Source organism: Hesperophylax consimilis, chromosome 9 (assembly GCF_061612785.1).
Source record: "Hesperophylax consimilis isolate HC1 chromosome 9, BYU_Hcon_1.0, whole genome shotgun sequence".
Classification (NCBI taxonomy): Eukaryota; Metazoa; Arthropoda; class Insecta; order Trichoptera; family Limnephilidae; genus Hesperophylax; species Hesperophylax consimilis.
Genome location: NC_142844.1, coordinates 35,790,841 through 35,935,019, shown reverse-complemented (window position 1 = coordinate 35,935,019; position 144,179 = coordinate 35,790,841). Strand labels below are relative to the sequence as shown.

Here is a 144,179-nt window from a genome sequence, read left to right as displayed (position 1 = left end):
GTCTTCCACCACATATTTGTATGTTTTACCACATTTTACCGTCTTCCACCACATATTTGTATCTTTTACCACATTTTACCGTCTTCCACCACATATTTGTATGTTTCACCACATTTTACCTTCTTCCACCACATATTTGTATGTTTTACCACATTTTACCGTCTTCCACGATACATTTGTATGTTTTACCACATTTTACCATCTTCTACCATAAATTTGTATATTTTACCGAATTTCACCATCTTCGACAATATATATTGGTATGTTTTTGTCACCTTTTACCGTCTTTCACCCTACATTTGTATGTCTTACCACATTTTACCGTCTTCCACCATACATTTGTATGTTTTACCACATTTTACCATCTTCTACCATAAATTTGTATATTTTACCAAATTTTACTGTCTTCCACCCTACATTTCTATGTATTACCACATTTTACCGTCTTCCACCACATATTTGTATGTTTAACCATATTTTAACCCATTTTAGAATTTTCTCCGTGCTTAAGATTATTTTAGCACAAGTTTTCATTCTTCACAGTGTTTTTCTAAGTTGGACCTGTTTCATTTTTTTATACCGTATTTCCCATGTTAAATAATGATTTCAATTGATTCAATGTCATTTGTGAACCTTGGCTATGTTTTCCACGATTTACTATTTGTTTAGATATTTATTAGTATCTTACCATGTTTAACCATATTAACATGTGTTTTGCAACTTTTTTTGGTAAGATATGGAGAAACATTGTTAACAAAGTATAACATTGTAAAACTAAGTAAAATACGGTAAAAAATGATAAAATGTAGTAAAGCTTGGTAAAACATGGTTAAAAATGACAAAAACACGGCAAAAAATGAGTAACACGTTAACCATTAGAACTTTTGTGAAAAAAAAATAAAGAAAACTAAGAAAAATGGTTGAAAAGGAGTAAATACGCTCAAACATGACAAAACACGAGAAATATTGTGAAAAATCGTCAAATATGGTTAAAGATGACAAAGCATGGCAAAAAATGAGGAATTTGTTAGTAAAGGGTACACTGTCTAAATGACTGCCAAACATACTATAGTGGTAAAATGTGTTAAAACCTAGAACACTCACAATACAAGTTAAAACAAGTAAAGCATGTGAAAAAAATGGTAAAATCGTTGAAACCTAGCTAAAACATTCTTAAATACATTTCAAAATGGTAATTTAGCAAAAATGACAAAATTTAGTAGGAAAAATGTTAAAATCTGTAAAACTTGGTGATATTTTCTTAAGCATAGTTAAATTAACATATTCAAAGCGACGAAAATAGGTTTTCATGCAAGAGAAACGCAATATCGGCGAGATGTTCACAATAATGTAAGTTCGAGAACAGACTAAATCAAAGTACACAGTGAAAAAAAAAAATTCAGTAAAAGTGTTGAAAAACACGTAAAAATGGTAAATGTTTAGTTTGAATTGGTAAAAAATCGCAAAGACCAATCCAGAAAATTGGCAAAAAACGGTTAATAGTGTCAAAAATGTCAAAGATGATATTTTTCAAAAAATTAAGGAATAGATATAGTAATAGGAAGAAGAACGGACAAACTTACAAACTATATAAAATGAAGAATAAAAAAGTGGCTAATAGACTTCTCTGTTTCAATCGCATACTTTGAGCCGGCCGCTTTATGCATTAAACTATATTTCAAGATGTTTTACCACAAATCAAGAATTATTCACTGTTCTGAACATCTGTAACTGAAACTGTGTTTTACACAATTTACACCATTTTAAACTATATTTTATTAATTATAGGCCATTAAGAATGTTTTTTCACTTTTTTACTATATTTTGTGGCCACATCGGATATTTCTTTTACAAAATTTATGTTCATTTGGAAAATTATTTGTAGTATTTCTTTTCGGACAATCTGACGATCGGACACAGACTTGTCCGATCGGACACAAACTTGTCCGATCGGACACAGACTTGTCCGATCGGACACAAACGTGTCACATCGGACATTTCTAGTGTCCCATCGGACATTAAAATGTCCCATCGGACATTTCTAGTGTCCGATCGGACATTTAAATGTCCCATCGGACATTTCTAGTGTCCGATCGGACATTTAAATGTCCCATTGGACATTTCTAGTAGAATTAGACTAGAAATGTCCGATAGGACATTTTGTGCTATTATTATTACGGAAACTTTGAATGCCGATATTCTAGCGGTCTTTTGGCATAAATTTATTTCCCGCTCGCTTAAACATTCGTAGAACTATCACGATGCTGACATCTACAAGAATTTCTCGAAAATAAAATTGTATTTCATTAAAAAACATCGATAATCAAGTGAGCCTCTTTGCGCCTTCGAGTGCTATTGTTTACAGTTTTGCCAACGGATGGCGTTAGTTCAATTTGGTTATTATATTTAGTGACATAAAATTTACGTGTCCAGTTTTAGAAAAAGTTTTCATAACAAAAAATGATAAGTGCTGATGGTGTCCCACTTGTGTCTATCAAAGCAGTGGCCTAAGTACACACACGCCGAGTGAATGGCAGGACCACATTCAAAAGATACGGTACGTCTTTGTTTGAATTTTTATGTTTTTGTTTTTACAAACATCTAAGAGTGTTGACACACGAGGATTTGATATCATATTGTGGAGAATAATCTGTTCTGTCTATATAGTCAAATAAATCATGCCAGAATGCTATAATTTGACATTTAATTGCGTGCATAGGTATTTGAAAATATAAAGGGAGCAAATTAACGCGTTCAAAAGGTTTATGATAATAAAACTTATTTTCATTCCAGGATGTCGGGAGGATAGTGCAATTCCACACGTCCCATAAAGATATACGTATTTTTGTAGAAAAATTAGATAAAAAAATTGCAATTAAGGACAACTATGTAGGGCGTGGTTTTGAGTATCTTGAGGATTGGTCTTGAGTATCGGCTGGGAGAATGTACTTGACAAACCGTACAACATTTTCCTGATGGGATTTCCATCGGGATAGTTTGTTTATATATATGGTAGGTATATTTATAGCTTTCAATTTCTCCCATAATGTTTTATGACAGACCCTGTCGAAGGCTTCACTTAGGTCTGAGAAGTACTCGCATAGGAAGTTGTATTGTGTGCATCGCTAATAAATGTATATGCGTCATTCGGTAGTCTTTCAATATCGGTACAACTGTACTTATTTCCAGTGTCGAAATGAGAAAGTACTTTCCCAAATATGGGTTGAGCGTTGAAATCTCCCATTATAATGATTTCAGAGTGTTTGTTATCTTGAAGGATCGTATGTATTTTGAAAAGTTAGTTGGTGAAGTCGGTAAGGTTGTCCGCATGACATACCGGCATGTAGACAGTCAGTATGCTTATCGTCCCTCCGTTGGTAGTTGACTGAATACCAGCGATATTCTTACTTCTGCAGCTCGTATCAAAGTACTGCGACTCCTCCGTAGGGTCGGACCTGTAGTGGTCCGTTTCCTCAATCTACAGCAGAGGTACCCAACCCCTGGATGTTCGGATAATTGGATAGATTCGATGTTTCGTTTTGTAATAACCACGTTTCTTGCAAAAGTATTACGTCGTAGATATCGCACATATCTATAATGAAGTTGACGTTTCTTTTATAACTTAAAACATTACCAGTCGGCAAAATTCTTTGTTATTGTAGGTTTTGAAATCCTTCTTTGGTATAGTTAACTTGAAATATCCAAATTGGGTGGGATTTCGTTGTATTATTTTTTCGACTTGGATTTTACTTCCTTTTATTTTACTATTGATAAAGTTTGGAATATTATCCTCTGTTACGCAATTGTCGAACCTCGACACAAAGAGCGATGTTTTTAATTCTTATAAATATTTTGACAAGTAAAATATAATATTTTTGACTTGATTATGTCAATGGCAGTGCTTAAACATAACCTACTTTGCTAAACAGACTGCACAAATATGTCTTATTTTGTTATTAAAAATTCTTATAAATATTTTGACAAGTAAAATATAATATTTTTGCCTTGATTATGTCAATGGCAGTGCTTAAACATAACCTACTTTGCTAAACAGACTGCACAAATATGTCTTATTTTGTTATTCGGCTGTAAATCATCACTGCATATTCCTACGGGGAAAGAGAATTTTTGTTTATTATTATTATTATGTAGCAGGCAGCATTCTGCTGATTTCACAACAAGTTTAACAGTAATTGAGTTGTTTTAAGTTTGAACTAAGTCCTTTCTTCTCTCCAAATGTGAATCCAATAGAGCTTTGAATTGATTTATATTTGTTGCATCGATGACATGTTGTGGGAGTTTGTTCCAAGCATCCACTACTCTATTTGCAAAGAAGTGTTTTCAAGGATTAGATGCAAAAGGCGTTTTGGTAAATTTTTTTGAGTGTCCACGGAGATTTATATTTTTATTAGTAGTGAAGATTTCTTGGATGCTAGGGCGACTGTAATGTCCAGATAAAATTTTGAAAGTCTCGATCAAGTCACCCCTTTCTCTTCTTTCTTGTTAGGTTGGTAATCTTAGTTCCTTGAGTCTATCTTCGTATTGTAGATCTTTCAGAGCTCTTGGTATTTTAGTAAAACGTCTCTGTACTCTCTTTAACAGATTTATATCCTTTGCGAAGTAAGGACTCCATATTTGGAAAGCATATTCCAGGAGAGGTCGCACATATGTTTTATATATTTTTAACATCATGTCTAGGTCAATGAAAGTTTTCTTGATTAGATATGTTAGTGAATTTGCTCTTTTCACAATTCCAGCGATGTGTGGTTCCCATTTCAAGTCCTGTGATATGGTAACTCCTTCGTCTCGGTGTAATGTCACTGCTTTTAGAGGTGTTCCATAAAGCTTGTAGGCAAGTGTAGGGTTAGTTTTTCCAATATGTAGGACAGTGCATTTTTCGACATTGAATTTTCGAAGCCAATGATTTGTCCATTGATATATTTCGTTTAAATCGTTTTGCAGTTGGTTGTGATGAGTATGTGGTTTAGCAAAGAATTTTATATCATCTGCAAAGCAGCTGGAGTCTGATTTTATTATAGTATGCAGGTCCGTGATGTACAAAAAAAAACAAAACTGGACCAAAAACTGATCCTTGAGGGACACCACTGGTCACATTTCGCTCACATGACAGTTGGTTGCCAATTCGAACTTGCTATTTTCTCTCAGTGAGGAACGATTTGATCCATTCGAGAAGTCGTCCTCTTATGCTTAGGAATATAAGTTTAGCTAACAGTCTGTTGGTTGGAACAGTATCTAAAGATTTTTCGAAGTCGAGATAAATTACGTCAGTGGGAATCCGTTTGTCCCACTCGTTTGTTTAGTAATCTATGTTAAGAATGAGATTGGTAATCGTGGATCTTTTTGGCTCAAATCCATGTTGTTTGTTTGAGATTATGTCAAGTTTGATATTATTATTCTTTCCATGGTTTTGCAGATAATACTAGTCAAGCTTAAAGGTCTGTAATTTGCTGGTTTGAGTTTTCACCTTTTTTGTAGATGGATGTATTTATAGCTCTCTTCCAATCTTTAGGGGCTTTCCCATCTTAAAAGGATTGTTGCATAACCAGAGCTATGGGGTGACTGAGAGTTTCTGCACACTTTTCGAGAACAGTAGCAGGAATATTACCAGAGCCAGTAGCGCTATCTTCTCGCAACCCCTTCAAAATATTCTCAACTGCTGATGGAGTGAATTCTATTTCGCATAGTGAACTATCTACATACACATCTTGACTAATAGTTGGTATACTGGTGTCTGGTTCATTGAAATAGGATTTTTCAAATTGTGTTGCAAGGATGTTCGCTATGTCTATCTCGCTGGTAACTGTTTCGTTAGAGACCTCGGGGCTGTTTGAATTACGCACTTCTGTAATGGGCCATACCAATTTGGAATAATTGAAGTCTCCAAGGATTATTACGTTTGACGCGTCAGCTATTCTTTTTAATTGGTGAAATAGTTTTTGGTGGTTTTCACACGATGCATTTGGTGGGCAGTAGACACCAGCTAGGATAGTTTTGAGATGGTCTATTTGCATGTCAATGAATAATGCGTCAATTTGTGGGTAATTACTAGAACTGTTTTTCACCTGGGCTGAGATTGTCAGGCCTATGGTCCTTTTCTTCACATATATTGCTACACCACCTCCTCGTTTTTTAATTCGACGGTCTTTGCGGAAGAGTGTGTAATCCGGAAGATCCACTAACGTATCTGGCATTTCTACCTTTAGCCACGTTTTTGTCACTATTAGTACTGTTGGTTTTATAAGGTTTATTTGTTCAAGAACGAGATCAAAGTTCCGTGTGAGAGAGCATAGGTTCGTATACAGTATTGAGATATTGACTATGTAATTATAAACATGTTTTTTGGAATTTTTATAATTTTAGGGCATCCTTTGATGTATTTGATTGTCAATTCCTTCTCCCCCTTTTCTGTTCTTTGATGCAGCTCATTCCTTAAATCAATTAAATGCTGCCGTTGCATCGGAGTTTGATCCGATTTGATTGAGTTTGGTTTTTTTAGTTTATTTTTATGTTTAGAAATGGCTAAAGCTTCATCCCGTGTTTGGAAGATTATTCTTATCGGGCGAGGGAATTTTTTTTCTGCTGAAGGTTTTCCAAGCCGGAGCACTTTTATGTTATTTTGACTTGTGCTGGTGATGCTTCCTATAACTTTCCAGCACTCTTCGGTGTCTCGTAATTTGCGTTCTTCGGGATCTGGCAAGTAACACTCAGAGATATCAAACATAATTATGTTTTTTGCTCGGGATTGTCGATCGCTAAGTTCACTAATCATGTCTTCTGTGCATCGCATTTGTTGCTGTTTTTTGCGAGCGTTGACTTCTTCTTGGAGGTCCAAATTAGTTTGTGTAGCACAGGTATTTGTTGAAGGACACTCTCACATTCAGGACACAAGAATTTCATTCTGCGGTTTTCGAGCTCTAGGCGTGAAAAAATATAAGTCTAGTGAATTTCCACTCAAGACGCCTGCAGATGTAAGTTTATCGACTTTTGTCATACCTACAGCAGTAAACCCTCTCTCCTTCCCTTTCGGGGACACATGGTTACATAATATGTAAATGTATGTAGCGTATATCTCTCAACATCGTGAATCAATCGTCAAGCTATTTCCCGATTGCGCCCATGCTACCTAACCGTGGAGCTACCTTCCGCCTACTCCTAACATTATAAAACACATTGCAAGGCATAGTCAACTTCGTGGTGGGAAGAAAATGTTTGGCAATCTTAAAAGACAGTCTAGGCTATCTTACACGCTACGTTTTACAATGTCTTTCAATGTGTCTTTATGTTTCCTACTACTTTTCGTTGTATTTTACAATGTTTTGCAAGGTCTTATCACGTAGTAAGATGATTTACCGTCTGTCGTCATATATTTGACAACGTTTTATGGTTTTAAATGGTATTTGAAAATATTTTACTGTGTTTCTCAAGTTTTATAATTGAAAGATGATTTATATGATGTTTTACCGTCTTTTTACTACGTTTTACTGATTTAAGAGATGTTTTACCATATTTTTCTATGTGTTTCATGGTTTTATCATATTTAACGGATTTTAATGATGGTTTACCATATTTCACAATGCTTTTCTAGGTTCAATCATGTTTTACCATATTCTTTACTGATTTTTAGTGATATTTTCCAAATTTTATTTTTTCTAGGTCATTTTCATCATGTTAAACGTCTTCCGTCATATATTTGACTAGTTTTTAAGGTTTTTAATGATTTTTTACAATATTTTTAAAGGTTTAGCATGCTCTTCGCTGTTTTAGAGTCTTCTGCCATACATTTGAATACATTTAACGGTTTTAAATGATATTGTACCATATTTTACGACCATAAATTAATAAATCGGAATATTTTTACGGCATTCTATCATTTTGATGACTTGATTTCGGACGAGGCCTTTTTTACCATAATTTAATCAGATTTTCAAGATTTTACCACATTTAACCGTCTTCCACGATACATTTGTATGTTTTACCACATTTTACCGTCTTCCACCACATATTTGTATGTTTTACCATATTTCGCCGTCTTCCACCATATATTTGTATGTTTCACCACATTTTACCGTCTTCCACCCAACATTTGTATGTCTTACCACATTTTACTCTCTTCCACCAAACATTTGTATGTTTCACCACATTTTACCATCCTCCACCATACATTTGTATGTTATACCACATTTTACCGTCTTCCACCACATATTTGTATCGTTTACCACATTTTACCGTCTTCCACCACATATTTGTATCTTTTACCACATTTTACCGTCTTCCACCACATATTTGTATCTTTTACCACATTTTACCGTCTTCCACCACATATTTGTATGTTTCACCACATTTTACCGTCTTCCATGATACATTTGTATGTTTTACCACATTTTACCGTCTTCCACCACATATTTGTATGTTTTACCACATTTTACCGTCTTCCACCACATATTTGTATCTTTTACCACATTTTACCGTCTTCCACCACATATTTGTATGTTTCACCACATTTTACCTTCTTCCACCACATATTTGTATGTTTTACCACATTTTACCGTCTTCCACGATACATTTGTATGTTTTACCACATTTTACCATCTTCTACCATAAATTTGTATATTTTACCGAATTTCACCATCTTCGACAATATATATTGGTATGTTTTTGTCACCTTTTACCGTCTTTCACCCTACATTTGTATGTCTTACCACATTTTACCGTCTTCCACCATACATTTGTATGTTTTACCACATTTTACCATCTTCTACCATAAATTTGTATATTTTACCAAATTTTACTGTCTTCCACCCTACATTTCTATGTATTACCACATTTTACCGTCTTCCACCACATATTTGTATGTTTAACCATATTTTAACCCATTTTAGAATTTTCTCCGTGCTTAAGATTATTTTAGCACAAGTTTTCATTCTTCACAGTGTTTTTCTAAGTTGGACCTGTTTCATTTTTTTATACCGTATTTCCCATGTTAAATAATGATTTCAATTGATTCAATGTCATTTGTGAACCTTGGCTATGTTTTCCACGATTTACTATTTGTTTAGATATTTATTAGTATCTTACCATGTTTAACCATATTAACATGTGTTTTGCAACTTTTTTTGGTAAGATATGGAGAAACATTGTTAACAAAGTATAACATTGTAAAACTAAGTAAAATACGGTAAAAAATGATAAAATGTAGTAAAGCTTGGTAAAACATGGTTAAAAATGACAAAAACACGGCAAAAAATGAGTAACACGTTAACCATTAGAACTTTTGTGAAAAAAAAATAAAGAAAACTAAGAAAAATGGTTGAAAAGGAGTAAATACGCTCAAACATGACAAAACACGAGAAATATTGTGAAAAATCGTCAAATATGGTTAAAGATGACAAAGCATGGCAAAAAATGAGGAATTTGTTAGTAAAGGGTACACTGTCTAAATGACTGCCAAACATACTATAGTGGTAAAATGTGTTAAAACCTAGAACACTCACAATACAAGTTAAAACAAGTAAAGCATGTGAAAAAAATGGTAAAATCGTTGAAACCTAGCTAAAACATTCTTAAATACATTTCAAAATGGTAATTTAGCAAAAATGACAAAATTTAGTAGGAAAAATGTTAAAATCTGTAAAACTTGGTGATATTTTCTTAAGCATAGTTAAATTAACATATTCAAAGCGACGAAAATAGGTTTTCATGCAAGAGAAACGCAATATCGGCGAGATGTTCACAATAATGTAAGTTCGAGAACAGACTAAATCAAAGTACACAGTGAAAAAAAAAAATTCAGTAAAAGTGTTGAAAAACACGTAAAAATGGTAAATGTTTAGTTTGAATTGGTAAAAAATCGCAAAGACCAATCCAGAAAATTGGCAAAAAACGGTTAATAGTGTCAAAAATGTCAAAGATGATATTTTTCAAAAAATTAAGGAATAGATATAGTAATAGGAAGAAGAACGGACAAACTTACAAACTATATAAAATGAAGAATAAAAAAGTGGCTAATAGACTTCTCTGTTTCAATCGCATACTTTGAGCCGGCCGCTTTATGCATTAAACTATATTTCAAGATGTTTTACCACAAATCAAGAATTATTCACTGTTCTGAACATCTGTAACTGAAACTGTGTTTTACACAATTTACACCATTTTAAACTATATTTTATTAATTATAGGCCATTAAGAATGTTTTTTCACTTTTTTACTATATTTTGTGGCCACATCGGATATTTCTTTTACAAAATTTATGTTCATTTGGAAAATTATTTGTAGTATTTCTTTTCGGACAATCTGACGATCGGACACAGACTTGTCCGATCGGACACAAACTTGTCCGATCGGACACAGACTTGTCCGATCGGACACAAACTTGTCCGATCGGACACAGACTTGTCCGATCGGACACAAACTTGTCCGATCGGACACAGACTTGTCCGATCGGACACAGACTTGTCCGATCGGACACAGACTTGTCCGATCGGACACAAACTTGTCCGATCGGACACAGACTTGTCCGATCGGACACAGACTTGTCCGATCGGACACAGACTTGTCCGATCGGACACAGACTTGTCCGATCGGACACAGACTTGTCCGATCGGACACAGACTTGTCCGATCGGACACAAACTTGTCCGATCGGACACAGATTTGTCCGATCGGACACAGACTTGTCCGTTCGGACAAACGATTGTCCGATCGGACACAGAATTGTCTGATCGGACAAAGTATTGTCCGATGGGAATAACTTTATCCGAACTTTAGACAACTGCTTCATCGGATGTTTCTATTAGGACATTTCTGTCCATTTGTCAATACAATAATTTGTAGAATTTCTTTAATTTGATAAATTAAAATTTTCCCAACACTTTTTCAAAGGGATGAGTCAATGCACACGTTCAACAACTAACATACTAACGCGTAATAATGAGAAATTACGCTTACAAAGTTGAAATGACATTCAAAATAGCAACGGCGAAGGGTTACTAAATCAATAAAATAAAATGCAATAATAATTTCCAACGTTAAATAACGCTAACTTTACTGTAAAAATGTGGTTAAAAGTAAAGAATTTAATAAAACACACTTAAATTTGCAAAACAAAAATAAAAATTGATTATTTAAAACATTCAGAATACGGGATAAAACGCTTAAACGCATCAAAATGGCATAAAATGGTTAAAATGATAAAATACTTTAAAATACAGCAACACAAATATTATAGAGTAAGGAAAATGCATTTAAATACGCTTTTAAGCATTGAGATGGTTAAAGGAATAAAATAATGTAAAAATTCAAAAACAAAAATATGAAGATATTAATTAAGAACGCTTAAAAGCATAAGAATGCTTAAAATCTTTAAAAGAATAAAATACTGTAAAAATGCAGAAACTCAAATATGGTAGAGAAACGCAACTAGCATTAAATACGCTTAAAAGCATAAAAATGGTTAATAATGGTTAAAAGGATAAAATACTGTAAAAATTCATAAACACAAATATGGTAGAGAAACGCAACTAGCATTAAATGCGCTTAAAAGCATAAAAATTGTAATAAATGGTTAAAAAGATGAAGTTCTATGAAAATGCAGAAACATTAATTTGATGGAGAACCGCAACTACCGTAAAATATCATAAAACATGGTAAAAAATACAGGCTTTTAGTTAGTATACCATGTTTTCTCAATTTTGCTGTGCTTTCTCCTGTTTAAGCATATTAAACACAATTAATCCCTTGTTTTACTGTGTTTGATCATTTTTTCAATTTAAACAGTTTTACATTCACAATGAATTCCAATGTTTTACGATTTTACCACTTTTCGTTTTGTTTTACCATATTAAATCACTATTTACTTTGTATTAGCGTGTTTTACCAATTTTTACATTGATTTACATTATTTTATGATTTTTTTCCATGTTTTACGGTGTTTCATACAAAAATCATAAAAACATGGTTTAATATTATGAATATATATTGTCTTTAATTGTATGACAAGTGTTTTAGCGAGTATTAACGTGTATTGAAGTGTTCGCGTTTCAACTTACTTATTGAATTTTTACTGCATTTTAAACAGGCATTTTACGTCTTTGCCCACACAACTGCATTGTACTACTTTTACGCTTACATAGTTCACGGTTTTTACGTGTTAACCTAGTTTTAAGGTATGATTTTCTGAATCTTACGTTATTTGCCATATGCTGCCATTTATTAAATTATTGACAGCATTTAGGTTTTTATTAAATCTTTAAACGAGGTAAGCCTGGTCTATAAGGGCATGCAGGTATATTTAACTGATTTTTAACATGATTAAAATTTTTCCGATTTTTTTCATTGCTTTACATATCTTATTGATTTTTTCAATGTTTTACCAAGTTTCACCCAATAAGGAGGTAAAACACATAAAAACATGGTTGAATATGACGATACGTGGTAAAATACTATCAAACGTAACAACACGTGGCAAAATGTCATAAAAAGAGGTGATGTTTCGAAAATTTAACCATATTTCACCAAATAACGTGGTAAAATCATAAAAACATGGGTCAATATAAAGAAACGTGGTAAGATACTAAAAAACGTCACAACACGTGGAAAACATGGCAAACCATGGAAAATGATATAAAAGAAGTTAAAAAATCGTAAAATAAAATAAATGATGTAAAACGTAGTTAAATTTGTGGTTGAAGTCGGTGAAACAATTCGAACGTCAATAAAAGCTTAAATCATTATAAGTCTCGGTAAAAATAGTAAAAAAGGGTACAACATGTGTTTTTAAAGCCTCCCGCCGTACTATTGACTAAGTTCAACCGTTTTTATTTATATTTTACCATATTTCACAATGTTTTTCAAGGATAAACCATGTTTTACCATCTACCGCCATATATTTTACTGGTTTTACTGTTTTTTATGATATTTTACTATGTTTTTCAAGGTTTTATCATGTTGTACGATGTTTTACGTCTTCCGTCATATATTTGTTTACGGTTTTTGAAATATTTTACTATGTTTTTCAAGTTTTATCACTTTTTTACATCTACCGCCATGTATTTGACTGGTTTTCAATGATGTTTTCCAAATTTGACTATGCTTTTTAAGGTTTTATCATGTTGTACGATGTTTTACGTCTTCCGTCATATATTTGACAAGTTTTTACGGTTTTTAATAATCTTTTGCAATATTTTACTATGTTTTTCAAGGTTTGGTATGTTTTTCGCTGTTTTACCGTCTTCCGCCATACATGTGACTACATTAAATAGTTTAAATTGATGTTGTATCATATTTTACGACGATTACCAAGGATAAACCAATTTATCGGCATATTTTTCAATAATTTTTATAAATTATTTTATCAGACTTTTAAGGTCCGGCCATATTTTTCTGTCCTTCAACCACCAAGAATTTCTACGTTTTACCACAATTTACCAATAGTTTCTCGGTTTTACCATCGTTTATCCCATTTTTACCGTCTTTTACCTGATTTTAGTATGTTTAGTATTTTAGAATGGAAGGTGGGGAAACGATAGTGGTGGATAAAAGCTTGAAATTTCGACAATTCATTGAAAATCATTATAAGACGTGGTAAATATGGTAAACCACAGTAAAAAAGGTACAAAATGTGTTTTTAGAGTCTTCCGCCATACTTTTGACTAAGTTCGACTGTATTTAGAGTTTTTCTACCATATTTTTCTATGTTTTTCATGGTTTACGATGTTTTACTTTTTTTAATGATGGTTTACCATATTTCTCAATGTTTTTAAGGTTGAAGCATGTTTTACCATATACTTTACTGGTTTTTAGCGATGATTTCAAAATTTTAGTTTTTCAAGGTCATATTCATCAAGTTAAACGTCTTCCGTCATATATTTGACTAGTTTTTACGGTTTTTAATGATTTTTTACAATATTTGACAGTATTTTTAAAGGATTTGCATGCTCTTCGCTGTTTTAGAGTCTTTTGCCATACATTTAAATACATTAAACGGTTTTAAATGATATTGTACCATATTTTACGACCATCAACCAATTAATCGGAGTATTTTTATGGTAATCTATAATTTTTATGAGTTAATTTGGGACGGAGCCTTTTTTACAATAATTTAATCCGATTTTCAAGGTTTTACCACATTTTATCGTCTTTTACCATCAGTTTTTTTGATTTTCCAAATTTTATCCAATTTTTACAGCGTTTTACTTTATTTGAGCACGTTTTATCATTTTTTAAAGTGTTGAGCCATGCTGGACGTTTTTTACTATTTATTCCGTCTTCCACCATACATTTTCTCTGTTTTGCCGTTTTTTATTCCATTATATCATTTTTACCGTGTTTGACATTATTTTACCACATTTTATAATTTTTTACCGTGTTTTACATTATTTAAGCACATTTTATAATTTTTACCGTGTTTTACATTATTTTACCACATTTTTTTAATTTTTACCGTGTTTTACATTATTTTAGCACATTTTATCATTCTTTACAGTAGTTTACGATTTTCGACGTTTTTTCTCAAGTTTAATAATGATTTATCACATTTTCAAGCTCTCATCAACGATTATGGACCTAGAAAATGTCCGATCGGACCTTGTTACTGTCCCATCGGACAGGGGAAATGTCCCATCGGACAGGGGAAATGTCCCAGCGGACAGGGGAAATGTCCCATCGGACAGGGGAAATGTCCCATCGGACAGGGGAAATGTCCCATCCGACAGGGGAAATGTCCCATCGGACAGGGGAAATGTCCCATCGGACAGGAGAAATGTCCCATCGGACAGGGTAAATGTCCCATCGGACAGGGGAAATGTCTCATCGGACAGGGGAAATGTCCCATCGGACAGGGGAAATGTCCCATCGGACAGGGGAAATGTCCCATCGGACAGGGGAAATGTCTAGTCGGACACTGATAATGTCCTACTGGACAGGGGAAATGTCTAGTCGGACACTGATAATGTCCTACTGGACAGGGTAAATGTCCTTCTGGACATAGAAAATGTCTAGTCGGACACTAGTGTCTAGTCCTTTCGGGCAGTATTTTCCATCTTCGAGAATTTTAACTGTGCTATGCCAAATTTTACAATTCATTAAATTTTTAACCGCATTTTTGACTAAACAGCCGTATTTAACCTTTTTTAAATTGGTGTCGTGGTTAGCCTGGTTTTTAGGGCTTTTAGGTATATTTTACTGATTTTTGGCGTTTTTTCCAATTTTTCTGATGTTTTAAATATATTTTTGATTGTTTTCCATATTTCACCATGTTTCAGCATATTTCACCAAATAATGATGAAAAATACATAAAAACATGGTAAAATATTATCAAACGCGGTAAGATACTAAAACACATGATATTACGCCGTAAGCGTTTCAAAACGTGGAAAAATGTGATAAACCGAGGTGATGTTTTGAATTTGTCACCAAATTTCACGAAATAACGTGTTAAATATCATAAAAACATGGTTCGATATGATGAAACGTGGTGAGATACTATAAAGGGTCACAATACGTGATCAACGTGGCAAAACGAGAGTAAATGTGATAAATCGAGGTAAAAAATCATAAAATATGATTTAAAACGTAGTTAAATTTATGGTGGTAGATGGTGAAACCATTATAATATGGATAAAAGCTTGAAAATTTGAAAATTCGTTGAAAATCATTAAAAGATGTAGAAAGTACGGTAAAACATAATACAAAAGGTACACAACATGCTAAAACACTATAAATTAAGGTAAAATATGCTAAAATATTCTAAAACACGGTAAATTAACTTGAAAATTTCAAAAATAAATTGGTTAACATGCTAAATGGGACAGAAGATGGTATAACCTTGAAAATATTAAAAAATTATGTTAAGAGATGACAAGTTGCTTAAATATATAGAGTGGGAGACGAAAAAAAACAGTAAAACATTGAAAAACATGATAAAACACTATAAAATTGAGTAAACATGGTCAAACGTAGATTATGAACATAAAAGATTGAATTTTTAATGTATTAAATACCGGAAACTGAATAGATATCTTTGACATGCGTTGTCCCATAAAAAAACGTCGTAGTTAAACTTAGTAAAACGTGGATATGTATGGTGAAGAACTGTAAAAAATGTATAAATACTTAATTTTATCGTCTATAGGTTCCCCCAAGCGGTTCAAAATTAGGACTCTTTGCACGCGGCCGTATCAACTGTTGTTACGGCAAAAAGTCCATACTCACACGCGGCTGTATCAACAGTTGATACGGAAACTTTAAATGCCGATATTCCAGCGGTCTTTTGGCATAAATTTATTTCCCGCTCGCTTAAACATTCGTAGAACTATCACGATGCTGACATCTACAAGAATTTCTCGAAAATAAAATTGTATTTCATTAAAAAACATCGATAATCAAGTGAGCCTCTTTGCGCCTTCGAGTGCTATTGTTTACAGTTTTGCCAACGGATGGCGTTAGTTCAATTTGGTTATTATATTAAGTGACATAAAATTTAAGTGTCCAGTTTTAGAAAAAGTTTTCATAACAAAAAATGATAAGTGCTGATGGTGTCCCACTTGTGTCTATCAAAGCAGTGGCCTAAGTACACACACGCCGAGTGAATGGCAGGACCACATTCAAAAGATACGGTACGTCTTTGTTTGAATTTTTATGTTTTTGTTTATACAAACATCTAAGAGTGTTGACACACGAGGATTTGATATCATATTGTGGAGAATAATCTGTTCTGTCTATATAGTCCAATAAATCATGCCAGAATGCTATAATTTGACATTTAATTGCGTGCATAGGTATTTGAAAATATAAAGGGAGCAAATTAACGCGTTCAAAAGGTTTATGATAATAAAACTTATTTTCATTCCAGGATGTCGGGAGGATAGTGCAATTCCACACGTCCCATAAAGATATACGTATTTTTGTAGAAAAATTAAATAAAAAAAATTGCAATTAAGGACAACTATGTAGGGCGTGGTTTTGAGTATCTTGAGGATTGGTCTTAAGTATCGGCTGGGAGAATGTACTTGACAAACCGTACAACATTTTCCTGATGGGATTTCCATCGGGATAGTTTGTTTATATATATGGTAGGTATATTTATAGCTTTCAATTTCTCCCATAATGTTTTATGACAGACCCTGTCGAAGGCTTCACTTAGGTCTGAGAAGTACTCGCATAGGAAGTTGTATTGTGTGCATCGCTAATAAATGTATATGCGTCATTCGGTAGTCTTTCAATATCGGTACAACTGTACTTATTTCCAGTGTCGAAATGAGAAAGTACCTTCCCAAATATGGGTTGAGCGTTGAAATCTCCCATTATAATGATTTCAGAGTGTTTGTTATCTTGAAGGATCGTATGTATTTTGAAAAGTTAGTTGGTGAAGTCGGTAAGGTTGTCCGCATGACATACCGGCATGTAGACAGTCAGTATGCTTATCGTCCCTCCGTTGGTAGTTGACTGAATACCAGCGATATTCTTACTTCTGCAGCTCGTATCAAAGTACTGCGACTCCTCCGTAGGGTCGGACCTGTAGTGGTCCGTTTCCTCAATCTACAGCAGAGGTACCCAACCCCTGGATGTTCGGATAATTGGATAGATTCGATGTTTCGTTTTGTAATAACCACGTTTCTTGCAAAAGTATTACGTCGTAGATATCGCACATATCTTTAATGAAGTTGACGTTTCTTTTATAACTTAAAACATTACCAGTCGGCAAAATTCTTTGTTATTGTAGGTTTTGAAATCCTTCTTTGGTATAGTTAACTTGAAATATCCAAATTGGGTGGGATTTCGTTGTATTATTTTTTCGACTTGGATTTTACTTCCTTTTATTTTACTATTGATAAAGTTTGGAATATTATCCTCTGTTACGCAATTGTCGAACCTCGACACAAAGAGCGATGTTTTTAATTCTTATAAATATTTTGACAAGTAAAATATAATATTTTTGCCTTGATTATGTCAATGGCAGTGCTTAAACATAACCTACTTTGCTAAACAGACTGCACAAATATGTCTTATTTTGTTATTCGGCTGTAAATCATCACTGCATATTCCTAAGGGGAAAGAGAATTTTTGTTTATTATTATTATTATGTAGCAGGCAGCATTTTGCTGATTTCACAACAAGTTTGACAGTAATTGAGTTGTTTTAAGTTTGAACTAAGTCCTTTCTTCTCTCCAAATGTGAATCCAATAGAGCTTTGAATTGATTTATATTTATTTTTTCACTTGTAGCAAACACTTTGTGGGTATACATAATTATAATAATTAAAATAAATAACTTTGTTTTAATACCACTTTATTAAAGTGGTATTAAAACAAAGTTATTTATTTTAATTATTATGATTTATATTTGTTGCATCGATGACATGTTGTGGGAGTTTGTTCCAAGCATCCACTACTCTATTTGCAAAGAAGTGTTTTCAAGGATTAGATGCAAAAGGCGTTTTGGTAAATTTTTTTGAGTGTCCACGGAGATTTATATTTTTATTAGTAGTGAAGATTTCTTGGATGCTAGGGCGACTGTAATGTCCAGATAAAATTTTGAAAGTCTCGATCAAGTCACCCCTTTCTCTTCTTTCTTGTTAGGTTGGTAATCTTAGTTCCTTGAGTCTATCTTCGTATTGTAGATCTTTCAGAGCTCTTGGTATTTTAGTAAAACGTCTCTGTACTCTCTTTAACAGATTTATATCCTTTGCGAAGTAAGGACTCCATATTTGGAAAGCATATTCCAGGAGAGGTCGCACATATGTTTTATATATTTTTAACATCATGTCTAGATCAATGAAAGTTTTCTTGATTAGATATGTTAGTGAATTTGCTCTTTTCACAATTCCAGCGATGTGTGGTTCCCATTTCAAGTCCTGTGATATGGTAACTCCTTCGTCTCGGTGTAATGTCACTGCTTTTAGAGGTGTTCCATAAAGCTTGTAGGCAAGTGTAGGGTTAGTTTTTCCAACATGTAGGACAGTGCATTTTTCGACATTGAATTTTCGAAGCCAATGATTTGTCCATTGATATATTTCGTTTAAATCGTTTTGCAGTTGGTTGTGATGAGTATGTGGTTTAGCAAAGAATTTTATATCATCTGCAAAGCAGCTGGAGTCTGATTTTATTATAGTATGCAGGTCCGTGATGTACAAAAAAAAACAAAACTGGACCGAAAACTGATCCTTGAGGGACACCACTGGTCACATTTCGCTCACATGACAGTTGGTTGCCAATTCGAACTTGCTATTTTCTCTCAGTGAGGAAGGGTTTGATCCATTCGAGAAGTCGTCCTCTTATGCTTAGGAATATAAGTTTAGCTAACAGTCTGTTGGTTGGAACAGTATCTAAAGATTTCTCGAAGTCGAGATAAATTACGTCAGTGGGAATCCGTTTGTCCCACTCGTTTGTTTAGTAATCTATGTTAAGAATGAGATTGGTAATCGTGGATCTTTTTGGCTCAAATCCATGTTGTTTGTTTGAGATTATGTCAAGTTTGATATTATTATTCTTTCCATGGTTTTACAGATAATACTAGTCAAGCTTATAGGTCTGTAATTTGCTGGTTTGAGTTTTCACCTTGTTTGTAGATGGATGTATTTATAGCTCTCTTCCAATCTTTAGGGGGTTTCCCATCTTAAAAGGATTGTTGCATAACCAGAGCTATGGGGTGACTGAGAGTTTCTGCACACTTTTCGAGAACAGTAGCAGGAATATTACCAGAGCCAGTAGCGCTATCTTCTCGCAACCCCTTCAAAATATTCTCAACTGCTGATGGAGTGAATTCTATTTCGCATAGTGAACTATCTACATACACATCTTGACTAATAGTTGGTATACTGGTGTCTGGTTCATTGAAATAGGATTTTTCAAATTGTGTTGCAAGGATGTTCGCTATGTCTATCTCGCTGGTAACTGTTTCGTTAGAGACCTCGGGGCTGTTTGAATTACGCACTTCTGTAATGGGCCATACCAATTTGGAATAATTGAAGTCTCCAAGGATTATTACGTTTGACGCGTCAGCTATTCTTTTTAATTGGTGTAATAGTTTTTGGTGGTTTTCATACGATGCATTTGGTGGGCAGTAGACACCAGCTAGGATATTTTTGAGATGGTCTATTTGCATGTCAATGAATAATGCGTCAATTTGTGGGTAATTACTAGAACTGTTTTTCACCTGGGCTGAGATTGTCAGGCCTATGGTCCTTTTCTTCACATATATTGCTACACCACCTCCTCGTTTTTTAATTCGACGGTCTTTGCGGAAGAGTGTGTAATCCGGAAGATCCACTAACGTATCTGGCATTTCTACCTTTAGCCACGTTTTTGTCACTATTAGTACTGTTGGTTTTATAAGGTTTATTTGTTCAAGAACGAGATCAAAGTTCCGTGTGAGAGAGCATAGGTTCGTATACAGTATTGAGATATTGACTATGTAATTATAAACATGTTTTTTGGAATTTTTATAATTTTAGGGCATCCTTTGATGTATTTGATTGTCAATTCCTTCTCCCCCTTTTCTGTTCTTTGATGCACCTCATTCCTTAAATCAATTAAATGCTGCCGTTGCATCGGAGTTTGATCCGATTTGATTGAGTTTGGTTTTTTTAGTTTATTTTTATGTTTAGAAATGGCTAAAGCTTCATCCCGTGTTTGGAAGATTATTCTTATCGGGCGAGGGAATTTTTTTTCTGCTGAAGGTTTTCCAAGCCGGAGCACTTTTATGTTATTTTGACTTGTGCTGGTGATGCTTCCTATAACTTTCCAGCACTCTTCGGTGTCTCGTAATTTGCGTTCTTCGGGATCTGGCAAGTAACACTCAGAGATATCAAACATAATTATGTTTTTTGCTCGGGATTGCCGATCGCTAAGTTCACTAATCATGTCTTCTGTGCATCGCATTTGTTGCTGTTTTTTGCGAGCGTTGACTTCTTCTTGGAGTTCCAAATTAGTTTGTGTAGCACAGGTATTTGTTGAAGGACACTCTCACATTCAGGACACAAGAATTTCATTCTGCGGTTTTCGAGCTCTAGGCGTGAAAAAATATAAGTCTAGTGAATTTCCACTCAAGACGCCTGCAGATGTAAGTTTATCGACTTTTGTCATACCTACAGCAGTAAACCCTCTCTCCTTCCCTTTCGGGGACACATGGTTACATAATATGTAAATGTATGTAGCGTATATCTCTCAACATCGTGAATCAATCGTCAAGCTATTTCCCGATTGCGCCCATGCTACCTAACCGTGGAGCTACCTTCCGCCTACTCCTTACATTATAAAACACATTGCAAGGCATAGTCAACTTCGTGGTGGGAAGAAAATGTTTGGCAATCTTAAAAGACAGTCTAGGCTATCTTACACGCTACGTTTTACAATGTCTTTCAATGTGTCTTTATGTTTCCTACTACTTTTCGTTGTATTTGACAATGTTTTGCAAGGTCTTATCACGTAGTAAGATGATTTACCGTCTGTCGTCATATATTTGACAACGTTTTATGGTTTTAAATGGTATTTGAAAATATTTTACTGTGTTTCTCAAGTTTTGTAATTGAAAGATGATTTATATGATGTTTTACCGTCTTTTTACTACGTTTTACTGATTTAAGAGATGTTTTACCATATTTTTCTATGTTTTTCATGGTTTTATCATATTTAACGGATTTTAATGATGGTTTACGATATTTCACAATGCTTTTCTAGGTTCAATCATGTTTTACCATATTCTTTACTGGTTTTAAGTGATATTTTCCAAATTTTATTTTTTCTAGGTCATTTTCATCATGTTAAACGTCTTCCGTCATATATTTGACTAGTTTTTAAGGTTTTTAATGATTTTTTACAATATTTTTAAAGGTTTAGCATGCTCTTCGCTGTTTTAGAGTCTTCTGCCATACATTTGAATACATTAAACGGTTTTAAATGATATTGTACCATATTTTACGACCATAAATTAATAAATCGGAATATTTTTACGGCATTCTATCATTTTGATGACTTGATTTCGGACGAGGCCTTTTTTACCATAATTTAATCAGATTTTCAAGATTTTACCACATTTAACCGTCTTCCACGATACATTTGTATGTTTTACCACATTTTACCGTCTTCCACCACATATTTGTATGTTTTACCATATTTCGCCGTCTTCCACCATATATTTGTATGTTTCACCACATTTTACCGTCTTCCACCCAACATTTGTATGTCTTACCACATTTTACTCTCTTCCACCAAACATTTGTATGTTTCACCACATTTTACCATCCTCCACCATACATTTGTATGTTTTACCACATTTTACCGTCTTCCACCACATATTTGTATCTTTTACCACATTTAACGGTCTTCCACCACATATTTGTATCTTTTACCACATTTTACCGTCTTCCACCACATATTTGTATCTTTTACCACATTTTACCGTCTTCCACCACATATTTGTATGTTTCACCACATTTTACCGTCTTCCATGATACATTTGTATGTTTTACCACATTTTACCGTCTTCCACCACATATTTGTATGTTTTACCACATTTTACCGTCTTCCACCACATATTTGTATCTTTTACCACATTTTACCGTCTTCCACCACATATTTGTATGTTTTACCACATTTTACCGTCTTCCACCACATATTTGTATGTTTTACCACATTTTACCGTCTTCCACCACATATTTGTATGTTTTACCACATTTTACCGTCTTCCACGATACATTTGTATGTTTTACCACATTTTACCATCTTCTACCATAAATTTGTATATTTTACCGAATTTCACCATCTTCTACCATATATTGGTATGTTTTTGTCACCTTTTACCGTCTTTCACCCTACATTTGTATGTCTTACCACATTTTACCGTCTTCCACCATACATTTGTATGTTTTACCACATTTTACCATCTTCTACCATAAATTTGTATATTTTACCGAATTTCACCATCTTCTACCATATATTGGTATTTTTTTGTCACCTTTTACCGTCTTTCACCCTACATTTGTATGTCTTACCACATTTTACCGTCTTCCACCATACATTTGTATGTTTTACCACATTTTACCATCTTCTTCCATAAATTTGTATATTTTACCAAATTTTACTGTCTTCCACCCTACATTTCTATGTATTACCACATTTTACCACATATTTGTATGTTTAACCATATTTTAACCCATTTTAGAATTTTCACCGTGCTTAAGATTATTTTAGCACAAGTTTTCATTCTTCACAGTGTTTTTCTAAGTTGGACCTGTTTCATTTTTTTATACCGTATTTCCCATGTTAAATAATGATTTCAATTGATTCAATGTCATTTGTGAACCTTGGCTATGTTTTCCACGATTTACTATTTGTTTAGATATTTATTAGTATCTTACCATGTTTAACCATATTAACATGTGTTTTGCAACGTTTTTAGGTAAGATATGGAGAAACATCGTTAACAAAGTATTACATTGTAAAACTAAGTAAAATACGGTAAAAAATGATAAAATGTAGTAAAGCTTGGTAAAAAATGGTTAAAAATGACAAAAACACGGCAAAAAATGAGTAACAAGTTAACCATTAGAACTTTTGTGAAAATAAAATAAAGAAAATTAAGAAAAATGGTTGAAAAGGAGTAAATACGCTCAAACATGACAAAACACGAGAAATATTGTGAAAAATCGTCAAATATGGTTAAAGATGACAAAGCATGGCAAAAAATGAGGAATTTGTTAGTAAACGGTACACTGTCTAAATGACTGCCAAACATACTATAGTGGTAAAATGTGTTAAAACCTAGAACACTCACAATACAAGTTAAAACAAGTAAAGCATGTAAAAAAAATGGTAAAATCGTTGAAACCTAGCTAAAACATTCTTAAATACATTTCAAAATGGTAATTTAGCAAAAAATGACAAAATTTAGTAGGAAAAATGTTAAAATCTGTAAAACTTGGTGATATTTTCTTAAGCATAGTTAAATTAACATATTCAAAGCGACGAAAATAGGTTTTCATGCAAGAGAAACGCAATATCGGCGAGATGTTCACAATAATGAAAGTTCGAGAACAGACTAAATCAAAGTACACAGTGAAAAAAAAAAATTCTGTAAAAGTGTTGAAAAACACGTAAAAATGGTAAATGTTTAGTTTGAATTGGTAAAAAATCGCAAAGAACAATCCAGAAAATTGGCAAAAAACGGTTAATAGTGTCAAAAATGTCAAAGATGATATTTTTCAAAAAATTAAGGAATAGATATAGTTATAGGAAGAAGAACGGACAAACTTACAAACTATATAAAATGAAGAATAAAAAAGTGGCTAATAGACTTCTCTGTTTCAATCGCATACTTTGAGCCGGCCGCTTTATGCATTAAACTATATTTCAAGATGTTTTACCACAAATCAAGAATTATTCACTGTTCTGAACATCTGTAACTGAAACTGTGTTTTACACAATTTACATCATTTTAAACTATATTTTATTAATTATAGGCCATTAAGAATGTTTTTTCACTTTTTTACTATATTTTGTGGCCACATCGGATATTTCTTTTACAAGATTTATGTTCATTTGGAAAATTATTTGTAGTATTTCTTTTCGGACAATCTGACGATCGGACACAGACTTGTCCGATCGGACACAAACTTGTCCGATCGGACACAGACTTGTCCGATCGGACACAAACTTGTCCGATCGGACACAGACTTGTCCGATCGGACACAGACTTGTCCGATCGGACACATACTTGTCCGATCGGACACAGACTTGTCCGATCGGACACAGACTTGTCCGATCGGACACAGACTTGTCCGATCGGACACAGACTTGTCCGATCGGACACAGACTTGTCCGATCGGACACATACTTGTCCGATCGGACACAGACTTGTCCGATCGGACACAGACTTGTCCGATCGGACACAGACTTGTCCGTTCGGACAAACGATTGTCCGATTGGACAAAGAATTGTCCGATCGGACACAGAATTGTCTGATCGGACAAAGTATTGTCCGATGGGAATAACTTTATCCGAACTTTAGACAACTGCTTCATCGGATGTTTCTATTAGGACATTTCTGTCCATTTGTCAATACAATAATTTGTAGAATTTCTTTAATTTGATAAATTAAAATTTTCCCAACACTTTTTCAAAGGGATGAGTCAATGCACACGTTCAACAACTAACATACTAACGCGTAATAATGAGAAATTACGCTTACAAAGTTGAAATGACATTCAAAATAGCAACGGCGAAGGGTTACTAAATCAATTAAATAAAATGCAATAATAATTACCAACGTTAAATAACGCTAACTTTACTGTAAAAATGTGGTTAAAAGTAAAGAATTTAATAAAACACACTTAAATTTGCAAAACAAAAATAAAAATTGATTATTTAAAACATTCAGAATACGGGATAAAACGCTTAAACGCATAAAAATGGCATAAAATGGTTAAAATGATAAAATACTTTAAAATACAGCAACACAAATATTATAGAGTAAGGAAAATGCATTTAAATACGCTTTTAAGCATTGAGATGGTTAAAGGAATAAAATAATCTAAATATTCAAAAACAAAAATATGAAGATATTAATTAAGAACGCTTAAAAGCATAAGAATGCTTAAAATCTTTAAAAGTATAAAATACCGTAAAAATGCAGAAACTCAAATATGGTAGAGAAACGCAACTAGCATTAAATACGCTTAAAAGCATAAAAATGGTTAATAATGGTTAAAAGGATAAAATACTGTAAAAATTCATAAACACAAATATGGTAGAGAAACGCAACTAGCATTAAATGCGCTTAAAAGCATAAAAATTGTAATAAATGGTTAAAAAGATGAAGTTCTATGAAAATGCAGAAACATTAATTTGATGGAGAACCGCAACTACCGTAAAATATCATAAAACATGGTAAAAAATACAGGCTTTTAGTTAGTATACCATGTTTTCTCAATTTTGCCGTGCTTTCTCCTGTTTAAGCATATTAAACACAATTCATCCCTTGTTTTACTGTGTTTGATCATTTTTTCAATTTTAACAGTTTTACATTCACAATGAATTCCAATGTTTTACGATTTTACCACTTTTCGTTTTGTTTTACCATATTAAATCACTATTTACTTTGTATTAGCGTGTTTTACCAATTTTTACATTGATTTACATTATTTTATGATTTTTTTCCATGTTTTACGGTGTTTCATACAAAAATCATAAAAACATGGTTTAATATTATGAATATATATTGTCTTTAATTGTATGACAAGTGTTTTAGCGAGTATTAACGTGTATTGAAGTGTTCGCGTTTCAACTTACTTATTGAATTTTTACTGCATTTTAAACAGGCATTTTACGTCTTTGCCCACACAACTGCATTGTACTACTTTTACGCTTACATAGTTCACGGTTTTTACGTGTTAACCTAGTTTTAAGGTATGATTTTCTGAATCTTACGTTATTTGCCATATGCTGCCATTTATTAAATTATTGACAGCATTTAGGTTTTTATTAAATCTTTAAACGAGGTAAGCCTGGTCTATAAGGGCATGCAGGTATATTTAACTGATTTTTAACATGATTAAAATTTTTCCGATTTTTTTCATTGCTTTACATATCTTATTGATTTTTTCATTGTTTTACCAAGTTTCACCCAATAAGGAGGTAAAACACATAAAAACATGGTTGAATATGACGATACGTGGTAAAATACTATCAAACGTAACAACACGTGGCAAAATGTCATAAAAAGAGGTGATGTTTCGAAAATTTAACCATATTTCACCAAATAACGTGGTAAAATCATAAAAACATGGGTCAATATAAAGAAACGTGGTAAGATACTAAAAAACGTCACAACACGTGGAAAACATGGCAAACCATGGAAAATGATATAAAAGAAGTTAAAAAATCGTAAAATAAAATAAATGATGTAAAACGTAGTTAAATTTGTGGTTGAAGTCGGTGAAACAATTCGAACGTCAATAAAAGCTTAAATCATTATAAGTCTCGGTAAAAATAGTAAAAAAGGGTACAACATGTGTTTTTAAAGCCTCCCGCCGTACTATTGACTAAGTTCAACCGTTTTTATTTATATTTTACCATATTTCACAATGTTTTTCAAGGATAAACCATGTTTTACCATCTACCGCCATATATTTTACTGGTTTTACTGTTTTTTATGATATTTTACTATGTTTTTCAAGGTTTTATCATGTTGTACGATGTTTTACGTCTTCCGTCATATATTTGTCTAGTTTTTACGTTTTTTGAAATATTTTACTATGTTTTTCAAGTTTTATCACTTTTTTACATCTACCGCCATGTATTTGACTGGTTTTCAATGATGTTTTCCAAATTTGACTATGTTTTTTAAGGTTTTATCATGTTGTACGATGTTTTACGTCTTCCGTCATATATTTGACAAGTTTTTACGGTTTTTTAATAATCTTTTGCAATATTTTACTATGTTTTTCAAGGTTTGGTATGTTTTTCACTGTTTTACCGTCTTCCGCCATACATCTGACTACATTAAATAGTTTAAACTGATGTTGTATCATATTTTACGACGATTACCAAGGATAAACCAATTTATCGGCATATTTTTCAATAATTTTTATAAATTATTTTATCAGACTTTTAAGGTCCGGCCATATTTTTCTGTCCTTCAACCACCAAGAATTTCTACGTTTTACCACAATTTACCAATAGTTTCTCGGTTTTACCATCGTTTATCCCATTTTTACCGTCTTTTACCTGATTTTAGTATGTTTAGTATTTTAGAATGGAAGGTGGGGAAACGATAGTGGTGGATAAAAGCTTGAAATTTCGACAATTCATTGAAAATCATTATAAGACGTGGTAAATATGGTAAACCACAGTAAAAAAGGTACAAAATGTGTTTTTAGAGTCTTCCGCCATACTTTTGACTAAGTTCGACTGTATTTAGAGTTTTTCTACCATATTTTTCTATGTTTTTCATGGTTTACGATGTTTTACTTTTTTTAATGATGGTTTACCATATTTCTCAATGTTTTTAAGGTTGAATCATGTTTTACCATATACTTTACTGGTTTTTAGCGATGATTTCAAAATTTTAGTTTTTCAAGGTCATATTCATCAAGTTAAACGTCTTCCGTCATATATTTGACTAGTTTTTACGGTTTTTAATGATTTTTTACAATATTTGACAGTATTTTTAAAGGATTTGCATGCTCTTCGCTGTTTTAGAGTCTTTTGCCATACATTTAAATACATTAAACGGTTTTAAATGATATTGTACCATATTTTACGACCATCAACCAATTAATCGGAGTATTTTTACGGTAATCTATCATTTTTATGAGTTAATTTGGGACGGGGCCTTTTTTACAATAATTTAATCCGATTTTCAAGGTTTTACCACATTTTATCGTCTTTTACCATCAGTTTTTTTGATTTTCCAAATTTTATCCCATTTTTACAGCGTTTTACTTTATTTGAGCACGTTTTATCATTTTTTAAAGTGTTGAGCCATGCTGGACGTTTTTTACTATTTATTCCGTCTTCCACCATACATTTTCTCTGTTTTGCCGTTTTTTATTCCATTATATCATTTTTACCGTGTTTGACATTATTTTACCACATTTTATAATTTTTACCGTGTTTTACATTATTTAAGCACATTTTATAATTTTTACCGTGTTTTACATTATTTTACCACATTTTTTTAATTTTTACCGTGTTTTACATTATTTTAGCACATTTTATCATTCTTTACAGTAGTTTACGATTTTCGACGTTTTTTCTCAAGTTTAATAATGATTTATCACATTTTCAAGCTCTCATCAACGATTATGGACCTAGAAAATGTCCGATCGGACCTTGTTACTGTCCCATCGGACAGGGGAAATGTCCCATCGGACAGGGGAAATGTCCCAGCGGACAGGGGAAATGTCCCATCGGACAGGGGAAATGTCCCATCGGACAGGGGAAATGTCCCATCGGACAGGGGAAATGTCCCATCGGACAGGGGAAATGTCCCATCGGACAGGAGAAATGTCCCATCGGACAGGGTAAATGTCCCATCGGACAGGGGAAATGTCTCATCGGACAGGGGAAATGTCCCATCGGACAGGGGAAATGTCCCATCGGACAGGGGAAATGTCCCATCGGACAGGGGAAATGTCTAGTCGGACACTGATAATGTCCTACTGGACAGTGGAAATGTCTAGTCGGACACTGATAATGTCCTACTGGACAGGGTAAATGTCCTTCTGGACATAGAAAATGTCTAGTCGGACACTAGTGTCTAGTCCTTTCGGGCAGTATTTTCCATCTTCGAGAATTTTAACTGTGCTATGCCAAATTTTACAATTCATTAAATTTTTAACCGCATTTTTGACTAAACAGCCGTATTTAACCTTTTTTAAATTGGTGTCGTGGTTAGCCTGGTTTTTAGGGCTTTTAGGTATATTTTACTGATTTTTGGCGTTTTTTCCAATTTTTCTGATGTTTTAAATATATTTTTGATTGTTTTCCATATTTCACCATGTTTCAGCATATTTCACCAAATAATGATGAAAAATACATAAAAACATGGTAAAATATTATCAAACGCGGTAAGATACTAAAACACATGATATTACGCCGTAAGCGTTTCAAAACGTGGAAAAATGTGATAAACCGAGGTGATGTTTTGAATTTGTCACCAAATTTCACTAAATAACGTGTTAAATATCATAAAAACATGGTTCGATATGATGAAACGTGGTGAGATACTATAAAGGGTCACAATACGTGATCAACGTGGCAAAACGAGAGTAAATGTGATAAATCGAGGTAAAACATCATAAAATATGATTTAAAACGTAGTTAAATTTATGGTGGTAGATGGTGAAACAATTATAGTATGGATAAAAGCTTGAATATTTGAAAATTCGTTGAAAATCATTAAAAGATGTAGAAAGTACGGTAAAACATAATACAAAAGGTACACAACATGCCAAAACACTATAAATTAAGGTAAAATATGCTAAAATATTCTAAAACACGGTAAATGAACTTGAAAATTTCAAAAATAAATTGGTTTACATGCTAAATGGGACAGAAGATGGTATAACCTTGAAAATATTAAAACATTATGTTAAGAGATGACAAGTTGCTTAAATATATAGAGTGGGAGACGAAAAAAAACAGTAAAACATTGAAAAACATGATAAAACACTATAAAATTGAGTAAACATGGTCAAACGTAGATTATGAACATAAAAGATTGAATTTTTAATGTATTAAATACCGGAAACTGAATAGATATCTTTGACATGCGTTGTCCCATAAAAAAACGTCGTAGTTAAACTTAGTAAAACGTGGATATGTATGGTGAAGAACTGTAAAAAATGTATAAATACTTAATTTTATCGTCTATAGGTTCCCCCAAGCGGTTCAAAATTAGGACTCTTTGCACGCGGCCGTATCAACTGTTGTTACGGCAAAAAGTCCATACTCACACGCGGCTGTATCAACAGTTGATACGGAAACTTTGAATGCCGATATTCCAGCGGTCTTTTGGCATAAATTTATTTCCCGCTCGCTTAAACATTCGTAGAACTATCACGATGCTGACATCTACAAGAATTTCTCGAAAATAAAATTGTATTTCATTAAAAAACATCGATAATCAAGTGAGCCTCTTTGCGCCTTCGAGTGCTATTGTTTACAGTTTTGCCAACGGATGGCGTTAGTTCAATTTGGTTACTATATTAAGTGACATAAAATTAAAGTGTCCAGTTTTAGAAAAAGTTTTCATAACAAAAAATGATAAGTGCTGATGGTGTCCCACTTGTGTCTATCAAAGCAGTGGCCTAAGTACACACACGCCGAGTGAATGGCAGGACCACATTCAAAAGATACGGTACGTCTTTGTTTGAATTTTTGTGTTTTTGTTTTTACAAACATCTAAGAGTGTTGACACACGAGGATTTGATATCATATTGTGGAGAATAATCTGTTCTGTCTATATAGTCCAATAAATCATGCCAGAATGCTATAATTTGACATTTAATTGCGTGCATAGGTATTTGAAAATATAAAGGGAGCAAATTAACGCGTTCAAAAGGTTTGTGATAATCAAACTTATTTTCATTCCAGGATGTCGGGAGGATAGTGCAATTCCACACGTCCCATAAAGATATACGTATTTTTGTAGAAAAATTAGATAAAAAAAATTGCAATTAAGGACAACTATGTAGGGCGTGGTTTTGAGTATCTTGAGGATTGGTCTTGAGTATCGGCTGGGAGAATGTACTTGACAAACCGTACAACATTTTCCTGATGGGATTTCCATCGGGATAGTTTGTTTATATATATGGTAGGTATATTTATAGCTTTCAATTTCTCCCATAATGTTTTATGACAGACCCTGTCGAAGGCTTCACTTAGGTCTGAGAAGTACTCGCATAGGAAGTTGTATTGTGTGCATCGCTAATAAATGTATATGCGTCATTCGGTAGTCTTTCAATATCGGTACAACTGTACTTATTTCCAGTGTCGAAATGAGAAAGTACTTTCCCAAATATGGGTTGAGCGTTGAAATCTCCCATTATAATGATTTCAGAGTGTTTGTTATCTTGAAGGATCGTATGTATTTTGAAAAGTTAGTTGGTGAAGTCGGTAAGGTTGTCCGCATGACATACCGGCATGTAGACAGTCAGTATGCTTATCGTCCCTCCGTTGGTAGTTGACTGAATACCAGCGATATTCTTACTTCTGCAGCTCGTATCAAAGTACTGCGACTCCTCCGTAGGGTCGGACCTGTAGTGGTCCGTTTCCTCAATCTACAGCAGAGGTACCCAACCCCTGGATGTTCGGATAATTGGATAGATTCGATGTTTCGTTTTGTAATAACCACGTTTCTTGCAAAAGTATTACGTCGTAGATATCGCACATATCTATAATGAAGTTGACGTTTCTTTTATAACTTAAAACATTACCAGTCGGCAAAATTCTTTGTTATTGTAGGTTTTGAAATCCTTCTTTGGTATAGTTAACTTGAAATATCCAAATTGGGTGGGATTTCGTTGTATTATTTTTTCGACTTGGATTTTACTTCCTTTTATTTTACTATTGATAAAGTTTGGAATATTATCCTCTGTTACGCAATTGTCGAACCTCGACACAAAGAGCGATGTTTTTAATTCTTATAAATATTTTGACAAGTAAAATATAATATTTTTGCCTTGATTATGTCAATGGCAGTGCTTAAACATAACCTACTTTGCTAAACAGACTGCACAAATATGTCTTATTTTGTTATTCGGCTGTAAATCATCACTGCATATTCCTACGGGGAAAGAGAATTTTTGTTTATTATTATTATTATGTAGCAGGCAGCATTCTGCTGATTTCACAACAAGTTTGACAGTAATTGAGTTGTTTTAAGTTTGAACTAAGTCCTTTCTTCTCTCCAAATGTGAATCCAATAGAGCTTTGAATTGATTTATATTTGTTGCATCGATGACATGTTGTGGGAGTTTGTTCCAAGCATCCACTACTCTATTTGCAAAGAAGTGTTTTCAAGGATTAGATGCAAAAGGCGTTTTGGTAAATTTTTTTGAGTGTCCACGGAGATTTATATTTTTATTAGTAGTGAAGATTTCTTGGATGCTAGGGCGACTGTAATGTCCAGATAAAATTTTGAAAGTCTCGATCAAGTCACCCCTTTCTCTTCTTTCTTGTTAGGTTGGTAATCTTAGTTCCTTGAGTCTATCTTCGTATTGTAGATCTTTCAGAGCTCTTGGTATTTTAGTAAAACGTCTCTGTACTCTCTTTAACAGATTTATATCCTTTGCGAAGTAAGGACTCCATATTTGGAAAGCATATTCCAGGAGAGGTCGCACATATGTTTTATATATTTTTAACATCATGTCTAGGTCAATGAAAGTTTTCTTGATTAGATATGTTAGTGAATTTGCTCTTTTCACAATTCCAGCGATGTGTGGTTCCCATTTCAAGTCCTGTGATATGGTAACTCCTTCGTCTCGGTGTAATGTCACTGCTTTTAGAGGTGTTCCATAAAGCTTGTAGGCAAGTGTAGGGTTAGTTTTTCCAACATGTAGGACAGTGCATTTTTCGACATTGAATTTTAAAAGCCAATGATTTGTCCATTGATATATTTCGTTTAAATCGTTTTGCAGTTGGTTGTGATGAGTATGTGGTTTAGCAAAGAATTTTATATCATCTGCAAAGCAGCTGGAGTCTGATTTTATTATAGTATGCAGGTCCTTGATGTACAAAAAAAACAAAACTGGACCGAAAACTGATCCTTGAGGGATACCACTGGTCACATTTCGCTCACATGACAGTTGGTTGCCAATTCGAACTTGCTATTTTCTCTCAGTGAGGAAGGATTTGATCCATTCGAGAAGTCGTCCTCTTATGCTTAGGAATATAAGTTTAGCTAACAGTCTGTTGGTTGGAACAGTATCTAAAGATTTCTCGAAGTCGAGATAAATTACGTCAGTGGGAATCCGTTTGTCCCACTCGTTTGTTTAGTAATCTATGTTAAGAATGAGATTGGTAATCGTGGATCTTTTTGGCTCAAATCCATGTTGTTTGTTTGAGATTATGTCAAGTTTGATATTATTATTCTTTCCATGGTTTTGCAGATAATACTAGTCAAGCTTATAGGTCTGTAATTTGCTGGTTTGAGTTTTCACCTTTTTTGTAGATGGATGTATTTATAGCTCTCTTCCAATCTTTAGGGGGTTTCCCATCTTAAAAGTATTGTTGCATAACCAGAGCTATGGGGTGACTGAGAGTTTCTGCACACTTTTCGAGAACAGTAGCAGGAATATTACCAGAGCCAGTAGCGCTATCTTCTCGCAACCCCTTCAAAATATTCTCAACTGCTGATGGAGTGAATTCTATTTCGCATAGTGAACTATCTACATACACATCTTGACTAATAGTTGGTATACTGGTGTCTGGTTCATTGAAATAGGATTTTTCAAATTGTGTTGCAAGGATGTTCGCTCTGTCTATCTCGCTGGTAACTGTTTCGTGAGAGACCTCGGGGCTGTTTGAATTACGCACTTCTGTAATTGGCCATACCAATTTGGAATAATTGAAGTCTCCAAGGATTATTACGTTTGACGCGTCAGCTATTCTTTTTAATTGGTGTAATAGTTTTTGGTGGTTTTCATACGATGCATTTGGTGGGCAGTAGACACCAGCTAGGATAGTTTTGAGATGGTCTATTTGCATGTCAATGAATAATGCGTCAATTTGTGGGTAATTACTAGAACTGTTTTTCACCTGGGCTGAGATTGTCAGGCCTATGGTCCTTTTCTTCACATATATTGCTACACCACCTCCTCGTTTTTTAATTCGACGGTCTTTGCGGAAGAGTGTGTAATCCGGAAGATCCACTAACGTATCTGGCATTTCTACCTTTAGCCACGTTTTTGTCACTATTAGTACTGTTGGTTTTATAAGGTTTATTTGTTCAAGAACGAGATCAAATTTCCGTGTGAGAGAGCATAGGTTCGTATACAGTATTGAGATATTGACTATGTAATTATAAACATGTTTTTTGGAATTTTTATAATTTTAGGGCATCCTTTGATGTATTTGATTGTCAATTCCTTCTCCCCCTTTTTTGTTCTTTGATGCAGCTCATTCCTTAAATCAATTAAATGCTGCCGTTGCATCGGAGTTTGATCCGATTTGATTGAGTTTGGTTTTTTTAGTTTATTTTTATGTTTAGAAATGGCTAAAGCTTCATCCCGTGTTTGGAAGATTATTCTTATCGGGCGAGGGAATTTTTTTTCTGCTGAAGGTTTTCCAAGCCGGAGCACTTTTATGTTATTTTGACTTGTGCTGGTGATGCTTCCTATAACTTTCCAGCACTCTTCGGTGTCTCGTAATTTGCGTTCTTCGGGATCTGGCAAGTCACACTCAGAGATTTCAAACATAATTATGTTTTTTGCTCGGGATTGCCGATCGCTAAGTTCACTAATCATGTCTTCTGTGCATCGCATTTGTTGCTGTTTTTTGCGAGCGGTGACTTCTTCTTGGAGGTCCAAATTAGTTTGTGTAGCACAGGTATTTGTTGAAGGACACTCTCACATTCAGGACACAAGAATTTCATTCTGCGGTTTTCGAGCTCTAGGCGTGAAAAAATATAAGTCTAGTGAATTTCCACTCAAGACGCCTGCAGAAGTAAGTTTATCGACTTTTGTCATACCTACAGCAGTAAACCCTCTCTCCTTCCCTTTCGGGGACACATGGTTACATAATATGTAAATGTATGTAGCGTATATCTCTCAACATCGTGAATCAATCGTCAAGCTATTTCCCGATTGCGCCCATGCTACCTAACCGTGGAGCTACCTTCCGCCTACTCCTAACATTATAAAACACATTGCAAGGCATAGTCAACTTCGTGGTGGGAAGAAAATGTTTGGCAATCTTAAAAGACAGTCTAGGCTATCTTACACGTTACGTTTTACTATGTCTTTCAATGTGTCTTTATGTTTCCTACTACTTTTCGTTGTATTTTACAATGTTTTGCAAGGTCTTATCACGTAGTAAGATGATTTACCGTCTGTCGTCATATATTTGACAACGTTTTATGGTTTTAAATGGTATTTGAAAATACTTTACTGTGTTTCTCAAGTTTTATAATTGAAAGATGATTATATGATGTTTTACCGTCTTTTTACTACGTTTTACTGATTTAAGAGATGTTTTACCATATTTTTCTATGTTTTTCGTGGTTTTATCATATTTAACGGATTTGAATGATGGTTTACCATATTTCACAATGCTTTTCAAGGTTCAATCATGTTTTACCATATTCTTTACTGGTTTTTAGTGATATTTTCCAAATTTTATTTTTTCTAGGTCATTTTCATCATGTTAAACATCTTCCGTCATATATTTGACTAGTTTTTAAGGTTTTTAATGATTTTTTACAATATTTTTAAAGGTTTAGCATGCTCTTCGCTGTTTTAGAGTCTTCTGCCATACATTAGAATACATTAAACGGTTTTAAATGATATTTTACCATATTTTACGACCATAAATTAATAAATCGGAATATTTTTACGGCATTCTGTCATTTTGATGACTTGATTTTGGACGAGGCCTTTTTTACCATAATTTAATCAGATTTTCAAGATTTTACCACATTTAACCGTCTTCCACGATACATTTGTATGTTTTACCACATTTTACCGTCTTCCACCACATATTTGTATGTTTTACCATATTTCACCGTCTTCCACCATATATTTGTATGTTTCACCACCTTTTACCGTCTTCCACCCAACATTTGTATGTCTTACCACATTTTACTCTCTTCCACCAAACATTTGTATGTTTCACCACATTTTACCATCCTCCACCATACATTTGTATGTTTTACCACATTTTACCGTCTTCCACCACATATTTGTATCTTTTACTACATTTTACCGTCTTCCACCACATATTTGTATCTTTTACCACATTTTACCGTCTTCCACCACATATTTGTATCTTTTACCACATTTTACCGTCTTCCACCACATATTTGTATGTTTTACCACATTTTACCGTCTTCCACCACATATTTGTATCTTTTACCACATTTTACCGTCTTCCACCACATATTTGTATGTTTTACCACATTTTACCGTCTTCCATGAAACATTTGTATGTTTTACCACATTTTACCGTCTTCCACCACATATTTGTATGTTTTACCACATTTTACCGTCTTCCACGATACATTTGTATGTTTTACCACATTTTACCATCTTCTACCATAAATTTGTATATTTTACCGAATTTCACCATCTTCTACCATATATTGGTATGTTTTTGTCACTTTTTACCGTCTTTCACCCTACATTTGTATGTCTTACCACATTTTACCGTCTTCCACCATACATTTGTATGTTTTACCACATTTTACCATCTTCTACCATAAATTTGTATATTTTACCAAATTTTACTGTCTTCCACCCTACATTTCTATGTATTACCACATTTTACCGTCTTCTACCACATATTTGTATGTTTTACCACATTTTACCGTCTTCCATGATACATTTGTATGTTTTACCACATTTTACCGTCTTCCACCACATATTTGTATGTTTTACCACATTTTACCGTCTTCCACGATACATTTGTATGTTTTACCACATTTTACCATCTTCTACCATAAATTTGTATATTTTACCGAATTTCACCATCTTCTTCCATATATTGGTATGTTTTTGTCACCTTTTACCGTCTTTCACCCTACATTTGTATGTCTTACCACATTTTACCGTCTTCCACCATACATTTGTATGTTTTACCACATTTTACCATCTTCTACCATAAATTTGTATATTTTACCGAATTTCACCATCTTCTACCATATATTGGTATGTTATTGTCACCTTTTACCGTCTTTGACCCTACATTTGTATGTCTTACCACATTTTACCGTCTTCCACCATACATTTGTATGTTTTACCACATTTTACTATCTTCTACCATAAATTTGTATATTTTACCGAATTTCACCATCTTCTACCATATATTGGTATGTTTTTGTCACCTTTTACCGTCTTTCACCCTACATTTGTATGTCTTACCACATTTTACCGTCTTCCACCTTACATTTGTATGTTTTACCACATTTTACCATCTTCTACCTTAAATTTGTATCTTTTACCACATTTTACCGTCTTCCACCACATATTTGTATGTTTCACCACATTTTACCGTCTTCCATGATACATTTGTATGTTTTACCACATTTTACCGTCTTCCACCACATATTTGTATGTTTTACCACATTTTACCGTCTTCCACCACATATTTGTATCTTTTACCACATTTTACCGTCTTCCACCACATATTTGTATGTTTTACCACATTTTACCGTCTTCCATGAAACATTTGTATGTTTTACCACATTTTACCGTCTTCCACCACATATTTGTATGTTTTACCACATTTTACCGTCTTCCACGATACATTTGTATGTTTTACCACATTTTACCATCTTCTACCATAAATTTGTATATTTTACCGAATTTCACCATCTTCTACCATATATTGGTATGTTTTTGTCACCTTTTACCGTCTTTCACCCTACATTTGTATGTCTTACCACATTTTACCGTCTTCCACCATACATTTATATGTTTTACCACATTTTACCATCTTCTACCATAAATTTGTATATTTTACCAAATTTTACTGTCTTCCACCCTACATTTCTATGTATTACCACATTTTACCGTCTTCCACCACATATTTGTATGTTTTACCACATTTTACCGTCTTCCATGATACATTTGTATGTTTTACCACATTTTACCGTCTTCCACTACATATTTGTATGTTTTACCACATTTTACCGTCTTCCACGATACATTTGTATGTTTTACCACATTTTACCATCTTCTACCATAAATTTGTATATTTTACCGAATTTCACCATCTTCTACCATATATTGGTATGTTTTTGTCACCTTTTACCGTCTTTCACCCTACATTTGTATGTCTTACCACATTTTACCGTCTTCCACCATACATTTGTATGTTTTACCACATTTTACCATCTTCTACCATAAATTTGTATATTTTACCGAATTTCACCATGTTCTACCATATATTGGTATGTTTTTGTCACCTTTTACCGTCTTTCACCCTACATTTGTATGTCTTACCACATTTTACCATCTTCTACCATAAATTTGTATATTTTACCAAATTTTACTGTCTTCCACCCTTCATTTCTATGTATTACCACATTTTACCGTCTTCCACCACATATTTGTATGTTTACCCATATTTTAACCCATTTTAGAATTTTCACCGTGCTTAAGATTATTTTAGCACAAGTTTTCATTAAAAGGGCCAGAGGGTCCAGGCTGCATCATGTTTGGCCACCCTGCATTGGGCCAGGGTGACGAGGGCGGGGGACCGGCTGGCCTTGGCTGCGCCACTGCTGAGTACCTCTGTTCCACCAGAGGCACCGGGCTCGGTTGGCCGGGCTGCACCCATCCAGGGCTGTACCCTTGGAAGCGCCAGGGTCCTCCTTGGGCAGGATACCCTTCCAGGAGTACGGGTCCAGATCGGGCAGGCGCTGCTGCTGCTGGTTCCTCATACCTCTGATCCACCAGAGGCACCGGGCTCGATTGGCCGGGCTGCGTCCATGATGGTGGTGACCTTTCCAGGAGCTTTGAAGGTCCAGGAGGGGCAGGGGCTGCTGCTGTTGGAGCTGATTGAAGAGCTGCTTTAAGTCTCTCAATGTGCTCGGTTTGACTGCGAAGCTGTTGTCGCAATGACTCCATCGCATCCTCTTGAGATGTGGAGGGCGGTGAGTCATGATGTGCAGGTGGTGCCATGTCAGGAGTAGTGCTGGGCGTGGGCATGGGGGTTACGTCAGGCGTGACGTGAACCACAGCCGTGGCCTGAGACCCAGCGTCCAGGGCATCTGCAGATGGTGTTGAGGATCCATCGTCTTGGATCCGGCTCGACCGTAAAGTTGGAGACATCCTGGTTGAAGGCGTGTGAGAATCCGGCTCGAAGGACCACTTGTACTGGACGGGAGTCCGCACAAGACTGTAGATTTAGGCGCCGGGTCCAAACCGTGTTTTCAACGCGATGACTATGCTCCTTTACGGCCGATGATGATGACAGTAGTAATATTGATGATGAAATCTGCCTCCCGCACCCAGGCTTAGTGAATGTTGGGCACTGGGTGTGCTGTCGTCTCTGCTCGCTTCTGGTGTTGGCGGTTTTCCAGAGGAGGGCCGGCTTGTCTTGAAGAGGTAACACCAGAAGATCTTGGAGCAGAAGACTTGGCGAGGTGAGGCAGATGTTGGGCAGGAGTCACTTGTAGATAATAAAACGCTTGGTTTCGGTGGTAAAGATGAACTAATTTATTTTCAATTATGTGGCTGCTTATATTTGATTAGCCTGACTCGCGCCCGACATTGGGTTGGGAGCCTAAAAGTGGTGGGGGATTGTACCCGCGCCAACAATGAGTTTATAGGCCCCGACAAAATGTTGCATATTCATTTTGTCGGCAGCACTGGTGAAAGTAGTCGCTTAAATTTGCGAGTTAGAAAAGATTTTGAACGCTTACATGAATGACAATTACATAGTTTAAATGCATAGTAGTTATGATAATGTGTATCTTGACAACTAGATTTTTTGTTTGCCAAGATACGACAAAAAATAAGAAAAGTTTGTAAATAAATGTGTAAATATGATCTCAAAGCGATCAAATTTGTAAAACATGTTAAGTTAGTATTTTTCCCAGGTCCCCCGTAACATAGCGCTCAGAAAGAGATAAGATTCACTATGCTACGAGGTTCCTGGATTTTTGTACACGCAAAAAAGGTAAAAAATATTGTTCAAAATTGGTTGTACATATGTGTGAAAAACAGCTTTTTTAATATCTCCTCAGCGGTAGTATATCGAAAATAGTGTTTATTTGACTACCGCCGAGGGGATGAACAAGTAAAATATAAACATTTGCAATATTTAAAAAATGATTTTTCCTAGTAAATTTTACATAGAAAAAATGCTGGACATCGATCCACGCGGCAGGTAAGCCGGCGACGCGGTATCGATGCCGTTCGTAGACAAAGTTTTTCAAGCGGCCGGGAACAAAATGGCCAGTGGCGGGGAGAGGTGATTTTGCCAGTGGCGTGGGGTAGGCACATTTTATAAAAGTAAAACAATTTTTGTGAAATTAAATAATGTGGTCAACTACGTCCGTTACAAATGAAATAAGTGTATGTATGTCTTATAATTATTATTAGGATAATCATGTTGTGTTACTGTCTGCTGATTTAAGTGTAGAGGGATGTGGAGAACTTATGTCTGTCGGTATGAAAGAGACAGGCATATCTGAGTGAGACAGCATGACCGAGACGTATAAAAAGGCATGTCTGTTGTAACTCGTCCTCTTTTCAATACCAAGCTCTTATATTTCCATTGCATCAATAGTTATAGCTACCTGAATAAAAACGAATATTAACGGAATACCCACATTATTTTTATTAAGAACAAATCTGGCTGATCGGCACGGAAGATCACCACAATAATAGAGTTTCATTTTTTTTTAGATGGGGTGTTTAATGAAATCATAGTTGCATAGTGGTCATTAATGGTAGATTCAAAAACAAGTGTTTTATATGGATTGTTTGTTTTTATCATAATGTGGTCAACACAAGAGCTGTATTCTTTGGTAACCCTAGTTGGGTGATTTATTGTTAATATCAATCCGTGGTAGCTAAGTAGGTTTAGGTAATCTTGGCATTGTGGGTGTGAATTATTTGGTAAACTGTTAGTATTAATGTCTCCGACTAAAGTTAAGTGTTTTTTGTGCGCAATTTGTGATAATTTTTCATTCAGGTTTTGTATGAAAGGGGTTATTGTGGTAGGAGGGAGATCCAAAAACAAATAACAAAAATACTTTTGGCAGTGAAAATCTTAAATCATATTCAGTAAATTATTTACGTATATAATAATGCCGTCATTCTGGTTGTGATGAATTATTAATTTTATCAGAAGATACGTTTTCATTATCTAAAATCAGTATAGCAAATTTTTAAAAACAATTTAAAATGGATCTTTATATTTTGTATTAGGAACCCCGACATAGCGGATACAACTGGGAGTTCGCCCTATACCCGATAGTAGTACATAGGTAAGATATATGATTTGTGACCGTTTGGAGACAATCACTGTAAAGTGATTTATCAACAACAATTTACAACAGTTAGGAGCAGGATATGTACGGTAAGAGAGACCGGGCCAGTGTTCGAAATGTGTCAGAGCTCTTCAGCAATCTAAATAATTTTACACAAGTCGTCAGAATGTTTACTATATATTATTTTGTCGGTGGCTGATTTCTTTTTCGTCTTTGTACCAAACGTACAAAAACTTTTTTTCCTTTCATATATCTTTGGTTTTCCATAGAAGTTCTTTGAAGTAAGGATTAAGAATAGCACTTATAAAAATCTTTCCGCAGTTAAAGTATTTTAAGATATCATGGTGAATTTTTTTCGGTTTACTAGTAATAAGTTTGTTGCAAATATCCAAATTTTTGGGGAAGCTCCGGGTCGTCTGTCGAGAATCCTTTTGACTTCCAGAATATCTTGAAGAAGAAGCTCGATATTTGCAGCCGCTGCCAGCTTCTTGACGGTCTCCGAGGGTTGTTCATCATCACATGGTGGTATTCCTGCGACCTCTAATGCATGCTCCTTTGAAGTCTGTTCGAGGCTGGCCAGGCGAATTTCGAAATTTTTTTATAATAAGGTTTTTGAAGTGAAACTTCTTTACGCGCGTTATGCAATTTCGAGGACCGGAGTAAAACCAACTCATGACCGTCATCAAAAACCGTGATCATTATTTCGCTATAGGAGCCTAGCCAATATTATATACCTACTTTAGGACACTCTCCAAACTTAGTTTCGCGGTCTAGAGGCAGAGCGCACGATTGTCGTCGTGAAGAACTGAGGTTCGATCCCCGCTTTAACTATTTTTTTTTCTTTTTGTGATTTTTTTAATAATATTTTTTTTTAAAGTGATAAAATGCTCTCGTGCTGTGAATTTTCTTATTGTGATTTTTTTAATACTAGGAAAAGTGATAAAATTAATGATCTCGTGCTGCGACTTTTAGATATTTTGACTATATGATATTTTGGTCGAATACGTAATAACTGCGGTCTAGAGGCAGAGCGTCCGACACTCGCTATGCAGGACCCGGGTTCGAATCCCATATTTTTATAACTTTTATTTTATTTTTATCAACGATTTGTAATAATGTAGTATAAAATTACATAAATTTGTTAATTTACCTTTTCTTTACTTTACGGTACCTATATGATATTTTGGTCGAAATATAGCATACAAATTGTGCCGGTAGAGTCGCTCGGTATTTTGATTAATTATTTTTATTTATCAACGATTTGTAATAATATAGTAAAAAATTACATAAATTTGTTAATTTACCTTTACTTTAATTTACGGTACCTATATGATATTTTGGTCGAAATATAGCTTACAAATCGAGCCGGTAGAGTCGCTCGGTATTTTGATTAATTATTTTTATTTTGAATCATTTAAATTACTAATGAAGGCCGATAACGCCGCGTAGCGTCGAAATATTTCTACTCGCGGTCTAGAGGCAGAGCGTTCGACACTCGTTATGCAGGACCAGGGTTCGAATCCCATAATTTTATAACTTTTAATTTTTTTTATCACATGCTACTTATAAATATGTCAATAGACAGAAAAAAAGAGAGAATGAAATGAAAAAAGAGACAGAAGAATACTAAAAGTTTCACTTCCGTCGTGCGTAGGCTTGCCACACACTGTATTTTTTTTCATTTAATTCTTTTTTGAAGTTTTCTACCTCCGATACTAAATTAGCAAAAGTATTCATTTTTGTAGTGAGGTCGTCATATTGGTTGCTGATAAAATCTTTAGAAGTTCGTGCATCTTTGTTTCCGTTGTCTATTTTGTGAAACAATTCTTTTTTCATGGTCTCAAATTAATTCTCCATCTGCTTCATAAAGATTCGAATGCTGGTTTCACTGGTGTCAGGAATATTCAGTAATATCCATAGTTGTTCTGATACTGCACTGTAGCAACTATCAAAAATAGCCTCAACGATACTCAACTATATTGAATAATGCCCGGCACAATTTTTTATGTTACACTTGTGATAGTGTATTTATTATTGGTTATATGGTTCGTAATAAATATCACTTTGTATGCTTTTGCAACTTGTACACTTTATTTCCTTATCAATTTATACGGAAGCAAAATAAAAACAAAATCTGTCACTCAGTTATTGTTACAAAATGCTGGAATTAGCTGTAGGTGCAACATTCAAACATTTCTTGCATTTAATTTGTGCACTATTTTTTTTTTAATTTTTTTTTTTTTTATTGTTTTTGTGTTTAATTCGTAGAACTCCATTTAATTTTTTATAAATTTAATTTAGATTAAATTTGATAATATTATTATTAAGTTCTGCAAGTGTTTTAGTTTTTTATTATTGTGACAGCTGTTTCGGCTTACAAGGCCATTTTCAAACTGTGGTTAGTCCACATTGAGACGACGTTTTTATACTATTTCAAATGTAAATTTAAATTTTAAAGGTGCATACATTGATTTATTACTGGTTACACCGATGACATGATCTATTGTTGGTTAAACCAATCTATGTTTTCCCCTCAGTAAATGGTAATGGGTTCTTAATTATTTACTAATGACTTTATTGCTATGAATTATTTGGGTGCATTATACTGCTTGGGTTTTGTGAAAATACTAAGAAGTGGTGAGTAAATTATTTTCCGTACTTTATTAATTAGTGTTAAATTTGGGTCATTCGTTCGTTTATTGATTTCTAATTGTTCAAGTAAATTTAATCTAATGCCCTTTTTTTCTATATGCAATGGTTTAGGACCCTTGTTGTTAAGTGGGGTATGATTATTCACCAAGAGATGTTCTGCGAATTTTGAGGATGTGTTTTTATTATTATAACATCGTATATGTTCTTGGAATCTAGTTGAGAATGCCCTCCCCGTTTGTCCGATGTAAGTGGCGTTACAATCGGCGTGGTCACATTTTAATTCATATATGCCACTGTTATTGAGTATAGGGATTTTACTTTTAGAGTTTTTAAGGCTTGTTCCTAAATTATTGTTTGTTCGAAAAGCTATATTTAAACCACATTTTTTAATTTCTTTTGCAATTTTTTCGGATATTGGGCCGAGGAATTCGAGACATGCAAATTTTTCTATATTTTTGTTATTTACCGGATATATTAAATTGATTTTATTTTTATATTTCTTATTTTTTATTATTTTTTCAATGTTATTTGCCTCATAGCCGTTATTAATCGCGATCGTTTTTATCGTTTCCTTTTCTTTTACATAAGCTTTATTGTCTAAGGGAATGTTAATGAGTCTATGTACCATTGAATGGTACGCTGATAATTTATGAGACCAAGGATGATTTGAATTTGAATTTATTGTTGTATCTGTAAAAGTTGGTTTTCTAACAGACAGATACAACAATAGTTTTTTTACAGATACAACAATAAATTCAAATTCAAATCATCCTGTATGATGTATCGTCTTACCAGATAATGACTTTATATATTTACAAAAATAATATTTAATCTATCATACCTAGTTTCCTCAGAATCACTATTTATATTCAGAGAAATGAATTTTTAAATGTATCCATACGGATGTACTGGCGTTTAAGAGGTTAATTCACTTTTTTGGACTATACTTTATATTTATGTAAGTGGTATTACATTAATATGATACTACAGTGAAACCCTCTTAAGAAGTTTCCACATAAGAAGTTTTCATTCATAAAAAGTTATTTTTGTTTGGTACACATGTAGGGAAATAAAAATATACCACAGGTTTCAAGTATTTTTCCACATTTATTATCTCATAATTATTTATAATGAAAACAAGTAGTTTATCACAGATTTACTGAAGAAGTTGAATAAAGTAATTTTCACAAAAACATTAATTTATAGTAACGTGAAATATAGGAATGTATTTACAAGTATTATTATTATTTAGCATAAAACAGATTAATTAATTTAAGCAATGAAGAGTAACTACAAACACTTTTTTTTAGCTTAATTATTTACACAATGGCCAGTATATCAGTCATTTTTAGTAATGGTATCATTAGGCTTAACTTGCCAGGACTCCTACCAGAGAGCTAGTTGACGGACGTAAATATCTCACAATCTGAGCTTAAAAAGCAGCTGAAATACCGGCCCATAATCTATCTGATATTTTATGTTATTTTACAATACATACTACATAATAGTTTACGTGAACACGATAATTATTATCATTAATGTTTGATGAAATTCACATTCACATTTAGAATAATAAGTTTATAGTTTTGTCTGAATTTAAAAGATTATAGTATTTTATCAGTGGAGGAAGTTTACTGCATCAAACATAGTTTTTTTAGTTCATAGAAGATTCATTTGACTACCCATAGATAGAGTATAGATACATGAGTCTCAACCATAGATAAATAGAAACAAGAGAAGTGCGCCGTGAACCGAGTGCATTCGTATTATATTCATACATATACATACCTACCTAACATACAAACATTCCACTTAATCTTATATTAGAAAGGGAGATTAGGTGGGTAGGTACCTATTACCAATAATTTTTGGATTCTTCAGAGTGTATTATTTAATGAATAATGAATACCATAGATGCGTAAAAAGTAGAATTGAGGTATATAGGCCATGGAACCATTATTAGTAAGAAAACAATGCTCACAAAATTGTTAGTGGTCATTTATTGCAAATTGTGTCTACGCACAGCGGTACTGCCATTTTTTTTACCCAAACGTATTACTTTTATTGGCTCTGTGGCTTTGATACGCTTCCATGCAATATCTCCCCCTGTTTCTATTACCGAGGGTGTCCAGAATCTCGTAGTATAAATGGGAAACTGGCGAATCAGCATCACATTCGGAGTCGATTTTGTGGTTTTGATTTGAGCTTTCATTTTTGAGTAAATTGAGTCCAAATTTGGTATTATTCAGGTTAATTTTGAAAGAAAGTCGGTCGCTAGGGATTAGTATCAGCAATTTGATGTCTTCTAAAACGGAAAAAAAACTTTTTGGATTCTCGTGTGATGTAGAATTTTCCGCTTGTAATATAAGTTTCCAGACACCGTGTTTATGGTCTTAACATTCTTTTGAAATGACATTGCGAGTTAAAAAAAGTTACATTGTCATTGAAATTCTTTGCCTCAAACAAATTGCTTTTATGCGTTATAATCCAGTAGTGAGCACTTGTAAACATTTTTTATAATGTGAATACTGCACAACAGTCCCAACTGCTCTCAACCGTCTGGAACCAGTGAGACTATGGCATCCCCAATTAGGGTATTCCGTGAAACTGAAGGTAGTGGGGAGGGGGAGGAGATGTGGAAAGAGAAGGTGGGGGAGTCCTGGCTATTCAGATCTGGTCACCAAACACAGCTAAAGCCATTTCAAGCAGCGTTTCAATACTGAATGGTGGTTTTACACCAGGTGATACTGAGAGTAGGTTTCACTCTGGAATGTGCCGCAAGTACACTATACTCGTACATTATTTTAAATGAATGAATTCTGAAATAAAATTTACGTGCGCACGCCGGGATTTGAACCCGCGACCTTCGGATTCCGGTCGAGAGCCTTACCCCTTGACCACGGAAGAACATGTATGTAATTATATAATTATGAAGTTATAATTTATTATTACGTATTATTAAAATAATGCAAATGTAAGAATGATTTATAATACTGACAGTTTTGTGAAGCGATAACATGTAAAAGTTTGTTTAATTTGACTAGGTTCACTTCAAATAATGTAATATTATTTACATTACATTAAAACACTATCCTCATAATAAAAATTAGAAATTGTAAAGAGATTAATAATATTATTATTTGTAAAAGTTACAATATTGACGACATAAATCAAATAAACATTATTTACATTTTTAATGTGAAATTCACATCTCGCACAATTCCCTGCTACTTCATTGTAAAGTAAAAGATTTAGCAAAAATGTTAAATTTCAGCTTTGGCAATTCTTAAAAGATAATAAAATAGCTTGAATCTACAAAGATAAAAATATTTTTGTCTCTCCTCGAAAATAGCCATAATAATATCTTTGCCGTAGATGTAGAGAAAGTCAAGCCACAAACTCACAAAGCTGAGAAAACGGCGGACAAAGATTTTTTGGTGACAAATATGTCACATTTTATAACTATTCAACAGTGAAACTTTGAATATCTACTTTGTTATTTATCAATCTTTTTATTATTTTGGTTGAATTACTACAAAAATAGTTTCTTGAAAATTATGTGTGTTAATATTTCTTGACCACTGAATATTGAAAGGAACATTGGAATATTGGCAAGGAGAGCACACTGGTGTGATTATGCCAAATTACTATTTTGATTAATCTTTATAACGAATTGGTGTACATTATGAATACCAAAAATATGCTTTAGATACAATGAAGGTTTTCCAATCGCTTCGCTTGAGTAGAATACAAATAAAAAAATAAATTACTCAATAAAAAATATAAATGCAAACTACTAAAAAAATATTTTTTCAATAGAAATGTATGAACCGATAAAGGAAACAACTTTTAAAAAATACCTTATTATAGCCAAAATTATCTGTGACAGTTTCACTTAATTAACTTTTTTGCTTTCTTATAAAATTATTTACATAATAAATAAAAACCAATTTTTTGCTTGAAATCGAACGTTTCTAGACTCCGTTTGTCAAGCGATTGTAATGCCTATTACCTACGATATAAGTTATACCAAGAATATACACATTTTTGGCTTGTAGCTTCCTCTTAAGCTTCGCCTTAACTAATTTTCGCCAAATTTGTGGCTTTGCTCTCTTGACATCTACAGCGAAGATTGCCGACTTTTAATGATATTAGAAAATCTTTTACAATTTTATTTCTTATACTTATAGCAAATAATTTATACCTCATAAACACTTAAAAACCTTCTAGCCTAGAAGGTTTCACATTGAAAATCGTATTTCATAGGTTGAACGTTATTGACTAGGCGACAAAATGAGAATTTTATTCTTTGCATGTTATATTATTTCGGATGTCCCCAATAATAATAGGTTTAGGCCTTAGGGCTCCCTCACGGGTCGGTATTAAATTAACATCCTCCACATACAGCAAAAATAGATGCAACACCGCTCTCGCACCGCTCCGAGCAATAGAGATAATGTATGGAACGAAGAACTCGGATATTCATATATTCGATATGCATTCTTGCTGTACCTGATATATTTTGAAGTTAGATTATAAATTAGAAAGTTGATTCCTTACCGACTCTTGAGGGAGCGGCCTTAGTGTGAGCAAAGGTATGTATGCGGCTGTGCTACACACCCAGAAGTCTAATGGTCTGTTTATAGAAGGCCAGTGCCAAGTAGAGTGATCTAGGGGTTACTATGTGGCAAAAATAGTAACTACTTAAGGAGTAGTTACTTACCACTAAAAAATACTTACCCACTATCCACATGCGTACAGTGCCTTCAAATTAACTAAAGGTTTAGTTGCCTTAAAATTACTCTTCTAAACACTAGCCTTGTGTAGATAGGTAGTAAATAACAGTCCCATAAACTTATGAAACTTAAATTATTATTTGGAGGTTATGTCACTACGGCTGTCCCGAGTACTTCTCCATGTGGTACATGTCTCCAAGGAGCCTCGCTATGGGGATATCGCCGATGGTGTCCCTGAAGAAGAGCAGCTCCACGGTGGTGGCCCTAATCTGCCGCAGCGAGGGCAGAAGCAGCAGCAGGCGGCCAAAGCGCGTGGGCTGCCGGGGGTAGCGCTGGCGTACGTAGTCGGCCAGGATGCACTGCGCCTGGTCTTGTAGCATCTCCACGGGCTGGACGTCGCAGAGACCTGCTGTTTCTAAGTCAATAAAAAAAAAAGTTCTTTATAAGCCCAATAGATGTCTCTTTGAAGTGCTATAGTGGAACTCTACTTTAAGTGAATACAGAATTTTAAAAATTCATCAAATTTCATAGTTAAAGTTCAAGTTTTCTTATTATATCATGTTTCACAGTACTTGGATAGTAACAAAACTTGAATAGGATGTTCACAGAATTTAAATTTGATAAATTATTCAAATTAAAAGAAACAACCTATCCTTAATTAATTAGAGTTGGTTGATTCCCGAATGGTGAACCAGTGATGGGTTGTCACTGCAGTTACAGTTATTCGGAACAGGTTTCTCATACTTTGATAATACATTGCCACGTTTTTATAATTTTTCTAATACTTTTCATTTTTTTAATATTTCAAAAGAAACTAGTTCCTCAATAAAATAATATCGATGATTCCAGTGACATCAGAGTAACCGGGACAATTAACTGATGTTCGACCAATGCTAAAATAATAGGGGCCAAAAATCAGCAGTTATTCATTATTTGAAATGGCAAAAAATGTTAGAATAGTCGATGAAAATAATTATTTCTACATGCCTAAAAATTCAAAATGTCAGTATTGTCCATTTGTGACAACGTCAAATGTGACGGAGGTTCAAACAACACCCTATGTAATAAACTAACAATTGTACCTGGTGTGAATAGGACTACAGCCTTCATGCAGCCGCACTCACTTCCATCCGGAGAAATTTGTCTGAAGCGACAAAGAATTTCCTGGAAAAAATAATGAAGACGATTATAAAATATTGTTATTATGTACGTTCATTGATCAATAATATGAAGAAAAAACAAATATTCAGGGTGTTACGAAATATGACGTACTTGGCTTACTTTAACCAGTGATTCCTGACATTATTTGGAGTAAAAATGAATAAAAAACCTTAACACCTTTATGTTAAGCTATAGGATAATGCTATACCATTGCAATCGTTATTATGTAGTTTTGTCCAGACAGTTCACAAAGCGCACAACACAACTGGCAAAAATAAATAATGAAGTTGTCAGAATGGCAAAATAAAGTGTATGAAATATTAATTATTTAAGACTTTGATAATATTTTCGGATATATCTAGTTCATATCTAGTGTTCAACTATTGCTTGATACTTGTTCGCCCTTGTCTAGCTCGTGCGTTGCACATTTCTTGGAGTCTGGACGAACTATTTGCAAATAAAATACTTACGCGTCACTATCAGCTCCGTCACTCCTGGACACACTGATCTCTAGATTCCTATCCATCCCTACAACTATTGCTTGATACTTGTTCGCTCTTGTCTAGCTCGTGCGTTGCACATTTCTTGGAGTCTGGACGAACTATTTGCAAATAAAATACTTACGCGTCACTATCAGCTCCGTCACTCCTGGACACACTGATCTCTAGATTCCTATCCATCCCTACAACTATTGCTTGATACTTGTTCGCTCTTGTCTAGCTCGTGCGTTGCACATTTCTTGGAGTCTGGACGAACTATTTGCAAATAAAATACTTACGCGTCACTATCAGCTCCGTCACTCCTGGACACACTGATCTCTAGATTCCTATCCATCCCTACAACTATTGCTTGATACTTGTTCGCCATTGTCTAGCTCGTGCGTTGCACATTTCTTGGAGTCTGGACGAACTATTTGCAAAAATAAAATACTTACGCGTCACTATCAGCTCCGTCACTCCTGGACACACTGATCTCTAGATTCCTATCCATCCCTACAACTATTGCTTGATACTTGTTCGCTCTTGTCTAGCTCGTGCGTTGCACATTTCTTGGAGTCTGGACGAACTATTTGCAAATAAAATACTTACGCGTCACTATCAGCTCCGTCACTCCTGGACACACTGATCTCTAGATTCCTATCCATCCCTACAACTATTGCTTGATACTTGTTCGCCCTTGTCTAGCTCGTGCGTTGCACATTTCTTGGAGTCTTGGTCTGGACGAACTATTTGCAAATAAAATACTTACGCGTCACTATCAGCTCCATCACTCCTGGACACACTGATCTCTAGATTCCTATCCATCCCTACAACTATTGCTTGATACTTGTTCGCTCTTGTCTAGCTCGTGCGTTGCACATTTCTTGGAGTCTGGACGAACTATTTGCAAATAAAATACTTACGCGTCACTATCAGCTCCGTCACTCCTGGACACACTGATCTCTAGATTCCTATCCATCCCTACAACTATTGCTTGATACTTGTTCGCTCTTGTCAAGCTCGTGCGTTGCACATTTCTTGGAGTCTGGACGAACTATTTGCAAATAAAATACTTACGCGTCACTATCAGCTCCGTCACTCCTGGACACACTGATCTCTAGATTCCTATCCATCCCTACAACTATTGCTTGATACTTGTTCGCCCTTGTCTAGCTCGTGCGTTGCACATTTCTTGGAGTCTTGGTCTGGACGAACTATTTGCAAATAAAATACTTACGCGTCACTATCAGCTCCGTCACTCCTGGACACACTGATCTCTAGATTCCTATCCATCCCTACAACTATTGCTTGATACTTGTTCGCTCTTGTCTAGCTCGTGCGTTGCACATTTCTTGGAGTCTGGACGAACTATTTGCAAATAAAATACTTACGCGTCACTATCAGCTCCGTCACTCCTGGACACACTGATCTCTAGATTCCTATCCATCCCTACAACTATTGCTTGATACTTGTTCGCTCTTGTCTAGCTCGTGCGTTGCACATTTCTTGGAGTCTGGACGAACTATTTGCAAATAAAATACTTACGCGTCACTATCAGCTCCGTCACTCCTGGACACACTGATCTCTAGATTCCTATCCATCCCTACAACTATTGCTTGATACTTGTTCGCCCTTGTCTAGCTCGTGCGTTGCACATTTCTTGGAGTCTGGACGAACTATTTGCAAATAAAATACTTACGCGTCACTATCAGCTCCGTCACTCCTGGACACACTGATCTCTAGATTCCTATCCATCCCTACAACTTTTTCCTTCCCAGAACATCCTTTTATTAAAAATACAATATTTTTTCAGGCGCTCCGATAAAATAAATCCCTACCTGAATTGTCTTGATCTCGGTATGTGTGAGTGCGTCCTGCGGCAATCGGTCACGTGCCTGCGGACAGGCCAGTAGCGCACCCAGCTCCCAGGGCACGGACCATTGCGCGAGGTGAAGCAGGAACAGTTCCTTCCACGACTCCTGCAGCAGAAGCGACTGGTCGCGGCGAGAGAGCGTCTGGAAGGGTGCCAGGCAGCGGACCCAACGAACGGCCATGAACAGTAAGCGCGCGGTGGTTTCCTACGAGGGAATTATGTATTTATTTATTTCTTCAAGTTTTCCATAAAGCGGTTATACACCAATATATTAAGGAGAAGAATACAAATTGAAGTACATATAAGTTTAAAGATAGTTGCTGTAAGTGTCTGTCTGTAAGTGACGTAAACAATGCAGAAGATTGGCAGAAGTCTTCGCTTACGGAGCATAAAAAAATCAAACCGTAAAACAAGGTTTTTTTAAACTGTAATACAAATATTTTAATAAATAAAAGATTGCTTTGACGGATGATCGAACCTTCTTCCCAGGAACTGGAGTCAACAATAATATGTATGTAATGTTATCAGATTTCAGAGAAATTCGCATATGTCCGCGTGTGTCTGCGTGATTGCCACCAAAAGTTGATAGAATGCATTGTCATTGACAACGAGGCTGCCTTTAGCTCGGAGAAGCTTTCAAGATTCATTCACTACCGAAAAGTGAAGTAAAATTAAATTAGTATTTTAAAAGTGCTTGCTTGGCACATATAAGTTAACCCCTTTCAACATAGGTGGATTAAGTATAGTTCCAGAGATTAACTTGTTTGAATAAACATGTTTTTCGGTGGGCTTCTAACGTTTTGAAATCAACAATATCTACTGTTCATTTCCTTAGAATAGGCAATCTTTCTAATTAAGAATTAATTTCGACCAGGCAAAACGTAATATAAACTTCAACTTACACCTCAATTAATCGTGATTTATTATGTTTAGGAAATGTTAGTGTGATGTAACTAAAAATGGACAAAAAACATTGTTAGTTGTTTTTATCTTGCCTTTGTCCTACGAGCCAAGCTACTTATAAAATGAAGTTCGCTCGAAGATAAACGCCTGCAAGCCAGGTCACCGTAACGACACTGATACATTTGAGAACCAAAACGCGAACCGAGCCTCGAATTATGGGAAAGGAACGAAGCAACAGCAAATGGCGCGAAACGCCGCTCGGCTCACTTTCGGTTCGCTAATGTATACGCAGCATAAGACAGGGTATGTTACCAGCTCCCTAGTACGAACACATCATTAAAGGTTTTATCGATAATGTCGTAAACTTGAAATCGATTTTGAGCACGACTAACGAACAAACAACAGTTCAAGCAGACTAAATTAGGCATTATTAAACCTTAAATAATCAAACCACCTTTTAACACTTAACGCCTCTGACATATTGACCATTTCTTAAAGAAGCTGTCACAGAGTTGGATAATTTGTTTGTATGAAATACACTAAAATTATATTATCAGAAATAAACTTATAATTTTTAATGCAAACATAAAAAAGTTTTTAAAATGGTGTTTAAAAGTTTTTTCGTCGGAACACTGAACTAAAATTTCAGATAAAAAAACACACACACTTATTTTAATATACAAATGTACTATAAACATTATAACCACCTAACCCTTTTTAACCATTTCATATAAAAATAATTAATAAAACATCACAATTTCTCATAATTTTTTTTCTCAAATTGCGGTCCGAACCTTTTCATTGATAGAGGTGTATATTTTAATTATAAAGTGGTAAACTTCTTTATTTTAATAAATAATTCTTGGTGTTTTTTATTTTTTTATTTTAACACAGTTTAGTTCACATGTTTAACTATGACAGTAAGGGAAACACAAAGATTTATATGAGACCTTATGATTTGCTAAAAAAGGTAACAAATTGACTACGCGTACTAGCTGTTTGTTTCCAAAACCGTACAAATTGCCTTAGGAGTTAAATTTATTTTCATTGTAGTACCGTAGTACCATTAGTTTGAATGATAGTTATTAGGGTATATGAATATGAATAAATAGTTTTGTCCGTATACAAACTCAATTCATTCAAGAAAGGCATACAAATACAATATTATAAAGGAGATTCAATCGAATATTACGTTTGTATGCCTTTCTTGAAGGAATTAAGTTTGTTTATGTACAAAACTATTTTTTAATATTCATATTGCGTATGTACCAGAAGGATAACTTGGATAAAGTCTAGTTGCCCTAAAATAATTAAATTATCTATCTAGCGCCATCTATGAACGAGCAGTTTAAGAATAGTTTTAAAAATGCCGACTCTTCAATAGAATATCTAAGAAAATTTATTAAATTCAAAATATTAACAAATAATGATTAGTGGAAAGCGGTCTAGGGGGACGTTATAATTGTCACCATAGTAAAAATAATATTCTTTACGTCCCTCATACTTAGTTGTAAGTTACCACAAGCAGCCACGTGGCTTTGCGAGTAGCCACGTGCAGTCTCCCTCCCATTGGCTGGTCGGCTGTACGAGGGTTGACTTTCCGACGCGCGACGGCCCGCCTTTGTACTGCGTGGCGACGCTATTTAAACGCAACGCGTCGGTACCAGCATCGCGACGCCGACCACTTACTTGACTTTCTGGTACAGAACGACTCTAACGGCGCTCCTATTGGCTGCGACGTACATTGACTTACTTATATTGTGCTGGTATATTGAGGGTGCAGAGCCTTTGACTGAAACTTCGGTGATTTCGATGCTGTTGTGCGATTCCCTAAAAACATACGATTTGTAGATGTACCTTTCAACTTTGAAACCGTTCACATCAACACTTGTGGTCGGAATGCTTTTGTATGTTGCATAAGGTATTTGTTTTTTTACTGTAGATGTCGCACAAGAGTCCCAACTGTACAGTGATTGGGTATTTGTAACCTCTCCATCATTTAAAATTATTTTAGTGTAAAAACCGCATAAGAGTTCCAGCTGCTCCCAGCTGCCCGAAGTCAGTAGGACTGTGATATGTAAACACCAATTGAGATATGTTTTGAAACTGAATAGAGTGGGGAAAGGAGGGAGAAGTGTAAGAGAAAGGTTGGGAATTATATGACTACGGGACTGATCGACCGTTTTGATCGTCATCAAATGTGGCGAGGAAATGTGAACACGACATGTTAGTAGTTAATAGATGAGTGAATCAATGCATCTGGTTCTCACCCAGGCGTCGTGGGTTCAATTATTCTAACAGCTAAGACCTTCAACATTGCACAAACAAGATCTTCCGATTTTAATGATGGTAGTAGAAGATTTATATTGATCAGTTCAAAAATCGTCAGGTTCGTAAACAGGGAATGTTAGTTTTTCTTCACTGTTGTAAGTATGTCAATGAGATGGGCGCAGTCGGTATTTACCTGCAGGATCTCCCAAGTTGGCGCCAGGTTGAGGGGCAAGGGCAGGGGCAGGGAGAGGGGGGGCGCCGGGCGCTGCGGGGGCTCCACGCCCATCTGCAGTTGGCGCGCGCTCCACACCAAGTCCTGGGAATAACCGCTCTCAAGCTACAATGTACCACATAATAACATCATCACCATCACCATCTAACATCGTACCATGAGTGGGTATTATTGCTAACATCAAACTCTACTCTCTACGCCTATTAAATCTGCCAACAGCAGAATTTAAAGCCCTTTTAAAGCAATAGTTAAACTATTTTTCAACTCCATTACTAACCAGTTAATTGTTATTTATAATAATAATAACAATTATTTTCGATTATTTGCGTAGCGCCGTTTTTGTCAAACAAAAACTTCAAACGGCCTGTACATTTTTTCTCTTTTTATAGGGCTTTATTTAAATACTAACCATAGATAATAATTTGGTAAATATTTATCGAACCGTCGCACTTTTAGGTAGGTACGGATTGTAAAAATTACACTTCGTTTCAACTTAATTACTACAAGAAACAATTATTTAGATGCACAAAGTAGGTTATTAGGTTCTTAATTTGGGTTATTTAAGTAATTTGTTATTATTCAGATTGAAATGAAACTTTCGTAAACGCAACTCTATACTAAAAACACTATAAAAATTTTTCAACTTTGAATAAAAATGGAAATTTAATGCATCTTTTTGGGAGGTGAGTATAAGTACCACCGCCTCGGAAACCATTTATATCCAACACCCCTGTCATAGGTCACCCCTGTGTCATAAGTGGTTCGCTACATTTGGTGACTAAGCAGGGGTGTCCGGGGTGTCCACATCGTCTTGCACCGCAGTAGGAGGGATGGATTTAAACGTCCGTCACTCCTGGACACATTGATCCACAGATTCCTACCCACCCCTCATACTTTTTCCCTTCCCAGAACCTCCTCTCCTTCCTTTCCTTACAAATACCCTCCTCACAGCAGCCCCAAAGATGACATAGGCCCTAAGGGAAAATATTTTCTTCATGGCCACCTGTCTGGGACTAATATAAAAAAGTTATAACCTATTTATATTAATTCAATTTTTGGTGAAATTACTATCTTTAAATATCATTATATTTTTCTGCAAAAATACGTCAAAAGGGACTGAGCCTGACAATATTGAATAACTAAATATAACCAAGAGTCAAGCAATAGTAATGAAGATTTCTTACCTGATACTTCTCTGCCGACATCAGTATATGCAGCAGCGCGGGCGGCGGGGCCAGCGAGGACGCGGGCTGGAAGAAGGAGGGCGGGGGCGGCGGCTCGAGCCCCAGTGGACTGCCGGGCCGCCCCGAGGAGCCCGAGCTGCCCCCGCCCCCTCCCCCGCCCAGAGGCTTGCTGAATACGGAGCCGGGCGACGGGAACTTGGGCTGCCCCGGAGACAGCTTCAGGGAGTCCTTCATCAGATGGTGCGAGAGATGCGGTGGGGCCATCAGGGCGGACTGGTGCAGCTTGGGCTTGCGGGGGCCTCGCTCGTGTTGAACTGCTATTGGTGAAAAGGTTCTCATTAATATGATGAGGAAAACTTTTTTCGTGAGGTTATATGTCATCTTTGAAGAAGCTGTGTGGAGGGTGTTTGAGCAGGAGTGACGGACGTATAAATCTACCCCTCCCACTGGGGTGCTTTTTATCGGGAGATCCCTGATGAAGACGTCAGAGGGTTTCACTTAACCGGCCGATCCGTTCACTTGCGGTTGACATATGAAAGAGTTGTTGGTTTTCAATTGAATGCTTCCTGAGGCAGTGGTACCCATACCCTAATTTAAAATACTTAATATGTAAATAATATCTTCGTCTAACTTAGGAGGCTGTTCGCAACCAGTTTGGCAGTCAAAAAAGCAACATAAACTGCATGAAATCAATAATAGTTGTGACTGTTTGGATTATTTCGAAAATGATATTATGTGTGTACTTCCCCTGTATTATGACTCTCGTCCAATTACTTATCTACCTAAACCATCACATTATAGCCATATCGAAAAGAAGACGAAGACAATCAGTGACAAATTCACTAAGTTCAACTGTAGTCCGTCGTTTGGAGCAATAAACAGTGGTTTTGTTCATCGTTTCGTTGATTCTTCGCTGTGAGAAGAACTAGGTATTGTTTTAGACTTAATTGTCGTCGTGATTGGGTTAATCTGCATGGAATGTCGCTTTAATTATAATGGGGAGTGATTAGTTTTCTTTTATCTACACCATGTGCTTGGATTCTACCTACATTCATTCACATAACTCCATCAACCTGTATTCTGAATAGCATGAGTAGGTAACTATATAATTTGATTGTTTGAACTCCATACCTACCTGAGATATGCAAAATACGAGCTTTTGGGAAGTCACCAAATGTGAAATGTGTTAAAATTCACATTTGGTGACTTTTCGAAAATCCTGTAGATATAAAATTTTTCTTAAGTAGGTATTTAATTTTAAAAGTTTGGTAAGGAATCGATATAAACCAAGATTGGAAAAACTAGGGTTTTTTTCAAAAATAATTTGTCGAGTGGGTTTTTAAATTTATTGTATTTTTTAGGTTTTTTTTTGGTTTTATCGGTCTCGGTTTTCGGGCGATTTTTTTCGAATTAGTGCAAAAACAAGTTTTTTTTACATTAACCCCAAACAGGAGGCCCTGATAATAATTTCTCTCCGGCCCTACGATATTTTTTGAGGATGCTGTGTGGAGGAACTTTTTGAAGGAAAGGAAGGAGAGGAAGTTCTAGGAGGCAAAGGGTGTGAGGGTTGTGTAGGAATCTAGGGATCAGTGTGTTCAGGAGTGACGGACATATTGATATATCCCTCCCGCTTCAGCGCAAGGCGATTGGTTGAAAGACCAGTTGGTGAGGTCGAAGGGTCTCTCCAAACCAGCGTCTCCCGATCTGACACACCACGCAGATGGTGGGCAAGGCGTATCCTAAACACACCTCACCCGATGAACCCGGCCACCCCTGATAAACCACCAAACGTAGCGAACCATTTGAGGTGACCTACGGCAGAGGTATCCAAAAAATGGTTCTCGGGGCGGCGGTACCCAAAACCACTTCCTAAAAAAAAAAAAAAATTGGGTTTTGGCTTAAAAGTTGACCGCTCGTCTTTTTATAAGACTAGAAAAAAATAAAGAACCAGCCCCATAAAAATACGTGCAATCTCGTACTTACGAACCCCATTTTATTTTTGAATAATGTGGTAAATTATGTTATGATAAAATTTAATATTATTTGTGCCTGAACGTGAGCTGAACTGAAAAATAAAACATGCAAATTGGGGATGGTTTTTTCTTTAATTAATCAAAATAGGCGGGAATTTCAACCTTATCCCCATCTGTGTAAGGATCGCGTGATTCCGTTAGTGAGTGTACGATTTTAAATAGTAAACATTTGTAGTAATACAAAATAAATAGATGTAGGTTCCTGTAACTCAGGTGGTTACATTATAATGTGAATTTCGTACCAACGCGTGTTTTTTTATACTGTAGGGATATATTTAACATTTTATTACCTAAAATCACTTTTAATTACTAGGTACTACACAATTACAATACTACAGTATGTATGTACATACACGGAGAGAAATAACTAATGTTGAATAATGCTATTTTATTAAGAATCTCTTCAAATTATTCGTAATCCGGTTAAAAACGGGATTTTAAAATTTTATTTGGTACATTAGAATAATTTATTTATAAAATATGATTTGGTAATGTGAGCCTCACTGAGTGCATTTCCAGTGCTGAGGCCGATTTCCTAACAAACTATTAGTAAAATACGAATGTATTATCACGATATCGGAACACGTGTTCATAAAAATTCTAATATTTTTGCATTTCGTCATTGTATCAAGGCGCACAAACACGTGTTCCGATATATTATGAATTTATTAACAAATCAGGAAACGGCCTGCAATCCTGTTTTTAACCGGATTACCAATAAATTGAAGACATTTTTAATATTCCAGTATTCAATTACCCCCTAAAATTGTGAAATCTCTTTGCAGTACCGTAGGACACTTAATATATCAGAACAGAACCTTAATTAACCTCAGAACATAATAAAATTGAGTCAGTCAACCCCAAACTATTTTCTCCACTCACTTAAAGTATCTCTCCCTCGTCCTATTTATAAACATGAATTAGGTACCCTTCTATTTTGCAAAACAATAAAGTATTTGCGTTTCATTATTCAGAACCGCTGATCTTTTTGTATGATCCATTTTTTCTCCGATAGTTAATAGGTTTTCGCCCCCTATTCAAAACACGGCATTGCCGCCATACAATATGTAAATAATAAAAATATCAGTATTGCCAGTGCAATAAACGTGGGTAATAAAATGATAACACAAATAATAATGGTGCGGTTAAATTATATGATAATACTGGCAATTTTTTTTCTACTTCATTCATTAAAATTATATTCGCTGTTTCGCCTTCGGCAATAAACGCGAGTAGATAAGTTAGGTTAGGTAACTGATATTAATATTCACTGGTTTTATTTTTTAAAGATTAGGTAAAAATTTCATTTAGAATTTTGTAAAATGTGTTGCATGCCAGAGCCAACTGAATTTTTAAAGATGGCGGTGGTTGAACATATGCGGTGTATTTGGAGGAACTTTATTAAAGTGTTGCAAATATATTGTATTTAACTGAAAAATAAAATGTAAATTTCTTACGAAAATCAAGCATTTTGACTGAAGTAATTTCTATTGAAGACAGTAATTTTGTTTTCAAATATTCTTATTTAATTTGAATCATTTATTGGATAACCAACACCTCTGCCATTGATCACCCCAACTCGTTGGTTACTACTACTGCGTGGCGGGCCGGATCGGTAGGCACCGGTTGAAGGAGACCCATTGACTTCTCCAGCAAGACTCAGTGTGAGAAATGGATTCATCCCAATACGGTTAAAAACGTGGTTGCAGGCCCTTAACGAATGACTTAATAGGTTTCCTGATAAACTTTCAGCAAAATACGAATATATTATCACAATTGCAGAGCACGTGTTCATAAAAATCCTAATATTTTCGCTTTTCGTCACTATATCAAGGTGCATAACAAGGAACGCATGTTCTAATTTATTAGCAATTTACTAAAAGTTTATCAGGAAACGGCCTGAAATACCAATTTTAACAGGATTATCAATAAAATGAAGATATTATTATTAAGTTAGCAATATTTTCCTCAGTACAGCATCCCCAAAAGATGATAGTCATAGGCCCTGAGAAAAAAAAATTCTTCAAGACCTTCTGTGTCAAAAAAATCACTTCTAATTTTTAAAATATCACGTTCGTAGTTTTTTAGAAAAAAAATTATACTCAACATTTATAATGTTTATACAATTATAATGTTTAATAATTTGGGTCAGGTACCAGGGTGTCAGGAGGGTAGAATAACAGAAGGGAGCACGGATCAGGGGCACATAACAACCGAGGAGGAATTGGAAATATCATCCATCCCTTGTTGCTTGACGTAGCAATCGGCTTACAAAGCCTGCATGAGAACGCGTACATTGTTCTTGCACGTGACGTCCCGTGCTATACACTTATATTACTGGCAGAGGAGGATGCTGTTACGACTTATTGTGGTTGATAGTCGGCAAATTACCAAATCTCGCAAATCGTGAGGTATGACTATCATTGTTTATCGGTTTAGCATTGCACAATTATTCCTCTACAATGTCAAATAAAATAAAATAAATAAATAATAATGATCGATTTTTTCAAAAGAATTGGAAGACTATTTGTTGTCCGCCGCAGATATTTTTTTTAGCAAGGAACGAATGTTTTAACTCCTCAAGCCTCAGGCATATTCTGTCGAATGTTTTTAAAGGTGATAAAAAACACTTTCAATTTTTATTATTACAAATAAAATTTTAACATAAAAAATTAAAAAAACTTTTTTAAATGCGATCGGTACCATTGATTTCATCAATGTGCACATTTTAATTCTTCGGTGGTTAACTTCTAGATTTGAATATAAAGCGTATTGTTTTCTCTTTCTAACACCGTGTATGTCATATTTCTCACCACAACAGTAAGATAAATAATAAAAATATAATATCATATTTCTCACCCAAAAATATCACTGCACCTCCCTGGTATCTATATTATGTAAGTTTAGGTGCCATTAAATGTGTCCATAAGCCTAGAAATTGTAAATGCGCATAATTTGTTTTAGGTCAACATTATTGCTACCTGTAAAAATGTTTTTATTACCTGGACTAGCACACTTTTTTTTCTCAAAAGTAAATAAAATTGATTACACAAATAGGTACGCTCTAGTAAAAACAAATCATAACTCATCACGTAACAAAAACGAAGGGATGATCAATGTCATCTCGAGTTCTCCCCTCGCACCTAATATACCTACCTATCTTTAGTACTTACCTAACTTCAATTCAAGGTTTCTACCCAGATAGCTTCGGTACCTACCTAGTTTCAATACCTACCCACCATGCTTCAGCAGTAGGTACCTACTTTCATTACTTTCACTACTCCACGGTAAAGTTACCCACACACGCAGCGCCCCGTCACGTCAGCACAAAGGCCACCCCACACGATAACACAATCACACGTGAATAGTGAATGGGCAAATGTTTAGTAACATTTCAACTTAATACTGTTTAGATGAGAATTACGCATACATAACGGCAACGGTACCTTCCCAGCTGAGTTCCTCCTAATGCGCGACAGCTGAAGTTTCTTCACCGTAGTTCGGGCTCACTTGAACAGGGGTAGCTTTGATGTCCATCGAAACGCTACTAAATCCAGTGTCCGCCGGCTTCGTGTCGAGAGGGCGATGGCATAAATAATGTAACATAAACCTATTTGTGGGGCAGGACGAAATAAATTGAACACGTGGTTATTTTCACTCGGATTCTGCGAGGGGTTCGTATTTTAATTACGGATGGAAAAATTGCCTTAGGTGGCTTAACCAATTTTTAATAGAATAACAACAGTATCGGGATACGGCGCAGGAAGGCTGGCTGATGACTGATCAGATAGCTTTTTGTGTTTTTAAGTACATATAATGTTCCTCGTGATGAGATTCATACAATTTTATGAGAAACTGTTTTTTTTTTCAGTCCCAACTGTTCATAGCCGTCTGGCGCCAGTGAGACTATGGCATCCCCAATTGGGGTATGTTGTGATACTTAAGGTAGTCGGGAGGGGAAGGAGACAGGGAAGATAAAAGTGGGAAAGTACCTGGCCATTCAGATCTGGTCACCAAATACGGCCAAAGCCATTTCAAGCAATATTTCCATTTAAAATGGTGGTCTTACACCAGGGCAAAATTGAGAGTAGCTTTCACTCCGGAGCGTGCCGCAAATATACCACTTATTAATTTAAATTAGTAATTTGTGAAATCACACCAATTTATTAATTTTAATTGTTAATTTGTGAAATCACACAAATTTATTAAACTTAATTAGTAATTTGTGAAATCACGCATATTCTTTCATTTTAATTAGTAATTTGTGAAATCACACAAATTTATTAATTTTAATTAGTATTTTGTGAAATCACACAATTTTTTTAATATTGATTAGTAATTTGTGAAATCACACAACTTTATCAATTCTAATTAGTAAATTGTGAAATCACACAAATTAATCAAGTAAAATTTATTTGCGCACGCCGGGATTTGATCCGCCACATTTAGCTTGCTAGTCGAAGGCCTTAACCAAATTTTAAGTAAAAAGTAAGAAAATTATAAAGAGCGCTGCCTAATAATAGTCGTAGGTATGGTGTAGGTACATATCATATCATACATATTTACTAAATATCTGATAAAAGTCAAAAATAGTCTTCTGTGAATATGACAATAAAACGGTTAATTCAAACCAGTCTCGGGACTCTTATGATGAAAATATAGTCTCTGAAAATGGAATTATATACACCATACATTCCTATATACATGGAGGTTAAATCAGAATATCGATTATGGTTCGGTAAAACCCTTCAAGCCACAATTGAAAATTGTACAAGAGACGATAAAAACGAATATTTACAAATTCATAAAACATAATAATCAATACTCTTGAAGTTTTAAATGAAAGTGTTGATTTGTTTTCCGAAATTTTGATCTAAATATTGGAATTCTCTGTATAATTATGAGAGATTTGTGGGTTGAGATTGGATTTCTTCCACGGTTTTCTTGAAAGGACATAAAAAATTTGTGTATAAAATTAAAAATGCCTCAATAGGAAAAAAATACTTTTACCATTTTGTTCTTTGAACACTATTCTACATGAAGTCACCAAAAGTAATATTCCCAAAAATGTGCCTTGAAGGGTTTTACCAAAACGTAGTCAATATTCAATAACTCACTTGAAATTTTTTTCTGGGATTTAACATAAGTTTTTCTATTGAACCTTTTTTAATTCTGTGGAATAATGCTATATATATATATATAAAATCCAGAAGTTCTAAACACAATAAAATTTTATAGTAAAATAATGGGTTTCTTTATGCTTAAATAAAATAACCACTACTTACTATTTTCAGCAAAAAATACCTGATTATTAACTTATTTACTCTTTTGTACGCCCTTGGGACTTTTACAATGGATACATTAAATTGTAAACGATTAGGTACATAGGCGTTATAAACAATGGTTACAAAGTATATTTTTAAACATTACATTGGTTTATAATTGGTAAATAAAATAAAATTATAAACTGAAATTATCAGAAACAATATCTTGAAAAAATTTACAGTGTATCTTTAAATGCAACTAAAGCATTTTTCGAGAGATTTTTGCAATATTTCAAATGAGTCGTGATTTATTAAATATTTTTTTTAATATTAGCGTGCTATTATCTATGAATTACTAATATTTTGAAGAGATTCTTAATAAATTAGCGATAGTCATTTTTCTTCGTGTAGGTCCAACATTACAAGGTTTATTTACTGGAATATTCACTTGATACGAGACATTAGGTACCCATACGTAATAATTGATACGTGTACATTTCACCGCCCTAATGCCTACCGATATTGCATTATAAATCGACCCTTAAAGTGAGCCAATCTACATAATACGGTAAGCGATCGCTTTCACGGATACTTTACCGCTTCCAGCCCTCACGGCCCTTACAGCCCTTATGGCTCAAACAGCCCTACATCCCATCAGATACGGTACAGCCCTTAGCGCCCCCAGCCCGAACCCACTAATTCCTCCTCAGCCCTTTCTAATCGGCCAAGGGTTTAAGATGTCGCAGTAAAGAACTTCGAAGGGTTCTTAAAAAGCAAAAAGAATTTAGGCTTTTACAAAGTTGGTATTTACTAAACCAAAATAAATTTTACTTCCTGATGTGCTTTGGTTCAATGAACTAAAATTTGATATGAATTATGCGTAATTTTTAAAATTGAAACTGATTTTGTGCAGAATTGAGATGAGCTATGAATTAGCTATCTAAAACGTAGATAATATAAACATAAAATAGTTTGAATTGTTTTTTTCAAAATAAAACTGATCCGTCAAGAAATCAGACTATTCCGTGATTTTTCACTGGTCTGCGCTATTAATTTATTTTTCCGGATATATTTTAAATCATGTATAAGTACGAGTACGAGTAGGTACGGACGCGACGCCGACGCCCGCCGCGTCGATACGCGCCATGCTGTTTTCCCGACGGAAGCTTTTCAAAAAGATTTCCCAGTAACTACAGAGAACACTTTTTTCTTCTTCAATAATTGCAAATTCACTTTATGGCGTCATTTTACTTTAAAGAAAATAAATCATCTTATATACGCCACTATTTAATCAAAATAATCGACCTGTTTATTCATCATGATAAACATAATATAATGAATTTATCTAGCTTAAGAACCAGCAAAAAGCGAAAAATCACGGGATGTAATAATTGTAGGATTTGTGAAGCTAAAAGATTTAAGAAAATCACGGAATATGATAATCGTAAGATTTGTGAGGCTTAATGTTTTTTTGTAAAATTAGAAATTAAATTTTCGACAGAACAAAACCACGACATCTGTCAAATATTTAAACACAAGAAATACAAATTTGAAATGTAGAATTATTTAATAATGGATTAAAATAAAATACTTTTGGTACCTACTTTATCGCTCGTCTGAATCGATCCCAAAATCATTCAATTTTCAAAGCAAATCCCAGTTCTAGAGTTCATTTAAACCGTGTAATACGAGACACAGAGTATATAGACACAGAGACGCACCACCGAAATAAATATTTTTAATGAAAGTAGGTTTTTTCAAACTCTTCTTTTGTTGTGAACTCTGTACCGTTAATTGAGAAATCTGAATATTTCACAGTCGGCTTCAACTTTTTTGGGAACCCTTTGCATTTGTCCATTAAGCTACTGAATGGCCCAGTTATATATAAATAGAATAATTCTTTTATAGACAAAGATGAATTTAAAAGGATTATAATTAGAAAGCAAGCATTTTAGGAAAGCCTGAGGTAGGTAGGTAAGTGTTTTTATTTTTTGTTCTTATTTGCAACACAGATATAACCTCACTGAGATCTCCCGTGCTGAGGATTTAATTTGCATATTGTTAAAAATTAGTAGGATGGACAATATTAAGTTATTCTAAAAATTAGTAGGATGGACAATATTAAGTTATTCTAAAAATTAGTAGGATGGACAATATTAAGTTATTCTAAAAATTAGTAGGATAGACAATATTAAGTTATTCTAAAAATTAGTAGGATGGGCAATATTAAGTTATTCTAAAAATTAGTAAGATGGACAATATTAAGTTATTCTAAAAATTAGTAGGATGGACAATATTAAGTTATTCTAAAAATTAGTAGGATGGACAATATTAAGTTATTCTAATTATGTTTTGTAGTGTTTTTTCGGAAGTAATTGTGTATATATTTATTACATAGTGTTTTTTAGTACAATTTTTTAAGTTGTTTCGCTTTCAGTCTGATTTATAAATTTCTAAATTGCTGATGTATATTATGTTATATAACCAGCCTTTTATTTGAGTTTTAAATATTATAATATTGTTGTGAGTTTTGAATGAGAGTGGGATTTTGTAGTAGAGTTTAGTAACATAGTATAGGAAGCTTTTTTTGGTCAAATGTTGTAGTTGCTTGTTGGATTCGTTTTTGAATAATATATTATTATAACGCGTTAGTTGTTATTTATTTGTGTTTTGTATATACGAATGTAAATGAGTATTGTTTTAGAATACAGTAGTTTAATTGACATGATTTTGAGTTTGTTAAAGATTTTATCAGTGCTAGTTCTTACAGAGACTTTCAGAATAATTTTTCTATATGGATATTTGGGAATTAATTTGTGACTTAAGGATGGTGACCGGATAAATCATCAAAATGATAATTCATCACATCTTTAAAAAGTTATATATCATGGAAAGTGATGAAACAAAAACTTTATTAACTGGGTGAAGTAAGTTAGATTAGGTCAGGTTAGGTTAAAAAATTATTTTTTTTCATCGTTTCCAATGACTTTATATCACTCTTTAAAAGTGTGTTGAATTGTCAATGTGTTGAGTTATCATGGAACCCTTTAGGATATTGTCATTGCACTGTACCGTAGTAATACCGTATCCCAACAGCGATTGGCAAAGAGCCACGTATATCTTGATTAAGTTTTATTTATTTTTAAAGTGATAAATTTGGTTTTATTAGCATTAAGTGCAAGTATGTGGTAGTCTAACCATTAAGATACGAAGTAATCTACTCACTAGATAAATATAATAATGTATAACGCATATTTACTCTTCGACAGATTGGTACTAAATATAATACTTCAGTGAGCAGCGTATTACAGAAAGATGAGTGGTATTATCGTCAATTTAGATCGAGCAACATTTTGATGAACACAATAATAAGGTCGGGGCCGCATGGAGCATTGAGCCGCGCTTGGAGATCCCTGGCGGAGCTTAGAAGGCAGTCAAAGCGTTTGCGGTCCCTGAAAGACGCGAGTGCCTTAATGGTATCAAAGGTCTGGGAAGGCATATCTTATTCATTGATTAGCGTGGGAGGCTTAGGCGCTTAGCGCTTAGCGCTTAGGGCTTAGCTCTCAGAGGCGGGATGATTTTCCATATTATACTGCTGCCATCTAGAGATCCACTTTAACCTCTGTTTCTGTTACAATATTATACGTTTCGTTTATGAGAATGAGTGAGATGTTATAACGCATATTATATCGGTGGTCTTAAGAGGAATAATAATAATAATATGTAGATGATTTGTATAGCGCCGTTTTTGTGCAAAATCACCTCAGGGTCGCTGTACAAATATATAATGTATTTCTACAGATATCTGTCTTGTTACTAACTATAGACTAGAAAAACTATTATCAACTTATGGCTAACATATTGCATGGACTAGTTCGTAGATCACTAACAGAGATGTGCTTTATTTCAAATAAATCCATTTCAAATGGAAATGCAAAATGCAAAATGGGTATTTTGCATTTTGCATTTTAAATGCTTTTCTAAAAACCATTTTGCATTTTGCATTTTAAATGCTTTTCTCAATGCATTTTCCATTTTAAATGCTTTTTTTGCAAGATTCTTCCTGTTATCTCCACTCATCTTTTTATCATAGGCCCCGTATATCAGTCAGTCCTCAACCTCGCTATGGGAGATAATTTACGTCTGTCAAGTTGCTACTTGGTAGGAGCCCTGGCAATTAAGTGATACCATTAAAAAATACAGATTCAAATAGTGAACACGGGGCCATGATGCTGTAATATTAAATTTTAGATAGCAGTTTCTATTTTTTACGTTGCCAATATTAGTCCCGAGCAAATTTTTTACTCTACTGTTAGGTACACGTTCATCAAATGCAATACTTGTCTTCCGAGTTCAGCACCAGTTGAATGTCTCTTTTCAAATGGAGGTATAATCATGAGACCTCATAGAAGAAAGATGAGTGATGATGTTTTTGAGAAGCTCGTTCTTCTAAAATCTAATAATGGCTAAGGCTACATAATACCTACATAATATAGAATATATATTGGTTTTCTCAAAGTTGAATTATATTATCTGTGGGTTTTCTAGTGCGCCTGCTTGGAGTTTTTTGTGACAATCTATGGTCAAATAATGGGTGCGCACTAGAAAACAACATTTTATATGGTCTGATTGTCTCACTGTCCTGTATTTCTTTATTGTTCACTGGTGATGGCCCTAAGAAAAAATCATTAAAAATGACAATATTTAGTTAATAATAGATTTTATTATATTCCAATCAAATACAATTGTTTATGTATGCCTGCGTAATGCGTAAATAGAATGAATCATATCATACAAGTGATAAAGTAGGTACGTAGTAGGTACCCAAATTAATCAATAATTAAAGAAATTGATCTTTGTTTATTGTTTTTTTGAATAATTGACATATCGTTATTTTTCAAATTTACTAACAGTCGAAAGGGAAATTTCTTTTTTTGAAAGATCAATGATCTTAAGGCAAATATTTTTTTTATTTATACTTTCCGCTTCACAAATCCTACGATTATAATATCCTATGATTTTTCATGGGTCTGCGCTAGTTGTAATGTAAAACTAATGTGGTAGTTTAGTTATACCTACTTGATGGAAGACATTAGTATAAAAACTGCTGATTTCATGCTTTAACCATTTAAGGAGATAATGGAATAGGTAGATTTATTTTACTGAGGACTGGGCTTTTTATTTACACTTATCATGATAAGAAATCATGAAAACACTTTTATGAACATAAAATAAAGCCATTATAAAATGGAAAAAAAATCTCATTTGCAAAAAGTTTGATTATTCCAAAAAATATACTAAGATATCAATTTATTAAGGGTAAATTTAAATTTAGTTGCTTTAAGAAAAGCACTTTTTGCAAGTAATACTTTAAAATATTTACAGATGAATTATTTGGTTGCGCCCGTAGATCTGTAATGTGAATATAAATAAGTAGTTTTGTCTGTTTACGAACAGACATAATTTTTGTTTTAAAAAACAAACAAATTATTTCTTTCAAGCACACAAATATTGTATCGGTGATTTAATACAATTTTGTTTTTGTACGCATGACATGAAATGAGATCCCTGGGGCGTATGTGCGATAAAACCACGTATGATCGTCTGAGAATGATCGATGTATGAAAGTGAATGAGGCAAGGAGTTAGTGTACCGACAAAACTATTTATTCATATTCATGTCACGTATAGGTACTGGCGCATACAAATAATTCATCTTAATATAATTAATATTGTTGTAAACAACAATAACCAAGATATTCCAGATGGAAAAAGCTGTGCCATTTTTTGACGCTAGAGTTATTCGACAGTTTTTAGCGGGGTAAGTATCACACTTACAGTTTTTCTGCTTCATGGTTAAGATTTAATATTCCGAAAAAATGTATTTTTACGGGGCTGAAGCATTTCTGTAAAAATTATAATCTTTACTAAAAAATTTTTGCGACATTTGTAAAATATAATTGAAAGAGCGACAAAGGTAGTCCAATTAAAAATTAATAAAATACCAATTTAATTAGTAGTATTATTTTTTGCCAGTGCAAAAACGTTTATGTCCTTAAAAAAACAAAGATAAAAAATGAATAATTGATTTAATGTTCATTAGCGAGATCTTTAAAATTTTATTTACATCTCTGTAAAATACCTTTCACTAGCATAAAAAAATAACAATTTGCAAGATTCGCAGTCACGTAATTTGGCGTGCGGGTCGGGAGAACCCGCCTTGGGTAGGGAGGGCGGCTGATGGGCGGTGGGAGTTAGGGCGGGGTGGGGTGATCTCGTGCCTTCATGCTTTAGTGCTCGCTGTATAACATTATGATGTATGACGTGTCAGCCGCCCACCGCCGGATAGCCGCCCAAATCGGACACAAGGATGCTAAAATCAATCATTTATTGTTGGCGAAACTTATGCATGCAAAAGTATCGATTTCGGCGACTAGATGGCGGTTTTTTACAGCACGAAATTTAACACCAAAATATGTCTTTGGAATGATTTCATTTGATGTTTTTTGAATTAACATTAATACGAGTAGGTATTTACTAAATAACAGTAGCGTGTAGTAGATAATGTCTGAAAAGATGTGCCTACTCCAAGAAAACCGAAACGTGTATTTTTTCCCTAACTCTCATAAGGAACTTATCTGCGAATTATTCAGTTGGTCACAACCAATAATCGGCGAAATATGATAATAAAATAGTGGCTATTTTCAAATTTTCGGTGCACAATTATTATTATTATTTTAATTTTACTATACGTTCAATACTTCACTGGGTGCTTTACCCTTTACATTTTAATAATATTTAATGTAATTATAATATGAAATGAAATAGTAAATTGAAAATTAAACTAAGCTAAAATAAAATAATCAAGGCGGAATGGAAATTTTTTTAAATCAGTAATTATGGTTATTTCTATACGGTACTGCTGTTCACAATGATAGGTGTATTATAATGATGTTGTGCATTACGTAAATATATTTTTATTATTTTACGTTTTAATATTTTTGCGAAATCGCCTTTTTTGTTCTTTCTGTTTTCATCTTCTTGTTTTGTCTAAAGTGTTTTTTGTTTTCCTCACTTTTTATTATTTATACCCGAACTTGAATAACACGGAGCAAAGCACGCCACTGCTAACTAACCTAACTAAGAGAGGTGAAGTGAGAGCTTCTTCCATTGCTTCATTCAAATTTATTCATGTGTACGCCAATAAATGTAAGAAGTATCGTCTCCTCAATTATTGGTAGATGTCGTGCAATTTCAGTAGTTTGGTAGTTTGGCTAAACAAATAAATCTCTAACAAATTTCTCTTTGCGAGACAATTTTTTGTCCACGCAGATTTGACAAGACACATATATGTTGGTGTTGGTATCTGCTGAAGAAGTCTTTCGTATTAGTCAAAGTTAGACTGAACTTAGATCTAAGAACTCAAACAATGCGGGCTTAGTAGTACCTCTCCTTATCTTCCATGACTGTATTATAAAAAACGTTTTTTTTTTATTATCGGTAGGTGTTTAAGTTAAGTAAAAGGCGGAAAACGTTCAACCAAAAAAAAATTGCGCCTGAATAATAATTTTAATCCAACGTGTTTGTTTAGCACGGGGTTTCCGAGCAGGTATATCAAGTGTGTGCCATATTGTAGTAAACTGTAGAAAGCCATCAACATTTTCTGCGCGTACAATTTCCGCCTTTTTATTTTCCCCATTAACTTCACAGTCGATAAATTCCGACCGCTTTCTCGCTCCAGAGCGGTGCGATCCCTAAATTTCACCGCAAACTCCAAGGCGGTGGGATTATTGGGTCATTAATCAAACCTTACCTTCTCCTCCCTCTCCCTACCTCCCTACCCACCTCAACCCCTCCCAACTCTGCCGCAGAGCCTCCACTGTGCTAACACTGCGACCTTCTACCTTTCTTGTCACCAGGGATGAACCGGAGATCAGTATACTAGACCACAGGAAATGTTGGAAACTGCTATACTACACATACAGTAAGTATGTGTATTTCTCAAAAAAGCATCTAACTGTCGGAAGTTGGAAGAAAGTAAACGGAGTATTGTAGTAATCAGATCTCTGAACTCACATCAGGTAAATTCATGTGTGACAAAATAAATTAGAAGATTCTAAACTATTTATTTACTATATTATGCGCTCATCCTAGCTCAATTCATAGGCCAGTGGCCAGGCACCCAAACAAATATTATTTCAAACAAAGATTCGTTTAGAGAATTGAGGATGATTTTAATATTACAAATAACGTAGTTCTTCTGAACAACGAAGGTTATTTAAGGAAATTTCTCATTATAGCTTTTATGATATAATAATTATGGTGATATACAGGATTAATAGTGGAGTAAATGATTAGCTTATACAAAAATAGAACCGATCAGTTAAATACTCGTAGTAGAATAATTTTTGTCACATTATCTTGATTCAAAAAGGAAATAAAATAATTCCTTTTTATATCTTCATATCGTACAGTTGAAAAATCTATTGTTCTTGATTTAATTGTTTCAACATTATTATTAAATACCGTAACGATATCATTAATAAAATTTCAGAAAATATATCGGGCTTAATTGTGACCCTTGAGGTACACTGCTTGTAGCCACGAATTTGTATGGCAGGCTAGAATTATATGTATTACTTGAAGAATTCTTTTGGTTATGTTAGTTAACAATAGTTTTGCTAGGTCTATAAGAGCAGGGTTATCATCTTAATAATATCTTCACAACGGAGGAAGATTCTGCAGACTATTTTAATTGACTTATTTTGACACGGAATTGATTTAATGTTGAAACCAGAAAATATGAAATATTTTCATGTCAAAATCAATCCATATACTTCAAGGATTCACATAGGAGCATAATTTTGAAGGTGTCAAATATTTAGGCCTTGTCGGACATCGGTTCATCGGCCAACTTTCAGTAGATGGCCAGTTCGCGTCTGTAAGTCACCCTGTTCCACCTCACCTTGCTCCACACCCCACTACATCCACCTTGACACCTCTCACACCTTTGTGCCCCCCGGTGGGCCCCCACCCCCTGAGAGCGTACAGATGGAGCCACTGACTATGTTGTCGGTGGTGATGGTGCGCAAGTTGATCGGATGACAAAACAGAAATATTGTAATTATTGCATTATTGAGTCTAAAGTTGATATCAAAATCCTATGAAGGTAATACGATATCAGAAGATATATCCGTGTACTATCTACAATCTATCTATTAGTTCATTGTCTGTATTTCTTTCAGTAACATTGGTGTTTTGCCTGAACATTGACACAATTTTATCAAAGTAATTACATAAGAGTTCGGCTGGAGAGATGAAATTATTTGTCTCTCTCAATCGGCCTCTCCCGATCCGGCCCGCCACGTAGTTGGTGGGCAGACACATCAACCCCAACCCATGAACCTGCGCACTCCTGCTAAGTCAACAAACTCAGCGAACCACACGGGGTGACATATGGCAGGGGTGTTATCTAATTAATGATAAGTGAAATAATATGAGAATATTTATTACAAGCGCAGACCAGTGAAAATTCACGGAATATTACAATTGTAGGATTTGTGAGGCTGAAGGGATTGGTAATGGCAAATCATAGCCTTTCAAAAACAACCTTTGTCAATTTTAGATACGATCAGAAATTTACCTTTTGAATGATACATTGGTAAAATTGAAAAATTATGACATCTGTCAAAAATTTAAACAAAAGAAATACACATTTCAAATACAGAATCATTAATGAAACAATTAAAACAAAATAATTTTGGTACCCACTATATAGCTTTTCTGAATTGTTCCCACAATTAGTTCTAATTTTTAAAAGGAGTTACATGCAGTCACAACCGAAATAAGAATATTTAATTATGTATGAATGTTTAGATATTCTTGGGATGAGAGATTAAATATACAATAATTTCTTAAAATTTAATGCTGTGTATGCATTTACGAGCCAAACCACGAATTGTGGAAAAGGAACGAACCCATGTCTTTCTCATGATTCGTATTTCGGCTCGCAGCATTATAAATAATAAGTTCAAAACATATTACGCTACAATATGATAGAAAACAAATAATGTAAGAAATCACTGATTAAAGTAAGTCAAGTACATTCCTTAACCCCTGTATGAATTATGTATTTTTGTTCGTTAATTTTATTTTAATAATTTGCACATCAATTATTAATTAACTATAAAGTATATTCTATACTTTCTCTTGCTTAATATAGCTCCTTCTATACATTTTGAATTTACCGATTGGTGCAGACATTAAAGATTCCAGCAGCGCATCATACTTCATCTTTTTGTATAGTAAACTATTTTGCGTATTCGCTTTGTCCTTTTTTGGTAGTCTGATTTCATTGCACGTCCTTGTGTTATGTCTGTGTTTGTCCTTTTGTATATGATTTTATTTTAAAAGTATTTTGGTAACAGATTGTTTATGATTTTATGCATAAATATCATCGCGTTCAGCCTCTGTTCCACCGTTAGCCAATTTAGCTCCTTTTGAAAATATATTTTCCTTAAGTATTATCATCTTATTACCCTATTTTGTAGAATTTGCAACTCATTTTGTTTTTTGTCGTTCACAAGAAAAGAATCGTCGAGCAGTTGTTAAAAATTGGAGCTATGATAGCGCTTAAAATAAGAAGGCAATTGAATGATGTAATACGTTTACACGAAATATTTTATGGCCATCTTAATACTGCATTATGTCTTAGCAATATTAAAATAAATATTCCAATTTCTCATTGTGCCGCCATAGCATGTTTAATCTGAATGCATTTAAAAATGATATCGCTTGACCCAAATGTGTAGACTATATAATAAGATTGGGCGTGCTGAAGTAGAAATTTTTGTCGATAATTTATAAGGATTCAAAAAAAATGTTGTGCTGTTGTTATTTGTCTAAACACAAATATTGACATTTTTTCGGATTCACTGCCCAAATTCAAACGTGGTATCATGTCAATAATATAACTGTTTAATGTGCATACATATATACATTACATATACACACAAACATATACCCACATACCTATATACAAAACACGTCACCTGGTAATTAAGTAAAATATAATAAGCTGCAATTGTTGATTGAGGTACTAGTACATATTGAATTATTTGGCGGGTTGGAAATAAGCCGACATAGCTCAGTGGTTCAGAGCACCTGACTGGACATCAGAAGGTACGGGTTCAATTCCCGTTGGCGGAATTTATTTTTACTCGGGAGATATTTTCAATTTGTATTGATATTTCAGGGGACTAATTATTGCTTATAATTATTTAATGTATTCTAGGTCTGAGTAGGTTTATGTAATTGTAATCGTACATAGTGTACATTAACTCAGTTTTTGACTGGATTGTTCTCACTTAAGTCAGAAAATCTATAAAACACAGTATAATAAATAAATTAACTATAGCGGGGGCAGTTAAAATACTTTTTTTATAAATTAATTAAGTTTTTCCAAAACACAAATCTTTATATACTGCGAACGCCGAAGTAAAATTTATTAGTTTCCGTGTATTTTTAATTACATTAATATTTACAAAATAAATCTAATTGTATCTGTAACAATTTTTTTTTAAATAAACGTTTAGGTAGGTAGGTACCTACAAAATGTATATATTTTTTCGTCGCGTAGTTGAGAAGGAAAATCCAAAAACGAAATTTAAGCGTGCCCTAATCTGAAATGTAGTCTGCTTAATGTAATTAGACCTCACGATGTGATTCGGTGAGGTTTTTCAGTTGAAAGCTTTTCGGGACGAAGCTCGCAAAAAATACACCGAATTGTGGTTTCGGCCTGCAAAGGTCGAATGGAGGCAGAGCCACAGACCGGAGTGCAGAACCCCGTACGCTACAGTTTCCAAATAAAAGTGCTTTATTAAAGTGGAATTACATTGTTACAGGTTTTCAAATACTTACTCGCTTTTCCATGGGTCTTTGGTACAAATGAACGCTTTGATTATAGTGAATTGCCGCTTATAAAATAGTGCAAAAAAAATTGTAGTGGTACGTGGTTTTTCGTTCCGAGTTATATAAACCACTGCTGGGAGGAAAGCGGTCTGCGAGCCCGCAGGGCAGCCACAGACGGAAATCCCCTCTAGGAATAAAATATTTTTCAAAATTACTTTTTTTTTTACTTTTACTTTCCTTTATGTCTTTGTTTAAATATCGTCCACCAACCTTTGTATTTTCATGTTGTTAAATAAATATCTAATATATGGAAATTTAAGGAGGTTCTTCCAAACATATTTTAACGTATTGACTACACCTAGAAACAACGGAAGGAAAATGGGAATATATGAAGATCTTGGGTATTCAGATTTCACTTAACAATACACGGTGTCCAGAAACTCGTAGTAGAATCTACATCTAATAGAGAAAACAAAAAAGACCAAAGGGGTATAAATATTTTGTTTTAAATTTTAAAAACTCAAATAAAAAATACTATGCAAAAAATTTGACTCCAAATATGATGTAGATTTATTTACAAGATCCCCGCTTGTACAACGAGTTTCTAGACACCGTGTATAAATAATACAGATATTTGCGGTAGAGCGGGAAGTTACTTTTACTCCAGAGGTCACTGATTCAAAACCCAAGGGTAAATATTTTTTTCTTAAATTTGTTTAGCATTGCTTAGGAGATCACAATTTACAACAGAACAGTATTTTGAAATATACAATCTTGGCTACGAATCCGGAGGTCATGTGTTTAAATCCCCGCATGTGCAAGAAAAAAATAATTGTATAATTTTATTATTAATTAATTTCAAATATTATATACCTGGCATATTTACGGCATGTTAGAGAGAGGTAGATACTATCTGTATCGCCCAGGTAAAAACCTTTGTCTTCTCACTTCCTTCTCCTCTCCATAACCTTCAGACCCACAACATGCCCCGATTGGAGATGCCATAGTCTCACTGACTCCAGACGGTTGTGAGCATTTGGGACTCTTTTGCGGTAGGTACTCATGTTTCAAAAATAATTGTAATATGTAAAAATCTATGTATTGTATCAGTGGCTAGACCATAGTTAAAAATGTCATCGGAAGGAGAAACAGCTGTCACATAAAGTAAACATATAAGTAAAATTAGTCGGTCTATCCTCTCCGCCTACCCATATTGTCAAAATGCGGCATGGTTAGTTAGTTAGGAACAAGTAGCAGTAAAACTGTATTTTACTGGTTTAATTGAACGGGTTCCACTACAAGCGAGATCCATAGTTAATGTTTGATAATGAGTCCATGAGCAATATTTTAAACATTTTGTGTGTATTTAATAAATAATACCCTATGATATGCATAATACGTCAAAATCCAGTGAAATATTGGCAATATTGGCACAACTCTTGTCGCTAGAGTAGTAGTAGAGTAGTGTAGCAAATTGACGTTGACAGTCTTTTGAATTGATTTTTTTTAGTACTTGATGACGGTGTTTTGCGCTTACTGATTTATATTTCGATCGACACAGAAAATGTATTAAAATGTCCCAAAAAGTAGGTTCGGTGTGTGCAGTTTACTTATGTAATAATTACAAACAACAAAAACACTCCAAGTTGTTTTTCAGGATGCCAAAAAACGTTGACAGTTTTATTTCCAACGAATTGAATTGAATTAACAATAAATAATAAATACATATATAATTAATTAGTTATCATTAAAACTTACATAAATAGATTTATGTAAGTTAGAATTATGTAAAGATTGTCATATTTATTTATCAAATATTTTATTTCCTTTCTAAACCATCAAAAGACATAGTTAATAACCGCTTAAATATTTGTATGTATGAGCATAAACGGCAGTAAGGTCGTATGTAGATTACCTATTTTTTCGTTTTCTATAATTTATAAACGTATAATAAATAATATATGTTACATAAAATACATTAAAATGTATGAAAGAAAAAAAGGGCGCACAACTCATGCCGCTAGGAGGCGCTATATGTTGCCATCAGAATGTATGGGAAATGTCAGGAGTTGGAGGTATTATTAATATTATAGGGTATATATTTGATTTAACTAATAAAAAAGTTGAATGAAAAAAACATACACTTAGTAAGACACCACTTTATTTTTGATTTGTCGTCTTTATCTTTATCCAAACTAAGCCACTCGGGCATATATAAACTTAATTGTAATGATTGTTCTGCTTTTTATATCGGAAAAACGGCTCGGAATGTCAACTTAAGAGTAAAAGAACATTTAAGATGTTTAAACAATAATGCCTTTTCAGAATTCGCGAATCATTTAATAGAATCTAATCATTCATTCGATAAAATCTCGGGAACTAAAATATTGCATAAAAATGGATCTGGAATTAGATTAAACAACTTAGAAGCCCTTGAAATAAAAAAAGCAGTTAATAATAATTTAAATATAATAAATAACCAAATTAATTTATCTGATAGTCCCATATTAAATTTATTCCGCCGCTGAAACTGTTATTTCCTTCCCCCCCACCCTCCTCATCATCCTTAATAATTTGTCTCCACATTTTCTATTTGCATCTCTTTCTATCTGTTTTGTATCTCTTTCACTCATTGTTTTCATTTACCTATATTTATATGTGCCTGTATCTAATTTGCTTTAGTTGATATTTAGTCCTGATGAAGCTTGGGACAAGCGAAACCCGGTTGGCTATTGTTATTAATTCAAAAATAAAGTGGTGTCTTACTAAGTGTATGTTTTTTTCATTCAATATGTCACACCCCAAAGTATTTGCTTCCTTCGAAAATAAAAAAGTTATTCAGCATTTGTGATCTAAAAGTAAGAACAAATAAAAATTATAAATACCTACCTATCTTTAAAACCAGTTGGAGCTTTTTATTCTTTCTAGTGACTCAACTTCTCCTTTCCGCCCCTATTGATCTTGCTGTAACACTTCATCTCTTGATTTTAGAAAGAAAAATAGCGCGCCGATGACACGGCAAAAAGGTTTCCGCTGAATTAACTTCTCACTACACATTCTTCCTTCCTCCCGAATCACTTTGTTCATTTAAATAATCTCAATGATTTTGATTGACGAGATCAAAGCCTTCCCAGCCTTCCCGCCGAGCGAATTATTTACAGGCTGTATACGTTATTTCGTTGAATAGAAAAGATAGAGGGTTGGGAGGGTGGGGGTGGAAAGGGGGTGGGGAAAGCTTCCTTCCGACATAACAATTTACCTTTTGAGTGAAAACATGGTATGCTATTAATTCCGCCAGAAAGCTTACAATTGCGGCCCCCAAAAAGGCTCTGCTGCTGAAAAGGTATAACGAAGGAAAGAGAAACCACCAAAGTTTGACGTTAAATTGAAAATGTAGGAGATTATTATTAATATCATCATCTATTTATGTATTTTTACTTGTAGCTTACTCGGCGTCGCCAGAGTTTCAACACATTTTTATAGAAATTGGAAAAATATGGAACAAACAATTCGGACTCTTTATTACAGATGGATGGATATTAAAAAAGCTCTAGAGCTCATAATGGAAATGACTAATGGGCCGGAAACCTTTGTGTTGTCCTATAAATTCTACAAAGCTCTTTAGATAGCTAGGTAAATTTTACCAGAGCCTTATATATAAAAAGAAAAATCAAGAAAATGCTGAAAATAGTGATATTTACAAATAATTTACTGCAATTATTTATTTTTAATCTAAAAATAATTAATTTAATTAATAGAATTACTAAGAAAAATGAAAATCAGAAAAATAAATTAAATAAGACTCCCCCAAAGTCAAAAGTCAAAGTAAAGATATTTCTAAAATTATCAAAGAATATAAAATTTGAAAAAATATAAAACAAATTTATACTCAAGTTACGAAAAAATGTGAACAATTTATTCAATTTATGTATGTATGTATAGTGATTGTATTAATACATAGGTAACTATGCATCTATTTATAAACAGTTAGATATGTAGATTTGATATTGAAATAGCACGTGTTATGGTTCATCCAATGATTTTGTCTGAATAAAATTATGAAGTCATCAAAATAGAAATACCACATGCGCGAGTAGACAAACAAAATAATATTTCCCTCACAACAGTAACAAAAAAATCGATTTAAATATTCTATATTAGCAAAGTACAACATATTTCATACAAACTGATAAAACAACATCTTTATTATCTATATTTCATATTGCTTTAACACACACGAAGTATTGAATTACGTACATAAGTCTAAACTAAAACTCTGGGGCGCACAATTTACACTCGCGTTGTGCAAGCAAGTTCCCTATAGAGCATCGAACCATCAGCATTGTATGTATTTGTTGGTATAAGTACAGTCCAAGCATAATAGTTTGGTATTTTTCCCAGATATACCGCTTTGAATGTGGGCCTCAATATCGTTAGCCCACCTTTCCGGAAACCTACAAGCGTTTTCACGCAGCCGAGTCACATTCAAAACCATCTCAAAATGTATATATGACCGAAAGGGAGGCATATACACCTCCCTTAATGTTAGGCCCCAGCGAGTTAGACAGAGATGGAAGAGGAACACATCGAAAAGTGAGAAAGATGTATCCAGAAGTGAAATAGTCTGCCGGCTGAGCACATCATCATTAACGCGGTGAAAAGGCGAAGAGGGGAAGCGGCAGGAGGGGCGGGGGGAGTAAAGTTGCCAGGTGTGAAAACTCTCACAGATCACGTATGTGTGCGGGCTCGGTAGTTACATATTCTCCTATAAATATCTCAACACATATGAACCGACATACCCCAGTTGCCCACACTTCTAAGGGGAAGTGAACTGAAAAATTAGGTTTATGAATAAATAAAATTGTCACTGAGGGGGAGAAGAAGAGGCCGGCGGCAAAACCCAGAGGCCACCTTGAGCCTTGTGCTCTTTGAGAGCAAAGTCCTGTAGCGGCCCAGACTTTTTTAACTTCGGCAAATTAAGCGAGCGCTTCCATTAGATGGAATCTTGATTGAAGACTTTGCGATTCTGAAGTCTAAATCTAAAGGGTTCGAACGATTTTAAGACGGAATTAAAAAATAAGTTCGACCGGTATTCGAACTTTTCTCCAGCGAGTCATAAAACTGAATTTTAAAAATGAGTTCTCCCCTTTCAGAGGATGGTTTGAATGCTTTGTTTAGTGAATTGGAATGAAAAATCGAATTGAATTCATCGAACGAATAAAATTAAATAATAATAATTATGATATAGTTGGAGGCCATTATAGAATTAAATTTTCAATGATTTTATAGGCAACTTTATCATTTTTTCTGACTTTAGGTAATTATTAAAACAATTATCTTGCCCTATTTACCGACTGATTCGAAATAATTAAATATAAAATTTAAAATGAAACCTTGTAAAAAAATTTAAAATAGAAAATTAAATTTACATATGACAAATTTGTGTTGAACGTTAATCGATCATTTGTAATTTAAAATTTACGCCCATCAAAATGTTTTTTTTTTTTTTTTTTTTTTCTTATAATTAATCATATTTTTGTAGTCAATACAATTTTTTTTTTAAATATTTTTTATTCACTCAAAAAAAATCGCCAAAATTAAATTTTTAATGGCCTGTATTTTCAAATATAAAACACAAATAAATAAAGCTGTACATATCCGTATTAGATATTTACTATACCTTTTGATTAAAAAAAAATTATCTGTTTGTTTTAGAATTTTTAGAATTTTTCATCCCTTATAAATGAACTATCATCTCGTGACGTCCATCTATTCGCTTAATATTTGGCCCTTTATTCTCTAGGCAAGTCCGTGTGTCGAGAGCTAAGGGCTGTTCACTGTTCGCTGTTCCCGTACACCCGAGAGTCATGTCCGCTCGCCGGCTTAGTGATGCCTGACACGAACACATTCAGGTGTTCTCTCATCTCATCTTTGTTCTGTTTTGTTTTGTGTCCGAAAGCACCTGGGTGAGGGAAATAAGAGGAAAAGTTGATGGGTGTAAGTACTTTTGAGGGAAAATTAAAAACAGCAAGGAGAGGCAAGAGTAGAAATTCTGCCATCATTTAACAATGTTTGTTAGAAGACAGTATATTTAGCTAGCAGTCACTACTTGTGACATGTGACTGACCGGGTTTTATTATTCTCCAATGATTTCGCACTCATGGTAAAATTATATATTTTTAATCAAGGTAAAGTCATTCTCGTAAGATCCATAACATCATAATTACCCCACCAGACCTGACAACTTAACGTGTTTTATCTAAAGGTAGTGATATTAACCCATCCAGACCTGATAGCTTAACGTTTATTAGCTAACGGTAGTGAAACTATCCCAGCCAGACCAGATAGCTTAACGTGTATTAGCTAAAGTTAATGATGTTATCCCACCCAAGAAAAACTACTCGGTGATAGCTTAACATGTATTAGCTACAGAGATGTGCTTTATTTCAAATAAATCCATTTCAAATGGAAATGCAAAATGCAAAATGGGTATTTTCCATTTTGCATTTTAAATGCTTTTCTAAAAACCATTTTGCATTTTGCATTTTAAATGCTTTTCTCAATGCATTTTCCATTTTAAACGCTTTTTTGCAACATTCCTCCTACTATCTCCACTCATCTTTTTTTCATAAGCCCCAAATATCAGTCAGTCCTCAACCTCGCTATGAGAGATAATTTCCATTTGTCAAGTTGCTCCCTGGTAGGAGCCCTGGCAATTGAGTGATACCATTACAAAACATACTGATTCAAATACTGAACATGTGGCTATGACGCTGTAATATTAAATGTTAGATAGCAGTTTCTATGTTTTTACGTTGGCAACATTAGTCCCGCGCAAATTTTTTTTGGTTTCATAATCTGTAGTCGTGGTGATTTTGGATTTACCATCATGTAATATGTTTGTTTTACATTGATTTCCATTATTAAATGACAAAATTGTTTAAAAATTCTATAATTATTTTAATTGTTTGACCTGAGAAACCATTTTGCATTTTCAATGCATTTTGAAAATAGGTATTTTGCATTTTGCATTTGAAATGCTTTTCTAAAAACCATTTTGCATTTTGCATTTTCAATTGGAAAAGTTTTGACCCATTTCCATTTTGCATTTCAAATGGTTTTGGGTACCCATTTTGCACATCTCTGATTAGCTAAAGGTAGTGAAATTACCCCACACAGACCCAATACATGTATTACAACGTGTATTAGCTAAAGTTAATGAAGTTATCCCACCCAGACCTGATAGCTTAACATATATTAGCTAAAGGTAGTGCAATTTCGTTAACTAAATAAAGTTTTAAATTTCGCATTGCAAAGATAAATTTGAGATTCTTTTATTGAAGAGTATACCAACCTTTATTTAAAAAAATACTAATTTTTTGGTGGAATATAAAAACGTTTTATGTCGTTGTATACTCGTATACCACTTTTAAAATAAAATGCTTATGCAGGATGATAACGTAATATTTAAAAAAATAGTTGATTGAAAAGGAATTACATTAATTAACTAAATAGGAATTAATTAACTTAATGACACTACTAAGGCCATCTTGATTTTTTTGATTACACAGAAAATTTTATTTTATTAGTACGGCTGCCCGGATTCTTGAGGTGAGGATTGTCCGGGTCTTGACCTCCTCAGGGCGTCCTGTGTGGAGCTAATGATATTATAAAAATTACACCTTACTCAGAACAAGCAGGTGCGGAAATTATTAAATTAAACTTAATATAATAATGAACGCTTTAATTAGAAATATTAAATTGCTAATTACCTAACGCAGAATTAACAAAGTTTTCTCGTAAAAATATGTGAAAACATTATCTTTCGATTAATATAATAAAAATATTTCAAACAGAATTCAGGCATTCGAAAAACTTCAATTCAAAATGCATAAAATATAATATCTTCCAAAGTTTATAGTATAGTGAAGCATTTTCTTATTTGGCCTCGAGCAAGATGGGAACTAAAGTTGTCAGCGAGGGAGGCCGCCTCGAGCCGCCAAGACGACACTAACAAGTTGAAATGTCTGTAGGATCCCATAGATATATATTTCCAAAAGCACTTCGGCCAAGTCGGCGAAATTAATTTAGCCCCTGCCTCTCCCTCATCCCCATCGTGCCCCACCCCCCACTCCCTCCCAACCCCGGCCCCGCGGAAGGGTAACACGATAAAAAGATAATTGAAAAGTTTAATACTCTTTGTTGTAAGGCTAAAAACAAATAAGGGTTGACATCAGATTGGCTCAAACAAAAGTATTTCCATGCAGACGTGTTCCGAGTCTATAGGGTCATAGGGTGGTTGGCAAATTAATATTTTACGGCAGCATCAAATTAATATTAATTTCAACAGTTAAATTTCATTTATTTTTAATAATCTTTGTTTTGTAGCTCTGTAGTTATATAATATCTGATAAGCTAATTACGGTAGGCGTTGTCAATCTTGGTTTTGTGAGAGTCAGATTATCTATACGAATCACCAGAAGACTCATCAGATTATTATATAATATAAATACCAAATATTAACAAAAAATCATATGCGAATACCGTACAAGAGTCCCAACTGCCTGAGGCCAGCGAGAGTATGGCATCCCAAAATCAGTGGGTGTTCAACCGGAGATCAAAAAAAGGCGACAAAAATTACCCCATCAATAAAGCTATGTTGGCCTTTTCCATTATAAAATTTTCATCAAGTAAGTGCGCTAGAGATTATCGATCTGTCACCAAGATAAAATTTAGCGATTCATTATAAAAAATGGTTTAAATCCAAAATTCACAATTTACGCATGAAAATGTTCGTTTTTTAAATTAACAAGTAACATCTTCAGTGATTAACTAATTTTAAAAACAACTTAAAACACGATAATCAAAAAAAAAAATCGTTGATTCTTGCAAAATACAATTCGGTAAAAGAAATGGCGTTAACAAATCTCATAGTCGCTGCGCACCGTGCAGCTGACAGATTCCTAAGGTTTGCACGCTTGCGCTGTTTACCGCCGAAGCTTCACGAGTATGCTTTGTATCAACTATTTCGTAGAACAGAAAGTCCCATAGTCGCTGAATTTATAACGCACATATGGGATTCATTTCGGACTCGCTGTTGGTCAGTTTGGATTTTTCGCACGGTGTTTAAAGAGTGGTTAAAAATACGATACAAGTTTGTGCTATCTTATATTTTAAGGGAATTCATTACACAAACTTACTACAGAAAAAACCGCCAATGTCCCCAGTTATTATTGGGGTATGTTGGAGACTGACGGGAATGAAAAGGGGATGTACCGGGCTATTCAAATCTGGTCACTAAACATGACAAAAACCATGTAAAGAAATGTTTCGACTCAGAATGGTGGTCTTTCACTTAAATTACACAAATAAAAACAATAAAACGAATAAGTTATTGGTCTTTGAAATCTTTTTTGTGGTGTCCATTCACGTAGATATGAATATCTTGTACAATATTATTTGTTCTGTTTGGTTGTAAATTATATATATTTTAAATATTATGTGTGTTTTGAATAACATTTTTAATCGCACTATACTCTATAGGCAAAACATTTTGCCTATAGAGTTTCCCGCTCAATTTAACAGAGTCGCTTGAGTAATTTTACAAAGGCTTTCCTACTTCTACTGAAGCGTTATAAAAACATTAAGATACCGTATTCAACTATCACCACAATGAATATTAATACTTACTGAAATATTAAATTTAAAAAAAAAGTTCACTATATTCACGGTGCTCCTCATAACTGAAGGTTATGAGGAGCTTTTATACATCGTCTTCATATTTGTTCTTGTAATTAGATACCATATCTTCATGATTACTTAGCTACACTTTGATGTTGTTTTATTTTTCAAATGGTTTAGATACATCGCTCATTTGCGACAAGAACGTGTTAACGAAAATGTGTATCGTTATGGAATAATGATACAGTAGAATCCGGCGCATCGCGCTCTACTTGCTGCTGAAACGCGATATTTCTAGCGCCAATAATAACCGAGTAATGAGGGAAAAGGTCGGCGACTATCGGTTTAGCGCCATCTCTTTCCGCCCTTAAGTTTAATGCAAGATCGGTTCACGTCAGTTGTCGCCGCTCGCTTGAGGAGGAAAGTGCTGCCCGATTGCGGCAAAAACGTAACAGCTCATGGTGTCACGGTTTTGATGAAAGGTAAATACGGCTTTTTGTTTTTTTAGTGATTTATTTTTGCAGCTATAACGGGACATTTTGTATGTGGGTCATTATTGTAGTAAAAATAGTAATCGCATGCTATGGTTTACATAGGATTGTACCGTTGTTGCTGAAATAAACAATGTTTTTAGTTGGTTAATTTAAGATGTTCCGTTACAGTTGACAATAAAAGTACAAAATGTTTGATCTTAATATTGGTTATCTCAAGTTAACACATTCTTGATAAAAAATAATAAATTTTTACAACGAATAGCTTACAATGTTGCATTATAAATGATAAAAACATTGTGTAATTACAATTTATTTTTCAGATGGAATCACGGTCTAGGAAGATTGTAAATCTTGCCCGAAGAATTAATGAACATTCACCATGTGAATCAGCACCGGAAGAACAACAACTGCAATGTAACCGGCCTCGTTGTGACTCGACTAGTTCTTTGAGCAGCAGCACTTCTTCATCATCAATACCATCAATTATTGAAGACTCTGACGACTCAGTGAAGGATCCTGACTACGAATTAGTTCAAGATCAACGAAGAATTGAGAGTTCTAGTGAAGGTGAAGATGAAGATATAATTATGGACGACAACGAAAATCCTAATAAGACTGATATACGTACTATACAGACTGCTGATAAACAAAAAAATGAGAACGCAACAAATATAATGCAAAATACGATTTTAAATGAAGAAATAGATAACACAGCTAAACAAATGATGACAGGAAATGATGATAGAATGAGACAAGAAAAAATGCTGGATGCTATTGCAAGCATCGTGCCCACAGAAAGAGAAACGTTTGTATCTGAAAATAGATATCCGACTGCAGACATACAGATGAGCACCAATGAAGAAACAACACCTGCTAAAAAAGCAAAAAAAAGACCATTTAATGAAGCAATTGCACCTAAAAATCAACCACCACCTGCAGATGTACAGATTAGCACAAATGAAGACCCTACACCTACAAAAAAAGGAAAAAAAAGACCACTGAATAAAGAAAAATGGAAAAAAAACATTACTAAACAGTTAAGAAATGCAGGACAGTCCTACGAATCAAAAGCATCACAAAAAACTGTTCCGCCCCGTCAACTAAGAGAACCCTGTAAGGAAACCTGCATTTTCAAGTGTCAAAATTTTTTTTCCGAAGAACAACGCCGTGAAATACTGAAAGATTACTGGAATTTAGGAGAGATTGAGAAGCAATGGAGTTTCATTGCTGCATCCGTTGAAGAAGCCATTCCAGCAAATCGTTATGTCAAACTCGATGATGAAGGAAAGGTTATTGAACCAAAGCGAACTAATAATGCTTTTTATTTGATTTCGAAGGGGAAAAAATATAGAGTGTGCAAGGTGTTTTTCAAGAATACGCTTTGTATCAATAATCGCCCAATAACAACTGCATTAAGCAAGAAAAATAAGGAAACAAATATTTCATTGATGACAGATAACCGTGGACGACATGGAAAGCAACCAAAAATTGACGATAATATTAAAGAAGGAGCCAAGCAGTTCATAGATTCAATACCCAAAATTGAATCTCACTATACACGAGCCCATTCAAGAAGAAACTTCATTGATGGAAGCAAAACCATTGCTGATCTGCACCACGATTACGTCGAAATCTGTAAGGAAAAGAAAGTTCCTTTCATCAACTGTGTAATGTTCTACGGGATTTTTACTCAAGAGCACAACTTATCATTTTTTACACCAAAAAAGATATGTGTGACGTATGCGAAGCGTTTAAAAATTCATCACCCGAAGAAAAAGAAGCTAAAAAGGACGCTTATGAAAAACATCATGAAGAGAAGACGCTATCACGATTAGAAAAAGAAAAAGACAAGAAAAACGAAGAACTGACAGTATGCGTATATGATTTGCAAGCGGTATTTCAGTGTCCGAAAGGCGAGATATCCGTGTTTTACTACAAATCCAAATTGAATGTACTCAATCTCACAGTATACGACGTCCAGAAGAATACTGTAGAATGTTATGTATGGGATGAAGCAAATGCAAGCAGAGGTGTGAACGAAATGGGTACGTGTGTATTTAAGTATCTCGAGCAGATATCAAACGGTACCGAAGATAATAATATGAATGTAGTATTTTATTCTGATAACTGTGCTGGCCAACAAAAAAACAAATTTATGGTGGCCATGTACCTTTTCGCGGTTCTGAAATTTCCAAATATAAAGTCAATAACACACAAATATTTAATCAGAGGACATACCCAAAATGAAGGGGATTCGGCACACTCACAAATAGAAAGACAAGTGCGAAGAGAATTGCGAAGAGGACCTATGTACACGCCCGATGCATTCATCAGTGCTATCAAATCTGCTCGTAAAAAGAGTGAGCCATTCCGAGTGAACGAAATGTGCTTTGAAGATTTTTATGACTGGAAGAATGTATGCAGTTTAATGTCTTTTGCAATACAAAAAGATGACGAAAACGTTCCAGTCAAAATCAGTGAAGTCAAGATGATAAAAGTCATAAAGGATGATGTTCGGGCAATTTATTACAAAAACTCATACGCAGAAGAGGAGTTTAAAAGAGCTATAGTCATAAAGAAGAAAAAAGACATTGATATTGAGGTTAAAAAAGCCTACACAACTAAACCCGGAATAGCTGAAAGAAAGAAGGCTGATCTAATGGAACTGATCAACAAAAACCACATTCCAAGGTACTACAGACCTTTTTACGAATTTTTGTAGATTTAAGTGTTAAATTTTTTTATTTCATTTACTCAGATTTTATTATTGTTAAGTGAACTGTGAATTCAGAAATGCCTTCCTGGCATTCCTAAATATTTAATAACGTTATAATTGCTAACAGTTGTGAGTAAAAGTAAAACTACAGATATTAGTGTCTGGTTATAATTATAATATTTTTTTAAATGTGATTATTACTTGTATTTCAGCGAAAGTTACACAATAACTTCGCTAAAATATCTTTCATTTTGTAAAATAAAATACAAAAAATACAGAGATTTCTACGACAGAAACGTGTCTTAATTAAAATGTTCCATACATTTATATTACAAATTATCAATAAAAACGTAACAATACGACATAACTTGTAAAGGTTTAGATTTTTATTCAATTTTTTTTCAAGAAAAACGGTACATATCTGTTTGTTTTGCAATACTGCAATTTTTTTACAAGAATAACGCAACAAGGAGGACCCTTTTTTAAATAAATAATCATAATAAATTTAATAACTGACATAAAGGTCTGAATGCAATTTGATCCAAAAAAACGAAAACCTTGAAGTTATGTTGTATTGAGCTGAATAGTCTAAACATAAAAATTAAAAAGTTACAGGCATTTTAAATTCAAATGCGTTTTATCACAAATTGAGATTTTTACTTTGTCACGTTCTTGTCGCAAATGAGCGACATGGTCTTTTTATAGAGATATTTTCCCAGGAGTAAACGACTAGTTATGGTAGTGCTATTTGATAGTAGTGAGAGAGATCAGAGAAGGGAAGGGAATGGAGAAATAAAGAAGAAAATTAGTGGTGGGAAGGATACTTTCTTAATTGAATGTTATCTTGCTCTCTTGCTGTTGAAAGACCACTGGTTACTGTTACTGGTGGCGGTTTTTTCTAAAGTATGTTTGTACAGTAAACTTAAATTTTTTTTAACTCTTAACAGCGCGTTATTAGAATTCAGTGCTAAAAAATCTACGCGTCCGAATGATACTCGTACTGCCCAAGAGCGAGTCTGAAATGAATCCCAAATCATTTAGGTGCGTTATAAATATCAGCACCTATGGGATCTTCCGTCATATTTCTTAGGTTCGTTCAAAATAAACTAGAAGCGCCAACGCGGTAGATCTGCAAACATTTGGAATCTACTAGCTGTTTGAGTGCGCAGCACCTATGAGATTTATCAACAACAAATTTGTACGGTGTGGTATTTTGCTAGTATCATTTTTTTTATTCATAATCTTAATTATGTAAATAATGTTTAATTTATTCATAATCTTAATTTTTATTCATATGTTTTAAGTTGTTATTAAAATAAGTTAATTACTGAAGACGTTTCTGTTTTATATTAAAAACTGACAGTTTGTTGGGTAAATTATGTTTTCCGTATTTAAAACAATTTATTGTAACCTACGACATTATATTATTGATTTCAAAAACAATCTAAAACTTCATATTCTGAAACGGTTCCAATTGGCTACAACGACATTATGACATGAAAATGCCTTCATTATCGTTACTTTTAAAAAAAAAATTTCGAGAGTATAGAAAACAGTGAAAATACCCTATTGGTGATGTCATTCTCTCACCGGGAGCAGTTGGGACTTTTGTGCGGTACTCCATGAAGTCACGCAAAGGACCTTGTTCGGCATTTTATTCAAACGATTTTTTGCGTTGAAAGTTTATAAATAAATGTAAATCGCTTCGCTAATTCTATACCAATATAGTAAGGAATTAATAGTATCCATGATCGGATATCTTCCTTTGTCAGTTGCTTGAACAAATACCGAAATGGTCTTTTTTGTGATTTGCGTTCAGTCTGAAGGGCACAAAGGTACCGAGTCCATCGACTCATCTACTGTTTACTCTCCTTTGATCCGGGCCTGACCTGGTGGCAGTCGGCAGGGCCGGAGCTGGGGTCGGCAGGATTGTTTGCATATCGTTATTGGACCTGGCTGATTGGCTAAGGTCCCATCCTTTGCGTTTTGTGAGGGTACCTACACCCACGTCTCGAAGGATAAGATGGTGGAGTTGCTGGGGAGACAGTACAAATATGAAATTATGGAATGGAATTTTTTGGACAAAATTAGATACCTATAAGCATAATCGAGATATACAAAGACAAAATATTTAATAAATATTACAATTTCTTGTAAAATCAATACATACATGTGGTTACCTAATGGTTAAAATATAGTGATGCTTAAAAACATACAAACTTAACTTTTTTTTAAATTTCATACAAAAAGTACTTTTTTATACGGCAACTATAGTTTCATCAGATATGATGTAAGATTTTCACGGCCAAAAGTATTTTTGTTATTTGTTTTTGGGGTGTTATGCCGTGTTTCGCTAACTCCTTATTTAAACAACGTTACAGTGTCCATCATCGGGGCAGATGTGTTCATCAAATCATCAGGCTGTTCGGACAACGTTACAGTGTCCATCATCGGGGCAGATGTGTCCATCAAATCACCAGGGTGTTCGTACAACGTTACAGTGTCCATCATCGGGGCAGATGTGTTCATCAAATCATCAGGCTGTTCGGACAACGTTACAGTGTCCATCATCGGGGCAGATGTGTCCATCAAATCATCAGGGTGTTCGGACAACGTTACAGTGTCCATCATCAGCCTGATGAACACATCTGCCCTGATTATGGACACTGTAACGTTGTCCGAAACGTTGGTTAAAGAAGAAGTTAGCGCAACACGGCATAACACTCCAAAAACAAATAACAAAAAGACAGTATTTTCGTTTTTTTTTAAATTCGTCTTTGTAATTGAATTTCATTTTTGTTTTCGGTAATGAATGAATGCAAATCTTGGAAGCGAAAATTAACCCACTTCCCGATATTTGATCAAGCTGTAAGTCAGCAGATAGCGTCGTTGTCAATGACAATGCATTCTGTCAACTTTTGTTGGCAATCACGTACATACACGTAGAAATGCTCGCATTTTTCTGAAATTTGATGACAATACCGCAGTTAATAAACTAAATAAATGCCAGTCCTACCCAATTGGTTATTAGCCTGGTTGACTCCAGTCACTGGGAAAGAAGGTAAAATCCTCAGTCAAACCAAAAAAGTATTTAAGATTGAAAAGAAATTTTAAAAGTTCACAGTAGTTTAAGAGCCTGTCCCCGGGCAAAAAGGCTTAATCCACTCTAAAGCTAAAGCAAAAATCTTTGAAATTGGCTACTAACCGGCCCACTAGCCGACAACTAGGTTTAAAATTGAAAATATATGTATTACTAGTGGGCACGGGCAGACGTTGTCCTTCCACAGACTGCCTTTTATGTAAACCCATTTTATACAGACCTAATTTTATGTAGATCGCCTTTTATCTAGTCGCACTGTTGTTGGAGATATTTTAAGCATTTGACATAAATAGAATACATGCGCAAGTCACAGGCATCGTAGATATTGTGTTGACGTTTAATTTGGTATCGATCATTTCAGCAGATTGTGATTATTGTTCAGTGCGATAGAAAATAAATAAAAATGCGAAGGACATCGCTCTATACTCTTAAAAATGCCTTGAAGCATATGTCTGATAGTGAGATAGATTGCCGCAAGCTGGAACCAATCATATACATTCACAAAATGTCATTGAAGTCGGTTGCGCAGTTTCTGAGATTAGCGTGTATGAACACAGTGATACGTGATTTTTATATACGAGTATTAAGATAATAAAAGAAATTGTTTTTACGGGTTGATTTTTTTCGGTATTATTCGTGGAATTGGTTCGAAACATACTTAGATTTATAGTTTTGATGACTATAAAATAAATTCCATTCTCCAAGAACGATTATTCCAGTTTGAAAAGCTTCCATAAAGTACCTTCAAGTTCCTCCAACAATTATTCCATCATAGCTTGCTTTTGAAATGCGCACTATCAAAATAGAGTGTCAGAGTAAAAAGTATCCGAAACACCATTCCCTCACTACGAACCGTCCATATAAACATTCGTCCCCTTTTACAGATTGGCTCAAGAAATTAAAAGCTGTATCGGATAATTAAATGGATGGGTTTTGAGCTTTAAAGCACGTAGTGCCCGGCCAACAGCGCTAACTTCCTCACGGACCGGTCTTTGCCTGGGATTAGTTCCTTGTGATTTCATGGATGGTGTCTTATTGATTTTAGAAATGAGAGAGATCACTTTGTAATTAATTAATATTTTGACATCCGCTGCAGAATTTTTTTGCCGCCGGTAATAATCTGATCAGTAAATTGCATTAAAATCATTCGAAACTTTGACAGTTTGTACCAAGGTATTTCGGCTAAAACGGATATTTTCAAAACAGATAATATTACATTTGTTGATAATCATTAATTATACGAAATGTTCTGTAAAATGAAATATAAAATAAATTAAAAAAATCATTTTTAATTAATGCGTTTTTTGAATAATTTTAAATTAATATACTACAAATTTGTATTCCAGCGTCAAATTAATGCCCATAAATTTTTTTTATATTTATAATTCATCGTATTTACAAAGTAGGTATGGTATTTAGTGTAAATTATTTAGTTTAGCTAATTGTCATAAACTCACAAATGATTGCCAAAGTTGCCTCTGAAACCATAAAAAATAGTAGGAAATGCATTTTATAATTTATTCACACATATATTTTACAGACATTTACAACATTATCTGAGTATGAGAAAAAAGGGTACTAACACTATCACATTCACTCATCAAAAAGTTGGCAAGCTTTTTTCAGAAAATGAGATGTTTCGCTATTGACTTTATTTTAATTAATAAATTATTAAATATTTTAGGAGCAAGAAAATTAAACTGTGACTGTGCCATTGAGGTTTTTGTTGCTGGAATAATTAAGTTGGATTGGTTGGAATATCTTGTGTTATAGATTGATTCAATAATATTTTTTTTTGTAAATTTGAATGTGAAATGAGAGGTTATAATTTTTACATATAAGGACTTTATATTAAGAACTTTCAAGTCATTAAATAAATCCTTTGTGGGTTGTATTATGTGCTTTGTAAATAGTCCGTATTATTAATTTTTGGGCTTTTATTAGTGGATCTAATATAGTGTTAGAGCATCATCCCCAGACAATTATACCATACGATAAAATTGATTGACACAAGGAAAATTATACTGTTTTAAGTGTATTTTTATTTAGTATATTTCGTGATGATCTGAAGATATATTATGCAAATTTCCGTATACGGTTTGTGATTGACTGTGATTGTATAGTATGGGCTTTGCATGAATTATGCGATATTACGCCACACGGAACAAAATAAAGATATTCGCCTCAATTGTGCCCATACTCACTTGGGAAGAATGAAGTAAGAAGTAGACAGAACCGAAGTTGGTGTAAGTTATGTGGTGAGGGAAGCTGGGAGCTGGTACTGATGCTGAGAGCCGGGAGCCTCTACGGGTAACGCGTAACTTACTCCAACTTTAACGAACCAACTTGGAGGACTTGTGCGCCGATGGAATATTCCACGAAGAATATTACACTTTCTGCATGGTATTATTCTTTATCCAAAAATTTTTCAGTATTTTTAAATCTTTATGTAGCTAAATTCTTTGCAGTATCGAAATTTTATAGTAGTGCAAATGCAGCCGATAATTTTTTTTTTTCAGTTATGAAAATTGCGCTCCTTTTTTCAATCATTTAACCTTTAGTATGCTAAGACATCCACTGTAGTATGGTATTTTGAAGCACAATTAATTTATTTTTATTCGCTTGACAAAAAATTTACATATCTTAATATTATTCTAGCTTGTCATTTTGTCACTTGCAAACATATTTATTTTATATGTGGAAATTCCATGTCAAATATAATAATATTTAATTTTTATGGGAAAGGACTATTTTTATAACTTAATTAAATATGGGACTGTCAGTTAAATTTATTTGATTATTAATTATGTTTAAATTATTACTAATGACTTTTTTAGTAAAAATGCGATTTTTGTTAATTCAAAAATAAAAGTGGTGTATTACAAAGTGTGTTTTTCATTTAACATTAAAATATATTATAGTATAAATCGGAGACATTATATTATTTTACCACTAATAAACAAATCATTACACATTATGAAAGCATTTCATCCAACTTCGTAAAAATACAATCAACAACCTTAATGGAAGATTAGCATTGATTCCAATCATAGACATATGAATATTAGTAGACCTGCCCTAAGTGATTAAAAGCGTATTATCCCCACTCCCCATACCGGTTCCATTGGAGCCGGCTGTGCTCGCGTATGGCCTCAAGTGAAATTTGAAAACGTGACGTCATCATTCTTGTGCGAACTATGGTCGAGGCATCATCGGTTCATTTTACGAAATAACACGGCAAAATGTTGACTTGTACTATGAAAACTTGTAAAAATAGATGTGAAAAAGAGAATAAATCTAATTGTCGTATTACATTCCATATATAAGCATTATTTTACTTTATTTTAAGCATATTCACATCGTATAATATGAATCAGTTGTTACTATCACATCGAGAAACGTCTGGACGCGAAACACAAAGCTGGTTGGTTGCTGGGAAGTAAATTATGAACATTTATAAAAGTGTCTTAACTAAATACTTAAACGAAATATTCGACTCTGAAAATAGAACCGAATTTTTTTGCCGAATTTGGACTTCGCGAATTTGTTCATAACGTGGCGAGTAATTTGCGCTCCCATGTAAAAATGTCTATTCATTCAAAAGCAGATTTTACTTTTAAGAAGTAAATGGTGATATTATAATGCGAGATGCCTATGTACTGTCAGATTGATTTATTGACGAATCACAGTCAGCTTCACTCCCTTCGTTCTTCAACAGTTGATTTTACCCCTCGCCATTATCTTCTCGTCTATTAATTCCTATGTCTGTGATTCCAATGTAATTAAATCGGCGCATAGTTCTAGTTCGGTTACATTACACTTGATGCGTCACCGCAAGTGCTTCCTAACTTAACCCCGGCAAACTTCTAAGATCAAGTCGCTATATGCCGCCTCTCTTACCCTTTCATCCCGGCAGTTGGCAGCACCCGCACCTCACCCCATGCAGCATATACCTACATAGCCACCATCCACCTTCCACATACATTAATATTATAAACCTAGGCTCCTGCATATCTTACCGCAGAGGGCATTACACCAATCAGTTCCCACCTATCACCAGACAGTGAATATATCAGAACTTCCATTAACTTTCCATAATTTTACTTCCTTTTACTTTGCTTCATTGAAATATAATTATTGTAAATTAGCTATTTGCATTCGTTGATTTTGAGCTACATGGCAGAGCAATAAAAGCCATAAATCAACTTCTATAGATTGATATCTTCTGGCTAAAAAATTGGTCCTAAAAAACCACAGATATGCCAATACATAGACAGTACAATTCTCATTCGGAACCTACTTATTATACTATAAACCAGAGAAAAAAATTGAAAGTTTATTCCATAGATTTTCAGAGTTTATCATTGGTGGATATAGTTATGCAAACATATGACATCACAATATTTCGGTTCCAATTTTCGATCGGAGTTATACCCCCCTGATAAGAGCATAAATAAACCACTCACTAGATCGATATCTTCTGGCTTTTTTATGAAACAAATTGGTCCTAAAAAACCATAGATTTTCCAAAATATAGACGATAAATTCTTATTCCGAGCCTACTTATTATAATATACGCCAATGAATTATTCCATAGACTCTCAGAGTTTTTCATTGGTAGATATAGTTAGGCATTCATATGACGTCACAATATTTCGGTTCTATTTTTCGATCAGAGTCAAGAAGCTAAAACATTTAAGTCCAAGACCGGTAAAGTGCAATAATCAAATGTCATTTATTTTTTAACAATACTCTGCGTGACAATTTTTTAGCTTTTCGATATTGTGAATTTGTGGAAAAATCATTGGAAAACGATATCATACAAAATCAATCGATCAAAATCTGTATTAATAAAATTATTTTTAACCGAAAAATATGGAACTCCAGTTAAAAAAACGATGACCTTTAAGAAATCATATAGAACGACTAACGCTAATTTTGGCGAAGTTTTATTGCGAATACGTTAGTCGTACAGATAATTAATTAACTGATTAAAAATTCTTTTAAAAAGCACCCTTTTTTCTTATGCAGAAACCAAGGCGCAGATTACAACATAATACCTAATACAGCACCCTTGAGGTTTTTACAATAGTATAATATTTATATTATTTGTAATATGATATTGACTAATTTCATCTATGGTCTGTTAGCGATATTTGCGAGCACGGTCAACAATTGTAAGAATGGCCGTCGGGCCGATAGAAAAAAATTACCCTCCATAGTATCAGAAAAGTTTCGGTTAACTGTAATATACACATCTTTATAAATATTGTTCTTCATTATGAAAAATTAATTGCTTATTAACCAACCGAGTAGAACTAACGAAGTTCTTAGAATTAAAAGAAGTCGGATACGCGGTGAGTTGAATCCGCTCGGGCCGTTGGTAAAATAAACGTAAACGAAACACAACTAATTAACTTCCTTTTATTTTCGAAACGGTCTCAGTACATATTTAGGTGAGTATTTCAAATCGACAGAGTCAAATCATTAATATTTTTACGTAGCTGTTCGACTTTTAACTTTTCGGAATGACAATTAATAGACAATATCTCCAGTGTATCGATTTCTTATTTATTGCATTATCAATTTTGTTCTGGCTATCAACAGCGTGACCGTGCTCGGAAAATCATTTTAAAATCATCGATAGTTACGCTTATCGACCCCATAGTGTAAAGTTATCGATTTCACTGTGCTAGCCGTTGCAAAAAATGTGTGTTGAGATTCTAAAAGTATTAAAACTGGTAGGTACCTACTTGCTATTATTTAAAATCTAAACTGTAGGCGTCAAAAAACGAACTATAAACTGAATCAATTTCAAGGATAACAGAAATATAGCCGATCGCAAAACGGCCGGTTTTTATTGGGCATATTGCTTTTGTGCTTTTGAATGAAAAACTCTCATAACTCAACAAAAGAGGCAATCTGTCTACGGTGAGGAAAGATCCCAGCGTGTATCATATTGGTTTTTATAATGGATTCCAAGTTGACAAAGGTTTCAGAGTGATGGGATATATGGCCGGTATTGTTGTAGTCACACGTTTCACCGTCTGTACCTGTAATGTACAATCCGAATTTAGTTTATGTCATCTGGCAGGGATTAAATCATTTTTTCTGTAGATGGGTTGTAATTTTTCACGTGAATGTGATTTATTTCTTCTTGATTGATTTATTTATTCTTCCAGACAGCATAAAACAATGTGTTTTACAAAAAAATTTCAAAGATAATGTAAACATTTGGATCAAAAATAAGAATAGGGCCTTAACCCAAATTCGCAGTTATTGAAGTCACCACATTATTGAGCGAATAAATCTTAATACAAATATAGGTATGTTCAAAGGTATTAGGAACTAACACGAAATATTCTGCCTCAACACAGGCTAACCTAGTGAGGCGGTATTTGAGAAACTCAACTGTAATTTTATTTTCTTTTTACCTTCACAATATTATGTATGTATTTTTCTGTTAATTTTATAACCTTAAATATAAAAGTTATAAATCAATGTACACCATACTATGTAAGTATAGTTGTAATGTGTAAACTTTCCTAAATAAAGATATTATTATTATTTATTATAACACCCAATTTTTTAAAATCATCGATAAACTTGTCGAACTCCGTTTCACGTTTATTATGCCAAAATATTTATAGCACTTGGTTTCAACTTAATTACTAGAAGAACAAACTATTTATATCAGGGGAAATGTTAATAGATTTATTAAAGCTCCATTTTTCTCAATCGAAGTTAAGTTTAAAGGTTAGGAAATGCGCTTAAATTATTAACATATGCCAAACTAACACCCAAATAACCTATTTTGTGCATGGTTACTTAAACCCTCGACTTAACTAGTTGTCTTCATTAGATATTTATGTTAGAAAGTATTGTTTTTTTAAAGAGCCTTTGCATGCAGCGGAATCCGATAAATTTACCAAATCATTTTGCTTGAATCGTTCCAGATTCAAGCTATGTTAGGTTTTCAATAAGAAATTTTAGCTCCGCAAAAAAGAGAAATCTGGATGAAATTCCACGAACCTAATCTATCGACCTGTATAATAGCATGGAGCGACATTGCAAAAATCAAATCTCGGTATTGTAATAGCTGCCAAAAGATGCTTCATGTCATTTATATTCTCGTAAAAATACTTAAAAAAATCTAAACTTATGTCTTCATTCAACAACCTAGCGATTTCGTAACGTAAAAAACGTAAATTTATCCTTTTTTTTCCCAAAATCTGAGTACAGTCTCAAAAATATAAAATAATATTCATTACTTTCAATTGCATTTACCTTATTGAACATTACATGTTTTATAAAAAAAAAACACTGCATAAATTGCCGTTAAACTAGTGAATTTGTGAGCGCTGTGGAGGTGGGGGGGATAATTTCGCTCCTATTGTTTCATCGCAGAATAGTTTCTGCGACTTGCATCTAGTTTCGTTTCGGCTACCGCTGACCGTAGACGTAGGGTAGACCGAGGCTATTCGGATCACTTTTTGTGTTTTCTTGAACAAAATTAAAACTAATACATTTTCGAAAAAAAAAATTATTTAATATTAAGCATTTGTCATTTTTATATGTTTTAACTTTAATGATCAAAACATAAAGTAACTTTAAAAAAACATATGACTATTACTGTAGACCTCTCCACCGATCCGAATCACCCCATATATATGTGGTGATTCGGATCAGTGGTGGGGCTACTCGGATCAAACCCGAAAAAATAGTTAAGTATGAAAAAAAAACAAAAACCAAAAATAGTTTTTAGAACCCATAACTTATATGAAAGTATTATGACACTTATTACACTCTTATTGGCTTACACACCGCACAAATAAAAACTTTATTAAACACTTTCTTGTCGTAACATTTTTTGTGGCACCATTCTTTGCAAGAAGAACATTGAATCCAATCTTCCTTTCGAGGATGTACAAAAGCTTCATTGCAATAAATGCGAAACCACTTTCTTGAAGCCGATGAAGAAGCTGTTATGGAAGATTTTTTAACTTTAAGTCCCGGGGTACCTTTTCCTTTGAACTGTAATTTTGGGCGGTTTTTGGTGGCATTCCAATCATAAATTCATCCTTCTTACGTTAACCCTTATACAGGACAAATGGAGGTATGAATGATCCAACTGCATTCATATAAGCCAAAACAGTTACATTTTGACCTCGCTCGACACTTGTCATTGATACGGACGATTATTTAGGGGCATGCCGGTTTCGTCCATATTATAAATGCATTCTGGCCTTCCTTGTAATTGACAGTCTCTTATTACCTTTTTCAGTGTGTCATAAAAATTTTAAATTTTGTCTGGATCTATTCCGTTAATCTTTGCTCGAGATAGTCCTTCTGGTTTTCTTATGGAGAGGTATGTATGAGGCGTAACGATGAAACCAATCTTGACCTGTCATTCCAACTTCTGAATTAAATCTTCGTTGAGCTTGATTACCAAGACGATTACAATAATCAAAAGCGTATTTCCTGACCATTTTTGGAGTAATGCCGAATCCACGTTTAGATAAATAAACCAATCTTTCCGCAAACTGTTTTTCAGATTCAATATCTATTGCAGGTCTTGCTCCTGGATTAGAGATGATCCCGGTGATTGAAGTCGTATGTCTTTGTAATGTCATGTATGGGATTCCGTAGCTCACAGCAGCACTGCGTAATCCCATTTCACGGGATTTTACTTTCCTAACGGCTTCATCCATTGCAATTTTCTACCATGATTGATTAGTTGTCTTTTTCACATAATTGCGCACCATCTGTTTCAAATAAAAATATAAAACAATTAACACATCGAACTTTAAAAACATTCAAATATGATCCAAATAGCCCCCCCACCGTCGGTCCGTTTAACCTCACATTTATTAATATGATATTTACTCAAAGTAAAGTACAAAATCATACAAAATGCAATTTATTGCGCTTTAATTCTGTTTACTGTGCATTTGATTGATAAATATATAACATATGAACATGACTAAATAGCTTACCTTTTCAGAAAAACACTAAGAACGCAGAGAACAATATTACATCAGGCATTTATTGGAGACGTAACTTCTACGATCTTCACACATATCGATTTTTAGCAGTCAACCCACGCAATCTGTAATATCGGTAATTTTACTATTATGGCATCCGGTAGATGGTGAAGCTATGTCTAAATTCTTTCATTCTCATTTGGTTACAATAGCCGAGATATATCCATATTGCTTAGCTTGATCCGAATAACTCACCTGATCCGAATAGCCTCGGTCTACCCTATTAGAATCCTTGTCCGATTAAATTTTAACACATATAATTGTTGTTGAAAATGAATGCAAATTACACGAGAAGCAAAATTTTATGTCCAATATTCGGGGCACCAACTGAAATGAACTCTCAAGTGTTACCTACTGTCTCAGAAGTGATTAAACATTATTTGTTCTTACGATATGAGCGCAATCTTAACTCTACAAAAAACCGTCAGTATTCGAAATAAAAAGTGTTATATCTGCAATTGTTGAAGGAATTTTGAAGCGCGCTTCTATTCCCATTGTTTCACACAATCGAGTGATGAAACTGATCCAAGATCATTATAACGAATACTTAAAACTTAAAAATTGGCCAAAAAAAGTGTGCATTATTATGTTAAGTTAAATTCTTATAAAATCAAAATGAATAAACTTTTCGATATTGCTTCATTTAAATGTAACAATCTGAATACGTGTTCCTGCGAAAAGACGCGCAAGGCACCCACCAAAGAACAAGCATTCCTTCAAGACCAAAGATCCTCGAGAAAAATGATGCTGGGAGCAATAGACACCGACACAACAAAAAAATTACATCGGAAAATGAGGATGCAAGCTCGTTTATCTGAACTTGCTTCGAAGGTCAGCTCATCTACAGAATCAGCGACAAAACCACGTCAACCCCTTTTTGATGAAAACCAATCATTTTCTTCACATTCTTCGCAACCTCCAGAAAATTCCCGTATGATGTTAAAACTCCCCACTTTGGCCAGAATCTGCGATCAGTATGGTTTGTCAGACAGGTCGGCATCAGCTGTTGCAAGTGCTACATTACAAGATTTTGACATAGTAACCGAAGACGACTCTAAAATGGTGATTGATAGGAGCAAACTCAGACGAGCTAGACAAACGTGTTGCACTTCTTTAATAAAAACATGGCAGATGTCGTCGGAGTCAACAAAAATTCGAGGTCTATATTTCGATGGAAGGAAGGATAAAACACTGTCTCAGAAAAAAATAGGGGATAGATATCATCGGAGAACGATTTCAGAAGAACATTATTCCATTTTATCTGAGCTGGGGTCTCAATATGTTGGACATGTTACACCATCATCAGGAACTGGCAAAAACATAGCAAAGAGCATGTTACACCATTTAAAAATGAACGGTTTTAATTTGAATGATTTATCAGCGATTGGATGTGATGGGACTGCTGTCAATACAGGCAAAAAAAATGTAACTATTAGATTCATGGAATTGGAATTAGGTCATCCGTTACAATGGTTTATCTGTCAGCTGCATGCAAACGAACTTCCCCTTCACCACTTGTTTCAACACTTAGATGGTGCTACAACAGGACCTAAAGGGTTTTCAGGACCTATTGGAAAACTTCTTTCAAGCAGCTCTAAAAACACCGTAATAAATTATTCACCAATACACTTTGAGATGCACAAACTCAACGCAGAGGAATTGAAAAATTTGAGCACGGACCAAAAATACTTGTACGAAATATGTTTTGCAGTTACAACAGGTCACTGCCCACCAAATTTAGCAAACTGTCATCCAGGTAGTATTTGTCACTCACGCTGGTTGACGACAGCAAACTCAATACTTCGATTATATATAGGAACAACTAACCCTTCAGTGAACCTAAAAATTCTTGCTGAATATGTTGTTAAAGCATATGCTCCGACATGGTTTGAGTTAAAGAGGCACCCTTCGTGTAAAGATGGGGCATTACATGTTTTTACTATAATAAAACTCACCCGATATTTGGGCACCGATCTACGAGATATAATTAATCAAGTAATTCAAAGAAACGCCTATTTTTGCCACCCGGAAAATCTGCTACTATCCATGATAATGGATGACAACCTTATTGTAAGAGAATTGGGTTTGAGACGAATATTAAAGGCGCGAGATAGATGTCCGAGTCCATCTGTTGTTAGAGACTTTATTATTCCAACAATAAACTTTTCAGCAAGTAAATATTACGATATTATCAACTGACAGGAATGCGAAGTTACACCGCCACCGATACTATCCGGAATCAGTAATGACGACCTAGTCAAAATGATAAATAATTTCGGTGAAGAAAAAGACAGTATTGAATTTCCCAGATTTCCCTGCCAAACTCAAGCAGTCGAGAGGTGCATCAAATTAGTTACCCAGGCATCGTTGTCTACAGTTGGGCCTGAAGCAAGAGATGGATTCATTCGGGCGACAATAAAATCTAGGCATATAATGCCCAAATTTCACACCAAATCTCATTTCATAACACGATATATATTATAAAACTTCGATAATAATTAAAAAAATTCTCTTTGTTAAAGTATTTTATTTAATAAAAAAACATGTTTCTCAAAAACACGAAAAAAACAATAAAAAATCAATTATCCTCTTCAAAAAACAAAAAAAAGAGACCCCGCCTTGAAACTATGGTAATTTTATTTTTATTTTCACATGTGTTATGCACCTTATTAGCTATAAAACCCCTAATAAAATTGTATTTTTGCTATGAATATCGCTTGTTTATAATGCTTGGCAGAGTTTTCAGCGACTTTTTTCATACAATTTTTTTTTCTAAATATAAATGTGCTGGTTGTTGAATAAAGGAATGTTTCGATCGAGTTGATTTTTTTAGACGAAAGAGGTGTTATATAAAGGCAACTTTTTTTTGCTATTACAGTACTGGCATCTTTAAAAAAAAAAGTCCCATACAACGTCACTCCACCCTACAGAGATATTTTAACGTAGAACTGCTAAGCGTATTATTTTTATTACTATCCCATCATAACCTTATTGAAAACCAGTATGATTTAGTGATATTAATTCGTCTAAAAGTATTGATCGCTGCAATTTTCAGTGAATTTTCTGCCAGAAATCACCATTTAGCATAATATTTGTTCTACATTTGACAAATCATTAAAGAAAACAGTTTTAAAGGTAAACGTAACCCACGTTATAATCAACGCGTTTATAGATTTTACTTTACTTTAATTATTTTATGAAAATACACTTTTACCAAGTCACGCTTAAAGTATTAAAGCGAACTATTTGTTTGCGCCTCTGCATAAGCATAACTTACAAAGGTGTATTTTCATAAAATTATTAAATTAATACCGTAGATTATAACGTACGTTACGTTACGTTATCATCTCCGTGAAATCAATCGTGAGTATAATTCGGGGGCTGTTAAAAATTGGGGATGATCCTTTTTGAATAAAAACTGGTTTTCTTGATACCACTTTACATTTATTTCAAACTATTGAAAACAGGTACAATATTTATAAGGAAACTGTGCGAATAACACTGCTACGATCGCTCTGACTTATGAGCTTGTTTATTATCGAGTTATTGTTGAGAAAAGAACCCAAAAACACATAATGCGAGCCTTTTTAAAGACTTCAAAACCCACTACATGTAAATAAAACACTTGTCATTGTGATGTCTAGCAGTAAAAATGAAACCTGCTATACCGACCAAATTGACACTATTTTCTAAGCAAGGACTCACACCATTTTGGTTAAACGTAGTAACTTCAAATTTCTAGACTACAGATGTCGGTAGCCTGCAAAATTGAACATATTGCCAGGGGGCGGGATTCAAAAATTGCACTAAAATTTTGAATGATAATCTATTTAAAAATAAACTATAAACCAAACAGAATAAACTAAAAATTCTTAATCTAAATATACCACAAAAATACTAACAAAATAATTCAAAATAGCAGAAATTAACAAAATAAAACCCCCTTTTTTTTATGCCCTGCTGGTAAACTTATAAATTTAACTGTATAAATGCTGTTGAATTACTCTATTAATTAACTAAAAATAACTAGAAAATTATTAATCCTATTAAATAACCAAAAAAAAAATTCAAAAATGACTAAATTACACACGTCTGCATACTAATTTTTACATATTTAAATAGTTCAATAACACAAATAATATAGTTCACACTGAACACAACACAATTATTGTTCCTTTTTTTTTTCTTCTTTCTTCTCAGGTCTTCTGCTTGATCCATCCAAGGTGGAGTCGAGAAGATAAGCATCATAGTGTAATGTACATAATCAATCCTTGGTAAGGTCCGGGACGTCAATTACAGGTTTAGTGTCTGAATCCAGGGGCATCAGACATATCTTTGTGATGGGCCTCACAAAGACTCCTTGAGGTGTTTTTAGGGTAACAACTCGTATTACTCCATCCGCTCCAGGGTGTGTATGCAGAATTCGGGCCATTTTCCATAAAGGTGGAGGTAAATGATCTTCCTTTAAAATCACCAGATCGTCTTTTTGCAGTGCCCGTTGAGTGCTGGTCTGCCATTTAGTCCTCTTTTGTAGTTCCATGAGGTAATCTTGCTTCCATCTAGACCAAAAGGATTGAATTAGCGAACTGATCCTCTGATATTGAGTTAGTCTGTTGTCCGGTATCGCCCGGACGTCTCTCTCAGGAATGATACAGGATTCAGTGCCTATAAGGAAATGGTTTGGGGTAAGAGGTTGGTAATCATGGATGTCGTCGGATAAGGAAGTTAATGGACGGGAGTTCAAACAGGCCTCAATCTGACAAATTAAGGTATATAAGAGTTCAAATGTTAATGAAGAATTGTTAGTGATTCTATATAAATGGAATTTTGCTGATTTTACTGCTGCTTCCCACAAACCTCCCTGATTAGGGGCTCGAGGGGTTATGAACTTCCACTCAATACCTCTGTTCACTAAATAATTTTGAATATTGTCGTTGTTTTCCCTCAAGCTGGTGTACAGCTCTTTGAGTCTGCTGCTAGCTCCTTTAAAATTACTAGCATTGTCGGAAAAGATCTTTTCAGGTTGTCCCCTACGGGATATAAACCTTTTTAAACTGTTCAAAAAAGCATTGCTAGATAAATCCGAAACTAATTCCAAGTGAACGGCCTTGGTTGAGAAGCAAATAAAGATACATAAATACGATTTTGCGAGGGAAGCCTTCCTCAGCGTCCCACTTTTAATTAGAATTGGTCCGGCGTAATCTATTCCGGTGATAGCGAAAGGACGACTCGGCGTAATTCTTTCGGGTGGCAAATTTCCCATGATTTGATGACCGGTTCGGGGACGACATCTAAAACATACAACACATTTATGTAATATCTTTTTAATAGTATTTTTACCAAAGATGGGCCAAAATTTTAATCGTATTTTAGCTAACAAAGCTTGAGGTCCTGCGTGTAGGTTTACATAATGGTAGTGACGTATTATCAATTCAGTTAGCTTATGTTTAGCCGGCAAGATAACTGGGTGTTTTTGTTGGTAAGATAAATGTGTAGCCAAATTCAACCTACCGCCTACATATATTAGACCATCATGTAAGAAGGGATTAAGAGATTTTAAATTACTTTTCTTGTTGACGATGCCATGGTTTTTTAATTCTTTCAATTCCTTTTGAAAGGCGTGTATTTGAGCTGATCTCAATAGACATTTCAAGCTTGATTCCAATTCAGCCACACTTAAATTGTCTGAAATTTTACCCTTAACACTTCTGCAGTTATTGACAAATCGCAATACATACGCAGTAACTCTTTTCAATTTAATAAATGATGAGAATTTTTCAAATATCTCCCATTCTTGAATATCTGTGGATAATAGAATATTTTTGCCTTTGAGTTCAGGAGGGTTTGAACACGAAATATTTGATATAGGCCAAGCGTTGACTCCCTCGGTCAACCAACTTGGTCCATTCCACCATATTGCAGAATTTATCAATTTATCTGTAGTGGTTCCTCTTGAAAGTATATCTGCTGCATTGTCGGCTGATGATACATGTCTCCATAGATCTGGATCACTAAGTTCTTGTATTTCGGCTACTCGGTTTGCAACGAAAGTAGCCCATCTCGTAGGTTGACCTTTCAGCCAGCACAACGTTATCATGGAGTCACACCAATAATGTGTGTCGATCTCCACTATATTTAACGCTTGTTTTACGTTTTTAATTAATTTAGCCAGTAGCACAGCACTACAAAGCTCCAACTTGGGCAGGGAAATACACTTCAATGGCGCCACTCTTGATTTGGACGTTATTAAATGTGAATGCCGCTTACCGACATGGTCCACCGACACCATGTAAACGCAGGCTCCGTAAGCTTTCTCAGATGAGTCGCAAAAACCGTGTAGTTGTAGATATGTAGATTGCCTGCAAATAATTTTTCTTGGTATTTTCAACACATTTAGTTGAATTAATTCTTGAAGGTAGGACCTCCAGGGTGCTAATATTTCATTAGGCAATGGATCATCCCACGCTGCTTTAGACTGCCATAACTTCTGCATTATCAATTTGGCTACAACTATAATCGGTCCTAGAAGACCTAATGGATCGAAGGTTGATGCGATGCAAGATAATATCTGTCTTTTACTCTCGGTTCGACTTGATGGTTTCATTATTACATAAGAAAAATAATCAGATTCATTATTCCATATTAATCCTAATATTTTCTCAGTCTTTGGATTGTCAGTAATAATTTTTTCAGAATTGCCTGATTCGGCAATCTTAGCTTGGCCCGACTCGGCTGACAACTCCAAGACATTGGACCTCCATTTCCTCAAGGTCATCCCCGCAGACAAAAAGATGTTGATTAATTGCTCTTTTAACTCTCTACAGGATTCCATGTCATCTCCTCCGGTTAACAAGTCATCCATATAGAAGTCATTTTCTATGACCTGACTAGCTCTAGGAAAATTTATATTGTTATCCATACCAATTTGCCGTAGACTTCTAGTGGCTAAGAAAGAGGAAGGCCCCAGACCATATGTGACTGTCTTCAGACGGTAATGCTTGAGCACCTCCTGCGGCGACTCGCGCCACACTATCTTCTGCAGGTCACGGTCCGCTTCACACACATTAATCTGGCGGTACATCTTCTCGATGTCAGCCGTCAGTACTACTTGATGTTTCCTGAAATGCAATAGTTGGGTGTATAAGTCCTTTTGTATAACAGGTCCTGTCATCAAGGCGTCATTGAGAGAAATTCCATTTGAAGTTTTGGCGGAGCCGTCAAAAACGACCCTCACTTTAGTAGTAGTGCTTGATTCTTTTATTACAGCGTGATGAGGTAAAAAATAGGATTCACGATCCCCCTTTGACTGGTCACACACCTCCATATGACCTAATTCCTCATATTCACGCATGAATTGTATATATTGTGTCTTCAATTCGGGATTTGACACAAATTTTCTTTCTATATTTTTAAATCTTTTTTCAGCAGTGAGCAATGAGCTTCCCAGCTGATCAATGCATGCTCGACGCGGTAAACTTACTACGTATCTACCGTCGTCTTGTCTAGTATGAGTACTAGCAAAACTGGCTTCACAAGCCTTTTCTTCATGATTTAGAATCTTAGTGGGATTAATCTCCTCCAATTTCCAAAATTTTTCTATTTGGTGACTTATTTTATTTATAGATAAATTACAACAATCTGATACAGGCCTTTGCTTTGGGTACATGTGGATTGGTCCTGATATGATCCATCCCAGTTGCGTACGTTGAAGTGTTGGTCCCGATTCGAGTTTCAATCTATCGTTGGTTAGGATTTCCCAAAAGCTCTCCGCGCCCAACAGGATGTCGATGGGTGCAGCTATATTGAAGTTCGGGTCAGCTAGCTCCAATCCTCGTGGTAACTTGAAGTCTTTTTTCGCCATTGTCACTTGTGGTAAATTTGTTGTAATCTCCTGTAAAATCAGACATGATATTTCACTTTTATAATCAGTATGAAGCGAATTCATCTCCACTGAAATTCTCTTTTTTATGTGAGTGATGTTATTATGGATCCCAGAAACGGGTTTGTTTATCAATTCACATGGTAAATTTAATTTATTAGCAAATTCTGCTCTCATAAAATTTGACTGGGCCCCTGAATCAATCAGAATGCGGGCTTTAAAAATTTTATTGTTACTACCCACAACTCCTATGTTGGCAGTTGACAATAATATTATTTTTTCTGCTTTATCCGATGCAGAAAAATTCGATACTGAAACCTCGTTATCAGCATCCATATTGGAGGCCTCCCGCAGAGGTACCTCATTGTGTAGCAAGGTGTTGTGATTATCTTTGCCACAACGCCTGCAAGAAAAGGTTGCCTTGCAACTCTGTGCCTGGTGACCCACCTTTAAACATTTAAAACAAGCTTGGATTGATTTCGTAGCATCAATCCTCTCATGTAATTTTAATTTTAGAAATTTTTTACAATAATAAATATGGTGACCTTTCTCGTTACAATAAATGCAGTTGTTAGCCTTTACTGCTAAAAATACTGATGAATCTTTTTTGCAATTATTGTTGCCTAGTTGTGTTTTATGTAAGCTAGAAAATTTTTTCTCAGAAGCGTTCATCAGTTCCAGTACTTGGGCTCTAGCAGATAAACATTTTAAGAATTCCTTTAACGTCGGTAATTCGTCTTGTAATATATATTGTTCCCAATTTTTTCGGGTAGCTGTGTCTAATTTATTTGATATTATATAAATAACCAATGGATCCCATTGATCTACCTTGACCCCGATATTTTGTAATGCCTTTAAACTAACGTTTGTTTCATCAATTAGATACCTCAATGCTGCAGGCTCTTCTTGTTTCATGTCTTTTAATGAAAATAGAGCTTGGATGTGTTTATGAACGGTAGTTCTTAAATTTGCATAACGTTCATTTAATAATTCCCAAGCGGAAATGTAATTTAATTCAGAAATTTCTAGATTAGCAATTATCTTTAATGCGTTTCCCTTTAAAGTTGATTGCAAATAAAAGAATTTTTGTACGTTGCTTAAATTACTATTGCTATGGACTAAAGTCTTGAAGGTTTCGACGAAATTAACCCAATTTTTCTGATCGCCATGAAATTCCCGCAATTGGAGGTTGGGTAGTTTAATTTCCACCTTACTTTGATCGACGGATTCGATCGTGCCTTTGGCCGTTGCCAAAACTGAGAAATATTGGTTTTCGAAAGCTTCTCGTTGACTATAATTTTCAATTTCGTCTGAATCCGGTAACATTTCAATTTTCTGTTGAACTGCTTCGAATTCATCTAACAATGATTTCACCCGCTCATATCTTAATTTAATTTCATTTACCGACAATGCATTTAAGGAATCCGCGAATCGGGTTAGTTTTCCTTTGATTACGCCGCGTTTGTTTATTAATGACTTCATATTTTCCATTTTTAATTATATTTTGTTAATATCGGTTGACAATTATTTTATTTTAGCAAACACCCGTTTGAAAGAATACCACGACAATCTTGACAATACTATTTGAGAACACTATTCAATAATATTATATTCTTATTTTCAAGTGGGTAGTGATTTTATTTATAATATTGACTCTATTTAAGATTAATCTCGTTTAAATTACATGAGACCTGAATAAACATAAAATGGATGATAGGAAGGAAAGCACTGAATACTTATCTCAGATTTGCGATGTGGTCCACTTTCCTTAATGATTTCCAGTTTCAATCAATTTTGTATCCTTTTGGCTGCTGGTTCTTTGTTTTTTTTTTACATACAATCTCCTGATCGTAATCCGGTTGAAGGATCAAATGTTAAAAATTGGGGATGATCCTTTTTGAATAAAAACTGGTTTTCTTGATACCACTTTACATTTATTTCAAACTATTGAAAACAGGTACAATATTTATAAGGAAACTGTGCGAATAACACTGCTACGATCGCTCTGACTTATGAGCTTGTTTATTATCGAGTTATTGTTGAGAAAAGAACCCAAAAACACATAATGCGAGCCTTTTTAAAGACTTCAAAACCCACTACATGTAAATAAAACACTTGTCATTGTGATGTCTAGCAGTAAAAATGAAACCTGCTATACCGACCAAATTGACACTATTTTCTAAGCAAGGACTCACACCATTTTGGTTAAACGTAGTAACTTCAAATTTCTAGACTACAGATGTCGGTAGCCTGCAAAATTGAACAGGGGCCTCTCTATCAATGTTTTAGTATCTATTTATTAACTTGCTAGGTTGGACCGGCTCACGTGCGTCCGTACTAACCTAGCAGTATTTAAATCCAATTTATTTAAACTGTCTCTGACAAATTCGCTGTCTATTAAGAGGGAAGCGATGTTTTTACATCCGATGCAGTGCAGCCGGAACCTGAATACGGAACACGGAACACCCGCGCGCGTCGAATCAGGGAACGATTTTAATTTAGTTTTTTTCCAGTTAAACATCTGCAGCAATGATACACCTGAGTCGGAACAGTGCCAGCGAACAGATTCGAGTATACCTGCGCCAGGTGTGGCCAACCCATGCATTGATCAATATTCAAAAAAAAAAATATATATAGCAATAATATATATTTTCGCTAGCAAAATCGTGATTTTTTGGGTTACTACACCGTGTTGCACTTCCGTCTTCTTTAGCCAATGTTTCTGAAATCGTAACATTATCCATCCTCAGATCATGTGTGGACTGTGGTGAAGTAAGTCTTTTGTATTTATGAAGTATGTTAGTATGTAGAAATAATATAGTGTTGCCCGCGTTAATTTTCTAAGGGCCGGAATTTCAATATAATAATTATTTCTATTCCGGTTTCCAGCGTTTAGTTTTGGTGTAGCCAGGGTAGGGCGAAAATCTCCAAATACATTCAATACTGTGCTGTATAATTTTAGATTACAATTAGCCTTCAAATTTAAAAAAAAATAACAACAACAGAACCTCTTAGAATCCGGGCCTCATAACATATCTCTTCCTACAGTCCCTTCCTTAAACCGCTTCACAACGCTGCCCAACTTGATGGCGCCGTAGTCCCCCTGCCTTTACACTTACACTGTGTAGACAGGTGCGCTCTTGTGAGGTGTCACATATAAAAACATATTGTTAACATTAAACTTGTTTCAAATAGTTGTTGTAACCTTTTTCTGAAAGTTTGTGTTGAAAGGTCGAACATCCCTATTTTGGTACTATTCCAACCCTGTCGTGATAATAACATATTGCAGCCATTTGTGATGCAGCACTCGCTCTAATCGCCGCGGGTCTTCTCCTGCCGAGTGTGGAATACACCCCCTCTGGTAATTTTATCACGCGAGCGCCGAATTCGGTTATGAGATAAATTAGAGTACAAGTGGTACGGATTAATAGTAAGGGTGGTATAATGATTGGCAAATTGTATATTAAGTACAATAGTATAGAGTAAGGGTGATTTAATTTGTTGGGTAGATACATGATGCGATGGGTATGGCAGTGATTAAGGACTTAAATTACAATGTGATACGGAATGATTATAGAAAACACGCAATGATGTTAAGTTTGATACAATCATTGCTCGTAACTACTGATGTCACATTTTTTTTAATGTTCAGATGAGAGTAAATATGCATTACATTACAGACAATAAAAATCCCTACATAGTAATATTACAAAGAGTATATCCTGACCGTCTTTGTTCATGTTGGCCTGGAAGCACTTGGCGAGGCGACAGGCGCGGCATTGGTTGCGGTGCGTCTTGTCAACGGGGCAGTGTCCTTTCAGCTCGCCCCCCGCCTTGCACGTGTACACGCGGTTCCGGTGAATGGACCGCTTGAAGAAGCCGGAACAACCTGGAGGAAAATACGCAGATCAGGTACATAGGAAAAGAAACCCAACCAGAAGGAAAAATATGAAGATTATGTGGAAATTAAAATAAATCCAATTTAACCTAACCCAACCAGGAGGAAAACACGAAGATTACCTAAGAATAATGAAAAGGACAATATTATATGAGATATGAATAAAACTATGACGATTTAAAAGAAATAGAAACCCAAACTAACCTGGAGGAAAATAATAAGATTACCTTAGAATAATGAAAAGGACAAATTTGATCTAGTGGATTCTATGGGATCTAATTGAGCAGTAAAACATAGCCGAGATTTTGTAGGCCACAATGACTGCGATGGGCTGGCCATGTCGAAAGATTTTCAGTAGAGAGTAACGTAGAGGCAGACCGAAGAAGAGTTGGACTGATTACGTGAAAGAACATTGCCAGAAAGAACAAGTTGATACTGTAAAAGCATTAAACACCGCGTAGAATCGTTCTTTTGACGGATGGTTGGGAATACGGATTTATACTGAGAAGAGGGACTTACCGTCACAGCTGTATATGCCATAGTGTTTGCCTGAACTTCTATCTCCACACACGTTACAAGGAATGTCTAGAAGTCTGTCTCCTAAGAAAAGAAAAACATGTCTTGTATTATGGAAGCACATAGATCCATGAATCACATTTCAGTCATCGGTTTCCAAATCCTGATCGCCTAAATCTTGAAAAACAAATACGGATCGGAATGGACATCCTTAATCTATTAAAACAACGTTAATTGGGTCTGTTAATTACTCAAAACTAAAAATTGTTTTTTTTTATTATTAAGATCATTCTTCAGTAAAATAATCTAGTGAAAAAGTAAAATCTAACACGTTTAAAGTTATCTACCGATTTTGAGAGTAGGTAGGTACATTATTTTATTTTTTTAAATTGAAGTTTTCAAATTTACAAATTATAACTTACATACCATAGAATTTTATCTTTCTAAACTTAATTTGGTTCTTACAATCTTTTTTAATGCATTGATTGATGTAGTTTTATAGTTTCCGGCAGCGCGTTGCATATTTTATCCCTTGTTTTGCGTATTGGCTTTGTCATTTTTTGGTACCTAGTCTGATTTCATTGTACGTCTATGATTGTTCTCGTTGGACACAAATTTCTTTGAAAAGTATTCTGGTAATAGGTTTTTCATTATTTTATGTATATCTAATTAGAATTTCGTTCAAATCAGCACCTGTTTCGTTTTTAGCTAATTTAGCTCCTTTAAAATTTTAGTTACTTTGAAAATCTATCGCTTCTAGACTACTCTTATTGCTCTATTTTAGAGAATTTTCAACTTATTTTGTTATCTGTCATTACGTAAGAAAATAATCGGGGTTTGGGTATATCTTGTTTAAGGATGAACTGATGATTATAAACATATTTAGAAGTCTTTATTAACCAAAATAAATAGAAAAGAGTCCATTTTATCACGATTTTTTCATAATATGTTGTACAAATTAATACATTCCTAATTTTACTCAACACTGTTCCGAATTAACTAGTCTCCGTGGCTAATAAGTACAACTATTCAGAGAGTGGGAGAGTTGCAGAACAATGGGAGAAACGTCCAAGGATTCAGTTAAGTCCTGTATTAAAGGGAAGATTTGTACGCAAGAAGGCTTTCTTGCCCGCAAAGCCTTTACCCAAAGCTTATCTCTTAACTACAATGCTGATTAAAACACCACGGAATACAATATTCTGACACCATGAAATCATTTAAAATATTACATAACGTAAGGAATGGTTATTTTATAATCATATAAAATATTTATTATCATGTAAACATTTTTTTCTCATAAAATAATTTTTTTCTTTTCTTTTTAATCTTAGTAAGATACAATGTAAAAAAAATTCACGTGATAATAGTATATCGTGTTACAACCTTTTTTGAGAGTTTCCTGAAAAAAAGGCGGAGAATCGTGGTAAAACAAAGTATTTATATTACAGTTTTTCAGAAATTATTTAACTTATAGCAGAGCAAAAAAATAATAACAAAAATACTTAAGTAATAGAATATTATTGTAGTAGTTTTATTAAATAAATAATGAAAATAATATGGAATTTTCATATGTAGCAAACACTTTGTGGGTATACATAATTAGAATAAAATTACTTTGTTTTTAACACCACTTTATTGTATATATTTTCCGAACCAACCGATTTCGGTTCACCCTGAACCTTGATATAAAAACATGTTGTTTTTATATAACCCTAATGAAGGTTAGAAAAAATATTTATTGAAAATATCTACTATAAATTGTTGTTAAAAACATTGTTATTTTATTCTAATTATTATGAAAATAATATGGATGAGGATAAAAAGAATGCACTACGTACATTTAATATTATTACTGAAAATTATAATAAATAAATCATAAAAATTATTGAAAGAGTTTGTTGATTCTTTTAAATTTTGAATATTTTTTTAATCTAGAATTAACAGGCAATTGGTTACACCATTTAACTCCAATATATATTCATAAAATTGTTGGGCTTTGGCAGTGTTTCGGCACGGGGTAGTTATTGAGCCAAGAATATTTTGTGGAAAAGAATGTTGTGTTTTCATTATCAAAATAATCTTTGTAAAAGAGCTATTTTTTATAAACATTTTCCAGTGAAGGGACTAAAAAAAATTCTTGTAACAGTCCGGTAGTGGTGTAATCATTTGGCTTATTTCGATTTTTTTCAATGATTTCTAATTTTTATTATTTATTGAGTTAGTTTATACATTTGAATATAAACTAATATAAACAAGATCATATTTCATTTTGTAATTTTACATATTTTTACAATAAATATAACATTTATTTTTAAATACATTCATTCTTCCTTCATTCTTCAGACTTTCAGGCATTTCATCATACATTTTTAGTCATTTGTACATTAGGCAGTTCTGTGATTTTGTTTTTTTCATATGTGGCAATCTAATCCTATTTACATTTCTGGTTTCGTAATTATGAACATCTCTATTAAAAACAATTTCATCCTTAAAATATTTTGGCATTTGGTTGTTCATGATTTTATGTTCAAAAATTAACACATTAAATAATAGTCTCTTTTTTATAGAAATCCAATTTAGCTGTTCTCTCATTTGATCTATGCTTGCGTATTTTCCTTTTCCTAGTATACATCTCATAGCTCTATTCTGTATAACATCTAGCTTGTTCAAGTTTCCTTCATTGGCCAAATACAACATAGTAGAGCAATAATCTAAATTTGGAGCAACTATAGTTTTATAAATCAGCTCTGTAGTGTTTCCATTTAGTTTATTTCTTAATCTTCTAAGAAAATTGACTTTTTTAGATACCTTCTTTAGCACATATTCAAAATTTGCTGCGAAAGTTAGTTTTGAATCTATTATCACACCCAGGTACTTAATTTCATTTACTTTTTCAATTTTTTCGTCATTAATTGTCAATTTTAACTCTGTGTTATGCGTTTGTTTGCCTATTTCCATATATTTTCAATAATGGTAAGAGAGTAATTTATAAAGCATCACCCTAGAAAACAATTTCATATTGCAACACAGATTAAATCAACAAAAAAAGTGGTTCTAAAATTATGTACTAAACATGTCTAATCTTATTTTATGTCTAAACATAAAAAAGTTTTTTATTCTAATAAACATAATAATCATTTTCTTGCTGTTGATTTTATTGATTTGTAATTTAACAAGTGCTATTATGCAGAGGCGGTCCCTGCCTTAGTGCATTTGTGCACTGCACTGCCAAACATCGATATACGTTAGAAATGTAAATTCGTATATCCACTCACCAAGAATTCACGCCAGATCATTATAATCTTCTTACCAATCAAAGTTTGTACTAGACTCCCGCGCATGCGAAAAACAGTGTAATATATAAACCCGTGCATTTTCGGCTTTGCCCGAGACATGCCATGTACCTTCTATAGGCACTGTCTCTAGAGGTCGGAACCGTGAAATGAACGAGACAGGTAGAGACCCATAACGGCTGTTGATGTGTTAGAGCAGTGGAGATAGAAGCTGGTCTGTGCATTATCGGCGCATGCGCCGAAACATCCTGATATATATCAAAAACCTTAAACATGCGTAAAACGTTTGGAATGCATTAGTTAGGATTGACAGATTTCGAACTAATTAACAATGTTATAATATTCTATGGTTACCGGCGCGATCTACATATCTGCAAACTTGACAGTATTCATTATTGGCGATTGACGCGACAGTTTTAACGGTTTTTACGAGTTTTGCTCTGCAAAAAGCTTTTTAAAAATGAGTGCTAATAAAAACATTGCGGTCAACATTGATTTTATCAAAAGTAACCGAAGTTCATTTAATCCCAACAAACTAGAGATGATTTCGCGAATGCTGACGGAGCAATATCAATTTTACAATTATTTTACAAGTGTAACTTGGTGGAGTGTTTTAGTGAAATAGTGAAACTGTTAAAAATAATTTGTACTATTCCGATGACAACTATCGAGTGCGAAAGGTGTTTTTCTACGTTGAAACATGTAAAAACATTTCTGAGGAATACTATGTCCCAAGATCGTTTCAATGCTTTATCAATGATGAGCATCGAAAAAAGTTTGATCTCGTCTATACCAGACTTTAATAATCTTGTAATTGAAGAATTTTCTCAAATGAAAGAGCGACGAATAGATTTTCTCTACAAATGAATTATTTGTACTGGGTATGTAGTTCCCTTTAAATCACTTTATTTTCCTATTTTACATGTTACCATTATTTGTGAAATGCACTGCTGGCAAATTCTGTCACGAGCCGCCTCTGCTATTATGTCTCGTCAGGTCGATATTTATTCTAAGGAATCAATTGCTACAGTATGCGTGGAGTAAATTATTGTTTTTCTTAAATCTATCAACTAAGGACGGGTTGTTTCGGAGAATTTGAACAATTCATCAAATTTCAACGTTCATTTTCAAGTTCTGTGAAAGATTTTTTGAAGTTTTGTTTTAATTTCAGTTTTATCAAGCAACTAGCCTATAATGATATAATAACAGAACTTGAATAGGACTTTCACCGAACCCGGAAATGAACGTTGAAATTTGATGAATTGTTCAAATTCTCCAAAACAACCCGTCCTAAGTGTGATATTAATAGGTACCAATAAATAATTTTAATATACATTTTTTAAAATTTTCAGATATCCTTCTACACAAACTAATTAACCATTTGATTATTATTTAAACGAAGAAAAAGTTTTTTCCACACAAGCGGTCAACTTATCAAATAATGTTTCCCGCAATATGCGGTTAACTCGTCAAATAATTTTCCCCGCAATATACGGTTAACTCATCAAATAATATTTCCACACATTGTGCGGCTAACTCATAAAATAATGTTTCCCGCAATATGCGGTTAACTCGTCAAATAATGTTTCCACACAATATGCGGCTAACTCATCAAATAATATTTCCACACAATATGCGGTTAACTCACCAAATAATGTTTCGGTTCAGGTAACTTCCTCATTCATCAAGCGAATATATATTTTTTTATTACTGCTTATTATTATTCGCGACGGTCGTATGTTTATTGAAACTAAACATAAAAACATCCATGGATATTATTGTCTATTCACAGATCACAGCCTCCCTTCTCCCATGTCCGGACACCCGCCCTTGTTGTCCTTACGTGCCTATAGCGGATTTCGACACTGTGCGTGTTTGTCTATCGGGGTGAGATCGGGTGAGATCGGACAAAATAAACGTATCGGGGCTTACGGCTAAAGGGGACCTACAAATGATTGTAAGATACCCATAAGATCGGGAGATTTAGACCATTTTATTTTGGAGGCCGTTTTGTTTTGGTTTGGGAGGCATTTATTTGGATCTAAACTATGGAGTATTCACGTGTAAAAATTTTTAGACTAAACGTAGTAAACACTAGAACCACCATATCATTCAAACACTTAAAAAACCTTTAAATCCAATAAGACAATATCTTTTAGGACGAATCACATAGCTGTCTTACCATGAAAATGATTTCCAACCGCACTAGTGTCATCTGCTTTGAGATTTTAAGATTACCCCCTATTATGATGATTTTGTAAAAGTATTCATAATAAATTAATAGTATTGTATTATAATTTCGTTTATTTATTCTCGCGCCACAGTTGCACATCCAGGTCCGAAACTTGGCGATTTTCCTTTAGCCGGGTAAGATCGACCGAGACGCTTTAGAAGATAATGCTTTACAAAGCTTCCCGGCCACTTTGTGTCTGGAACCGCTTCTGCCCACTTTGTTGTTCTCTACAGCAACATCTCAACATACCATCTCTGTACCGCTGTACCGGCTTTACCCGCTTCTGCACAGTGGCCGCCCGAGCGAAGGGTCCGCGCTACAAACCTACGGGAGATTATTGTTCAAAGGGATTGTGTGTCGATAAAAATGAGTTTTGAAGCTTAGTATTCTTAGAACAATACTAACAGTCTAAACACATGTTGTTCATATTGTTTATGTTATTACGCAAGTTCTAGGTTTATTTGGGGAAATATAATGGTTAATACGTAAGCCTTGGGATCGCTTGTTTATGGTATATTTTTAATACTTTTTCCCTTGAAAGCTTATAAATTTCTGAGATACAAGAACTGGGTTGTACAGAATACACGTAAATGGGTGAGATTATAAGTGATTCAGTAATAATTTACCAAACTCAGATATTAACATCTTCCACTTTTTTTTGATAAAGTAATTACTTCGATTCGTACTCAAATATTCTTGAACATTTAAACATTCCTTATGTAGGTACTGTGCGTCTAAAACAGATAAAAATGCTCAAACTGTTTATTCAGCTCACTATGATAGTTCCACCATGAGCTATTGAGCGTTGAATATCAATTTTACTGCTAAAAATAAGATATATTATTCGAAAAAGAGTATCGAATATTCTCCATGTGAATTCAGAGAATGTTTTCTGTTTGATAAAATTGTATTACCTACTCGTATCCATAAGACAATATTAAATTACTGCATAAAAGATTCCAATAAAATCTTTCAGAATATTAATAATTAATTGTACACAAAAGTGTGTGTGTTTTTTTAATATATGTTTATTTATTAATGTTATTCAATTACAATGTCCTGTTAAACTACTTAATACCTGTGTTCAAAAGTTTCTTATTAACAACATACTTTAAATTTTTAAAATAGGGATCTTTACATATTACTCATATATCGAGTTATTATTTGGAATCATAGATATAAGATATTTATATAAACAAAAAAAATACAAAAAATGAACACACAAGTTTAAAGAACAGAGAAAAATAGATAAGTACAAAAAATCATATTTCAACCTTCTGAAATTTTTTTCTCAATTTTCTATTAAGTTTGGTAGCATGTTGTAAATGTATAGGTTAAATAAGTAATATTTTACCACGAAAACAACGCTAATTAATAAGCCAATAATTAATATTTTTATTTGATATTTAGCGTTATTCTGGAAATGACCAATTCCGTTAACACAATGCCCGCACAACGCGATGTGTCGCTCCTATTTATACAAAATTTAATTTAATTTAATTGATTAACACTGCAAAGAAATCATTTTTTTATTCAGATCTATGATTCGTGTTTATGTAATCTGAGGAAAACACATAAATTTCTTTTTTATATGTTTCAGCATCAGTGACGATTTGGTTTTTCATTTTTAATTCTTAGCGAGTATGAACACATTTAAGGATTTCTTTTTCATTTCTTCCTAATCCCCATCTCTCGATAGGCACGGAAAAGGAATTAAGGGGATTACGCCAATCTCGCTAATTTCTTTCCCTTTTTAGTTTTCTTTCTGTCAGTGGAAAAAAAGGGGTGGATTGTTTTTCATTGTGTTTCGGAGAAACGTATTAACAGACAGCAGGGGAAAGTCTCACTGCCTTACAGTTAATGAAAAAAAGATTAGCTTCTTACTGATTTATTAACTGACATCTTGAAATTCATTAAAAATACATAGATCACTAAACTGCGAAATTATTTGTAGGGATCTATTCAATTTTATTTGCAATTTTTGTCACGCATGGAACATTTTAGTGGTAAGTTAGGTAGATAAAACGTTCAACTACGTTTTTTTTAAAGATTAACGTCTTCTCAGCTCACGGTGTTATTTCCATCTTGCGCTAAGGATCACGTAGATTATTTTTAAATAAATTCAAATTTAAACCTAATTAAAGTGTGCAGCAGTTAGTCACAAAGGTTAACGGAGAAAAATGATTATTTTTAATTAATTAGAACCTCTTAAAATTATTGGTAATTCGGATAAAACAGTGATTGCAGGCATGAACTAATGAATTAATAGATTTCCTGATAAGCTTTTACATAAAATGTAGATATTGCCAGGATGTCATTTTTGCATTTCGTCATAATATCAAGGCAAATTCATGTGCATGAACACGTGGTCAGATATATTATGAAAATACTCAGTTTTTCATAAAACGGCCTGCAATCTCGTTTTTAACCGGATTACCAATAATTTGAAGAGATTCGTGTTGAAAATTTGAATAATAAATACAAAAAATATTTTTTTTTTTGTTTTTCATTTAATGATTGTGGCTGATAAGCCAACGCTGCTACTTTGTAATACATATTTAGTTAGGAGAATTTTATTGTTGCCAACGTACCTACTGTCCAGCTGTGATTTTAGTTTGAATAATTGTAGTGTTTATTTTTGTAATAATTTTGTAGGTCAAATTAAGTTTACATGTATTTTAAAAATTATTTACTATAGTTATGATTTTTTTGTAATATACTTTTTAAATAAAGAAAAAATAATAAATAAATAATAATTGTATGTGGAGGAATAAAATAATGTTAACTACTTGATATTAGTTGACGCCATGCAGGATGGATATAAAATTTTTTTTTTAACTATTTTGGCATCAATACCAAATGTTAATCTTGTATGAAAAAGGCCACACAGCGGTTCTTCTTAAAGTCTTAAGTTTCTTCTTGGTAAGTAATAACTAGAATATATCATTAATGTTAGGACGGGTCGTTTCATAGAATTTGAACAATTCATCAAATCTCAAAGTTGATTGAGGTTAGTTTTTAGATTCTCACGGCCAAAAGCATTTTTATTGTTTGTTTTTGGGGTGTTGTGCCGTGTTGCGCTAACTCCTTCTTTAGCCGACGTTTCGGACAGCGTTGCAGTGTCCATCATCAGGGCAGATCCGGTAGATCCGAAGATGTGTAGATCCGGTAGATCCGAACATCTTCGGATCTACCGGATCTGCCCTGATGATGGACACTGCAACGCTGTCCGAAACGTCGGCTAAAGAAGGAGTTAGCGCAACACGGCATAACACCCCAAAAACAAACAATAAAAAATTGATTGAGGTTGTTTAACAAAACTGAAATCATAACAGAGTTTCAATAGAACCTTCAAGAAACTTGAAAATTAACTTTTAATATGATGAATTGTTCAAATTTTGTGTAAACCCGTCCTTAGATTTATTTGGCCAGCAAGACGAAAACAAATCAGTTAATTATTTAACTAAATAATGTGCACTTGAATACATTTTACGAGTAATATTATGTTCTGAATATTTGATTATTAACCGCACCGCAAAAACAAGTAGTTACTTAAGGATGGGTTGTTTCGGAGAATCTGAACAATTCATCAAATTTCAACGTTCATTTTCAAGTTCTGTGAAAGATTTTTTCAAGTTCTGTTTTTATTTCAGTTTTGTCAAGCAACTAGCCTACAATGATATGAAAACAGAACTTGAATAAGTCTTTCACAGAACCCGAAAATGAACGTTGAAATTTGATGAATTGTTCAAATTCTCCGAAACAACCCGTCCTAAACTACCTTCATAGTATTAATTATTCTTCCGAAGGTACCTACTGGTCACAATTTATGTCAAATCACGGTTCGAACAAAATAAATATTTAAAGAAATTATTATTTTGTCAACTATGTAAAATTTATACAAAATTATTTATTTTTATTGACCCGCTATGCATTTGTTAGTCCGTTTGTGAAGACAGAGACACAATGACGCGTGCTGATTTAACATCCAATAGATGGCGCTGTTTAAATAAAAAAAAACATGTTTTTACCTGTCACAGGTGGCATTTATATAATATACGTATATAAAAACCACAATCATATTCGAATGCAACGTTGTATCAAAATTTGAAAGCAATCGGTGAAGAATTTTCAGAGATTTACATTGTATGTAAATAAACTGGACTGTTTTAAAATTATTTTTAACTAAACGAATTTAAAAGAAATATTAAAAAATACAATAAATGAATTTAAATAAATAAAATAAAATGTAATAATGTGTTAATAATTAATTAAAATAAATGAGGTAATTAAAAAACTTAGCAATATGCATGTCATTATAACTCTGGTTGTGTATATGTCTAAGATAATATGTTTTTGTAAAACATATTTTTTCGTTCTTTAATTCATATCTTTAATTTGTTTGCGAAATGTTTTTTGCTTCCTCATTTTTTGTGTCGAGTGTAAAATTGTTAAATGCTTTACTGCCCTGTATCTGTGGTGTCTTTGTTCTTTTAAATTATGAGAACGCGATAAAAATGTTTCTCCTGTTTTTATTTTAAACTACAAAAACACGGCTAAGCTAGTAGTTCTGTGAACATCATGTTTCCAATTTTTTCTTATTTAATAAATCAAAACCAAAACTTCATGTGGAAGCATAAGGTACTTAAACACATACTTATTTTATCATTATAAACCACATATTATATGCTATTTAAGAAAATATATATTATACAATTTGTCCAAAGAAACGTCTCTATCTAAATGCAATTTGTTCGTCAAACTTTCTTCAGGCATAATAATATTGAAAAAGTGCGAATAATAAAGTACAAATAGTTCATTTTAAAAATGAACCTATAATGAACTGTTTAAACGGCCACCATCTTAAACCGAAAAAGGTACACACAAAAAAAACAGTCAGACGAGAATCAAAACGGTCGAATTAAAACAGAACTTGCTACGCTCAATGAACAAAATCAATGTGGTTTTTTTTGTGAACCGATTGTCATTCCTTCGAGTATTTTTCACAACTTAATTTAAATAAATTCATAAACGTGCTATATAACGATTATAACTTATCATTTATATTATAGTCAAATTTTACTAACACGGCTTTAGTGTCTATTGCATATATTTTCTATGTGGTTTGTCGTTGAAGTTGACATCAGAACTACACATTGGTACACTTTTCTATGAATATCTTTTTATTATTTTTTATTGGAGAAAACACAGACACACAGTAATAAATAAGACAGTAAAAAAATAATAATTGGGAAATTCGCCTGCATCCTAAATATAATTCACAGACTAGAATTATTGACAAATATCAACAATTATTGATAAGTCTCATTATGCTCCTTATTAATTTTGATATGGTTTTTAGCCAGGTATAGCCATGTGGTCACCACCTTTCTTGTCGTTTGTAAATCCGTATTTTATGTGTCTTAAATGTTATTAAAATATTTATTTAGTAACACGATTTATTGGGTAAATATAATATTACATTCCTTATTATAGAATGAACAAGCCTTTAATACAATGTGAAGTTATCTTCATATTAAAAATTGAACAGAGAAACTGATAATCTACTTGACAGAAAAGTGTCAATTTTATATCAAATGCAAATCATTAAATTTGATTTTAAGTCATTTTTGGTTACTTGTTTGGACGTAATAACTTTGCGAGACAAAACTACTAACTCTTCGTTATTATTGATGAATTTTGTACACCCATACGAGTGTACGAACCTGCATGATGTTAACGGACACATAAAACGTAAAGAAGTAATTTTGAAAGTGAAAATTCAATTTAATTCTCATTTAGAATATTTTAAAATGATTTTTTAACTTTTTATACACCTACCTATAATAATTTACTGTATACCTCATATATCTTAAGTCAGTTACTTAATTAAGATAGATGAGGTAATATGTATATTTTTTAAATAGGTTTGTACATTTTTTTCTTTCCAATATTGTATTATTTAAACAGGATCTCAATTTGCTTAATTATTTACTAATATTTTTTACACTATAAGTATCAGTATAGGCATTAATTAAATAAATAAATACCTGTCCCCATCCTCCTTATTGGAGCTGCTCGTTGTTTATCCCAGAGTACAGTTGTCATCACACAATTGTACTAACTACAAATCAACACTTGCTTGTCGAAGGCAAACTACAAATCATCACGAAGTAGGTATTGCAAAACGGAACAACTTCCTATATAAAGAAAACTATATTCCTACACAAAAAATACAATTATAATTTGTTTATTTGAAAAATTATGTAAACTTCACAATTCGATTTTAAAACTTTTGTTTAAGTGTAGTTATTATTTGTAGTTGAAATCAAATGAGAATCAAACAAGAAATTATAATTTTTTATACTTTGTTTTTTATTGCGTTATTTTTGACGTAACAAATTTGATTTCGTTACTTTTGACAGTTCCGTAGCCAGGAAGCGTTATCAGTAGACTAATTCTCCGTCACCTTTCTCGCAGCTTCCCTCTGGAGCCTGTGATTCCCCCCACGAGAGGGAAGGGGATGAAGCTACCCCGGTGGACCTGCCCCCGGCAGAGGAAGAGGGATGACAGTACCGAAGCAATGCGACTTCAGAGTCTGCAGGCCATTTTGTCATGCCTCCATCCCCTTGGATGTGAATTCCCCACGTTTGGGTGCAGATTTCTCCCCTTTAGGGGCAAAGATCACCCCCTGAAGGACGTTGGGGTGGGAGAGGGTACGCCTCTTATCTCCGCTGTTAGCTTTGATATGAACTTATTAAATATTACGATGTTTACAGTCGGATTAAGTTAATCAAAACTCATTCATTGTTTGAATATATTTATATTTTTTATGTAATTTATAGAAATTTATTTAATTATATTGGTGCTTCTTTTTTTGCATTGTCAATTTATGCACGATTTTTTTTTGGTTTTCTGAAAAATTTCGTGGAAAAATTGACTTTCCGGAAAAACTATTATTAGCAAGTGAAATTTTAAAGTTCTGTAATCGATGATTGTGACTGCGAACGAAAGAAACTTTAATTTTAACTTTTAAATAGACACCTACAAACTCCTAAATCGAATAAAAGAATTTGTAGCTTTTCCAATTTAATTAGGTGTATTTTACGGAAAAATCTCAGAATTAACTATATTATTTCTCTTCTAGAGTAACTCACCGCGCTCTTGTACAACTGCTTTAAAAATAGGTATCCATTGTTTTCTTATTTAAACAGCGTACGTGTAGAAGATTTTACCTATCAGCGTAATATATCATTGTAGTAGAACATAATACTGATATATCTAAACTACACATGAAACAGGACAAGACACATAGACATAAAAAAGGTTACGGTATCAACTGGGAATCCAACCCACAACAATAAAAATCAGAAATGTTTATCCGAGATACCATCTAGGTTAATAGTCATCTAGGCATAAAACTTTGTAATAATTCTAAAAGATAGCATCCAAAAATATAGGAAAAATTAGTTGATGATAATATTATTAGGCGTTGTCTTGGTAAGACAGAAATCCTCGGTTTGATTCCCAGTTGAGACCGTCACCTTATATTTTTCTGTATCTATTATTAGTATTAGTTTCTTCTCAATGATATAATAATAAAGTTATCATCAAATGAATAACTAAACATGCAATCGATTTGATCGATGAAACAGCCTAGAACAGTGAACAAAAAACTTTTTACTGCATATATTAATTTAATGAGAACAGTTTTACTCGACCCATATTTAATTTTTTTTAATAATTTTTCTTTAAATTTTTGCTAAAAACTTTTCTGCAAGATTATTTTTATTCATAACATGGCGGAAATCAAATGATTGTGCTAAATAATCCTTCCAACTATAATTTTTTAAAAAAAATTACACTATTCGTAAGAACTTAACCCAAATCATCAACCAACAATAAGTCAATTCTAGATTAAAAGCTCGCGATCAATGCATATGTTATTCTGTAATTGCATCGAGTCGATCTTTCAGAAGTCAAGGCGTCCCGACGTCAAGTCACACTCGGCGCCGGTGGGCGGTGACCTCGCTCCGCCAGCCAATGGGGAACGCGCAGAGCTTTAGGGGGAGGGACTAGAGTCTTTCTGTGACTTGGCGATACGAGCCGCTGACGTTTCGCGATCTGCCAAAGCTTTTTGTCACGAGTTTTTCTTATTTAAAATAGTTGAATGTTGTATTATGGATTTATGTCTGTAATTAAGTTTCATGCGTGTAAATATAAGCAGCAGCGCACTGACGATTGTGACGACCTTAGCAGTTTGGCTACTAGATAATCACCTAACCATAAGGCCGTTTCTCCGCAGGAGTAGGCAGACAGTACAGATCGCCAAACAACTCGGTCTTGGCATACAATCCTTGCTCAATTCATTCTGATTCTTGACACGGTTCGACTCAAATATTTGATTCACTTGATCGTGCCATGTCTTCCTGAGGCATCCCCGACTTCTATCATTCAAGTTCACGCCAAATATTCTCCTACAATCTTTTCGTCGTTCATTAACTTTACGTTACAAATTATAACTTATTTTTTATCGTTTGCATACGTACTTACTGAACAACAATCCTAACTTCATCCATTCAATTAGATAGGCGGGTTTGGATACCGCCGCCCCGGACACCATTTATTGGATAATCAACACTTTTGTCATAGGTCATCCCTAGAGGTTCGCTACGTTTGGTGATTTAGCAGGGGTTTCCGGGTTCTTCGAGTGAGGTGTGTTCAATATGCGCCTGTCCAGCAGCTGCTTGGTGTGCCAGATCTAGAGAGGCTGGTTTGGGGAGACCCTTTGACCTCTCCAACTGGTCTCGCCATGCGGTGGGAGGGATATAATCATCTCTTCTATGTTCACTGATCCCTATATTCCTACCCAAACCTCATACCGTTTACCTTCCCAGAACTTAATATGACACTTGATACGATATAAATCATGTAAATCAAAAATTCTGTGACCGGATAAATCATCACAATGATAATTCATCACATCTTTAAAAAGTTATATAAAGTCATGGAAAGTGATGAAACAAAAACTTTATTAACTGAATTGAACATCCACAAAATAAAATAAAAGGCACTTTTTGGTCATGTTTTTTTCATCCATAAATCAAAACAGGCGGATTGTGTTAAGCGGGAATTTTAACCTTATCGCCATCTACGTAAGGGTTGTTATTGATAGCGGCTCAATTTAAAATATTACACGACGTAGTGCATCGCCTTAATAATAATAATATTGAATGTTCTATTACCATATTTATTTGCACAGATATAATGATATCATCACAGGAACCACAGGTGCTGAGGATTTCAAATAAATATTATGTAGTGTTTTATTTAAAATAATTATAAATATTTATATTACATGGTGTATTTTAGTGCACTTGAGTACTGTCGGTTTCAATATTTATTTGGTATCACTATATTTACTGTATCTGATTTCCCTGTTATGAATCTAGCTTTTTATTTGAGATTTAAATGTTATAAAATTGTTGTGAGTTTTGAATGAGTGGGATTTTGTTGAAAAAAATTGCTTATTGATATGTTTTTGATACTGAAATCTAGTGTTTCTAATATACGTGTTAGTTGTTATTTATAGGAATATTGTTTTAGAGCAGAGTTATTTAATTGACATGATGTTAAGATTTTGAAGATTTCGTCAGTGCTCTAGCTCTTAAAGGGTCTTACAAAATAATTTCCATTATGAAATTTGGATATTTTCATAACTTTAACAATAAAATAAAATATTATTCATAAAAATAGGTACCTACAGTTAAAGTAATTTGTGTATTTCCCTTCCAACATTCCCAGTGAAAATACATGTATTTTTAGTAGCTACGTAAACATAGCCTTAGGATTTTTTTATTCGTATTGGAAGTCATTGAAAAGCATGACAACATTTAAGATTTTCATTTATTACTTTAGTAAAAATTAAAATTATGAAAATCTATTTTTTTTAAATTCTCCAGTAAAAAAAATGAATTCATATCCCCCACCCCCCGACATTATTGTTGGGCACTGAGCTAGCTAATAATATAATTTCAAGAGGAACATGAAATTCCTGCAAATTCAACTCCATATTTGTACACGTGGGCTACATCTATCTGCTCCAAGCTACGATTGCATGATACGATGCTGTATAGGTAGGCTAGGCACTATGAGAATGCACTGTACCTGTACATTGTATGTAGCGGCTGCATTGCATCGGACATCAGGGAAATTGCCACATAAATACGGCCGGGCGTGTACTAAGCCATATAGGCAGCTCGCACGGACGATCTACTTGCACTTGTGTGACGTTTGTCTATTCACCCGCAGTGCCGTGCCGTGATTATAATAATGTTTTTACAAGATAATTCTTTTTAGAAGAGAAAGGTGTATGTACATTGAACTTAAATAAAAAATAACACTGAATTCAACTATTTGAATTTTTTTTTGTATTAGGCAATTCACCCTAAAGAGAGTGCTATGTGCCGTTAAAGTTAAGGGAGATGGTTATAATTTTATGGGAAATCTATACGGGAATAGGAAATCTCAAATATTGAAGTCATTCAAGTCTATGAACTTGTATAGAACTGAGAAAATGCGAGAATTGTTGAGAGAAAGTAAATAAGGAATACTAAGAGGAGATTGGTGGGTGATTTTTATAAGTAAACGATAAATGCCTTTGAAAGATGAATGATTTTTACAATTAAAGAAAACATGATCAAGAGTCTCATTTTCCATGCCGCACTGGCAGAGTGGACTATCTAGGACCCGGATTTTAAACAAATGGGATGCAATGGAGCAATGACCAATTCTCATTCTCGAGATACAGGATATTTGAAAATTCCTTAAAAAATAATAACCTTGTTAAAAAATAATGCAGTTAGTGGGAATATTCCGAAGGCATTGAAAACTGTACCGATATTAAATGTAATAACTAAATGAAGGAAGACAATTTTACAATCCCTTTCGATAACAATAAGTAAGTAAAACAACAAAAAATCAGTCCGTAAGAACAAAGTTTTTTTAACTGTACAGACAACTCTACCATATGTGCCAAATCCAGATTGAACAAGACCGATAAATTTATTGCATATATTAACTGTGAATGTCATCGAATTTCAGATAAATTTGTATATGTCACTAAAAATTGATAAAATGCTTTTTTTATATTGCCGGTAACCCGGTCGTTTATTTACAATCAATGGTTATTTACAAATCATGTGCGCTACCCGACTCACTAGACAATATCTGTTCTGAGCCTGGTAGCAGTATCATTACATATATTTTGTAAACAAATCAGGGTTTAATAAAAAATACAAAATAAGACATAAAACATCTTATCTAGATATAAAGTATTACATACATATATAAAAATAATTTAACAATCTTTAGTGTGAGAGTTCTTATTGAAATGGAGTATCCTATAAAAAACCTTTCATATGTATAAAGTAAAGTTGTTTTAAAAAATAAAAATAAGTCAGAAAAATTCTTTAGCAATTGCATTAAAAACATGACAAACAGTATAATGGTCTGTGTATGTGTAAAAAATAAAATAGAATAAAATAATAACACGCTCAATTGCTTAACATAAATGATGTACCTACCCATAATAAATACATTGCAAGAAGGAAAGAATAATGCAATAAAGAAAAAAGAAAAAAAAGAGAGAAAAAAAGAGTATTCAATATATAGGAGACACATTAGAAACCTTATTAGAAAATTTCATTAACTTAAAATGATGTTTATTAACACGGACGGTTTGCAAGTAACTTGTTAATGCAATTTCTATTTTTGTTCATTAACCATGTATTAAAGTTTTGTCATCTACAACGAATATATTTGCCGAATTTCAGCTCTATGAAATGCCGGGAAGAGGCTTAATATTTACTTCCAAGATTTGTATTCATTCACTAAACCAAAAGTGATATTTAAATACATGTACGAGTAGGTATTTAAAAACACGAAACAAGAACATATTTGGTCAAATTAAGTCAAAACACAGGATTTCATAGCGAGACGGGCAAAGTACAGGACGGTTGGTATTTTAAATAAGTCCTTCTCAACGAAAAAATCCACCTTCATCACTAATTCCATACCCCACGTCTGCAAGGAAATGGTGTGGAGATTAAAGTAAAAATATTATTTTTAGTTTCTTATTTATCTCACTACCTCACTGTACTGTCCACTGATAGCAGGATTGTACACAACTATAGTCTGTTCACTATACACCACACACCGTGGAGCGCTGATCCGCATGTTCACGCCTGCCAGTATAGACAAATACACATGCTGTACGCCTCATAGGCCCCACGGCTAGCAGGGTTGCTCCATACACACATTGCACACTGCACACTTTGTTCCGTGCACCCGTCTAGAGGATTATACAATTTAATTCTACAGTGAAACAATAAAAAAATAACTGTTTATAGCTGCATGGTATATCAAAATGTTTTCTCGGAACGGGTTTTTATTCTGTAGAAAACATTTATATTTTTCAGGTTACGCAAATTATCAAAGCGTTATGTTCTCATAAAAATATTATCACTGAAATATAAAATAATGACAATAATCGGATTTGTATCACCGCAAGGGCCCTGATGTTTGCAATAAATTACCAAATGTTTATTAGTTTATCGCAAATACAAGTCAAACGATTAAAGAAGGGTTTTCAATTTCAATTTAATAATAAGAACTAGACAGATTATAGGTATTTAACAAAAATAGTCTTCGAAAAAGTTTTTGAAAAAACATGACAAATTTAAAAACATTTAACGAAGATTAAAACATAGGTAGTAATGAGCCTATAGTCACAATGTGTGTGTGCAGTTATGTTGATATTATAATATTAATTTGTAAAGAATGAAAAAATAATTATCTAAGTTTTTTTACTTAAACAAATAGCTCAATTGTATTCGATGGTAAGTTTTTATGACACCATTTTAAACCGAAAAAATTAAATCATCTAGTCCCAACAGAAGACATGCAATATTTCAAATGTTTCATTTTTAAATCCTACCACTTAAATCAAATAAATCTAGCAAGTCAAAAGTATTTAAAAACAATAAAATTAACAATTTTAAAAAAATAAGTTGATCGCCTTGTGGCAGCCCTAATTTAACCCTGCAGTAGCGAGTAGCCATGAAGCCCTCAGGTTGATCGTGCAGCCACGCGTGGTGCTTTCACAAATGATGCCCTATGTTGGTCCGCGTGGCGTGGATGTACCTACTACCTACAGTTTTGTACCTACCCGCAATAATCTAGCTATACGCGGCAATACCCACTAGCTACTAGATGCAGTGGACGCGAAACCAACCAACATTATTGTCACTTAATCGGTTACGCGGTGTAAGCGCATTGAAGAATTACAATTTTTATATTTGATGATGGTGTATCCAATTTCTATTTTAAATTTTTAAAAATTTGCATAGTAGGATGACAGGAAGAATATTATTTGTTTGCGTGTTGTGTAGGTAGGTAGGCTAGGGTATTACGAAATAACTATGCGAAAAGCCATCGTAGATACGCTCTTCAATAATTGATAAAATACTATGGGGAACTTTAACATTTTTTAAAGAATTACTCTAAAAATAATTTCTTAAAACGTCTTGGGGAAACTCGTGCAAGACGAATATAGATTTCATTCAAACAATCCAACTAAGCTTTTGTTAAGCAAAAGTATTTATGGACAAAGAAAATATATAAAATTATAATGTGAGTCAGTTAATATATAACCTGTTTGAGGGATATTATGGGTTAAAATTGTATGCCAAAATCTATTGTCGGATTCCATATATAAAGAAAAAGAGATCACATACTTTATTCAAAATGAAGGTATGTCCATTCCAAAAAAAATCTAATAAATACGATCAACGAACCTTCGCTTATCTTGTGCCTTCGATATTTAATAAGATTCCAATGGATATAAAAAGTTAATCAACCGGCACCAGTGAACTCAAAACATGTTTAATAGATCAAGATTTTTATATTGACACTGTTTATGAAGACGTTAGTATCCATTGATTGTATCCATGTAATTGCATAAATATGCCAATGAGTGTGTTTGTGCCATTGAGTGTGTGTATGCCTATGAGTATGTTGACTGTTTTATACCTATCTGTCTATGTATTTAATGCCTCTGTATTGTAGTCACTTGAAATGTTATTCTTCTTTATCTATTTTCTATATTGTGGCTTCTCGTTAGTGTTAGCTTTAGTGTTATGTTAATATTGTGAAATTTACCTGCTGATTTGGCAATTTAGCGGGTGCTTGTTATGAAAAAAAATATATATGTATATACATTTTTTTTCTCTGTTCTCATAACATAATATTGAAAACCCGGCGTAACCAATGGCGTAAAACCAATTTCTAAAACCTGTTTAATTATAAATGCTAACTTATTAAACAGCATAGTCAACATTATCCTTTTTTTTTTACAATTTCGTCAAATAAATAAGAACTGACATTTTTCAAATGTTCCTACTCGGGACCTGGAACTGTCGCACGAAATGTTGCAACACAAGAAAATAATCTGATGTTTAAAACACATATTTCATGTCAAAATATTATTTCTGAAAACTTTAAATCATTATATATATATATATTTTTATTGCAATCCATATTCATCCAATGTGTATTAATAAATAAATAATGTATGATACCCGTATCATTTCCCACACCGAGACTTTTGAAGAGAAATTATGTGTACCTACCTATCGGAATTCTGAAAATGTTGAAAATAAACCGATATAAAATAAAAACGTACCTACCTACATTAAGATTTTCTAAGTGATATCACAAATATAAAAATCATATTTATTATACGGTACCGTCCTTTGTTTTCTTGAGATCCTACGAAAATAGTATTGCCCAGCTCGACCATTGTTCGTGGAAGGAAAGAAAAGAGTTACATTTATATTTCTTTAATCGGATTTACTGCCAATTGTAGCCTCTGCTCATGTGAAGGCAGCATAGACTACAATATAGTAAAATATGAATAGATGAGGTATTTATTTAATGCAAAAGACACATTTTATGTAGGTACACCGTCAGTGAAATCCGAATTCGGAAAAAATTCGGTTTATGGGTGAAATTCCTAAAAAATAAAACTAGTTATTTTTATACTAACTTTGGGCCGGGGAATCCGAATCTGGAAGAATTAGGTTGCGGCAAGCAATATTAACTGAATTACACGACTTTAAAATTTCGACGCACAAACAATTTAACTGGCCATTTTGAACGCTTTCTGACAATAAAACTAGTTATCTTTATACATCTTTATACTAACTTTGGGCCGAGGAATCCGAATCCGAAAGAATTAGGTTGGGGCAAGCAATATAAACTGAAATACACGACTTAAAAATTTTCGATGCAGAACAAAATACAATACCCCATTTTCGACACGTTGACAATAAAATCCATAGAAAAATAACCAAAGATATTACATACAGTGTTACCAACTCTCAAAAATATTTATTTATTTTGGTTTGAGATAGAAAAGAAAGTGCCCCCTTCGTAGCGCCTACTCGCGTCAAGGCAAGAAAACATCCCAGTTTTCAAGTAGTTTAGCGGCTACGCTAGGTTTGTGTAACATGGTTTGTGATAGAAAAGAAAGTGCCCCCTTCGTAGCGCCTACTCGCGTCAAGGCAAGAAAACATCCCAGTTTACAAGTAGTTTAGCGGCTACGCTAGGTTTGTGTAACATGGTTTGTGATAGAAAAGAAAGTGCCCCCTTCGTAGCGCCTACTCGCGTCAAGGTAAGAAAACATCCCAGTTTTCAAGTAGTTTAGCGGCTACGCTAGGTTTGTGTAACATGGTTTGTGATACAAAAGTGAATAAAATGTATCTGAATACTTTACGTAAATGAATTAATGTTAGCAAAATTAAAATATAAAATGCATATTTTTTCGTCTCCCCATAAAAACTCACCTTTCGTGATAATAAACCTAAATCTAACTGTTTGGATAAGAAATATTACTGAAATTATAAACATGTTATTTTACGTTATTGATATTATTGCTTACTAGCAACACTTAATTTTATATTGGTGATATATCTTTGGTTATTTTTCTATGGATTTTATTGTCAACGTGTCGAAAATGGGGTATTGTATTTTGTTCTGCATCGAAAATTTTTAAGTCGTGTATTTCAGTTTATATTGCTTGCCCCAACCTAATTCTTTCGGATTCGGATTCCTCGGCCCAAAGTTAGTATAAAGATGTATAAAGATAACTAGTTTTATTGTCAGAAAGCGTTCAAAATGGCCAGTTAAATTGTTTGTGCGTCGAAATTTTTAAGTCGTGTAATTCAGTTAATATTGCTTGCCGCAACCTAATTCTTCCAGATTCGGATTCCCCGGCCCAAAGTTAGTATAAAAATAACTAGTTTTATTTTTTAGGAATTTCGCCCATAAACCGAAGTTTACCCCCGAATTCATGAGCATGCAAACGTGGGCATCTTCTATATCAATGGCAATATAACCATCGTACAGGGCGCTGTTCGGCCTCCCCTGGCGATGCAGCGCTTTCCCTACTTTGATGCAAACACAGTCTCCCAAGCGCTTCCAGAAATCTGAGATAAATACTCTCGTCCAGGCTATAGTCCAGTTGCATATTGTGGTCCAGTGGCGAGTATTTAATAATCATCATGATAATGGCAAACAGAAGGCGGTGAAATGCTCCAAGGTGGCGATAAAGGGCTGATATGGGGTCAAAGGAAAAAAAACATATTCACAATGGAATCAACTAAATCGTAAACATAGAATAAATATATTCTAGATTATTTGGTGGTAGGTACATCATTGCATGAATTGCATCAAAGGAAAAAAGGGATGACAAATCACTTACAAAGAAGCAGCACACGAGACAATATAATTTATAGGAGTTGGGTGCATTACACAACACAGCGAATGAATACTTGAATAACATTAATAACTTTCAATACTTGCTTCATTACTTCCTTCTTTATAAAGATTATGTACACGATAGACACAAACAACTTGCTTCCAGTACTTCAATTCTTCTTCTGTTTTTTTCCAAGCAAATGCACTCGAATTTCAGTGTTCTAAATTTCAAATCCTTTTCCAGCAAGATGATAGTTGGAGATACGTAGGAACTAGATAAATGACATTCGAGTAGGAACTATGCATATTTTCATTTTAAAACCAAACACCTACGTTTATCATTATTGTTTCTAGGTATATTTTTGCCTTGTTATTACAAGAATATTTCTCGTGTTTCTTACGTTATCATTATCAGTGGCAATTAGGGGTGTCAGTAATCAGTTGGCTGGTTTTGCGACGTGCCTGTGGCACTATATCTCGCTTGGGAAAGTTGACAGCCGTCCATTGGTCCACCCCATAATACAATGTGATCTCTGTTAAGCTACAGGGTACTTCGAATGTATGCTTGCAAGTATCAAAATCAATGGGTTTTCAATTTAATCGAAGGTCTTTTTATTATTCTTCTTTTTTTTCACCATACTTTATCTTTCTCCTTTTTATATTCCTCTAGTAGTTGTTATTACTCGGCATTTTTAACTTTGACAACGATGACATGTGACTATGTCATCTTTGGGGATGGTGTGTGGAGAGACTTTTGAGGAGAGAAAGGAGTGAACATGGGTCTCAAAGAGACCAGCAGATAGTTCCACAGCCGAGCTGTTGAACTAAAGAACGAGTCGTAAAAACGACCCGTTCTCATTTGAAAATCGTGAACTTGGCACAAATATTGGGCGCGCGTTTGGCGTGTTTCCCGACTATGCTCCGGTGCCGAAGCGATCAAGATAATTTCTCAGAGCATCTTTCCTTGTGATACCGGTAGAACAAGGACAGCATTCATGTCGGACGCCTGTGCTCTGAAGATTGCAGTCTTAACAAACGAATAATAGAAAAATAAATTTCCATTGAATAAAATTTAATAAATAGTCAATATTCATAGAAGTCGTATTAAACATGTATGTATCATTAACACTAATACAAAAAATTACCGTCATACAAATTTTAAAAAAATTAACATAATAAATCCCCCGACATAAACAATTTGGCAGTCCCTCACACCCCGGCATAGCAAAACAGATTCCCGTCTACAAATTGCTTCCCTGCATAATCGGGGGTCGCTGCCCGAACTGGGGCGAAACTTGCACCCCCGTGTCGGGCGATAATAGCCATTCGATGGAGGCTTGATGACAGCAGGATTAGTGTTGCGATTTGGCGACCCCTGGCTGTCGTGGGCGCCGGACCGCGGACCGACGATTGGCGACCCCTGTTTTAGCGACAAAGCCGGCTTGGTGATGAATTAATGTGGGCTCACAGGGAAGATTGGGAGGGGAACGCGAATTATAATCTTTTATGGAAATAATGTGATGTAAATAATTATTTGGGTCAATCAAATGGATGATATTTGGTTTTGGTTCAGTTAATAAATACAGCACACGGTCGATAATCGAGATGCGATTAACCGGGTGACGGTTAAAATAATACGGTATAATTTAATTACTCTCCGGATCGTCCTGACGAAAGACCAATAACCTTAAGCCCCCGAATACGCAATCCCAATTTCTACCGATTTATTGCGAGTTTCTCGTTAACTCTTAAGTTATTGAGTACCAAAAAACTATTTTTTTTAAATTCGCTCATTATAAAAAAAAATCGCAAAATAAACTTATAAAATGATTAAAAACACTTTTTTTTTTATTTATTAGACATCAGAAAATTCATAGTGTATCTTTAAATGCAATTAAAGCATTTGTCGGGAGATTTTCGCTCTATTTCAAACACAATTTACAATTTCGCTTAATTATACTTAAATATTATCGCGCTCCCTCTAAAATTCGTATTTACATATCTTCCTTTCACACCACCTTTGAACGCATACTACAGGACCTTAAGAGGAAGCTGCAAGCCAAATGTGTGTATATTCTTGGTATTCCTTATATTGTAGGTAATAGGCATTCAGATCGCTTGACAGATGGAGTCTAGAAACGTTCGAGTTCAAGCACAAAACTGGTTTTTATTTATTTTGTAAATAATTTTATAAGAAAGCAAAAAATTTAATCACGTGAAACTGTCACAGATAATCTTAGCTATTATAATGTATTTTTAAAAAGTTGTTTCCTTTACGCGTTCATACATTTCTATTGAATAAAAAAAATTTAGTAGTTAACATTTATATTTTTTATTGAGTAATTTTTTATTTATTTGTATTCTAATCAGTAGTGGTTAGAGTGTTGTTCCAAAATCATGGAGTTCCTGGGTTCGATCCCCCTGTTATGTTTCATGTTTCGTTTAGATATATTAATATTCTTCTTCAATGATTGATTAATTTAATCTTAACGCGTACTTGTGACATTTTTTTAGCAAAATATCACATTCTCAACAGCATTAAAGTGATATTAATGGAGTGTGGCAGCAAATAATGTCTTGCTCTCACAATAAGCCCTTAACCTAAGGGCTGGTGGGGCGGTGGGGCGGTGGGGCGGTGGGGTGCTGTAGTGGGGTGGATGGAATATTAGTGTTTGACGAGTGCGGAAGCGCAGACCCGCGGCACTCTCGGCGAACAAAAGGCAAGCGATTGTCGCGTGAGCTTAAACCAGCTCGAGTGCTAATCTGTCTTCTGGAAAGGGCGGGAAATGGAAATAGTGGCGAGGAACTAGTTACATTCAGAAATGATGAAGTGATAAATTATTATCATTTGTAAACAGTTAAATTGATAGTTTTAAACTAACATAAATATACCAGTTAATAAAAGCATTTAGCAATCGATATTACACCTGAGGAATGGTGAAAATTTCACATAGAATGTTATGATTTTGATTACAGAACAAAAAATGCACATTTTCGCAAGTTTCGCGTCTTAAAATTTTTTTTTTTTTTTTTTTTTTTTTTATTTATTTTTTTTTTTTTTAAAAAGAAAGACAAACATTCCCGGGTTACGGATAACCCAACAATGTTTGAAAATCTCCTACTACCACCACAGAAAGCCGAAAATGTTGCTTGTGTTGTGATGGAGGACTTAGCCAGCCGAGGAATCGAACACGCGACGCTCGGGTGAGACCCAAGCGCTATGCCCACTCAACCACTGACCGGTTATTTCATAACTAACCTATAAAACACATACATAATTGTACGGTTGGCGACAATTCGGTAGAGGATTTGTATTCGGGTTTACGGAAACTGCCGAGCAAAGCCGAAGGCTCGGCGGGTAGCTCACTGGAACTTATGCTCGAATTCGAACACGATCGTACGGTTTCTAGTTAAAAGTTAACATGCTTTCCTTTACAAGAGTCAAAAACACATAAGATACACAACTATATCTAATGATATATTGCCTAATTTTCATTACCGCCATTTTATTTTGTGTATTTTATAAAGCCAGCGAGTCCCAAAATATCAAATAGGTTTTTTAGAAGAATTATTGCACGATAATAAAATAAATAACTATTTTATTATTATACCTGCTTTACTCAGAATGCGAAAAATACTAAACGCTTCGGTTTTTGATTTCCCAAAAAATGCTCGGTTCAAGTAGGTTTTGAAACGTGATAAAGAAATGATGGCCACGAGGCCATGGTTATCGGTTCTGATAACCAAGTTCTTTTTTTCTCTACAATTTCTCCAAAATTTAGATGCCTCAGTTACGCTCGCTCCGGGTATTCTTCTGGAATCTTTAGCAGGATCACAAAAAGAGTAATTATTATTAATAAATGGGGTAGTGACCTGAAATAAGTTTCATAAAAATTAGCTTTATCTTACAATACGTAATATCTGACATTAATTTTGATTGATTTCCGTTGTTCTACAAGACTTTAAAAATTTTACACCATCCTAAAACGGCGGATAAAACCTAAATACTTTACGCAAAGCTAAATGTTTTTTTATCGAAATTTAATCTCTGTTGCGACATTGATTTTAATTGAATTTTTAATTTGGATTTTGTAAGTATAATTTTGCTAGGGGTTAAAAATGAAGAGAAAATACAATTCTTACTTTAAAAACGTCTAAATTCTATCGCCTCGTTTCCATTTCAAGCCCTGTGCTTCAACTACCCCTAATTTAAACCTATCTGAGGTGTTTATATTAGGCGCACCATCTGATAGGAGGTGGAGAGGTGGGGTGCGGGTGTGTCGAGGGCGTGATTTTAAATCAACACTTTTATCAAGTGCGTTTTTTAAAACTTAATTCAGTCATTGTCACAGGCCATTGTAGAAAGATTCTGAATATGCAAGAACCGTATGCAACTGCGAATTGCGCTTCAATTTTATTATGTTTACAGCCACAAACATTCAGTTTGGATTCTTCTTTTATGATCTTTGTTTCTCACTATAGTTGGGGATCATCGTGAGAAAAAGTTTATAATAATGTTTTTTTTAATAAAGGAAATAAAATTTGTATTTTTAAATTATGTAGACATGTGGTAGGGACAAGAATTTTTAATTTAAATAAATAAATATAAATTTCACATTTATTTGGAGATTTTGTCGCCTTCCAGTTGTATTAATACCTATGCTTCTCATAATTATCAGATCACTTAGGTAAATAAATAACACAGTGTATTTAACGTTACTTGAAGATTTCTAAGAAGGTGAGTACTCATACCGTACATAGGTAGGTTACATACATTTTAATTAGTAGATAAAACTTACAAATTTTAAATAGTAGACAAAGTAGCACAAATAATCAAAGTTTACTTAATCTGAAAAACATCCATAAAAATCATTAATAACAGTTTGATTGTATCAACTTGAACATTCAGCTTTGCGTTTAATACCTACGCTTAATTTCCTGACCTTACTATTTTATTTTTAGTTTTTTGACCATATAAAATTACAAAACATTTCACATAAAAATATATAATGGTGAATTGAAGTATATTTATGGTGTTTCTTAGCCCTCCTTACCAGGGAGTCTTGAGGGTGTGCTGAGGCAGTCTAAACTTATTTAACTATATTTTATTTGTCTTCTATATCGTTTTAGCACTTTTTAAGTGTTTTTTCATTGATCTCTTTCAGTCAGATTTATATTCTTGATTTCTACTCATTAAACTTTTCTACTAGTTTTATATCTGGGCGGAGGATGTTGTTAAGTTTTGTTGCAAAATAAATTAAGTTTCTTTGTACGAATGTGGTTTTATAACTTGAAATGTTTTTTTTCTGTGTAATTCAATAGATATACTATTTAAGGTAACATTTGATATACGAGAACAAAAATGAAAAGAAAATAATAATGGCAAAGTTTTACAGGTTCATGCGAAATGTAATTATTTAATTAATATCTATAACTGTTTGTTTAAACTAAACCCAATAAACTAAAAAACAGAAAAAATAGTAATAAAGAGATAATAAGATTGGGTATAACCTGCCTCGCGGCAGAATTTTGAGAATGATATTATTAATTAATTCACTGTCTATGGTTTACGATACCAAAAAAATACGAGTTCCTATAAAACCGTTTATTTACTTGTACAACTTAATCATCGTCCAACGTACAGTAATTGAAGTGAGGTTTTAGATACTATCCTTTTATACGTTTTCAGCATTACAAGTAAACATGTAAGGATACGACCAACTACAATAGCAGTTCAGTAAAATCATGACTGCCTACAGGTAAACTGCAATGTGCAGTGTATAGAGCTAGGTTTTAGAAGATTTGAACGCATTTATATATTAGTCCGTGAAAATTCCTAAGTAAAACGTTGACATTGTAGATGTCAGTCAATTATTTCAAATACAATTTTCAATTTCATTTCATTTTCAATTTCAAACGCAATTGTAAAATTACTAGTCGTCCCTAATATTTTTAAACAGAGACATAATACACCGTTGCTGTTTCAGAGTGCCAAAATTTTACCTGTTAAGGCTATTCTATGGCAAAAAATCATAATTCAGTATATATTTACCCCGCAGCATAAAGAAAAATTAGAACATAGATACAGTACTAGATTCACGCGCAATGACTGGTTAATAGTTCCGAAATTTAATAATAAATATGGACAGAGAACGTTTGAATACAACATACCGAAGATATTTAATTTATTACCTGACGCTATAAAGCAATGTAAATCTATGAATAAGGTTAAATATATGGTGAAAATATGGCTATCAGAAAAAAATATTTACTTTAATATGTATGAAAAATAGTATGAAAAAATTGTTGATTCTGTAGATATAAGATGTAAATTATAACTTATAAAAATGTATATGAAACTAAACTTTAAGCACCTGTTGACAAGCCAATTCAATTGGCTTAGCAGGACTTGTTTGTTGATATGTATTAACTATTTGTTAAAAAAAATAAAAATAAAATAAAATAAAAAATATATATATTATTTTTGGCTTTGAGATATTTACAAAATATTAACCGTCTTCTAAGGGTCAATTTTATACAACTCATAATCAGCCATTTATGTATCGTAAACAGTTGCTCAGTATAGTATTATAAAATTTAAAACACAAAGTCTGTAAGTATATGTGTTACAATTGGTAGACAATCTAAAATATATTATTTTTGTGTTGGTTTTTATAACCCAAAGTTGCCGATTAAGAAACGTTTCGTATAAATTAATAATTTAATCAGCAACACCCCTAATTTCGCAAATTACACAACTCTAAATAATTTTCTCTTAATTTCCATCAATTCATAACCGGAACGTGTAACTATTTTGAACATCATCACCGCATTATTCGTCACCTGATTAATTAATTGAAGTTTGTCACGCCGGCGGGTACACCTTTAAATAGAGCCCGATCCATGGGCGCAGCGTTATCCGGTAATGTGCCCCAGGGCGAGGCGGAGCCCGAGCCAGGGGCGTCCATTAGCACTAGCAGCCCCATCAATCTATGACGACAGCATTAAGTCTTGGCACCATCTAAATGTCGTGCTGAGTGCCTTAATATTAAGCTCGGCGTATACGCATTTATTAGCTCTGAGAGATCCATACATAACTATGGGGCGTATTGGTAGAAATTTTTTTAAAAAGATTACATGTTATTCTTTTTTTTTTGGTAAACTAATGTTAAAGACAAGATTTTTTATGCATAGCACAAAAGGTAACAATTATTTTATAAGCAATAATTATTAGCCTGAAACACTCATCCACATTGAAAAATCTCCTGATAAAAGATACATAACGCCAACGGGACTTCGAAAGGACACGGGTTCAAGTCCCGTTGGCGTCGTGTATCTTTTATCAGGAGATTTTTCAATGTGGATGAGTGTTTCAGGCTAATAATAAGATTACATGTGCCTAAAATGCTTATTTTAACGAGATAAAAAATCCTCTAACATCTTGTATCCTCTAATATCCTGTATCATCTAACAAAGCCAGGTCCGTTTGATAGATTCCCCCACCTTAACATGCGGATTGCAATCATTAGAGCACAGGCGTCAGGTAGGTATGCTGTCCTCTTTTTACCGGTATTACAATAGGAGATGCTCCGACAAACTAGCGTCATTGATTCCTATGGGATCGGTTCATTATCGGGAAACAGTCAAACGCGCGTATAACATGTGTACGCGGTTGACATTTGTCACATGAGAACGGGTCGCATCTACAACTCGTTCTTGAGTTCAACAGCTCGGCTATGGAACGATTTTCCGGCCTCTGTGTTTCCTCACTCCTACGTCATGGGTCTCTTCAAGACCAATGTTCACTCCTTCCTCTCCTCAAAAAGATCCACCACACAGCATCCCCAGAGATGACCTAAGAGAAAGTTTTTTCCTCAGGGCCTCCTGTGTGGAGTGAACGTAAAAAATGTCCACTAACCTATTCATCCATAAAGAGGTGGGGATTCAAAATAGGCCTACAACATGTGTCTCTTCAAAACCCATGTTGACTCCTTCCCCTCCTCAAAAAGTCCCACCATACAGCATCCCCAGAGACGACATGGGACCAAAGGGAAAGTATTTTCCTCAAGGCCTCCTGTATTTTTTTTTATTAACAATATAAAGTTTTTTTACAGGTTTTTTTTCGATGTCTGTCTCAC

At 34.1% G+C, this 144,179-nt stretch overlaps 1 protein-coding gene across 1 annotated transcript; it reads right to left on the bottom strand.

The window, feature by feature from the left end:
- Window positions 1-49,215: 49,215 nt before the first annotated feature.
- Window positions 49,216-113,821, bottom strand: dsf (nuclear receptor dissatisfaction). Its single transcript, XM_089635484.1, has 7 exons — window positions 113,701-113,821; window positions 113,011-113,172; window positions 57,164-57,480; window positions 55,941-56,063; window positions 52,539-52,778; window positions 50,143-50,224; window positions 49,216-49,475 (listed from the first exon to the last, which is right to left on the bottom strand). The coding sequence occupies exons 1-7, from the start codon at window positions 113,819-113,821 to the stop codon at window positions 49,216-49,218; spliced, it is 1,305 nt and encodes a 434-aa protein (XP_089491610.1).
- Window positions 113,822-144,179: the final 30,358 nt, after the last annotated feature.

Bases quoted from the DNA above. Each gene is read 5' to 3' on its own strand.
- dsf (XM_089635484.1), bottom strand. From the start codon at position 113,821: ATGTGCTTCCATAATACAAGACATGTTTTTCTTTTCTTAGGAGACAGA. The intron at 57,481-113,010 runs GTCAGGATATAC...TTTCACCAATAG, and splicing joins GGCCAACATGAACAAAGACG to CAGTTCAACACGAGCGAGGC. The intron at 56,064-57,163 runs GTAAGAAATCTT...GGTTATTCCCAG, and splicing joins TGTCGGCAGAGAAGTATCAG to GACTTGGTGTGGAGCGCGCG.